The 144179-nt window shown below is 40.9% G+C and overlaps 3 long non-coding RNA genes across 3 annotated transcripts; 2 read left to right on the top strand and 1 right to left on the bottom strand.

Moving 5' to 3' along the window:
- Nucleotides 1-5551: 5551 nt before the first annotated feature.
- On the bottom strand, nt 5552-119766 carry LOC116668894. The gene is made up of 4 exons (XR_004326127.1): nt 119223-119766; nt 113765-113895; nt 7803-7990; nt 5552-5707 (listed from the first exon to the last, which is right to left on the bottom strand). It is a non-coding gene; the product is annotated as an uncharacterized LOC116668894 (long non-coding RNA).
- Nucleotides 27678-87822, top strand: LOC116668893. Its single transcript, XR_004326126.1, has 3 exons — nt 27678-27979; nt 83467-83670; nt 87390-87822. It is a non-coding gene; the product is annotated as an uncharacterized LOC116668893 (long non-coding RNA).
- LOC116668896 lies at nt 35461-42772 on the top strand. Its single transcript, XR_004326129.1, has 3 exons — nt 35461-35778; nt 37105-37111; nt 42763-42772. It is a non-coding gene; the product is annotated as an uncharacterized LOC116668896 (long non-coding RNA).
- Nucleotides 119767-144179: the final 24413 nt, after the last annotated feature.

The raw sequence follows: 144179 nt of genomic DNA on the forward strand, positions 1-144179 counted from the left end.
TATGTCCATTGATTCTATTTGTGTGCAGTCTTCTAAACAGTTATGAAGTAATTTTCCTTCCTAATTTGTGCTATGCTATAGGCTTGGGAAAAAAGCAGGATGATTATTTTAATACCAAAAGACCAATCAGACAGGAGAAAAACCAGATAAAAAATTAAGAGAATTATATTTATGAATAGCAACATCCAAAGTTATTAAAAGTGGGCAGTAAGAAAGGAGTAGGCTTAGTAATAATGAAGTCCATTTTCACTTGAATATGAAAAATAATGAAGAGTGTGTAGAGTGTGGACTATTTAGCTATATGTAAGTAGTATTTTTTATAATTTCCTTAGATATATATCCTCTGTTCTTAGACTAATGCCTATAACAAAGTAAGCACTTAATAAATATTTGTTGGATAACTTAATAAGTGAGTAACATTTGAAGTGCAGAAGTATAAATGCAAAAGTATATTTTTATAATTACAACAGCAAGATTTTCGTTATAAAATGTTTGCATATACATCAAACATAAGTAAATGAATAAAATTACCATTGATCTTATGTGTATTTGAATTTTATTTCAATAGATTATAGATTATTCTCTATATTATCAATGAGTCTATAAAGTTGATCACAGATAAAGCCATGACTAATATAAGGCCGTAAAATTTCATTTGATTGTTGTATTAATTATAGTGATTGTTGCTAATTGTAATGATTGTATTTCCTTGAAAGTTGAGATTTTATATTAAACAAAAATTTAGTCACAGTAAAACATGGAGCCATTCACATTTTTAAAATGCAATTAAATGTTTAGAAACTTCCAGAAGACTCCAATCCAAAAAGTTAATCATAGTTTTCAGTAGGGAGAAGAGGGGGATTGGAAAGCTAATAGAATGAAATAATTGTCCACTTTATACTCTCTGGTGTAAGATTAACTTTTACACTCTTGCAATTACAGTTCCATATAAAATATAGGCTTATAAATAAAAATCAAGGGCTAGGTATTTGCAAAGAGTCATTAAATAGACAAGTATTTTGTCAGTCTGATGAAGGGGAAAAAAGAGGAAAACAGTAAAAATTATTAGTAAGAAATAATGAATGTAATCACAGGAATATAATGTATTTAAAAATTTGTGACAGAACATGTTGTGCCATGTGCATAAATCCTTTTAAAAATCATAATAAAATGTAACATTGCCATAAAAAATATAATTATAAAATTTAATTCAAGAAGAGGTAAAAAACTAAACAGACCAATAACCATTTAGAAAATGAAAAAATAAAGGCAGGCAAAGACTTGACACACAAAAGAAAACTAGGTTCAAATTATTTCACTAGCAAGGTTTATCAACTTATTTATTAACAGATAACTTATAAGCTATTTTAATTGTTAACCAGCAAAGGAGACGTGAATCTATTTTTCAATGGAGATTTTTCACTTATTCTAGGAAACTGGCAAGATCATTATTCTTAAAAAAGCAAATCAATCACATATAGAAAAATAAAAATAAATTTTATTCAAGAATATAGATATAAAGATCCAAAAAATATTATCAAGAATTACATGTTTAAAGTGCACCATGATTAAGTCAATTTGTTCAAGATGATATGAATCAGGAAAACTGTTGATATAATGCTCTATTTGAAAAATCTGAAAATTGTAACTAAATGATAGTCATATATGTAAAAAGGCATTTGATAAAATTCAACACTGATTTAAAAAATATTTTTAAAAACCATTGGCAAACTAAAATAAGAGAAACAGCCTCACCTGGTAAAGAATATCTATAATAATACTAGAGGGATTTATAATTAACAATAAAACTCAACTGCTGTGTATGCTACCACTTACTCAGTATTGCACTGGAGGATCTAATTAAAGTACAGGTAAGAAAAATAAATATGAACTATAAATAATGGAAAGGATTTGAGACCTTGCCGTGAATTGCAGGCAATGCGATTTTCTACACCAGAAATTCAAAAGAATCAAAAACTTTTAGAACTAATAACCTGGTTTACTTGTTTGACAGGACACAAATCAGTATATTCAAATCAATAGTCTTCCTTTAACACAGCAACATCCAGTTCAAAAATATAAATGAAAAATGGTTATGGGCATAATAACAGCAAAAGCTGTAAAATTCTTAGGAATAAACCTAATAAAAAATAAAGAAGGGTTTTAAATTACTTATAAATCTTTACTTTGGGAGGTCAAAGAACAATAAGTAAAAGGGGAAACATGATATGTTCCTGAATGAGAATACTTGATATATTAAATAAGTTCTCAATTATCCTACAAACTCTAATATAATCCCAATTAAAATCGAATGATTTTCTAATAAAGTTTGATAAGCTGATAAAAAGATTATCTGAAAAATCGATATATCATAAATGCAAAGAAAATTTTTGAGAAACAAATAAAAGGAATTTGCTTTTCCAGTATTTTAATGCAACAAAAATTAGGCTAATTAAAACTAAAAATATATACTGTTTCTTTCTCTTACGTATATAATATTATATATGTAAGAATAGAAAGATGATAAATAATTAAATATGTAAGATAAAGTTGGCATTTCAAATCTGGGGGGAAAGATGATCTATTTGATAAATTACTTCTAGATATTTGCTATCACTTAGAAGACCATAAATATATATCCTAACTTCATACCAAAAATTAATCATATCAGACAGATTGAATAACTGTATGTGAAAATAAATAAGAAAACAGATCCCTTGGAATTATAAAAAGAAAATATATAATAATATTTTTATTATTTTGGAATGGGGAAGATTTTCCTATGCAGGACCTAAGTCTATTATCTCTAACGGAAAATGCTGACCTGAAGTTAGAAAAACATAAAAGCTTTTATACAGCAAAAGTCATGATAATAAATGTTAAAAGACAAGTGAAAAATTGGACAAAAATATTTAATAAAGAAATGATATCTGGAATAAAAAGTTTAAACAAATTGATATGTTAAAAAACTAACAGAAAAATGGGCAAAAAATATGAACAGGCAATTCTAAGAAGACAAAAATACAAACATGAAAAATAGTCCATTTCTGTGGTTAAAAAAAAATCCAAGTTAAATGACAGGGAAAATTTCATGGGATAATCATATTCTGTCAACTTGATTCCTAAGGAAAAAAGCTTAAAAAATCAAGTGTAGGTAAAGGTATGAAAAATGTGATTTATTTCCAAACTTTTGTAATAATCTAAATGAGTGAATCCTATTTGGAAGTTCAGATGTTATGTACAATAATTTAAAATAACTGCATATTTTAAAAATCTTGTTACATACATTTTGTTTTTTGCTACAGCATCATGTATTATAACAAACTCTGGAAACAATCCATATGTCCCCCAATGGAAGTTGTTTAACTTAATTGTAATATAGCCTTACTCTGCAGATGTTGAGAAAAATAAAGTAGATCTGTATGTACCGACATAGAATGCTCACCACACAGATTAGTCTGGGCAAATTATTCTGCTTTTTGTTTTGTTTTGTTTTTTCTCCTTTTTCAGTTTTATTAGGTAGAATTATTACAGTTCGACTCTACGTATGCATTATATTGCATGTAAATACATATATATAGTATACTGCACTATTTTTTAGTTTACATATATGTACTAATTATTGTTTCTAAGAACAGATTAGATCTTTAGCTTTTTAAACTTACATAGTTATCAGGGGAATAAAGCCAACTACAAAATAAGAATCAACAGAATGCAGTAATCCAGTCATAGAGGACAGTCAAATGTGCTTACATATACTCAAGAAATCAAAATAATAATTAGTTCATTTGTGTCATTATTATTATTATTATTATTATTATTATTATTATTATTTTTAGATTCCTCATATAAATGATGTCATATGGCATTTTTCCTTTTCTTTCCAGCCCACTTCACTTAGAATGACAATCTTCAGGTCCATCCATATTGCTGCAAATGGCATTATTTTATTCTTTTTTATGGCTAAGTAGTGTTCCATTGTATATGTGTACCACATCTTCTTTATCCAGTCATCTGTTGATGGACATTTGGGTTGTTTCTATGTCTTGGCTATTGTAAATAGTGCTGTTGTGAACGTTGGGGTGCATGTGCCTTTTCGAATTCTATTTTTCTCTGGATATATTCTCTTTTTTAATTAACTAGTTAACTTTTGTTCTAAATGGTTTTTTAATCAAGCTTATTGTACTCTATAATATCAGTTGGTTTTCATATGTTAGTTGAGGAATTAACTTTTACTTTCACTTCTTTCATTTTTCACCCGTTTTAACTCTTTCACCATTACCCAGAATTTTGTTGATATAACCTAGGATTTGAGAGCCATATTATTAACATTAATATTAGGTACCAATATTTTTAAACCATATTTCCAATAATTGTTTGTAGTTAACTCTGCTCAGTCAGTTTCTGTATTATCTTTCCACCAGTCTTTTCTGTTTCTTGTCTTTGAACTCTGGTTTTCCATTCTTTATTTATTTTTTATTCAACATCCAGTTAACTAATTTCATTTTGATTTAATACTTTGTGACTTGATTCTTAGAGATATAATAACTGAGCATTTCCATATCTGTGGCATTTTGTTCTATTTCTTTTCCTCAGTATAGAATTTTATTGTACAAACATTTTTTTCTTAAGAACTCTGTAAATGTTTTTTCTCCTAGTCTCATGTTTAGGAAGAGAAGTCTGGAGCTAACTACATTTTTTTTTGTATACATATTTTTTATTGAAGTATAGTCAGTTTATAATATTGTGTCAATTTCTGGTATACAGCACAATGCTTCGATCATACATGAACATACATATATTCGTTTTCATATTCTTTTCCACCATGAGTTACTATAAGATACTGAATATAGTTCCCTGTGCAATACAGTATGAACTTCTTATCTATTTTATACATATTAGTTAGTACCTGCAAATCTCAGACTCCCAATTTATTCCTTCCTACCCCCTTCCCCACCAGTAACCGTAAGTCTGTTTTCTACATCAGTCTATTTCTGTTTTGTAAACAAGTTTATTTGCCTTTTTTTTTTAGATTCCACATATGAGTGATGTCATATGGTATTTTTCTTTCTCTTTCTGGCTTACTTCACTTAGAATGACAATCTCCAGGTCCATCCATGTTGCTGCAAATGGCATTATTTTATTCATTTTTATGGCTGAGTAGTATTCCATTGTATAAATATACTACTGCTTCTTTATCCAGTCATCTGTTGATGGACATTTAGGTTGTTTCCATGTCTTGGGTATTGTAAATAGTGCTGCTATGAACATTGGGGCATATGTATCTTTTTGAATTAAAGTTCCCTCTGAATGCATGCCCAGGAATGGGATTGCTGGATTATGTGATAAGTCTATTTTTAGGCTTTTGAGGAATCTCCATACTGTTTTCCATAACTGGTTGCGCCAAACTATATTCTCACCAACAGTTTAGGAGGGTTCCCTTTTCTCCACACCTTCTCCAGCATTTATCGTTTGTGGACTCTTGAATGATTGCCATTCTGACTGGTGTGAGGTGATACCTCATTGTAGTTTTGATTTGCATTTCTCTGGTAATTAGCAATATTGAGCATTTTTTCATGTGCCTATTGGCCATTTATATCTCTTCCTTGGAGAATTTCTTGTTTAGGTCTTCTGCCCATTTTTGGATTGGTTGCACACACCAGGGGATCCAGTAAGTTTGATTGGTCCTGATTATGTCAGACTCCTCCTAAGACAAAGAAAGCAAGCTAAAACAGGGATTAGGATATTGCCCAGGGTGGTTGGGTCCAGCTTTCCAGGGGAAATAGAGTTGTTGCTAACTCATGGGGGTAACAAAGAGTACGAATGATATACAAAGAATCTCCTGGAACACAGAACACTTTCTAGTATTACTGGCATTAAGAGTTAGTGGTAAACAACTTCAGTCATATTTTGTTAGGACCCCAAGTTTCCAGACCCATTGGGCATAAAGATTTTAGTCATTAAACTGCAGGTTGTCTCTGAAGAACCAAAGTATCGGCTGAACTTGAAAAATACAGGAGGAAAATATGTGAAGAGAAAAGTCATGAATATCAATTACAATATAGTGAACAGTTGCAGACTTAAGTACTATGGCATTATCTATATTTCCTTCCATTATGGGTTAATTACATAGCTATATAATTTAACTGATGTCTTGTTTTTCGTTCACCTCCCTCCAACTATTTGATAAAAATATATGAGGGTGATACTTACCAGATATTGTGGTAAAATCACAAAGAACTACCTATAAGAGAAATAGATATTGCCAGGATATGCTGAACTTGCAGGTATTGTTCTAACCGATGACAATTTTGAGATGTCTTTCCTTGTGGAGCCATTTTATCAGGGGTAAGCATTTTTCTTAATTGTATATTGGAAAGAAGCATGTGTTTGAATCTTTTTCACTAAAGGAGGGAACAGTATTGACATTTGTCAATTTAACCTCTCAGCGTCAAACATCCTTCCTATCTCAGTTGAAGCTCTAAATAGATGGGAGTGAGAAGCTGAAAGAGGAAAGATATTTACTCTCCCTTCTTCCTGACAGAGCAGGGGTCCATGACTCAACCACAGTCAATCACTTACTCCCACCCAAGAGTTGAATTTTGAGAAAATGACACAGAGGTGTGGAGTCTGTCAGAGGTTATCTTCAGCAGCTGTGGTGGAGTCAAGAACTCAGTGATGAGACAGTGAGTATCCAGAGGCAGCGAGGGCATTCCAAATGCTGTGATCTGGGGCGTGATCTTAGCTCTGCTTTTCCTCCCTCATTTCATGCTTGAAACTGAGACACCAGCCTTCTAGTTAGTTTTGTGAGCTACCTGGTTTCTTTTCAATAAATTCCTTTTTTGCTTGTTAGCCATCAAATTCTATTATTTGACACCAAGTTTTCTGCTTCATCAATGGATCTGGTTGGCAAAAGTCATGAGAGTGACAAATGTATAGAAAACCAGGGTCACTGTCAGTAGCTTGCAAAAAGCCTGGGTCTAGACTTCAAGAGTAGATGATTTATTCTCAGAACTTAAGAACAAAGAACAGCTTAATAAACTCAGAATGAGGCCACTGGTTTCCAGGCCAAGGACTTATGCAGTAAGAGGAGAGAGCAAGACATGAATAACTAGAAGTTGTCTGCCATTTTGTTACATGAAGATCTTCACATTGATTACATTTGATCATTCCTTTAATTTAGTGGTTTTCAAAGCATGGTCCCTGGGGATCCATTTTCAATGGGTATGTAAGGTCAAGACTATTTTTATAACAACACTTAGAAATTATTTGCCTTTTTCACCATATTGGCATTTACTGGTGGAGCAAAAGCAATTATAGGTAAAAGTATTGACACCTTAGTATGAATCTAGGCAGTGGCACCAAATTATTCGAGTAGTTATTGCAATTTTTACCACCACACACTCTCAGGAAAAAAGAAAAAAGACAATTTCACCTAAGACTTTCTTTGATGAAGTGGTAAAAAAAAATATATCGCTTTCGTTAAATATCTAACCTTTAAGTATGTAGCTGTTTAATATCCTGTATGATCAAATGGGAAATACACGTAAAGCTCAGGTTTCTAAGCTTCCCATTAGTTCCTCAATGATTTTTTTTATGGTAACCCCTAGATCAAAACAGACAAGCAAACAAAAAAGAAAACTACCAGTTCCACTTTTTAAGTAGTTAGGTCCAAAACAATTTAGTACACATTTGAAAAATTATACATATATATGTAGGAATATACATATTTATTTATACACACACACACACATATATAAACATTAATATTGTTATGGCATTCATAGATGACAAATACTTACCAAAGGGATGTGCCTATTGGTCACTGAATCAATTTTTCAAACCTTGGAATCAGATTGGATGGCACTCTCCTTTCCTGTTGCAGGTTGATTTTTGCCCAAAGTCCAACAGATGTTGTGGTGTCTCCCTTAAAACTTTAAATACCCTTTGGAGCGGTGGTGTTTTAGAGGTGTTTTAGAGGTGCTTCAGCCTGCAGTTTGGGAAATACAGACATAAAAATATTTCTGCTGACTATCCAGCTACAATACTTGTCTCAAAGAAGAGCACTTGTACAATGGCTTGAGATGCTGGTTGAACTAGACACTTTTTTCACAGAGCACCATTTTTTTCTTGAAAGAACAGCTGGCAGAGAATAGCTGCTCGGGCTTGAATATTTAGCATGTTTTCTCCAAAATGAGTGAAGTGAGCTTGTTACATCAAGGACGGCAACTGATTGCATCCTTGACCAATGGTAACATTCAAGTTTTCAGATAAATATAATTAATATATAATATAATATAAATTGTAAAACTTGCATAGACCACCATAGGTTGGACAGTTTTTCAATATTTAAAGACTTCTCTAATGAGATCTGTAGTGATGTCAACAAATGTGATTTTTTAATATTGTGCTTTAAAATACCTTTTAAAATGTACATATTTTAAAAATCTGAATAACTCAATGAACTGGTATTTTCCAAATGACCAATACAACAAAAAAGATTTATGAATTAAAAAATCCATTCCAGATGTAAATAAGGAAGCAGATTTTAATTCACCAGATTATAAAAAGTTCATGGACGTGGTTTTAGATTCCACATTGCAACCAACTTTTAAGAAGCTACTATTTCTTCAGTTTTAGTATAGTACCAAAGCAGAATGTCCATAATTATCTGAAAAGGCTATTCAAATAATTCAGTTTTTTCCAATTGTATGTCTGGAGAGACCAAGTTTTCTTCATATATTTCAACCAAAGAAGAAGATCAAATGTAGAAGCAGATATGAGAATTAGTTGTCTTCTATTAAACCAGGCATTAAAAAGATATTACAAGATGTAAAATAATGCCACTTTTCTCATTATTTTTTGAAAAAGTCATTTTCATTGAAATGTTTACGTTAACATGTTTAGAGCTTCTTATTTTTAAATGAATTAATATATATTTTTTTGATTTCTCCAGTTTTGACTTCTAACTAAACATTAATAGATAAAATCCACATTTAGAGGGGAAAAAAGTTCTCTGAGGTCACCAATAGTTGTTAAGATTTTAAAGGGTTCCTGAAAGCAAGTATTTGAGAACCGCTGCTTTGGCCTTTTGGATTATGCAAAGAAAGATACATTACAGATGAGGAAAGTATCTTCATCAAAGTTAAAAGAACACGCCCAAGGACCACGATCATAGAATGTAACCAGAAGTAGTGTCAGAATGTGGATTTACGATGTTTCCCTGTGTTTTATGTTTTTCATATGGCTTAGGAAAAAGTAGACGTTTAGTCATACAAAAATAAAACAAGAGTACATTTAGAGAAACACAGAACAAGGCCAACATGGTTGTAGCAGCAAGAGCAACTTATTAACAGAGTCATTGACCTTGAGCTCATAACATATTATTTATCCAAACAATCTAAAATGCAAGCCAAAAAGCTTGAGTTGTGTGAATATAGTGCTATAGGAGAAAAGAGCTAACTGGGCCTTCCAGGGGCAGGTAAAATGCTTTCAGAACAAAGATTTGACCTGGTACCCTGCAATGACAGCACGAGGCATACTCTCCTAGAACTCCCTAGGAATAGCCAAACGGAGGAAATGATGCATTTGTCTTAGAGGCTGCCCCTTGGTGACATTTAACCTGTAATAAAGCCACAGTCTGTCTTCACGTTTTCTGGGGTCTTGGCAGTCTCTGGGCCGTTCCAGCCAGATCTTAGGCTTGTGTTAAAGGGGATGGGTCCTCACCTCTATGTTCCATCAGCATCTTCTGGACGCTTGTATTATTATCACATTGTACTTATTTAATTGCCTGTTATTCCTACTAGACTGTTAGTTCCTAGGGCATAGAACCATGTTTTAGTGTCTTATTCATTGTTCTAATCTCCATTCTCACATAGACCCTGGCATATTAAAGGCACTTAATAAATATCTTTGGAATAATTATTTTTTAAGTGATAGGTCTTTTCAAGGCGTCATTTCCAATCACAGTGGTTAATGGTGAGCTGCTAAGTAAGACCCCTCTTAACATTGTTTTTTTTAAGTTATTTATTATTTATTTTTTATTTTCGAGGCGGTGAAAAAAGGGAGGGACGCAGGAGCCACGTTAACAAGGGAGCTCAAAAACCAGAGAGTCCTTGCAGCTTTGAGAATAGAAGACACTTCTCCAGGCCGGGCCCCTGTCAAAGAGACCTGTTTTTGTTCTTTGCTGGATGTCGCAGGGAGAACTTAGTCCTGAAAGATTTTCTGGGGCTGTTCTATTATTGAAAAATCAATAGCTACATAAGATAGGGCATTAGGCCATATTATGGGGCCTAAATTACAAATACCCTTTAATGTCTATGGAATCTTGTCTATTACTAAGCAATCGATCTTGGCTTTATCACCTCTCTCACTTCCTGTCATACATAAACATAGCAGCTCTGGATACGTTCAGAAAGATGGGTTTCAAAACAAATGCCAACATTCCGAGAGAATCTGAATAGCCACGAACATAGGATTTTTATTACCAGGCCCATATTCTAGTGGAGAAGAATCGATTGTGCATGGGTGCCCAAGTTAACACCACTCATACCGTTAAAGGCATACCACTCTACAGTTTGCAGAGAACACTGGCTGCACAAAAACAGCTAATTGTTCTAAGAGAAACTCATGAAGGTCAAGATAATATGAGGTAAAAATTCCCTTTTCTGATCATCTTGTCTCTAGTGATTTCTTACTGAAGTTTATAACCACAGTCCCTAAAATTTCACCATTGTTCATTGCTAATGTAGACTAAAAATTAAAGGTTCCTGTTACACACCAGCTTTTCTCTATTAAAATGCTAACACACTAGTGGAGAGAGAGAATATTAAAGCAAGAGGAGGGAGGAGGTGGGGAGATCAGTGTTATAGGAAGATAAATTTTACTGTCTGTAAGATGTATTAGGAGTAAGGGAGAGATGGAAACTACATTAATGAAGCACTGTATAGTTTCTCCATGGCGATGGTTTGAAATCAATTGAGGTGGACATTTGCTCCGTGTAGGAAGAAGGCATATTTTTTATGTCTACATGGGATAAAAAGCATATTTATCTCTGTCCAGATGTAGATATGAACAAAGGGAAACTTAGGCAACAGGCTTAGACTCGGGTTTTTCTATTATTAAAGCTTCTATGGAGCCAGCATCTGGATGGAAACTTATATATCAGAAGAAGAGTCTTTAGCTCCCAACCCTGTGAATACTGATGTCTAGTCAGAGGGGGTTCCTCCTCCTCCAAACTCTCTGCTGCAAACTAGAATTGACACAAAACATATCTAGAAGTTGGGTTTTTCAAGCATGAGCTACCTGTTCTCCTTGTTTGGCCTTATAATAAAACTTTCTCTGCCCCACCTACCAAAATATACATCTAAGATATTCAGCTTGGCCTTGCATTGATGATGTCTATAGATTTACTTATTCTTTAGTTATTCATTCAACAAATATCAACAGAGTATACCTACTTAATGTCAGGCTCTGATTAGTGAGTTGTTTCCATATAGGCCTATGGCTGGGAAGAACCAGATCATAGAGGGTTTTTCATGACTGAAGGGCATGGGCAGCCACTGGAGGATGTTAACTGGAGGAGTGACAGGGTCGTATTTTAGTTTTTGACAGATCATGACTACCACATTGAATATGAGATTGGGGGCAGAAAGCTTAGAAGGAGGGAAAATTAGGAGGCTGTTGCAATATTCCAGGTAAGAGATCATAACTTTTCTAAAGTAGACAGAAACAATAGGAATAGAGAGGGGGGAACTGAACTGAGAAATAGAGACAATAGGATTTGTTGCTGGATGGTCAGTTCAGGACCTGATAACCTTCTGGGGCCATTGTCCTGTTGGACCCATGCTAAAGGACTCTAGCTGTAATAATGCCTCTAATGCGTACTTAATTCTTGACCAGAGTTTGGCAATCTAAGTTGTGTAGTCAAAATGGGAGGGGGACTTTCTGAATATGGAGCCATCCTTACTGCCACCCACTCTGCAATGCTGTGCCTTCCTGTTCACACTCCTGCACATGTCAACCATCAGTAATCATCCATTCCATTGTATGTTCTTGCCTCCTCTGTCAAAGATTAATTGACCAAAAGCTTGTGGGTTTATTTCTGGGCTCTCTATTGTGTTCCATTGATCCATACGTTTACTTTTGTACCAGTACCATGCTGTTTTGATTACTGTAGCTCTGTAGTAGTGTCTGAAGTCTGAGAGGGTTCTTCCTCCAGCTTCATTCTTTTTCCAACTACTACTCAGCCATAAAAACTAATAAAATAATGCCGTTTGCAGAAACATGGGTGGACCTGGAGATTGTCATTCTAAGTGAAGTAGGCTAGAAAGAGAAAGAAAAATACCATATGATATCACTTACATGGGAAATCTTAAAAAAAAAAAAAGACAAACAAACTTATTTACAAAACAGAAACAGACTCACAGACATAGAGAACAAACTTATGGTTACCAGCAGGGGGAGAGGGGAGAAGGGGGTGGGAAGGGATAAATTGGGAGTTAGAGATTTGCAGATACTAACTAAAATATATAAAATAGATAAACAAGTTCATACTGTATAGCACAGGGAACTATATTCAATATCTTGCAGTAACTTATGGTAAAAAATAATATACATATGTTCATGTATGACTGACTCATTATGCTGTACACCAGAAATTGACACAACATTGTAAACTGACTATACTGCAATAAAAATATATTTAAAAATCCATCCACAACTCAGCTGTTCTTTCCCACTAGCAAATATGTGGGTGATCAAGTTCCTTTCTTTCTCCCTTTCTCTTTCTCTCTCTCTTCCCCTACAGCTTATAACAGAATAAATAACAGTCAGAGAACATTGACCTCAAGCATAAGAAGCTGTTGAATGCTGTTCTAGACCTTGTTCTAAGGCTCCTAAGGCTACAGATTATTGGGCAGTAGATATTCTGGTGTTATAAGCGTTTCATCCCCTTTAGGAGTCCTTCCATCCTAACAAGGGTTTTGGCATTTCTTTATCTAAATATCTGACCTATTCAAATAATAGATGCATGGGATTCTGAGCAGTAAAGGATGGTCTTCTGAGATTTCCTGATGTTTTGAGTATGATTAGTGTAACTGGAGTGGACACACCGGCAAGGAACACTAAGATGACGAGGAATAGGAAGAAACTGTGTCTCAGTGCACTGGACTTTAGAGAAATGATTTGCCTATGGAATCTATCCTCAAAAGCCAGGTCCTGGCATGTTCTAATATGTGTTATGCAGGAGCATGAGTTTTTTTAGACCAGGGTTATTGTCCAAGAAGTTCCAACCTATTGCGTGATCAGAGCGGCAGTGCAGGTAACTGGGCTTTCTAGATGTGTGAGCAGGGAGGAAGCATCATCATTTTAGGGAATAATAAATCAATTTAAAATATGACACTGGTATCCAGGAAGATGGGAGAGGGATTTTTTTTTCCCCCAAGGGAAGGAACTGGCAGATGATGGTCAGGTTTCAGGGATCCAACCAAGGAGACTCTCATCAGAGATGAGAAGGAGCGATTATTCCAGTGGGGTGCCCTGGACCAGGAGGTGCATGGGGCATCTAAGCTTCACCCCATGCCCTCCTAACCCAAATGTTGATGGAGGCTCTTAATGCACACCCTGTTTAGGGCAGGATTGACTAGAGATATTAGCAGGAAAGAACTTGCAGGTAAAAGGTACCTTGAATTCTCCATCTCTTGAGATACCAATTTTTACATAAATCCAACCTTTATGAGGTCTCAGTTCAGCTTTGTTTCTGCTACCTTTTTAAGTAGACACATTCTGACTCTAGAGTTATCAATAAACTAGCTCATTCTCATTTTCTTTGTTGTCACGCATGACACATATAAATGCAAATTATCCAACACAGACGATAGATTGTGCCAACCAGATGTGACTGCATTTTCCCCTTTTATGGGGACTAGATTTTATTCATATGACCTTTTGAGGAGGTATATGGGGATATGTGCAGTCATCCACCCTGAGTATATTCCTAAGAATAGAATTGCTAGCTTATAGGAGAGAGATGTGTTTATAGCTTTATTAAACAATGCAAAAGTATTTCTAAGAGAGATGGACAAATTTACACTCCCACCAGAAATGTGTGCAAGTTCCTGCTTTCCACGTTCAGTAGCATTTGATATTGTCAGTCTTTGGTATTTATCCAGTCTTGTGGGTGTGTAGTGATACACTGCAGTTGTGCTTTTAATTTACGTTTCCCTGATGACTAATGAGCTCTGGCCATTTGGATATTCTGTTTTGTGAAATACTTGCTCAAACTACTCTCAACTTTTTAAAAAATTGATTGTCTTTCTTTTTGTTGTTGTTTTATAGGAGTGCTTTATATATTCTGGATACGAGTTTTGTGTTGCTTATATGTTGTGACTCTTATCCTTATCAACACACTGACTATTCACTTTCTTGATGTCTTTTGATGGACAACTTCTTAATTTTAAAAAGTCATGTTTATGTTTTTCATTTTATGATTAATGCTTTTGGGGTCCTATTTAAGAAATCTTTGCTTAACATGGTCTTCTGTTAGGTGAATAATGATACACTGTCTGGAAATTGGGAATTTTGATGAGTCTAACTTACTATTTAATAAATATTAAGCTTTTAAATTTGAAATAAATATAACTTACAAAAAGGAGAGGGTAATTTTATTCAGTTTATTTATTTAAATGGAGGTACTGGGGATTGAACCCAGGACCTCGTGCATGCTAAGCATGCACTCTACCACTGAGCTGTACTCTCCCCCTTACCCAGTTTCTAATTGTTAACATTCTACCACATTTGTCCTCTCTCTTCATATATGTCTACTTCAATGTGTATTTTCTAAAATATGAGGGTACGTTCCTACATAACCACATTAAAACCATCTAAATCAATAATTTGGTATGATATTACTATCCAGTATACAGACCCCATTAAAATTTTATCAATTGTCCCAATAATGGGACATTTTCAGCCAAACTAGCAAATAAACAAACCTCATTTTTTCTCTAGTCCAAGATGCAAGTCAGGATGACTGGCTGCATTTTGTCATGGTTTTCATCTCCTTCGATCCAGGTTAGTTCTTCAATCTTTTCTTGTCTTTCATGATGATAATTTGAAGAATAGAGACCAATCATTTTGTAGACTAACTCTTCCTTTGTATTTGTGTGATATTTCCTTATAATTATATGGAGGTTGTACATTTGGGGCAAGGACTCCACAAAAATGACATTGCATCGTTCTCTGTGCATCATCTCAGGAAGTGAAGGATACTGATTTTCCCCATTGCTGGTCACTCCCTTGGTCTCCATCATCAGCTTGGCATCCCTGGTTGACTTACGGGAAGGGAAGCATGGGAACCAACGTATAATTTCTAAAGTAATAGAAAGTAAAATTGAAAGAAGAAGAAGACAATTTTCTCTATCATTTGAGCTTAATTTTGTTCTTTCTTATATAGCCTCTAACCACAATAATTTTAAGACTGGCCAAATAATCAGCTTTAATGAGTGATGGATACAAATAATTGTGCTGGACTTGAGACAGAGAAAATGGAAGACCTGGTTGATAATGTGCTCAGCATGAGTGAAGGGAAGTGAGGTAATATTTAGTGGCTGTTTACTCAAGACCAACTACTTTCTCATGATGATTTCAGAGATTAACTATCCTGATAGTAATACTCTAATGCAGCTCACATTATTTTTCTTTGAGTGATGGGCACACTGAGCTCAATTACCTGCCCTTAAGATTACAGAGCAAACGTGTGACACAGCCTGGATTTGAACTGAGGCTTGTCTGACTTCAAAGACTGGCCTTTCCTCCCTATTCTGACCATTTCTTAGTCTAAAGGATTGCATGTTTAACTGATAAGTATAGATAAGAGTTGAAGCGCTAATAATTCTGCTTTTATTGAAGATTGACAAGCCTCAATGTCTAGAGAATGTCAGAACATAGGAAGTGTGGTGCTGAGAGAATGTGTTGAGTTTTTAAGTGTCTCAAGCATGTTTGGGGTCATCTTTGAGAAAAGATTTAGGGACCGTCTTTCCTCACAAGTAGGGAAAGAGGAGTTTTTCTTAGCTATTTTGCCAAAGACAGAATCTTTGCCTGTGGAGATAAGGATTTTTTTTTTTTTTTTGTGGACTGCATATTCTTTATGATAAGCAAGATTTACATGCTGGAGCAATTTCTAATATCTGAGAAAGAACTGTTTACTCTAAACTGGCTGGATTCTACTACCTGTGGGGTTTTTCCCATTAAAAGTTATTTTATGTGTAGCCCAACTGCTCTGTTCCCAAAATTGTCCACAAACTAAGAGTACATTTCATATTAAACACCAAAATGATGACAACATGGTAACCTCTGACCTAATTCTTCTTCTTTGTACTGTCCTTCTTAATCTTTCCAAGGGTTCCCAAGAATTCTAACTCAAGTGTGTTCAGAAAGAGATCCAACATGTGTTTCTGCTCAGGACTTATTTTCATGTCGCCGCTGTCAAATCAAAAATGAATCCAGGCTTAGTAAAGAGAGACTTTATTTGAAAGGATTATTTTAAGGATTATTCAAGGATTATTTCTCTGATTATGTGGTCAGAATTATACTATTACAGTAAGTAGAACTCTCTGACCAAATGATCAGCAAGGTTTATGATCAAGGTTAGCCAAAAAGAGTTTTTCTTTCATGGGAAATAAACAAGGCTAGAAATAACCAGGTGGCATGAAAGGATGGCTCAATCAGATAGCAGATCATAGAATGTTGACACCAGCCTATTCTTGAGGGAGTGAGTATTAAGGAGAGGCTGGATGCCGGCTCAGCTGAGGTCAGCATTCAGGGTCTTATGGGGAGGAAATAAACTTAATCAAAATTGGGTTAATATGCATTTTGTTCTGATTGATGGCAGAGGAAAGCATCATCACCAATCATGAGTCAAAGAATGAGAACTGAGATGTTTGTGTCTGGTCTCATCATATGGATACAAGGGTCTTATATCTGTGAATCTTACTTACATCATTTGGGGAAGGATGTTTCTTTGCAGTAATCCATTTCCCAGAACACAAAAGAATGGGTGGGAGGTCTCTTAGCCACCGCTGTTTTTACAGGATCACAAAGCCGGGGTAAAATTCAACATTTTCACTGTATTTCTGACTGCTGTGTGGCCACTATGTTGCTGGACACAAGTGTCCTCTATGCACGATGCTGCTGGTACCACCGTTCTCACTCCAGAAGGGCACTCCCCTCTTGGCCACACCTTCCCAAGTATGGAGGAGAAAGTTCCGCTGAGTCAGCAGAGCACAGCTGAGCTCAGGCTTTGGCTTCCAGTGGGAAGTGATTAAAAGATGGGGCACAAATGGCATTATTTCATTATTTTTTATGGCTGAGTAGTATCCATTGTTTGTATGTGTGTGTGTGTGTGTGTGTGTGTGTGTGTGTGTGTATCACATCTTCTTTATCCAACCATCTGCCAATGGACATTTAGGTTACTTCCATGGATGGACCTAGAGATAATCTTTTAAATGAAGTCAGACAGAAAAAGATAAATATCACATATCACTTATATGTGGAATCTAACACAATGAGAAAAATGAACTTATTTACAAAACAGAAATAGACTCACAGACATAGAAAACAAACTGTGTTTACCAAAGGGGAAATGGTAGGGAGGGATAAATTGGGAGTTTGGGGTTAGCAGATACAAACTATTATATATAAAACAGATAAACAGCAAGGTCCTACTGTATAGCACAGGGACCTCCAAACTCAGTATTTTATAATAACCTATAACAAAAAAGAATATGAAAAAGAATGCATACGTAAATATGTATGACTGAATCACTATGCTGTACACCAGAAACCAACACAACATTGTAAATAAACTGTATTTCAATTTAAAAAATGTAAAAAGAGATGGAGGTAGAAAGAAGGAAAGCACATCACAGAACACCTCATAACAACCGTGTCTGGTCATGGTTATTTTTAGGTTTGGGTTCAAGAGTACCCTTCAGTTATAGGTACAGAAAGTCAGTCTTCATTTCCTGTCCCAGGAGTAAGCTTTGCACGGGATGATACAGTGGGATTATTCACTTAAATAAGGTGCAAATCCAGTCTCACTCAGACAGTGACCTTGCCTTTGGGCGCCAGCGAAGCTAGTAAGATAATCAGACCAACAAGACTGCAGTCCATGATGTCCAGTTTCAACCACTCAGTACTGAGCCCAGTCTTGTTCCCTGCACGTCACCTCCTCCAGGATAAGACATAAAATATGCTGCATCTCCTTGCTGGTACAGAGTCCTTTTCATCTCAGCTTGCTTCTCTTGATAACATTTATCCAGAGAAGAACACACAGAAGTTGCTAAGAATAAGCAATTATTTATACACACTGTAATCTAGATTCACCCAGAAAGGGGAACAAAAAAAACCCCACTTATCTTCAAGGAAACAACAAAGAAACATTTCCTGAGCTTTCTGCCCTCACCTGGCCTCTCTCACTTGGGTAGCTCCTCTTCCTCTTTGAAGGTTCAGCTTAAACATTCCTTTCCTAGGAAAAACTTGCCAACTCCACATTTAATGGTCCTCTGCTTATAGACTCCCAGAGTACTTTTTAATTCCTCATTGCCTTTGGGACATTTATCTTTATAAATTATTTGTGTAATTTGTGCTTATTTTTTTTCTGTTTCCTATTATATAGCCCATGAACCCTGTTAGGAATATATATGACTTGTCAACACTAACTCACCTGGCAAAGAGTTACTGTCAATAAATATTTGAGTGAAAATTTGTAGACAAAAGCTCTGATAGAAGATGCATCTGGCTCATTTAGGGGAAAAAAAGCAGTAAAGTATTGAGTCTAAGATAATCAGCATTCAAGTTGAGGTTGACCTCACTGTTCCTAAAAATCATAAGTGAGACCTGATTTATATTTGCATAAACAAATATGACCCAGTGCTATGTTTTTTCGTTTGCTTTTTTTTTTCTTTTTTTCAGAACAAAGCCACTGCCTGCCTCAAAGGCAAATTGGAGTCTCCACTCTTGAGTGGTAGAAAAATATTCAAAAACTTTTGAAATGGCAGTTTTTCCAGCTTCTACGCCCATCATGATGTTTAAAATAATGGCTTAATCTCAGCCAGTGTCTGAGGTTACATATGTTATTTTCAGAACTAATGACGTAGAGTGTAATTTGAGCTCTGGAAATGATAACACCTCTGTTCATTCTATGATTTACCATTTTCAAAGCAGTTTCAGGTTGGCTCATTTAATCTTCATGAGTACCTTTTGAGGAAAAAAAAAAATTACACCCATTTTGCCAGTGAAGAAACTGCAAACCGTATCCAGCACTTGAGGGGCCCAAGACCGCACAGCTGAGAGCAGGGCTGGGACTCCAGCCCAGGTCTCCTGACTTGACATCCAGGGCACTGGCCACGACTCTCCAGCTGCTGAGTCAACAACAAGGGTGGTGTGGCCTATTTCATCTTAGTTTTAAATAGATTGTATGCATTTGGCCTCCTTTTCCAAAGGAGAGCCAATTGGGTTTATCTCAAAGTGGATTCTTTTTCTTTGGCTATGAGCCTTCTTTTTCAAAGGATAATCAGAGTTGGAAAGGATCTCAGCAGTTATTCAGTCCAATGCAACATCCCCACCATGTGGCTGTCCAGCCTGAACTTGAATGTCTGCACTGACGGAGAACTCACCCCTGTACCCATTCTCCTGTCTGTAGATATGGTGGCTTAAGATTTATGACAACTATGATAAAACTACTATAATCATCCTTACTTTATAAGAGAAGAAACTGAGGCATGCAAACTTTAAGCAATTTGCCCAAGGTTACATGTTTTGTAAATTATAGACTCCAGATTTGACCCCAAGTGGGCTGACTTGAGAGCCTTCTTGCTAAATGACATATTATGCTGCCTCCAGACCTAAATGGTATATCTCCATTGCCACAAATGACGGTTATAAACCTTCCAAGTATTCTGAGGCCAATTTTAATGCACATGGACATGCGTCCAAATAGATGGAGATTAAAGAAAGGAACACATTATTTAGAGATTTAGGTTTTGGCTTTGTTTGCTGGGCTTGGCGGTGACAGGGCAGGATTCATCACATCCAAAAGAAATGTGTTGGCAAAATGCTTCCTTCTTTAAATGCTCCCCATCAACCCTTGGTGGTTCTGGAAACTATCCGTTTTGGTGCAAGGCAATGATTAGAATCAGGACAGGGATCTGGCTTCAGCACAAACTGTTTGGATTCTAAGGCAGTCCCCCTCTCCTGCCTCCCCTGCCCCAGTTTTCAGTGGACCTAACTTTAACACCAAGCACGACTTCATGTTTCTTAGTATCTAAATTCAACTAAGCTCATGAGCCACCTACATTTTTCTGATGCAAAAATCTAAATCTTGCAAATTAAGATAAGTCAGTCATTTTTACTTAAAATCCAAGCTCATTTAGGTAAGTACTCTATCAATTCCATTTCTCCTAGTCGCTCTCCTTTCCTTCTCTGACCCTGGGGCAGCATCAGGGTGCAGATGTCTACGTGAGCCCCCTGCCCAGGTGGGGGTGGGGGATGGGGGGAGTGGGTGTTGTGTCCCAGCCCATTATGTGTTCTAACGGGCCACCACTGAGGTGTATTCCGTCCTTCCAGGTCTTGGTCACAACCCTGTCCCTACTGGGTCTGTATCATCTGCTTGCTGACTCAGCATGGTCTCCAATTATACACATTCTGTCTCCTTCTTGGAGGGTTCTTTCTATCTTCCAGCACTTCAGACACCTTTGAATGCTCTCCTGTGACAGTCAGGGCTGCAGGAGACTCCAAGGAACTTTCTCTGGGTCTTCTTGGAGCTGTTGCTGCACCATCCTCTGGGTCTTTGCAAAGCACAGGGATCCCCTCAGCGGTTTGTGCTAGCCTGAGATAGACCTTCTCAGCTTTCTGATCCTTCATAGTTATGTGAGATTTTTTACCATCCTTAACTCCCAAGGTTTTAACCCCAGAAACAGAGAATGAACTAGTCCCCTAGACCAACCCGCACACAGACACACATCTCATCCCTAAGCTTTCCCCATCACCCATGTCCAATACGGAACTTTGCCTTCCCATGTCCATGCAGAGTTCCTACACAGCACTTGGGTCAGCATTCCCTGTTCCCTACTCCATGACTGATAGCTAAACTCTATATTCTGAGAGCTTATATTCTTGAAGAGCTCAACAACAGTGACAATGACAAAAGTTCTTTTCAATTTTCAAAGTTGTTAAGATATTGAATGAGGCTTTTCCTATTGTCTTGGAATTTGGGCTAAGGCCCCAAACTTGGAACAGTAAGTACTGTGACATTCTAACTACAGCACCGAGTCATTGCCAGTTAGCCCTTCCAGTGCTCGGGGAGAGGTTGCCAGACCAGTCTTGTTATCCCCCATCCTCCCCTCCCCAAACAACCTATGCAAACAGGAGACTAGAAATTCCAAGGGAATTGGTTAGAGGACAAGAAAACTTTTCAGTAGTAGTCATATCTGAGACTTTTTATTTTCCTTGCCCAAGGTAGAGTTCTCCAAGAGAATCACCCAGAGAGCCCTAGGGGGTCAGCAAGAAAGGGACTGGGACCACCTCCCCAGGTGGATATTACTGAGCTACAGAATTCACCAGTCTCTCAGGGCAACCCATCAGCTCATAGTGCTCTGAAGTGGAGCTTAATACAGGTGGACTGGTGCCCATAGAAACGGGTGCTTGCTCAGAAGCAGGAAGTGGTTGGAGCCATCTGAAATCAGAGCAAGAGAACAGGGAAGCTAAGGGCAGCCACCCTCCCGCTGCTTGGTGCAGCAGGATATTTGAGAATGGCTCCCAGGGGATACTGTGAAAGGCAGCTAGACTTGAGCCAGCTTTGAGATATCCAATAGGGTGTTCTTCAAGGACAAGGGGAAGCCAGCAGAGTCTGTGAGATGCACTCCCAGAGGCAGAAATTGAGGAGGGAATGACTGACTAATGGTCCAGTTGTCAATGGTAGGACTTTGTGCAGTGGTGAGGTTCTCATGAGGAATTCTGGAAAACCCATAAATGGGCCCCTTGGAAGAACACGCATGTGACATCTACCATGTGGCGGACATCACTGGCTAGTCAGTACTAGCCAAAGAGGACCATGAGAGCAGGACCCAAGAAATGACAAAGAAAAAATTCGGTCCCTTTCCTGTATCCCTACCCTCCTTTCATAAGAACCTTGAGGAGGGGAGGAAGGAGTTCCTTCCTTGCCCCACTTTAGGTCCTGAGCTGGGTTAGGGATGGGCAGAAAACACAGCTTTCATTTGGATGAAAGAAAGAACCTTTTGATTTATTCTCAGATGGACATTTGTAGTCCTGAAACAGGAGTCTGGGTTACTTATACAGCACTTGCTCTTAAAACCAAGATCAGCCATAAAGTCATCGATCTGCTTGAATTGTCATTAGAGAGCTGGAAATTTATCTGGAAAAGAATAGAACTTTTTACTAGAGACAGGGCAACAATGAGTTAATTACTGCCTCTGTGACACAGGCTTTCAAGACCTGTTTAGGAAGAAAAGTCAAGGATTTAACTAGAAGTCCTCACAGGAATCTTTTGTGACCTCCCTGTTTTATAGCCGCTGAAGTCTCAGCTTCACAAAGAATTTAATGGTGGAATGGTGGCAAGTAAGAGAAAATTACAAAGCAGGAAAAAATATCAGTTCAAATTTAGCACTATTTTCCCTCTAAATGGGAAAACTGGTCTAGATGCTAGCTAAGATTTTTTTCCTTTAATTCTAGAATTCTATTCTTTGTTGCCACTTGCTTAGATAGGGTTGAGAGAAGCATTTATTTTTCTTGAGACATCTTTGTCTTTGGTTATTCTTTTTTATTTTATTTTTTATCCAACTAGCAAATGGATTCCAGATTAATTCACCGTGTACAGAGTTATAGCCAAGAGCCTGGTTGAATGTCCCTGCCTCTTCAGACACGACCCTAGTCCCAGACAGTTATCCTCTGCCTCCTCTATAACTGCAGGTAATTTAACAAGCTCCCCCACCCCACTGCTGCCTCCGGTCCCTCTAAGACATTCCCCTCATGGCTGCCAAAGAAATTTTCAGAAATTGTCTGATCCTTTATTCTCATGTGTAAAGCCCGTCAGCAGCTTTCCATCGCAAGGTGAAATGCAAACTTCCTAATTTAAAATCATCTTCATATCCAAGCACTTGTCTAACCTCTTTATTCTCGTTTTTATCTTTCTTCATCCGCATTGAACTTTTTTTTTTTTAAAGTTATAGTCAGTTTACAATGTTGTGTCAATTTCTGGTGAACTTCTTATTCTTTTCTGAAACTGTCATAGATTTTGCTCCCTCTCTTAACCGAGACCCTAACCTCTCCCCCTAGCCATTCCTGGTCTCCACCCTCACCCCCAAAATACACACATGCCCCTCCACTTTCCCCCTCCTGTGTGTCGATGCCTGGAAGACTTTCAGTCCTTCAAGACCACACTTTACAAATCTTTAAGCAGAGTTTTCTAAGCTCCTGCCCCTGGGTTCTCTCTTCCCTTCCACCACGATGCTCTGGGCAATAGTCTTACCTCTTTGTGGATTTCTGTTCCCCTAAGATTTGCACATTAAGGGCAAATGCAGGGTCTTCCTCATGACTTTAGTCTCACAATTGGGCACAGTGCCAGGAAGACAGTGGAGGGTACAGCTGACTGGAAAATCACAGAAGGAAAGTACCTTTAGTCCTTTGACCATTCTTATCTTGTTCCAGATCTATTCAGCAAAGCAGGATCTGGCCTACCGTAATTACTCGAAAGAATGAGGATGTGATACCTCCTTCCACAATGCAGGCACTTCAGTTTGGAAGTTCTTAAACATTTTGAGCCACTGCAGTTTGCTTAGTGAGTTCTGTAAGAGTTTTAAAGGGAATGAAAACACCAGATGAAATAAGGCCAGATCCAAGGAAATCTGAAGACTAGAAAGAATTTAAATAAAGTGGTTTTAAAAATACAAGTCAGTTCTCCTGTCTACGGGCTATTTCTGGTCTGTCGATCGTTACTGGCGTTGCTCTGGCAGGGCTGGGAGAAGTGTTGAGAGAGGAAGACAACAGAGCCGACCTCTTGCCATGACTTTCTTTTGTCCCATCTTGGGCAACAGACAAGGACAAGTATGCACAGCTGCGTCTCTTCCTCCAAAGCCTGTTTTAAATCCACCCTCATGCCGAAGAAGATTCAGGAGGAGAAGTTACAGCCTCCATCTTCCAGGGGCTCCATCGGAAAGTCACCTCTGCATCCAAGGACCCAGACGCTAGTCAAGACGTGATGGGCAGCGGCTTCCGAGCCCTGGAGTGAGGTGCTGACTGCCCCAAGGGGTGGGCCAGAAGGCTTGCTGCAGGAAGGACTGTGGCCAAGAGAAAAAGGAAGGTCATTGGAGGGGGAAGTGGAAGTAGACTGTGACCGAGGGAAACCCCTTTAGGGCTATGTTTCGATGCTGATCTTACAGTTGGAAGTGGCTCACAGAACTTTGCAAAGTGAGTGAAGCCTCTTCACGTCCGCCCGGAAGAGCCCAGCGTGGCTCTCTGTCCTCTGCGCCTTGCTGTGCGACGTCTCTGGCGGGTCTGCGTGTGGCTTCACGTGTCCTTCGCTTCCTTTCCCAGGGCACAGCCTTGCCCAGATTGAGTTTTGCTGACGAACGATTCTCTAAGGCCTGATTTCCCTATTATCTAAATAAGAACACTCGGTCTGATTCATCCCGGGATCCAGGCTCTAAATATGCCTTTAGAAGAGCTGACAGTTATTCTGAGCTGACGGAAGTGGGGACTGGGCCCTGCCTTTCCTCCAGCGATCAGTATTAGCGTCAGTCCCTGATGTACTAATGTTTGGGTCCTGTCAGGCAACACCAGCGTTTCAGCATCAGAAGACTTCAGGGTATTTGGTCCTTCCAAATGGTGGCAACTACTCAGAAGCAGTGTTTTTAAAATGCCATTTCTATATTCATATAGAGACACAGATATATTCCCTGCCACCCCACCCCCAGAAGACTGATAACCTTTCCTGTACCAGAACTTGCTGGGTTTGGGAGCCATTTGGTACGTAGGCTGCAGCACCCTTGGAGGGGGACTGCAGCGGCGGGGAGCGTGCCTTGGAAGTTCTCTTCACAGGAAAAGTAGCAGGAGAGGGACAGATAATCCCCAGAAGAGGGCCACAGGGTGACACTGGAGGAGGGGAAGATGGAGGATTCAGAGAGCTTCCATCAACATTCTGTGAAGACAGACGCTGTTTTGACTTGATAGCATGTGTTCAGTCCTAGGAACTTCAAACCCTGGCTCTCTTTACGAAGAAACGAGAACAGCTTAAGCTCCAGAGGAGGAGGAGAGGAAGCACTAAATTCCTCCATCATTAGCTGTTGTATTCATTTCCTAGGGTTCTTCTAAGAAATTACCATAAACTGGCTGGCCCTCGGGGACTCTGGCTAGAACCGTTCCTGGCTTCTTCCCAGCTGCTGAGGGTGGCCAGCCATCCACGCGGTCCTGGCCTTGCAGCTGCATCACTGCGAGCTCTGTTTCTGTCCTCATATGATGCTGTCCCTGCGTGCCTGTCTTCTATCATCCTTATTTCCAAATAAGGTTACTTACTATCTGAGGTTCTGGTGGTTAGAATCCAACATACCATTTTGGGACACCCCCACCCCAACCCCAGTTCAACCCATATTAGCTACCCAGTACGTTTGAGAGATTTGGCTCATAAAATCCAAGAAATATGTGGCTTGGGCCTTACGAAGTCATCAAATCAAGCACCTCCTTCTCCCCACCTCTCCTGACATCCGAGGAGCGTGGGCATGCATCTTCCCAAAGGTGCACATGCTTCTGCAGGCTCCCAGTTTTGTCGTCTGAGTTAGGGCAGCAGCATGGAGTAGATGAGTGATCCTCAGAAGTTCACTGCACGGGATGCAGAGCTGCTCAGAGGGCGAGCTGCAAATTCCCATCTTCGGGACCTCAAGCCCTAGAGATGCTGTAGGTTATTCGGTTGCAGGTGTTCAAGTGGCTACATTTTGGGAAACACCTGCACGGAGACTCTGAGTAAACTGAACTTGAATTTAGGGTGAAGCGCTGATTAGCTGTGTGCCTGGCTAGTGAGAAGGCTGTCTAAGCTTTGGCTGCTTTTCTTTCCTAATCCGGAAAAGCGGTTAACCACACATAATATATGGAAGCATTTTAAGAATTAGAGAGATGTCAGCAGAGCCCAGATAATCCTCCAGCCTCTTCATGTTGTAGGGGAAAATATCTTGCCCTTCCTCCTTCAGAGGTGCCCTCCTTCCTCCTCAAGTCTCTCTGGGAACCCCTGGGGCTATTTTCCATGTAACCAAGGCTACCGTGGGGACCTCTGCAATACTGCTTCTGCTCTGGAACAACGTCAGCAGCCGCATCACTGTTTGCTGTCACTTGGCTTGGGCGGAAACCCCTGCTGATGCCATCAGGCTGGCTACAGGGATCAGCCTTCGGCCCACCCGGTGGTCCTTTTCTAACGTGAACCCCCGATGTCACTTGGGCAGTGTTCTCACCACTGACTCTGCCATGAAGATGCTCCTGGACTACGGATACTTACCCCCCAGGGGCTGCCCTCTCCTGGCCACGGCTCCCAGCCCCGGGCTCTCCTGGCCCAATTTTAGTTCTGGACTTTGCCCCCAAGCGGCTGTCCATCACTGCCACTTGTTGGAATCCAAGTCTTCCCTCCCTGGATGTTTCCAGGCTGCTCCTCTAGGTAGAACATCCCTTTTTCATTTCCATTGTTATGTCTTTTGGGGAGTCCTATGCCGAATTTTGCTTTGGCTCCAAGAATTGTAGTTCTCCTTAGTCTCAGAGTGACCATGCTCTCCTCTTCTGCTAAGGAGCAGGATGATGATACGTTCTAGAGCTGAAAGCATTACTTCCCCTCAGCACTCGGTTCTGGGTACTGAGCTTTGCTAAAGGGGCCAGGTTACTTCTCCTCCACAGTTCATTTCTCCTCAGAGGTGGTGCACATCAGCCCCACGGTTCAGCATCATAGGACCTTCTTCTGAGACTGAAGACATGCACATAAATTTCTCCCCTCTAAACATGATACAGTGCATATTCTTTGCAAATTTCTCTGCTCATACAAATCCAGTGGGGTTTTTTTTTAATTTGATACTAGAATCTGAAACCTACCTAAAAATAGGCAAATTCACGATTTTCTCTGATCCACCGAGGCCCTGATTTCGATGCATCATCTGAGTTGTGTTTGGCACATAGTACGTGATCAGTAAATGATAGCTTCAGTGATTTTGTTACATAGTCACCTCAATTTTTAAAGTCTTTCTTACAGAAAGTCTACGTTTTCTCCCCTAGCCTTCATTCTGTTTCCTAGGCTGTACAGAATAAATTCATTTCTCTCCTACCAATAACGTTTAGGTTCTTAAATCTGGCTGAATTCTATAACAACAGTTGTTATGGAGGAAATCCAGAAACTCACAAACGTTGAATATACTTCATGTTACAGTGGCATTTCCTTTCCTCTACTTCCCTTTCCTGCGGTGTCAGGCCACGGGCTCAGCTCTTCTTTAAGGAGCTACAGGCGTAGGAAATTGTCTGATTGCCGGCGGAAGGGGATCTGCGAGAATCTAGTTCCAGATCCTTGTAGTTCAGTGCTTTTCCAGTCCTTACAGTCGCCCACATGACCTCGAGGGCATGACCAGAGAGGTGAGTGGGCCTGCTCGCCGAGTACCAGACTCAGCATATCCTTGGGGCCTGAGAATACGCAGTTCTAAGATGCTCCCTGTGCGATGCACCTTGCAAACCACGCGATCGCAGAAGCTTTCGGTTTGCGTCAGCGCCTTCACCGGAGGCTCCGCCCATCTCCCCGCAGGCTCCGCCCAGCTCCTGCTGATTGCAGCTCGGCGCGGACCCCGCCTGGGGTCTTCTCGGATAGGAGCTCGGCGTCCTCCTGCTGCAGGACTTGGAGGAAAAACAGAAGGACGCTCGTGTTCAAACCTGGCTCTACCTCCACCTGGTAAGTTACTTTCTGGCTTCAATATACTTATAAAATGGAGGCGGGAGCAGGGAGCATCTCTCAGAATGGTTTGGAGGACCAAAATTAAAGAAGCGCGCGTGAAAAAGCCGCGCACGGAGCAGGCTCTCCGTTGTGGGTGTTGCGTGAGTTAACCAGTGACAAATGCGGTCGCCCCTGCAAAAGGCTGGCCCTGGACTAGGTCCGTAGCCCCGGAGATAGAAAGGGGAAGATGGATTTCCCTGACGCTGTCAATGAAAATATGCTCGTATCGCTCAAAATACATGCTAAGTGAATAAAATACATTCAGACCTGAAAAGTACTTAGAAATGTGCCTAAGCCCAAATTTCACCATCTTTTTAGTGGCGTCGACAAAGGGATAAATGGCTCAAAACCTCTGTACTATTTGCTTGGTCTGGTCGTCCACATAGCAAACTCCTGCTAAGCAGAGCTGAGTAGATGTGCAGGTGCTTTTAATCAAAGCTTATAATCAATTTGCCTAAGAAGAAAAATGTGCTTTGGTCTTGAAAGCTGGATTATAAATCCTGGAGTGGGCGGGAGAGAAGTTTTTCCATGGAAACTGCATTTTTTAAGAACAATGAAGTTGAAGTGAGTCATGATAGTGATTGTGATTTTGTAAGAGTGAGGACAGAAAGGCTGGCGTTGACATTGGTTATAGGAAGATGGCAGAAGGCGAGGGGAAAAACACATGGTTTGGGCTGGGAACAATCTGAGTTTGATTTTTGTTTTTGCTACTGGCTGGTTGTGTGAAACTGAGTAAGTGATTTCATCGTCCTTCACTTTGGTTTTCTTATGGAACAGCTGATACTGTCACCATTTAAAAGTCTTGTGTTAAATATCTCATATAAACTGCCATAATACCTTCAACATGTTGCAGATACAATAAATCATGGAGTTAAGCTCAAAAAAATCTGATTGGGTGGCAAAACCAACTAAAGCTATCCAGCTTAAATATTGGCTGTGGGAAATTTTAATTTCCCCGATCTCTCAAATTCTGGCAAATTATAAAGTACTCTATTGCGGTGAATTCATTAAATGGGGGTAAAGGGAAGGCTAATTCTAGATTGAATATTGGCTGCAGGCAGTGTTAGTCTTTAAACGAGGGGCCATGATGTTGGTGTGGCTCTCATGCCTTGGTCGCTTATATAAATGAGCCAAAACCTAAGACAGAGTCCACTCACTTGAATCTGATAAAGAAACTTAAGAACAAGAAATCACAAATAGCCAACTAGGCGTCCCCAGTTAAGACAGCTGCTTAAGCTATAACTAAGCCAATAAACCTGGCCCCCAGCCCCTGATGATGAAGCATTCCTAACCACTTTTGGTTTGACATTGCCTGATTTGAATCAATGGATGCTCAAATAAAGTCTTTTGGTGAGGGACAATGAAAGGCACCGGGAGGGCATGAGGACTTTGGTGTATTGATTTGGCATATTGACTATATTAGGCTTATCTTCCCCAAACAACATCAATATTGTCAGGGAGAAAGAAATTTTCCTCTGTCCCTCTAGGTTCTTCTGGCTGGTCTGAGTTAAAATGACATGAGACAGATTCACAGGAGAAAATCAAACAAAAGTTTAATAACATATATACATGGGAGGGACCCAGGAAAACTGAGTAACTTTCCCAAATGTCTGAAACCCTCACGTTAAATACCATCTTCAGCTAAAGACAAAAGAGGATGTTGAGGGGAGTGGGTTGAAACTTGAAAGGGGCGGAAGGCAGTTGACATGGAGATAGAAAAGCAAATGTTTGGTAAATAAATGTTTACTGGGCCAGGCAGAAACAATGGGACACAGAGAGGAATTTTAACCAACAGGCTTTGCTAGGTTTTTCCCTGTCTACACACCTAATTAATACGCTATAGTTATCTATGGTGATGGCTCCCCTCCGGGAACTGATCCCCCACCTGCAGTTAGGGGGAAGGCCAGAGTTTCTTCCTGAGTCTTTTGGACCTTGACTGTTTTCAGCTCAAAGTAATCTGCATGCCAAAGAAACATTTGGGGGTGGCAAATGTGTCCCTCCCCTCCAGCAGAACGTGTCCCTCTTCTCAGTGTGCAGCATAAGCTCACAGCATGGAATGATGGGGAAAATTATTCTTAGTTCTTAAAAGTGTTCATGTGTGCTTTCTCTCTCTTTCTCACTTGCCTCCACTTCTTAATCCTTCATCGCATGCAGTTTAATCTGCTTTAAAAGTATGTCTTACGCAGCTGTATTCCATCCATGGTGCTGAATGCTAGGAGTAAAATGATTAATAAACCTAGGATTTTCCTGGAGGAAAAAAGACTCAGTCTAGTGGAGGAAACAAACACATAAAGAAATGATTAAAATATAGTCACGTACAGAAGCATTTAGATGAAAAAGCACAAGATGTATAGTGGCAGGTGCTTATGGATTAAAAAAAAAAGAGACTTCAAAAGAGGAAGCTGTCTTTTAATCACATGGTAAAGACCAAGTAGAATTTGCCAGTTGGATGAGAGAACAAGTATTCCTGGGAATGATTATGATGTGGGCAAAAAAGGCTTGAAGATGGTAAGCTTTGAATTTTTAGGGCACTGGGTGACTGGTTGAAATAAAGGGTGAGGCTGAAAATGTATTTTGCATTAGCTCTTGTGTGTTCCTGTTGTCTTTTTTTAAATTGAAGTATAGTCAGTTACAATGTGTCAATTTCTGGTGTGCAGCATAATACATACATATACATACATACATATATTTGTTTTTATATTCTTTTTCATTACATGTTACTACAAAATATTGAATATAGTTCCCTGTGCTATACAGAAGAAATTTGTTTTTTTAATCTATTTTACATATGGTAGTTAGTATTTGCAAATCTTGAACTTCCAGTTTATCCCTTCCCATCCCCTTCCCTCACCTCGTAACCATAAGTTTGTTTACTATGTCTGTGAATCTGTTTCTGTTTTGTAGGTAAATTGTTTAGTGTCTTCCTTTTTTTTTTTTAGATTCTGCATATGAGTGATATCATATGGTATTTTTCTTTCTCTTTCTGGCTTACTTCACTTAGAATGACAATGTCCAGATCCATCCAAGTTGCTGCAAATGGCATTATTTTATTCTTTTTTATGGCTGAGTATGAGACACACCTGGGGGCTAGGGAAACCCTTTAGGCAGGTGTCCGGTTAGTGATTAACACTTAACATCTTTCTCAGCCTGAGGCAAGAGGCCTGTGCCAGCAGGAAGCTCTCTGGCTTTGCCCTCCTCTTCATAACTATTCCTAACTTGCAAGCAGACCTCCCTACTGCTCTGTTGGAACCTCACCGTTTAGAATTTCTCTGGCTCCGGAAATGCGCGAGGGACGGATCAGAGGGACGCGCTGAAAGAAACCCCACGACACAGAAGTTTTCTGAAGAGCTGTAGGAAACAGGTTGCTGAGGTTCTAATGAAGGCAGCAGCATTAGGCAACAGATGAAGGGGGTGAATTGGTGAACATTCAGGAGACACAACCGATATAAAGTGGTAACTGGATGTGGGTTGCAAGGAAAATGGAAATACATGACTTGTACGCTTGGGTGAAAATGATGAGACTAAGACAGGGAATGACTATACCTGATGTATTTGTCTTAATTGTTATTTATTTTTCAGCCTTCTCAAGAGAATTGTCCTCATCTGTTTTCCCTTAAGTCCTTGAACCCAGTGAATGGGGAAAAAAAATTACAGCCGCTTTCCGATCGATCTGGTTAGATACAGGGCAGAACTTCTAAGTGTGCACACATCCCTCTAACGAAACTGCCTTTCACTTGGAGACCTCAGGCCGGTGAGGGGAGGGTGCCTGGTAACATGGGAGGCAGCCGTCTGATTTTACCTCCCGGTTTAGTCCGGCAATAACTCACCAGCTATGGCCAGTGGTGTGTCACAGCCGCTGTTGTCTTTATAATTACGTTTACTCAAGTGGTCAAGTGGGTGTGACTGCCAAGTGCTCCCTGCCTCTGGCGTCTTTACCTGTGAGGTGGATGGAGCGGTTCTCAGGTGCCCTTACAAACCTGTTATAAATTACTTTCACTGAGCTAAGGTCAAAGGCAGGGGAAGAACAGAAAGTGACAACACTGAGGATTTATAGGACCCCTGTCCTCCAAGGAGACCAAGTACTTCAAATATATGATCTAATCTGCCCTCCTCTGATGCCCGGGATGTGGAGGGCTTGTGGGGAGGCAGCAACGAGAGGCAGGTCTGAAGCCTTTGGTTAGCAACCTTGAATTATCTATAAGGCCAAATGCTTTCCTTCTCTCTCGTTTTCTTTAGGTTTTTCTGTTTTTGTTTGGGACACTGAAGCTGACTGGCTTTTTGTTTCCCTCCTTCAGTTTGAAGGGGCTGAGCAGGATGGTGAGAATGATTCCATATTTAATGAGGTGCCTTTGATTCAGTCCCTTGAGGAAGCAACATGCTGATATGATACCAAAATGTACATTAATTATCAGGCTAAATAAACAAGCAAACTGTGAGGTAGAGAAGTCTATGATGAAGTTATTTCTGAAAAGGAAATTAAATATTGAAGATAAATGATTACGGCTGGAATACATCCCCAAGATTGGTTTTTATGCATTTGTGTTCTCCCAGGGTTACGTGAAACTAGTGAGTGGGAGTTCTATCTCATGCTGCTCCAAAGACAAGGAGAGGTTTTAAAGGAAACCGTGGCTGATGGTACCCATCGAGTTGTCCAAGGTCACGCAGGAAGCTGATGGGAGCCGGGACCTTATCCCAGGCTTCCTCACTTTCCTTCTGGGTTTCTTTCTGTGCACTTTTGTGTGCGGCCCCTTCTGCTCTGCCTGAATGTGGCTTCTGTTGCCATTTGTTGCTAATGGTAGAAAGAAATACCACGACGGCAAAGGAGAGCAATAACAGGATTAGAGGAATGACACAGGAGAAGAGATTACAGGAATTTAATCTGTTACATGCTGCTCTGGGCAAAGGAGATAAAAGGGAGGACTATTTACAAATTGTGCAGGGTTGCAAGGGGAGGGAGGATCTGGGGAGCCCAGACCTGGCAGTGGGGAAATGAGCCTTGTCAGGACTGGGGCTTTCAGAAAAATCCCCCGGGGTGGCAGGAGCGGGCTGAAGACAAGGCAAGCGTCTTTCAGCAGCGGAATGAACTGCCCCTGGGGAAGACTAAATTACCAACGGGGCACCGTTTTCCTTTTAGCTTTTAGCATCCAGCTGATGGAGGTCAGACCCGGAGTGAAGATACTGGCAGCCAGTACCTTTCCCCTTCTCGGGGCTGCGTTAATTGAGCTCCCTGGTCTCCCTGCATTAGATGGAAATTCTGGAAGCTCCATCCTGCATGTGGGTAGGGAGTGTGCCATCAAACAATTGCGTGGAGCCCTAGTATTTTCAGAGACAGGCTTCACATAACAGGCTGATGTATTTTATTTAATAAACCTCCTAATCTATTCTAAATTTCCATCATGTTCCTAACTCACAGCTTCAGAATGCAAAACGTGGCATACTGTTTATGCCTAGCGATGAAAATGCATGTGACCAAGGTATTTTCACCCTGGGACAGCTAAATCTCCTGAAATGGACTTAAATTTTATTTTAAAGATAAAAAGTGTAGAATGGCATTAATTGCATAAAATGCTACACGCATCAGAAATCTGGGGCGTCGCCTGGAGCCAACCCATCATGACGCAGAGTGGCTCAGAGAGCTCTGCCCTTCACACAAGGCTGCACAAGAGTGATGGAGCTGAGGAGGGAGGAGCTGCTCACCAGATCATCGCGCCTTTCTCTGCCTCACTTGCTCTGGCATGCCCGGGGGGGGGGGGGAGTAATAACTAAAAAGATGCTATTTTAGTTAAAACACCATAGTTTCATATTTTGGAACGATCGTTCTCTTAGTCTTTATTAGTTCTTAGTGAAAATTGTAATGTTCAGTTTGAAATGGAAACTACCCAATTATATCTATAGCACTGTTGATGTAATTGTTCAGCAGTAGTGTGATTAGTGTAGAAATATGGAGCTTTACTTAGTCACGAGAAGCCAGGGATAAAGCCTGAATACAGAGCTTTCCCTGGAGTGGGGTGCATTGATTTGAGAGCTCTGTTGAATGGTATTTCTTTTAGAAATAGCAATGAGGATCAAACTGAACTGGGTACAGAAAGTAAATGCAACCCTACCTAGATTTTTGCAATTACACAAAACCTTGATTTTTAAGAAACGTGCTGATGATTTAAAAATATTTCTAAAGCATACCTCCAGCGAAGCAGTTTAAACCAGTAGTAACCTTTAATGAAATGAATTAAACTATAATCTGATGGATAATTCCAACAGAAATTAAGCTGTGGTTATCAGAATGTTCTCTAAAACAAGCTGAACCAATTTAATGGTGGCAAGTAAAAGCGCTTTAGAACTTGATTTTGTTTTTCTTTTTATATAGTTCCCTGCGCTACACAGAAGAAACTTGTTTATCTATTTTATGTATAGTGGTTACTATCTGCAAATCTTGAACTCACAATTTATCCCTTCTCACCCCCTTCCCCAAGATACAACTTGATCTTATAAAATGAAATTATAAGAAGCAAAGCAATTACCAAACAAGTTTATATAAATATAATATAGTTATTAAAAACAAAAGGAAAAGTAAAGAAAAAAGCAGACCAGCTAGATAAAATAGCATTCCTCAATGAGTCACATGTTTAAAAAAAAAAAAAAAAAAAGGACCAACAGAGAAGAGCATGCCTGAAGGTTTCCTTCTTTAGTATTCAGTGTTTGAACTCATGTCGTATATATTTGGGGGATGTTCCAAAGAGAGCAAGGATTGGCCTTATTCTCCAGTTTTATAAGAGGAATTTCTTACAGGTGAACTTATTTTGGTGTCACTGAGAGCCGGTGAGCCTACAGTATGTGGATGCTTTTTTTAGCTCAAGGCTTTAAGGTCAAATAAACATTAGTGTAGAAGGACCTCATGTTTGAAAATGAGCTCTCTGTAGTCTGTTAACACGGACATGTGATATTCGCAAAATACAAAAGAATATCTCTGATGCGTGTCTTCACATCCTCCAAATTAGGGTTTCGGTGAAACATTAGCTGAGCAGTTGGTGAGTCTTCCCCTGTTCCGGTTTTACTTTTCTTCTGTTTTCATTTGGACTTTGTGGCTGACTGGTCTATTTCTATGTCCTACATTAGCCCATGTTGGACCTGGTTCATGATATCAATATGGACTGTAAAAGCTTTTGTCTCTCCAGTGCAAAGCCTCAGACTTTGTTGTTTTTTATTTATTTTAACTTCATTAGTAGAATTTTTTTCTTCCAGCTTGATTGAGATAAAATTGGCATCCAGCACTGTGTATGTTTGAGGTGTACAGCATAAGGATTTGACTTATGTCAGGAAATGATAATCACAATAAGTTTAGTGAACACCCATCATCTTGTATAGATACAAAAATTAAAGAAATAGGGAAAACAATCTTTTTCCTTGGGATGAGAATCTATAGGACTTACTCTTAGCAACTTTCATTTATAACACACAGTAGTGTTCATTATAGTTCTCGTGTTGTACATTACAGCCCTGCTACTTATTTATCTTGTAACTGAAAGTTTGCACCTTTTGAATACGTTTATCCCGGGCTCAGACTTTAAAATTGAGTTTTCCTATAACATCTTGCTTGTATGTGGCGTCTGAAAAAGCCAAGCTCATAGAAACACTGTAGAATGGTACTTGTCAGGGGCTGAGAGGCAGGAGAAACATGGGAGATACTGGTCAAAAGGTAGAAACGTCCAGTTATAAGATGAGTAAGTTCTGGGGAGCTAATGTGCAGCACGGTGACTATAGTTAACAATACTGCCTTACATACTTGAAGATTAGAAATAAAATTAGAGAATAGATCTTGAATGTTCTCCCTACATAAAAAAGATACATGTGATGGATGTGTTAACCAACCTTATTGTGATCATAACTCCACAATACATAGGTGTGTCATGTCATCACATTGTATACCTTAAACTTACACAATGTTATATGTCAGTTATCTCAATAAAGCTGGGGGGAAGAAAAGAGCCAAAAAAATACGACAGTTTTCCTCAACTGCCTGTTGACTACTAGTTGATTTCATTATCCTGCTTCACATTGATGCAAATACGGAAAATAACTGAATGTATCTCTTTCTATGTGGATGATCTGTGCTTGCTGCAAAGAGCCAACCTTTCAGTACCATTTTCTGATGAAAAGAAATTTATAAAGCTTCTTGATTTAGGTAGGAGAAAATGACTTCTTCCTAAAAGGACTGTAGTCACTTTCTTTATCCCACTAAAAAAAAAGTAACAGTGATATTATCTACTATGTCCCAGGTACTGATACGTGTTTAATATGTGGAACTGGTCCTGGAATAGCAGGAAGTCAATAAACATTTGCTGAGATAATGAATAATAACCACCTCTTAACAACTAGTGACAACCATGTAAATGAGTGGCTGTCAGTCTCTTTTTCAACATGAGGAGAGGAATTTGGAAAAGATAGATATTTACTAGAGTTTACAGTCATAAAAAAGCATAGCAATACAATGAAACTCTGCTCTTTAAAATATTTTCACTACTTATTTATGGTTACATCATTTAGATTTCCTAAACCACTGCTGGTCCTGATGTTCAGCAGACGCTGACCGTTTACCAAAATTATGAGTGATGGCAAATTGCCATTTGAAATCTTTGAACATTTATCTTAAAAGTAATCACAAACACTCTGAAACCATCTATATCTCTACTCCACTTAGTCAAAATCCATGCAGATTACACTTAGGGAGATTCTTTTTTTATTAACAAATTAATACCATAATACATAGGAGAGTGAAGAGTGAGTAGGAGCTGCTCCTAAGCTCCTGTAGTAAATTTTGAAAACAAGGAATAATTGTCAGTTAAAGAATTTCATGAATACTCTCAATAGAGAGGGACCTGACTTGATAATTTAAAAAAATCATGTGTGTGTGTGTATATATATATATGTATATGTATTCCTTTATATTTTCTGTTCTTTTCTAGTAAAAGAGGATGAGAGAATGAAATTTGAATGTAGAAGTAATTAATCTATTCTGAACTTATAAAGATAAGTAGTGCTACTTCTGCACTTCGAGGAAAATACTCTTAATGTGGATGAGTTGCAAGGAGATCAGTCTGAATTCTTGAAAAGTCAAAAGCATTTTCATAGCAAAATAGGGAGAATTTGTTTCGTCAAGTGAGTCTCCTGATGGAAAGATGTTCCCGCGGCCTCACTCCTTGCCGACTTCTTCCTCTCTCCCCCACCAAAAACAGCTGTTTCCTCGTGGCAGTGGGCCCGCTGTTGCCCACAGCTGTAAAAGCAGCCTCTTATTAGCTAATCAATTATTAGAATTGATTGGTAAATAAGTGCTCTCTATAACCAGGGGAAGGAAATGACATTCTATAGATTTCTCTCATTCCTCATTATGTTTGTAAAGTAATTTGGGTTTGACTCCTGCCTGGGCGCACAACTTTGCTCAGTTTGCATTTTTCTCGCCTGACAGCTTTGCAAGGGCAGAAGCTTCCCAGTCCCTCCTCACGGTCCTGGCGCAGGTGATTCTGCCTGGAGCTCGGTCTTCCTCTGACAACTCTGATCACTCGTTTCTAAGTTTCTCTTGCTTTCTCTCTCCTGGTTCAAAGAAGTCTTAGCTGTAGCTGTTGACTGCTCAACTGAGTCTTAAATGATGGGTTGGGGATGACCAGGGAAATGTGTGGGAGAAGTAGGGGCTGGGCTGACTTTGTGGGCCCTCGGCATTTTTGTCTTCATAGGCAGCTTCCTCCATCCGCCTTTCTCCTCCCCCTCTCCCCTTCCCCCAGAGGGAGAGTGAGAGATACACACACACATATAATGTGATATATATATATGATGGTATAAAGATGACTATAATCCAGGCTTATTACATTGACTTCTTTTCTGATGTTAAAAGAAATGAAAATGTTTTCATGGCCCCTAAATGTACTGTGGACTCTATGCACTGGGACCACTGAGGGTAAGGAATAGGTCAGCCCTGATGCAAAGAGCCATGAGGGCTTCTTAAAGAAGTACAGCAGAGTAAAGATGAGGTGGGAAGGAGGGGAAGAGTGAAAATCATTTCTTGGCAGCGCAGGCGGGATGGGCCACGACAGCCTGGCCGAGGGGATTGGCATTTCCCTAAATGTTAGCCTGTGGCTGAAAATGCGATACTCAGCCGACTCAACAAACACTCGATAAGATTCTTTTTAATATCAAGGAGCCTTTGTGAATGATCTCATTTCGTTTTTACAGTGGCTCCATGATCATTGCTGCCTTCTTTATTTACGGATGAAATAGTGAGACAGGGAGGAGGGTCAGACTCAGATGGTGAGGAATGTGCCCAGGAGCTGAATGCTAATAAGCACCCAAGAGCCTTCTGATGTAGATGGCCCGCGGGCCACACTTAGAGAAACTTTGAGTTTCGTGCGTTGGTTTGTTTCCTGGCTCAGAGTCACTTGTGTGTGAGGCGGTGAATATCAGTTACCTCTCTGAATCTCCGAGTACTGGTCTCTTCATCTGTAGCGGAGAGGAGGATCACCTACAAGGATTGCTGTAAGGATCACAGGAGGTAAAGCAGATTTAAATACTGTCAATTATAAAACACTGAATGAACTTTTCATTTCTTGGCTTCAGGCCTTTTGTGGAATGGGTGTGAAACATAAATATAGATAAACATATGTTTATAACTAAATATATAAATTTACATATAATACAGATTATTAGCGATCACCTTCTCTCTCCCCTCTCCCTCTCTGCCTCTTTCTTCTTCTCATTTGCAGAAGGCTTGGGACAGACACCAAGAATACAGCCCAGACTGCTTTGAGAGATTGCCCTTGTTCAGACATAAAAAGGGCTTTGGTGAAGTAAGGGATTCAGCGTGGTTTTTGCTATTTAGTTTGGGAACTGGCTCTCATTTTAGCTCTGGGAGCCCAGTACACTTGCTGTTAACTAACCAACATGGAAGAAGAGCAACATTTTAACAACCCCATATGTGCGCCTCTTCTTTTGGGAAAAATGTACGTACATCGAAGGGGCTTCAGACAACTTTTGTTCAATCGGTGTAAGGATCTCTGACCTCTGTCATCAGAAGAACGTGACAAGAAGGTTAGAGTGCCAATAACTATGGGGACATAATAGCAGAGAATAAAATTAAGAACATGAGGAAAAGGTTTTATTTTTAAACATTGATCGTCTGGTCTTTGTCTCAGGGAAATTTCAAAATGGTTCTTTGAGATCAGGGCTAGATACAAGACTATTTTAAATGCACGTGGGTTTTTTTGTGTTTTTTGGTTTGTTTTGTTTTGTTTTTTTTAAGACGGGACCAGCTAATCCTCCCCCAGGGACCTACTCACAGTCTGTTAAACTTTTAAAGAACATTTCATGGGGCTTTAGAGCCTGCTGCGCTCAAAGAGGCACTTTTATGAAAGCTGCTTATGCTCTGAATTGATAACGATGTGGTTCGCAGGCCAGCATTTTGAAACTCTATCCCCAAGTGAAAGAAGAATAAGCACTAATTTCAAAGTTTCTGTGGGTTTTTTTCCCCCAAAGAGTGTGCTTATTTACATAAACTTTGACCACATCATTGTGCTGCATGCTGTATTTTTATTTTGAAGTTTCAGACTGATGGTGCTGTACTTATCTGTATCTTTCCAAACATTTTTCAAGAGTTTATTTCTAGGGCACTTTCACAATAATTCAGAAAGGGAGAGGTGGCACATGATCTCTTCTCCTATTACACACTTAAGGAGCTGGAGGCCCTTAGAAGGAGATGCTCCTCTTACCCAGCCCAACTTGCTCTCCTCACCCGCCGTGCAGCAAAGCCACTCTACTGACACCAGGTTGTGATGAAGGAAAGTAGAGTGTTTATTGCAGGGCGCCAAGCAAGGAGAATGGGCAGCTCATGCTCAGAAGACCTGAACTCCCTGCTGGCTTTCAGGGAAGGATTTTTAAAGGCAACATTTGAGATGAGAGCTGCAACTCATGGACTTTCTTCTGATTGGTTGTTGGTGAGGTAACAGGGCCATGTTTCAGGAATCACCAACCTTCTGGTTCCAACCAGCCTGGGGTGTAGGTGCTTGTGGTCAAACAGGTAGTCATCATTCTCCACCTGGATGTGGGTCTTAGTTTCTGCAGAACAGCTCAAAGATACACATCAGATTGTTATGCACAGCCCCTGAGGAGGAACTAGGGCTCTGTTCTATGGCTGAACTATTGTTTAAGCTGTCGTTTCTTTTCTTGCTTGACTACTTTTCCTTTGTTCCTGTGTTCCCTCATTTCTTCAATTAGTAACTGCTGGAGTTTGCTCTTTGGAACTCAGGAAAGGTCTAAGAGACTAAAGCCTTTTTCTACAAACAAGAAACAGGGACACAGAGGAACTTTTGTACCCAGAAGGGCCCCACAGGGTGCTGCTTTTTCAATCTTTGCTTAATGTCACAGAGTTTAATGTCACTAGCTGGGACTAGAAGCTGGTTGTCTTGATCCTCACAGACATGGCTGTGGTTGGAGATGTGGTTTGCAGTGGGGACGGGAGGACCTTCAAAGTAGATGCCCTCCCAAGGCCCAGCCTAGAGTTCACTTCCTGCTTCTTCTCTGCCTCTGCAGGAGACCCAGCCAGCCAGTTCTCTTCTTTTGCATTGGTGACTGGGGTTGAGGCCTGTTTATCCCTGCTTGTCAGTAAAGGTGGTTCAGGTCTCTCAGCCTTGAGTGGCCTCCAACTTGCAGGATGACATCGGGAAGCTTAGGAGCACAAGGTAGAAAAGGGCTGTCTCCACCTGCTTCTGCTTTGCCTCACTCACAACTCCAGGTTTTAGTCTGCTCCTTCTTCTGGGCTGCCAGTCCACAGGGCGAGCATCTCCAGTCAGCTCCAAGACCTGAGGCAGGCCCCATGCCCCTGTTACTGTCACACTGGGTCTCTGCAACTTCTGACCCTCCCACAGAGGACACCTGGACAGATTGGAAAAACTGTAGCTAAGCATTCTCTGCACTGGAGGAAATGGTACCCATTTAAAAACTCCCCAGGGGCTAATTCTCCTTCCCTCAGGGGAAGAAATGGGCTTCAGGCATTCTAACGCTTTTTTGTTTTTCAACAAGTAATAATTTTGCTTCATTCAAACAACAGAGGAACTTGAAAAGTTCGTCAGTTTGGTTGCAATGTTTGAAAGGTATATTAGAAACGGTTTTAGCTCTGGGCAGGAAAACATGTTTTGACAGTTCAGAACTGAGTCAGACCTGCATTTGAGTATGCACTGAACCTCCAGTTCAAAAAAAAAAAAAAGATTCACTTTTCAGTGGCCAAATGTGGAACTATTCCAACATTTTTTTTTTCCCTTCTCATCTTGGCTTTTATAAAATGAAAAGCTGCAACTTTAGGGCTCCATAATAATTAACCTCAAACTATTCAGAAATGTTGTCATATTCCAAATAGTGATGCCTTTGGGGTTAAATGCTGAATTTTAATTCATTGTAGGGTAAAAATTGGATTTTACTGATTGTTAATCTTAAAAAATGTGCATGTGTGAAGAATATGAGATTCAGAATCAAGGCAAGGATTTTGCTCCTGGCTTTGCCACCTACTAGCCCTGTCCCTCCGGGTAAACTCATTTATACTCCCTGGGTCTTAGTGATGTGAACTGGGCCCATTATGTCTGCTTCAAAGACTTGTTAAGATTTTATAACATAATATATGTGGAATGTGTAATCTGTAAAATACTATAAAAATATTTAGGTAATATTTACCTTTGCCCTTCCCAAAGCAGGAGCGATTTGTGGTGTAAAAATCTGTGTTTTGAGTTTGATACTTCCCTAATCCTCCATGAACTGGGTCAAAGGTTCTTGAGAAAACAACACATCACAACAGTTCATTTCCATTCATTGATGATGGAATCAGACAATTTCATATTTTATGTCAACCTGCAGCGTTGTTAGCCCCATCTGCATTTGGGGATTATACACTCAGAGTATGAGAACTAAGGTGTCTTGCAGATACCGTGTTCAAAGCCTTCCTTATGGATGTGTTGGTTGAAGCCCAGAGAGGGTGAGCAGTTGCTTGGAGGCACCAGCCTGCTCTCAGTTGAACCAGGGCACCAATGCTCAGGTCCCCAGTCTTCTGCCTCACAGCTCACCAGACCTGTGTCCACTGTGGTTTTAGAAAGGGGGAGAGGACAGCTGCGGCGGGCGTGAGTTTACAACTGCACTTCCTTAGGGACTGGAAGGCAAGTCCTACACTTCTCAGTTTGCCTAGCGTCCCCTCCGATACTTGTCTGGGATTCATTCTTACATTCTCTATAGGGTGGTTTCCAGGATGGGACTTTGTACCACAGAAAGAGAGCTCTGCCCCCAGCTAGCTGCTGACGTCAGGACAAGCCATTTAAATGATGTACCCGGGCTGAAACCCAGGATCCGCACCTATGGTTTTCTGCAAGGCTTAAATGCAGTAACTTACATGCAGCATATGGGATAAGGTCTGATAATGGTAGATGCCAACATTTGTTATTTGACTGAAGGTTTTCAACTTCATCTCCATCTCCTTTGGAGGAATGACTTGCTCTTAAAATAAGGGAGGTTTCTGTTTGCTTGTCTTCTGTTTTATTTTTGTAACTAGAAGTGAAAATGTTAAATATTCTCAGAGGCAATGGAGGGAAGGACCTCAGAGGTTGCCTTCTTAAATTCTTCATCCACAGCTGGTCACGTCCACACTTAACAAAGGTCAGAGGGACAGGCAGCCGGCCCCTGGCTGACTGGGAGAGGCTGTCTCCAGATCTGGAGGTAATCAGGAAGAGCGTCTGACTTTCTGCTCCTGATTGAGGGAAATTTTCCATTGGCCTGCTGGGGCATTTCAGCAGCCAGGTGAGTTCCTTAAGTGCTTGCTGACAGTCCTTTGATAACAGAGACAGGGTCATAATTGTATTGAAAAGTTCCATGAAAGAGAATTTCTGAAAGGTGTCCCAAAACATCCTGTTTTTATGGCTAATGGGCCGCATTCAGGGTTTCTTCCAGATGACTGACGGCCTTCACTGGCATCTGCCTCTCTCCATTCTGATGCTGACAGAAAGAAAGGGAATGTCTTAGAGCCAGACCTGGCCACTAATGCAGTGTGACTCTGTTCTTCTTACAAAGGAGTAAAGTGCTGTGAAAAACAGGCCCAGCATTTGGAGGGTGTGATTCTCAGGTCTGATTCTTGGCGGCTGTGAGATCTTAGCATAGGCATATGGTTTAATATCTTTGAAATGCATTGTCCTTTCCTCTTGAATGGGGGTAATTACACAGTTTGGGGTAAGAGGCAGAATATGAGCCTTGGCCTCGAGTAGGGAGCAGGTCTGGTTCCTGCCCACAGTCCATACAGCTGGAGTTTGGAAGCAGGCTTGGTGAGTCATCGCTTGTCCAGAAAGGTACATCACGGTATTCTTTGGGAGGATCAAGTGAGATCATGTTCTAAATGGCACTAAATAAATGCATCAGTAACCATCAGGTTTTCCCTCCATTATACAGTGACATCATGGATAAATTACGTGGTGGGCGAGAGCACAGCACAAAACAGTAAGGGGAGAGTACCATTTTGATAAATTACTATCCTTTCAGAAGACGGAAAACAAAGGTTCTATTCTGAGTGCTACCAGATGCTTTACCAAAGGGTTTCCCTGGAGGTGATCAGCATTTTCTGTTTCTTTCTTTAGCAACAAAGTACCTTTCTTCTTGGTATCAGCTAGAGTCACCCTGAAATTCCTAAGAATACTTTCTCAGAATAGCCAGTCATGTTCGCGTTATTGAGTGTGTAGGCTCCCTTACAAAGTTGGATGGAGAAAATTATCTTTAATTGTCCAGGAATAAGGTTTAATGAGGCTCACTTTCAGAGAAAATTTGAAAAGAAGGCGACCCGGTATTTTTGGAGAGTTGATAACTAGAGAGGCAGAAGGCTTGGTGATTCTTTTTTCTTGATTTGAGGCTCCTGGGCTGCCTTCATTCCAGGACATGGATGCTGAGATTGCTAAGTGCTGTCAGCTGGGTCCCACATTCCGAAAAATGGGGTCATCCTTCCATGATGAACCTGGGACTTCACAAGCAGAAGTATTATCACAGTAGATGAACACCACCAGTCAGATTGTGTAGGGGAAACTCCAATAAAGACGCAGTGTGAACATAGGGATCTATGACAGTAAGAGACAAGCTGCAGTCCAGTTTAGTCCATGCTTGGCATTAGCAGAGGGGTTAGCTCTTTGGATCAAGCATGAAACTGGGGTTCTTGAACAACAAAAGAGATAGGGTACAAGTATTAATATTTAGAGGGGATTATTGGACTTCCTGCTCATAAGGAACTAGGGGTCCAGTGATTTGTAGGGAAAAGTAAAAGTATCATGACTTTATTTGTATTCTCAGTTTGTGGAGACTATTAACGTCGGTTGCTTTAGACTATTCCTTTAGATTTGTTTTCAGTGATGTCTTATTTCCAGTATAATTCTTACTCTCCATCCAAACTTTGAAAATTACACATGGCCCTGCACAGGGACCAGTTTCTTCATGCTGTCTTAGGAGAGCCTGAGATGCTGAGTGTCCCTACAGAGCAGCGGTGGGAGGGCTGTGAGGGAGACAGGTGTTCATTTTGAAGACTGCATGTGAGTTACTATCATTAGGAAGAGGGAAAATGAAAATAGGACCAAACTCTTTTCCACTGACTTTGACCTGACCTTCAGTTGGGTCTCCTGAGCACAGTTTTCTAAGCGATACGGTGTTTATTATATTAAAGAAATTACAAAAATAATACCTTGCACTATAATTGAAACTGATTCTCCTTTGATTCTCTTTGTAATTGTGGCACTTTATTTATAATTTAAAAACTATGAAAAAAGAACCTGAAATCAGAGAATACTCAATTTGCTTTTTGTACTTTGAATTTGATCGATTCAATTCTGAATTGCTTTTCTAAATATTTGAACTTGTAAATGAGAAAAAGTTTCACATTCAGAAAAAAATGGATTTTCAATCAATTTTAGAGTAATTGCTTGCTTGAGTTGGCAAGGAGTAAATTGCTCCAAACCTTTTAAATAAATCTTTAAAGTGATAAGGAGAGTTTTGCTTGCCAGTTCTCTCTAAGAATTAAATAAATAAATACAAATGAGATAGTTGGAGAATGGGCATGAAGTGATAGAAGATTTTTCCCAATTCAGGTGCTTTGGATTTAGGGATTTGGTACATACTGGTCTGGCCATATGACTATTTTGAATCAGACGGTAAACAAGAATTTTATTCTTTTAACTGTACTTTTGTGTGATTAACTCTTTTTTGTGTCATGACTGATTTATCTGATGAGGAGGATTTTTGCTTAATAAACTTTATTTTTTAAAGCAATTTTAAGTTCACAGCAAGATTGAGTAGAGGTACAGAGATTTCTCATTTTACCTCCTGTTCCCACAAATGCACAGCCTCTCTCATCATCAGCATCCCCACCAGAGTGGTCCATTTGATGAAACTACATGACACATCATAATCATCCAAATTCCATAGTTTACATTAGAGTTTGCTATTGGTTTTGTACATTCTGTGGGCTGCACAAATACATAACAGCATGTATTTACCATTATAATATCATACAAACTAGTTTCACTGTCCTGAAAGTCCTCTGTGTTCCACCTGTACATTCCTCTCTCCCCTCCCAGCCTCTGACAATCTCTGATCCTTTTATTTTCTCTGTTGTTCTGTTTTCCAGATTGTCATAAAGTTGGAATCACACAGGATCCTTTGCAGATTGGCTTCTTTCACTTAGTAATATGCATCTAAGTTTCCTCTGTGTTTTTTCATAGGTTGATTGCTCATTCCTTTTTAGTGTTGAATAATATTCCACTGTCTGGGTGTACCACAGTTTTATTTATCCATTAAACTACTGGTAGACATCTTGGTTGCTTCCAAGTTTTTGTAATTATGTACAAAGCTGCTATAAACCTTAGTGTGCCAGTTTTGTGTAGACTTAAGTATTCAGTCCATTTCAGTAAACACCAAGGAGAGCAATTGCTGGATTGTGGTAGGAGTATGCTTGGTTTTGTATTAAAAAAAAAATTGCAAAACCGTCTTCCAAAGTGGCTGTACTATTTTGCATCGCCACCAGTAATGAGATAGAATTCCTGTTCCACACCTTTACCCACATTTGATGTTGTCAGTGTTTCAGATTTTGGCCATTCTAATTAAGTATGTAGCGGTACCTTGTTTTAATCTGCATTTCTCTGATGGCAAAGATGTGGGGCATCTTTTCATATGCTTATTTGTCATCTATATTTGTGTGTGTGTGTGTGTGAGGTATTTAAGATCACTGGATGATTTTTTAATTGGGCTGTTTGTTTTCATATTGCTGAGTTTTAAGTGTTCTTTGTATATTTTAGATAGTAGTACTTTCTCTCTTGTCCTTTGGAAATATTTTCTCCCTGTCTGTGGTTTGTATTCTCATTCTTTTGATAGTACTTTTGCATTGAGAAGATTTTAATTTCAATAGAGTCCATCTTACCAGTTATTTCATTCATGGGTTATACCATCTGTGTTGTATCTAAAAAGGCATTGCCATATCCAAGGCCATCTAGGTTTTTACCTATGTTATATCTTCTAGGAGTTTTATATTTTTGCACTATATGTTTAGGTCTGTGTTCCATTTTGAGTTAATTTTTATGAAGGGTGTAAGTCTATATTCAGATTATTTTTTCTTTGTTTGCATGTTGATATCAATTTGTTCCAGCACTATTAATTGAAAAGATTATCTTTGCTCTATTGTATTGCCTTTGCTCCTTTGTCAAATTTCAGTTAACTGCATTTGTATGTCTATTTCTGCCCTTTTTTCTGTTTCATTAATTTGTCTATTCTTTAGCCAATACCACACTCTCTTGATTACTGTTGCTTTGTAGTAAGGCTCAAAGTTCGGTGGTATCAGTCCTCTGACTTTGTTCTTCAATATTGTATTGGCTATTCTGGGGTTTTTGCCTTTACATATAAACTTTAGAAGCAGTTTGTCAATATCCACAAAATAACTTACTAGGTTTTTGACTGGCATTGTGTTGAATTTAGATCAAGTTAAAAAAAAAATAGTAACATCTTAGACTGTCGTCTTCCTGTCTATGAAAATGGAATCTCTTTCCATTCATCCAGTTCTTTTTTGGTTCATCAGAGATTTGTAGTTTTCCTCATATAGATCTTGTACACATTTTGTTAGATTTATACCTAAATATTTCATATTTTGGTGTGCTAATGGAAATGGTCTATTACGTTTTTAATTTCAAATTCCACTTGCTCACTGCTGGAATGTAGAAAAGCAATTGACTTTTGTACATTAACCTTGTATCCTGTAACCTTTTTATAATTGCTTATCAGTTCCAGGAGGGTCTTGTTTTTGTTGTTGTTGTGTTTTTCCTGATTCTTTCGAATTTTCTACATAGACAATTGTGTCATCTGTGAACAAAGACAGTTTTATTCCTGCCCAGTTTGTGTACTTCATTTTTCTTTTGTCTTATCGCATCACCTAGGACATCTGTATAATGTATGATGTTGAAAAGGAGTGGTCATAAGGAATATCCTTTCCTTGTCATTGATCTTAGTGGGAAACCTTAGTTTCTCACCACTAAGTATGATGTTACCAAAGGTTTTCCATAGACGTTCTTTATCAAGTTAATGAGGAGGAGGACTTTTAATGTAATTTTTAAAATATGACAGGTTTAGATAAAGGAAGTATTCTAATGTTCTATTTTCAAGATATAAATACATTTTATCTTATAATGAAATAAATAGATGCTTATTATACCACTTTACAGCAATAGAAGTAAAGTAAAACTAAAATAAATAAAATCTCTATGAATCATATCTAATTGTTGGATTTAGAATGTTTTCTATTAGTGTGCAAGTATGTGTGCCTATTTGATTATCTTCCACCCACTTACTCATCTATTCATCCATTCATCATCTTTAAGGTGTCTGGTTTTCCCTTTCTTTATAAAAGTATGCTTCTCTTTCACTGGAGTAAACACGTTATGATTTTGCTTTCTCTCTTGAGCTCTTTGAATTTGCTGCCATTTTTGCAACCCTTCATTCTGTCTGCAGCTCCATGGGTGCTACCCTTCTCTTCTGCCAGTTACTGCCTTAAACTAGTCACCATGAGGGTGACTTCAATCCCGTGGAGCTATCAGGTTGAGGGGTAGAGTGACCTTACCTTCCCTGTCCCCTCTGCCCTTGCAGTCTTCCCAAAGACTGCCAAACTGGACTACAACTATACACATTATTGAATTTTCTACTCAAGTACTAACATGAAATAACCTTTTTTTCAGAAAGATTTATGAATATTTTTTCTGATGTTTTACATGTCTTAAAAAGTCTTTCTTTTTTCCTTAATAATAATGATACAGTTTACAATAAAATTTTTGACTCACAATTCTTTCCCCTCCTCTCCCCCCAGAATCCAGAGTAGTTTTTAAATATTTTCCTGGTTATATTACACACATCTCTCATATTTTTTATTCCTCTATCTTGTTCTCTGAATTTGGGGAGAATTTACCATCTTGTCATTAATTCAGTGTACAATTCTGGCCATGATATTTACTACTTAATTGTTTTTATTTTAATTTTTGATGTATTTTTAATTTCTCTTTTGCCAAAAGAAGCCATTTCTTCTTTTATTAGTACTCTGATAGCAGCTCAAATCTATATAGACAAATATTTAGTTTATTTCCTGTTGTGATTTCCCTGTATCTCAAATAAATTCTTTTTTATTAGGCAGTATGTACTGTGACTTCTCAGTTAGGCAGGCTTCTTTAGAGCTGCTTATTTTCTTCATGTATCTGGTGATTTTTGCTTGTCTGCTCACTTTTACAAATAGAAATCTACGTTGATCATATTGACAGTTAGCTCCTGTGGTACCTCTCAAGCACATACATAAATCATTGTTGAATCCCCTCAGCAGGTGTCTCAGGATGGGAATTCTGTTGTAATGAGGTGAAGTCCTGCACTTCCTTTTAGTGCACAGTCATGAGAAACAGCATGCTCTTGCAGAAATAGGTTTCTTCATACAAACTAAAATAATTTGGTCATAGAGCTGCTTCCTTGGCTTGCCTATTCTGCAACTAGTAGGTAGAATCTGCCCAGGCGAGCTAGTTGTATATAGAAATTAACTCAGTGAAATTGTTGCAATTTTACTTTCTCTTAATTAAAAATGAAACCATTTAAGCTTTGTTTTTTTTTTCCTTAGAACATTCTTGGCTGAGATCTCATAGCTTAGATCTCATAGCTTAGATAGTGCTAGTTTGAGCTACACAATTTGAACTACAGTGATGTCATTGACATCATTTAGTAGACATCTTACACTAGATACTTGAACTTGTGTGTTCCAAGGGTGGTAAAGAGAGAGCTTTTTGAAAAGAGCTTTTACATCTGGTTATTTTTTTAGAAAATAATTCGTTGCTTTTAAAAATTTCTACGTTTGCTCTTTGTATGGTTATTAATTGTGCTGAGCAAATCTGATCCTTTCCATTTCTAAATATCGTTGTTTAAAATGAAATACATGAACCATAGTGTTTGAAAAGAAGATGCAATCTCCATGTAAAGGGTATAGAGTTTTATATGTGTGCATATGTGTATGAAAACAAATACACATACTTAAGTTGGGTACTTTCATTGATATTATTGAGATACTCTAGATCAGTGCTTGGTGAAGCACTGTCTGCTGGCCAAACCCAGCTGGTAACTGACTTATAAATAAAGTTTTATTAGATCAGTCAAGCCAATTTGTTTACACATTGTTTATGGCTGCTTTCACACAACAGGAGTGGAGTTGAGCATTTTAGTAGAGACCACAGAGCTGCAAAGTCTAAAATATTTACTGTCTGGCCCTTTACAGAATATATTTGTCAACCCCAGCTCTACATCGATGCATGATTGGTCTATTTGATCTGTAAACAATGAAAAAGTGTGTTAAAAATTCCCATTCGTGTTGTATTTTTGTCATTTCTTTTTATAATATTTAATTTCTGCTTAACATATTATTACTCTTTATTGCTTCACATATGCAAACATGGAGTCATAATTTCTTTGTTGATTATCCCATTGATAATTATAAGGCAAAGCTTTATTTTTTTATGATTCCTAATATGAGTATCGAAACTGCTGCTCCTTCTTTGTTTGCATTTGCATGCTGTTTTGGTGGTGGTGGTGGTGTTGTTTCTCCCCAGTCTCCAAACATTTTAAGGTGCTTTGCATAGATATGTATATTATCACCTGCGGTAACCAGTTGTGGTTATCTGTCACATGGATACAAGTGACAGTCAAGTTTAGGTCAATTTTATTCCCACAGGAAGCTTGTCTTTTCATTTGAACAACAGTGTTGTTTGTTTGTTTGTTTTGCAGAGCAGCTTTTAATTTTTATACAATTTAACTTACCAGTTTTTTCTTTTATTTATCATGTTTTCATTGTACCTAAGAAGTCATTGCCAACCCCAAGGTCATCTAGATTTTTCTCCTGTGTTATCTTCTAGGAGTTTTACAGTTTTCCATTGTCCATGCAACTCTGTGCTCTGGTTTGAGCAAATTTTTGTGAAAGATCTAAGATCCGTGTCTAGATTCACTTTTTTGCATGTGGATGTCCATTTTCAAAGTAGTTTGGAGGCTGTCCTTTCTCCATTGACTCTCTTTGCTCCTCTGTCAAAGATGAGTTGACTGTATTCGTGTACATCTATTTCTGGGCTCTCTGTTTTGTTCACTGATCTATTTGTGTGTTCTTTCGCCAAGACCACACTCTTGATTCCTGTTGCTCTACAATAAGGCTATAGCAGTTGGGTAGTGTCAGTCTTCCAACTTTGTTCTTCACCTTCAATCTTGTGTTGGTTATGCTGGGTGTTTTGCCTCTCCATTAAGACTTTAGAATCAATTTGTCGATACCCAAAAAATAACTCATTGGGATTTTGGTTGGGTTTGTGTTGAAGTCCTTCTCCCGAGGTAGCAATTACCACCTTTGCTCTCCTCCCCAACTGCATTGTATACATCCCTTTATGTGATATAATTTTCCACTCTTCCCCATCTACAAACCATCCATTGGAAACTCTGGAACTTCTGGACTGTTACCTGTCAGTGTTCATACACTCTGAACCTCTTTTTCCAAAAAGGTAGTCCTTTTACTACCTTGACTGAAGTGAAATAAGGCTGTCCATGAGGATACCACTTCCCATGCTGCCCTTTCAAATTAAGCTGTTTGTGGGGTTTATTTGTTTGTTTTGCTTTCATTTAAGGACCAAGAGTTTGGTTAGGTGTCCATTTGCTCCTTTTTGATAGTTTTAGATCATTTACATCCTTTGTTCTCTGGGGGAGTGTGGACAGATCTGCTCTTTTGAAGCTCCTATCATCAAGGTGGGATCTCTTCTTTCCCTCTGGTCACTGTCTTCTATGATGAACTTGTCTTCATTACTTTTTACCTTTAGGACCATAGTCTTTCTATCTCAATTCCTGCTGTCAGGGACCTCAACATCACATGAATTAATTGTCCAGCAGTCTCTCAGTTCTTTATCCCTTCAACTCCAGTCATTTATTTGCAAGCCAGTCAGAATTTACTTTCTAGAATTCATCATCACCTAACTTCTGAACTTACAACAATAAACATCCTAATTTATAGCCATAATTTCCTATTTTTCTTGCTTTAATGAATCCCATTTCTTCTTGTGCTTTTTTTTAACCTTGTCAAGAATTCAGGTCAGTGACCCCATCACTTTCTCATTGCCAGTGAACCCCTCACTTTTCAGCTGTTTGGTCATGACCCAGATGAAAATTACAATCCAGGATTTTGGGATCTGCACCTGAGCAGCTGACTCTGGCTGAGGAAAATCACACAAGCGTGCTAACAAGTTTTGTTTTCCCTACACGATCATTAAGTTGAAAGGAGAATTGCTTACGAGTCCTTCCATGTGCGTCTAACATCTCTCTTTGTCATGGTCCAAGATGACTGTCTCCAAGCTAATTCTCTTCTCAGACCATCCCTTCATCACTCTCAGCTGATGACCTAGCTTCATATTTCAAACCGAAAATTGAAGTCATCAGATGTGAATTGCTTTATCTTTTTTGGCATGGGTGCCCTCTTAATATACACTATGTGACAGCCAGTATTCATCTCTCAGGTGTAGCTGTCTAGGGTCATAAATTTTTAAACTAAGGCATGCCTCCCTTCACTGCTTCCAAGCTGCTTGTGTGTCCCATTCAACATTCTTTTTGAAATAAGTTTCTGAGAAGGGGGAAAGGAAGTTTAACTTTCAGTGTCCCGATGGTTGCTGCAAATGTTCCACCCTGTGTTTAGATATCTTTTGCCAGAGGAACAGATTTGGACATGGGAGTAATTACAACACAAGAAGCCAAAAAGCACCTGCATGCACGTATAAAACCTGACCTTTGGGGTAAGATGTGGTTTAAAGTCCATACGAGCTTTGTGTGAAGCTTTTTCCTCTAGCCACTCCAATACATTACGCACCAACTTAGCATCTTTGCGGACTCCTTTCTCCTACCAAGACTGGCCTTCAGTCATGATGACAGCAGCTTCTCGCTTCCACTGGTGATGACAAGACACTACCTTAGCTGACTTCCCAAATGTTCCAGGAGAAACAGCCACCCATATTGGGGAAGGCTAATATTCTTCATGCCACCAACCCTAGATAAACTCATTCCATCTTTTCCGTCTTTCTATTTTCAGTGGAGAAAGCATCTCTACCTTTCAATGACTCCACAGTTACATTGGTTCTCTTTTCCTCTTGCTTTTCAACAGTCTTTGACTACACTCTCTACTGCATCCTTTATCTTAGCTTTTCTAGTGAATCTTTCCCTGTCTCATGAGCATCCTTTATAACCTTTCCCATCTGAAAAAAAAAAAAAAAATTCCCTTGACTCTGTATGTCCCAAAGTTTTACTCCATTAACGGTCCTGTTTTTTTGGTTCTCTGTTACCAATCATTTCAAGAGCCACTCTATACATTTTTCTTCCATTCGTTACTTTAGCAGTGACTACGTGCTGTGTTTTGATTTTGAAAAGTAAAAAAAAAAAAAAAAAAAAAAATTTCTGAAGGTAAGGCCAATATCCAACATCCAGAATTAATAAAAACATTTTCTTATGTAAGTGCCAATCATACAACACATGGTGGAAAAAATTCCTTTGTTACCGACTTGCATTGTAAGTCTCTCTAAAGTAAAATTCTATCTTGTTTTGGGTGTATCCTTCCACATCACTTTTTAGGTGTGCTTTTACTTCCCCTCTTAATTTGCCTTAATGCTATCATGTTATGTATGTCACTCCGCAATTAATTATTTGATTTAACACACCCATCATCTCACCCAATTACCCTTTTTTCTTGGTGGCGAGAATGCTCAAGTTCTACTCTTAGCATGTGAGTTTTTTCTATAGTGTCAACCAAGGAGCAGGATTGCTGTATATCAGAATATTTTCATTTCAGTGTCACTAGGTTTCTAATTGCTCTCTAAATTAGTTTTATAAATTAACATTCATACTACAGAGAGTATGAAGGCTTTGGTTTGCCCTCGTCTTTCCTAACACTTCGTAATGTCAAACTTAACTGCGTTTTTGCCAATCATCCAATTCATGGACATAAACCTCTCCTTGCTTCAGTTCCACCTTTGCTGATTTTCTGCAAGGTTGCATGTATTTTCATATTTGTAGGCTATTTCCAGCCTTTGGTGTTGGCTGTTCAATGTTACAACTCTTTTGTTCTTTTCCTATTGAATTATTTTTCTTTTAAATATTGATTTGGTTATGTTGAATGGAAATATCTTCTCCCAATTCGGCCCCTTTCAAGTTTTGTATATGTCTTTATATTACAGATACTTCAAATCAGGATACAATCAGAATTATTGATCTTTTCTGTTTTTTAATCTGTCATACATAAGAAATGTTTACATTTTTAGAGGTCTCAAAGATGTTCTACATTTTCTTTTAAGTGTATTACAAGTTTGATTTTATAAATTGGATATTTTAAGCGTTTGCAAATTCTTTTTTGTATGATGTGAATTAGTGCTTTAGATTTTATTTTCCATAAAGAAAGCTGAGTCGCTAGACCTTTTATTGAACAGTCCATCATTGCGCAGGATTTGTATGCTATGCACACCAGGTACTAAATTCCACATACGCCTGAATCTATTTCTTGTCTCTCTAATTGATTCCTTTTATCTATCGACTTCTAAGCTTCTGCCTTAATGTTTTAATTACCATAGTTTTACAAAAGTCTTAAGTCGAATAGGGCGAGTTATCTTGGTTCTTCATTTGTTACAATTATTTTGGAAAATATTAGATAATTGCTTTTCCCAAGAATTTTAGAATTAGTTTAATTCGTTACATGAAAAATCACGTGGAGCGTTTGATTTAAATAGTCTTGAATATGTGGATTATTGGGGGAAGAACTGACCACTTCAGGGTAGTGGGACTTCCTATCCATAAACAAATTGTAAATGCTCTTATGCTCGTCTGCATAAATCTTTTCTCTTAACTGTATTTTGTAACTTTCTTAATGTGGATATTATACATATTCTGTTAGGTTTATTTCCATATGCCTTACAATTTAAGTTGCTGTTGGTACGTAGGATTGACATTTATCTTTGAATTTTGGTCTTGACTTCAGTTAATACTTCTAAATTCTCTTCTCAGTTTTTGGATTATTCTGCAATAATAAATAGCTTGCTTTCTTTTCTAGTTCTGAGGAACTCTGTAAGGTAGTTGCATGCTGTTACGTGAAAGCATGATAGTGTTACTGTTTCATGAAATGTCCAGGGGTGCAGAGGATGTTTATTGGTGCTACGTAGCCTACGCATGGATTCTTAGAATGGGCACAGAGTGTGAAGATTTTGTTTTCATGTCACTGCTCACCTCAGGGCATCTACTGCAAGGCTCCTGATCACCAAATGGACAAGAAACTGTGTGTGTGTGTGTTGGGTTACTGTCTTACCCCAACCCCCTTAGTATTACCCTTCAAAGAAACAAATAACCCTCTCATCCTCTCCCTTTCATGGGGAGAATATTATGTAAATATATATATACACATATATATATGTATGTGTGAGAAATATATTAATAATTGATAATCTATTAATATTTCATATATATAATGTTATGGGTATTACATGGAAGTTCAAATCTGTGTGTAAAGTTATGTATGAAAATTAATTAGACTCCTGGCTTTGCCTCTCATATGCATATGCTGTAGGAATGATCTTTCATATATCATCCCTATGCAGAACATTCCTCGACCAATGACTTTCTGTTGTTCTTCAGTACATCCAGGTTCCTGACCAAGGGACCACAAGGTTCTGCTCCATACCTGCCTGAGCACAATACCTGGTTTACCTTGGGTGCTTGGACATTGATTAAGTGAAAATCCCACGTCCTTGCAGGTCTTTGGAAGTGCCTTCCTGGGAAAGCTGTAGGACGCTGCACCCTTCCATCTTCAATTCAGTGCCCCTCTAGGACACACTGAGGATCTCTTGTACTTGTGCCAGCCTCATCTGTGTGTTCTGACCTCTTGTCTACCCTAAGCATGACTGCTCATTGGAAAAACAAAACAAAACTGCATTGATAGGATGAGTTGGGAGGGTCCTGTCGCCCACTTTTCCCCACAGCATCATCTAAATGTTCCTTCCTGCTGCTTCTTTCTTAAGAGTAAACTCTCACCAGTGAACATACTTTTCCAGAAACCATACTCAGAAAGCGTGGCTCGTTCTTTTATAAATAGGCCCCCACAAGAAATTTCACCATAAAACAAAACAAATCTTTAGTGAATAGGGTTTTAATTTAGAGCAATTTGTCTGAACCCAGATCTTCTCTTGTGGCTTCTCACTTGCTGCCCACTCCCCTCAGTTACTCTCTGAAACTACTGCCCTGGCAAGGACATGGCCATGTTTTGGTTCTAAGGCCACCAACGGTGGCTGAGAGGATCCTTGCCAAGTCTCCTAGGTCTGCTATCCCATCTAAAAACATAAGCCCTTCAATGAAGAATTGACAGTCCACATCAGTGGCCATTCGTTTTACTTAAAAATAAGTAAGTATAAATCTATTAAGCAAGTAATATGGAAATGCTATTTTCATATCAAAAGTAATAACTTTAAGAGTTTTATGAGGACTGTCAATTTGGTATTCTACCAAGAAATCTGGCCCCCATGCTTGGCAGAGTTGGATAGTTCTTGTAGCTTACCAGATCACTGAAGTCCCTACGTGTGGTCAGATACAAAGAACCAAGACTATTATGAGTTGTCTTTTCAATTACCGCTCTTCTTGCTTTTAAATGAAAAATTGCTATTATTGTCCTCTATTATTGTGGATGTTTGTTGCAGGTCATTTGATTAACTGTATAAGGTACGGAGATACACATTTAAAACAACAATAATGTGGGTTTCCATTTGTCTAATTCACTAGATATATTTTTAATTTTTTTTAATTGAAGTAGAGTCAGTTACAATGTGTCAATTTCTAGTGTACAGCACAATGTTCCAGTTATGCATATACATATATTCATTTTCATATTTTTCACTAAAGGTTATTACAAGATATTGGATATAGTTCCCTGTGCTATGTAGGAGATAATTTTTTTTTGTTTTTGTTTTTTAATCTATTTTTATAGATAGTAACTAACATTTGCAAATCTCAAACTCCCAAATTTGTCCCTTCCCACCCCCTTTCCTCAGTAACCATAGATTGTTTACTGTGTCTGCAAGTCTATTACTGTTTTTTAGGTAAGTTCATAGTGTGCTTTTCTTCTTTTTTCTAGATTCTACATATGAGTGGTATCTTATGGTATTTTTCTTTCTCTTTCTGGCTTACCTCACTTAGAATGACAATCTCTAGTTCCATCCATGTTGCTGCAAATGGCATTATTATTTTTTATGGCTGAGTAATATTCCATTATATAAATATACCACAACTTCTTTATCCAGTCATCTGTCAATGGACATGTAAGTTGTTTCCATGTATTGGCTATTGTATATAGTGTTTCTGGAAACATTGGGATGCATGTATCTTTTCAAATTAGAGTTCTCTCTGGATACATGCCCAGGAGTGGGATTGCTGGCTCATATGGTAAGTCTATTTTTAGTATTTTGAGGACTCTCCATACTGTTTTCCATAATGGCTGTACCAAACTACATTCCCACCAGCAGTGTAGGAGGGCTTCCTTTTCTCCACACCCTCTCCAACATTTATCATTTGTAGACTTTAGAATGATGGCCATTCTGACTGGTGTGAGGTGATATCTCATTGTAGTTTTGATTTTCATTTCTCTGATAATTAGTGATATTGATCACTTTTTCATGTGCCTATTGGCTATTTGTATCTCTTCATTGGGGAATTGCTTATTTAGGTCTTCTGCCCATTTTTGGATTGGGTTGTTTGTTTATTTGTTAAGTTGTATGAGCTGTTTATATACTCTGGAAATTAAGCCTTTGTCAGTCGCATCATTTACAAATATTTTCTCCCATTCAATAAGTTGTCTTTTTGTTTTGCTTTTGGTTTCCTTTGCTGTGCAAAATCTTATATGTTTAATTAGGTCCCATTTGTTTATTTGTGCTTTTATTTCTATTGCCTAGCTAGATTGCCCTAGGAGGACATTCCTAAGATTTATGTCAAAGAATGTTTTGCCTATGTTTTCCTCTAGGAGGTTTATCATGTCTTGTTTTATATTTAAGTCTTTAAGCCATTTTGAGTTTATTTTTGTGTATGGTGTGAGGGAGGTCCTAAGTTCATTGATTTACATGCTGCTGTCCAGTTTTCCCAATACCACTTGCTGAAGAGACTGTCTTTCCTCCATTGTATATTCTTGCCTTCTTTGTTGAATATTAATTGACCACAGGTCTGTGGGTTTATTTCTGGGCTCTCTAATCTGTTCCATTGATCCATATGTTTGTTTTTATGCCAATACCATGCTGTCTTGATGACTGTAGCTCTGTAGTATTGTCTGAAGTCTGGGAGGGTTATTCCTCCAGCTTCATTCTTTTTCTTCAATATTGCTTTGGCAATTCTGGGTCTTTGTGATTCCATATAAATTTTAGGGTTATTTTTTCTAGTTCTGTGAAAAATGTCCTGGATAATTTGATAGGGATTGCATTAAATCTGTAGATTGCTTTGGGCAGTATGGTCATTTTAATGATACTGATTCTTCCAATCCAAGAGCATGGGATATCTTTCCATTTCTTTTAAGTCATTTTTAATTTCCTTTATCAGTGTTTTGTAGTTCTCCATGTATAAGCCTTTCACCTCCTTGGTCAGATTTATTCCTAAGTATTTTATTGTTTTGGATGTGATTTTAAAAGGGATTGTTTCTTTATTTTCTTTTCCTGCTAATTCATTGTTAGTATAAAGAAATACAGCTGATTTTTGTATGTTAATCTTGTATCTGCTACCTTGCTGAATTCTTTTATCAGCTCTAGTAGTTTTGTCTGGAGCTTTTGGGGTTTTCTATATATAGTATCGTGTCATCTGCATATAGTGACAATTTTACTTCTCTTCCCATTTGGATCCTTTATCTCTTTCATGCCTGACTGCTGTGGCTAGGACTTCCAAGACTCTGTTGAATAATAGTGGTGAGAGTGGGCCTCCTTGTCTTCTTCCAGACTTTAGTGAGAAGGCTTTCAGTTTTTCACTGTTGAGTATGATGCTGGCTGTGGGTTTGTCATAAGTAGCTTCTACTATGTTGAGATACGTTCCCTCTATATCCACTTTGGTAAGAATTTTTATCATAAATGGGTGTTGAATTTTATCAACTGCTTTTTCTGCATCTGTTGAGATGATCATGTGATTTTTGTCCTTTCTTTTGTTGATGTGGTATATAACATTGATTTGCATATGTTGAACCATTCTTGTGTCCCTGGGATGAATCTAGCTTGATCATGGTGTATGATCTTTTTATGTGCTGTTGGATTCTGTTTGCTAATATTTTGTTGGGGATTTTTGCATCTATGTTCATATGTGATATTGGCCTGTAACTTTCTTATTTGGTAGTGTCTCTGGTTTTGGTATCAGAGTGATAGTGGCTTCATAGAATGAGTTTGGGAGTACTCCCTCCTTTTCAGTCTTTTTGAAGAGTTTGAGAAGGACCTGTATGAATTCTTTATATGTTTGGTAGAATTCCCCATTGAAGGCATCTGGGCCTGGACTTTTGTTTGTAGGGAGATTAACTGACTAGATTTGAAAGTAGTATTTTCACTGTGGTTCAGTCCATCATAAAATATTTCCAGAGGACTTGTTTTGGGTCAGCCCTGTCCTGATGGTGGGAACACAGCACGGAGGAAAGTGGGCCAAGTCACTGTTCCCACAGGTCATACATGACTCACCCACACCCTATTGTGAAAGCAAACGTATAGCAATTCCTCTAAGTTTTGCTTGTATTTTGACTTCATTTATATACCTGAGTTCTTTTTAAATTGGAAAACGAAAAGGATGGTGAAAGTCATGTCCAGGGAGTTTTTCTCATCAAAGTGAGATACAGTCAAAACATTTTGACACTTGAGCATTAAATCTTGTCCAAATTCCTGTGGTTCTCTTCTTCAGGGATATTGCTCAGGGCCCTCTGTTCTGGATGAGATACTAAAATAGCATTCTTCAAATAGTCTCAAACTAAAACCCACAAAATCCTGCTTTTACTCCCTGTCTCAATCTCCTAATTTGGATCCAAAGTTCCCTTAAGAAATTTAATGCAGCATGGCCATCACGCTGCCCATCACGAAGCAACTGAACTTCTCAGACTCCCCCCTTAAGCCTCTGCCACCTCCCTCTCTCCGCAACCAAGCTGGGCTTTTATTTCCTGCTGGGTGCTTTAGCTAAAGCCTCCCTGCATGTTTTCTGGGCAGCAGACACAATTCCAATATAGGCAAGGCAGCCTGGTAAAAATTGCTCCTGGTTGAGCATATGTGAGTTGCCTAGCACAGAAACAGGCTCGGTAATCATTCCATTCACTGGTCTGAGCTGGCCCTCTGATGGGAAATTGTAATGAGGCTGTCTGAGTCACCGTTACTCTCCAAATAACAGATCCATCTTACAGATGAGAAGAGAGGTGTTTTTCCAAAGCCGCTCCATTGTTTTGGGTATGTGCACTTTAGTGTCCAGAATCCATTTTTATTGATTGAAGTGTCATCCTAGACAAAGAGCACGAGCTTTCAGGCTGGTCACACCTGCTTTCTGTCAAGGTTCCACCTCCTCTTGGCTGGCTGACATGAGACATTCGTACCCTATCTTCTTTGTCACATGTAAGGTGGGAAAATTTATGTCTGTTCTAGATTTTGGAATTAGATACAAAGTAAGTAAAATTTCTAGTACTTAGTAGGTACTCAAAACACATATCAATTATTCACTAAATGGTAGTGTTCCACCCCCTTCATTTCTAAATTTGAATAAGCTTCGAGTCAGACCTATTTATAATGGAGCAGCCTTTAAACATGTCTCAATGTGTATTTACGCCACAAAACCAGACAGCGAGAAATGGATCCTGAGATTAGCTAATCTCACGGTTTTACTTGTTTAATGTACAAAATATTTTCTTGAAATAAAATATCATTTAACATCCCTGATATGAAGAGATGAAAGATGAGCTTTGCTAGTTGAAACTGGAATTCGATCCGCCCATTGCCCAGATTTGAGCCAGAAGGACCTCACATGAGCTTCACTGGACTCCTTGAAGCCTAGTTTGAAAGCTGCTAATCACATTTTCTAGTGTAGACAGAAGACTTTCCCGAGATCACATCAACACCACTAGGATTAGTTCAGGGCAACTCTAGGGCCAAAGTTTTTACGTTTAGCTTATTTCATTCATTCAATAAACATGACTGAGAAAAGACCATTGTGCCACCAGGCGTTGCCCCAAGTTTTATAGTAGTTAAAGGTGGTAAGGTCTCCGCTCTGTCCTGGGGCAGGTGAACTGAAGGGGAAGCAGGTGAGGACACCCCCAAAGTTGTTCAAGGTGAAATACAAACACATTCTGAGAGAAGGGGCATAAAATACCGTGGAGGAGTGAAAAGAGGAGTAATCTGTGTGTGTTAGAACATGAAGTTGCAGGAGGCCAAGAGTAATTGCTTCTAAAGAGAGCCTTGAAAGAATGGAATAATCACCAGGCGGAACTACAGAGAGAACACGCCAGAGGCACAGAAGCATAGAATCAGGAGAGCATCTTCTAGGAATAATGACTACTTCAAGTTTGCTGGGCCATAATTACACAAGGAGAAGTGGCGGGCCCGAGAATTTTATTTTAGTTTTGTTCAGTGTTACGTAGGGTCTCGAATGCCTGGCCAGGATGCTTGGACTTGATCCTGGCAGGCAGTGAAGAGCCACTGAGGGACCATCAGGGCCTGAAGGAAGTATTTAGAGCTGTGTTTCAGGAAGATTGTTCTGATGCTAATTAGGAGCAAAATCTGCATTTAACAACCCCTAAATACTTTTGATGACTCTGTGTATCTTATTTTAATGCATCTATCCTGAAGAGTTAAATTCTCAGTAGTCCACAGTTCCTGCTCTCTCTTCCAGCTAATCATTAAGCATGCTTTTTTTAAAGTCTGGGGAGAAGAGAAAAATACTACTATTTATTGAGTACTTATTACCTAATAAATATTATTCATTCTTCATATCTATGATCCCTCAATGTGGTTTTCAGATAAGGAAACCAGTGATTAAATACCTTGGCCAGGACACACAGTTAGTGGAAGGTATAAAGGTGAGAGTCTGACTCAGGTCTGTAGACTGGAGAATGTGTGCCTCTGCACTCTGTGAGTTTCTAGAACAGACTTTAGCAGAGTCACAGCTGTCTCAAGTCGTGTCTGGAAGCTGGGGGCAGGGCATAGATTTTTCTCTTCATAAGGAAAATGTTTCTTTAACAGAGAATTCCCAACAGTGTTAGTCGCTGAAGATTCACACCCTTCAAATCCTTCTGTGAGGTTGCATTAAGGCCTGGGCACTTGCGCAAGGCCCTGAGGGTATCAAGCCCAGTAAGTGGAGCTCAAGTCAGGGGAGGCTGGGGGAGAAAAACAAAAGAACCTCCGGGAAACAGGCCTGGAGCCTAGCACCCTAATTGGTGAATGTTTTGAAAAGAACATGTGATGTTACTTGAGTCTGAGACCTGAGGTCTTCTGCTAACAGCATCTGAGTGCGTCTGTGCAGGGAAGAGTTAATAGACGTGGGAGAAGGAAGTTTACTTGGACACTCACCCATGAAGAACTCAGGATTCAGTACCATATCTTTCTCATCTCGTTCCTCTTTCCTCCAAACAAAATTTCATCTATGTAGATGACTCTCGTTACACAGTCACGAGACCAGGAACTCTCTATTGGGATTGCCTGAGTTCACATACTGGCTCTCATACTTAGTTCTGAGACGATTTGGGGCTTATTCATAAACTTCTTTAGTCTTCAGTTTTCTCATCTGTAAAATGGAATGCTAAAACTATACCTCACAGAGTAGAATTAGACAAGTTAATATATGCAGAAGCACTTGAAACAGTGGCTGGCATGTAGTATCACTATATAATAAAAACATTTGCTACTATTTTAATATTATTGCCATGAATCATAATGATGTATTCTCAGTGCCTAGAACACTACTATCGAAAATAGGTACTAAATGATCTTTGGGTTAATGGAAAGATTAATGAAAATTCTACCAAAGTATAATTTCTATGAGAAATTTAATTTTTATCAAAGTAACATGAAACCATAAAGCTCTCAGGAGTGACTGCTCACCGAGGCAAAGCTAAGCATTCAGTATTGTCCACTGAAATGAAATGTACAACCTATACGTTGAGAGTTGCGTTTTACTTGGCAGACTTTCTGACGACTTGAACCTGGGAGGCAGCCTCTCAGATCACTCTAGGAGGCTCTTCTGCCGAGCCAAGGAAGGAGCCAGGATATACAGGAGTTTTTGGCAACCAAGACCAGGTAGTTGGCACATTAAGATATTACTGTTAATTAAAGAAAGCCAGATATTTCAAGTTAAGCAATTTAGCACTTCTCTATGTATGGGAAGGTACAAAGGTCTGGGCTCATTGAAATCGTATCTTTGATGTGCACCTTACTTAGCTTTCTAGGGCCAGTATCCTGTTCTTTCCCATCCTGAGTTCCCTCAGGGGGCACCGTTGTGGGTGGCAGCAGAGGCCGGGCTGCCTGCTTGTCTGCATCCTGAGTTGCCCCTACTCCCTGTCAGGGGTGGAGGTAGTGGCTGATGACTGGATGGCCACAGCATCCTTTGTCTACCGATATGGCTGGCAATATTTTTCATTCACAGGAGATTACAATTCTTGATACTCAAGATGCAGGGTGATTAGGATTCATATTCTTCAGACCCTGTATAGAGCACTTAGAACATACATGTGTATGTATATATATATAGTATTCATTTAGCGCTATTAGCAAAAATTCGTAAACTTTCTTTAATCTAGTTATTCCACTTAGGAGATAAAATACAGTCCAACAAAAAGCTTTACACACAAAGATGTTCACCATATTATTTACAATAGCAACAAAATTCTGAATTAGCTAAACACCTGTACAGAGCAAAATGAATAAACAAATTGGCAAACATTCCATGAAAGGATTAGCCAGACTTCTAAAATGTCATATGCTAAGAATGTTGGTTATGTTACAAGTATCTTCTTCTAAGAGAGCTTTGTGTATCAGTATGTAGGAATAATTGCCAAGTTCCTGAGGAGGGGGTAGGAAACTCAGTTTTGCTTGACCTGGGATCTGTCAACAGATCTAGACATTCTATGAACCTTCTGCATTTTATGCAAAAGTCTATTTGTATGGGTAGTGTCTATGACGTGTAGCAAGTTCTATTTCTATGTCTGTGATCTCCTCAACAAGATAGGCACCAGTGTTTGGGAGCATGTCTAAGTCCAGATTTATGGTACTTTGAGTAGATTAGCTATAGACCCATGTATCAAGGGAAGACAAAATATATGATATCAAATCTACAGACATGTCACTCAAAGATCCATATAAGAATATAAGACTTGGGTAATCTATTGCCCACAGACCAAACCTGGCCATGCTTGTTGTTTTTGTATGGCCCATAAACTAATTTTTTAAAAATATTCATAAAGAGTTATGAGCAAGGGGTCAGGGGAAGGATAAGGAAGAAAAAGAGATGAGTCGGAGACCACATGTGGCCTGCAAAACCTAAATACTTGTTCTGACCTTTACAGAAAGAGTCTGCCAACCTCTGTGATCATTAGAACGATGCCAAGAGGTAGAAGAATTTCCATAGACAACTTCGTTCCTGTCCTTTCATTTTCCATAAAAAGTGAAATTTAACATAATTTTTCTCAAAAATCATTTGAACTAGTTAGTTGAGTGATTGCCGAACAGAACTTCAGGAATGATGTGAAAGGCCACTGAATTGTCTAAAGTTGAATTCTTCTCAGCATAAAGCTCATTGAATCTTAGACTGGAAAACAAAAGGGAGATAATTAGGAGTCTTCATTCTCAGTGTGAACGTTACCAGGTACAACCAAACTGAGTCTTTGCTGTAGGTCTGCTAGAACCTTTATTTGGTAAGCATGCTGAAGGCTAGTGACTGGATACAATCGGAAAAAAATTTAGAATTTTATTTATATTTAAATATTGCATGTCGCAGACTAATTTAGGACTTAGCAAGGGATTTGAGCCCTCAAAATATATGAAAATACTTCGGTGACATAGTTCCATAGATGGCTATTTGTGTTTCTTTACACTAGAGAGGCCCATCCTGGATTTGGGGTCAGGGTTTAATTTGGCTTAAATATCTTATTTTGCTAGGCCTTCACTGAGTCGCTCAAATTAATGAGGTTTTCTTGTATTTGGCTAATGGAAGGCCTTTGCCAAGACTGAGTTCCGCTCCACTTCTCAGATGTGACCAGAAGATGCCTATCAATTTCAAGAGGGAAAAGAACATCGTGTGGCGGTACCATTTGGAGGGTCTTTCAGGAGAAGGCAGTCTAGCAGAGAGCACTGTGGGAAGTTTTGAGACTGCCACAAACCGAGGGTGTTTCTGAGGTCTTTGTCCATTTGTGGGTGAGGCAGCCTGAGGCAGTGGCAAGAAGGTCAAAGAAAGCGCCAGGCTCCGCTCTCCTGTCTGTGTGAATGTGAGTGAGTCACTTTACTGGGTGGGTGGAAATAACATAACATTATCTGGACTCTTAGGTTCCTTGTCTCACAGATGCAGCACTGTTCTGAGACCTTCCTTGGACCTCATAGTAAACCAGGACCCGAGTCCTGTCTTTCTCTGGCCCCAGGCCAGCTCTGAGCCCTACCTGGTGGTCACTATGAACCAAGGATTCTATCCACATATCAGCGTCGTGGTATTTCTTCAACAAGCTGGCCTCCACTTTTCCTGAATTCTACTACAGACATTAAACGTAGGGTTGACCATTCATTTTTTTAATTTGAGGCAATGTTGTGTCAATTTCTGGTGTATAGCACAATGCTTCAGTCATATAGGAACATACATAGATTTGTTTTCATTCCTTTCCACCATAAGTTACTACAAGATACTGAATAGAGTTCCCTGTCCTGTACAGTCTGACCTTGTTTGTTCGATTTTGTGAGAATCCTGTATTTCAAAGCGAGAGACACTCTGCCAGAGTTCAGTCAGTGTTTGTGCAAGTCAATGGGTTTGTAGGTGTAATTCTTGGTGTATGTGTGGGAGAGGGAGTCGCTCTACTCCGCCATCTTGGCTCAACCCCTGACCATTCCTTCTTTTTCATTCACTTATTCAATCTGATATTTTGCAGTACAATTTAACCAATTTTTGTCTCAATAGCTATTATAGACCATCTTCTAAAGGACTTGAGGTCCGTCCTCATGCTGGCCTTGGGAAAAACAGAACCCATATCAATTTACTGAGTCTGCTCTGTGTGAACTTTGGCCCCAGCTGACCAGACAACCCTGCACAGGTGGAATTCCCTCACCACATACTTAATTAATATTATACCAAAGTACCTTTACACCAAAAGATTGTTTCAAACCTTGGGATTACTGTCCCCCCAGGACGGGCATCCTAGGTTACTCCACACATTGTTGGTTCTTAAAATCAACTACTCCCTCTTTACACAGTTCTGTACTTCCCTAAACCTCGTTCTTGGGTTCTTTCACTCAAATCTGCATTTTCCTGGTTAACAAGGTTTCCTACAGATGTAATTAGTTTGCTGTGTGTTTCCGCTGATCTAAACACAACTTGGCCCTGAGAATTCCCCTTCCCCTGTAGCTCCAACAAGGGACTATGAAGTCAGCGTCCTTCCCTCACCCCATACTGCACCTGATCTCCTTTATCCTTATGTAAAGTCCTGTTGCAACTGGAAATCATAGTTACCTCCAAACAGATCACATGAAATAACAATGGAAGTTTAGTTGCTTTTAACTGGAGAGTCACACTGGTTATCACTGTTTTACTGGAAGCTCCGATTAGCAATGCAGTGTCCCTTTGCTAACACAAATACAGGAATTTGAATCATCACATAGGTAATGAAGTTTGCTTGGCAAAACTTTAAAAACAAAGAAATTCTTAGGGGAACAGCTTAACAGAAAAGGCTTTTAATGGTGAAAATTTGGAAACCAGAAACTTCAAGTTTCAGCGTATTTACCTACACCAAGACCACCTGGGCAAAAGGCTTGAACATTAGAAGGGCTGCCAGGAAGTTTGGGCAAGAGCCCAGCGGGCGGCCGAGCTGAGATTCTGGGCCAGGAGAGCTATCAATCAGGTCAGACCTGCCTGGCTGGTTTATGGCTTCTGGAAACCTCCAAGGTTGATGGTCAACACACGGACCCTCAGATGCAAGCATCCCACTTTCCCTTGCCTGGAAATTTGGGAGCTGGTCAAACTGTAACACTTAAAGTAACTCAGTCACTTTACAGATGAGGAATTTGATGCATGGGAGGGAGAAGTGACTTGTCAGTGACAGTTTATGGTGGAGAGGAACGAACACGCAAGTCACTTGTTTCCTTATTTGTTTCTGTTAAGCAGCATGATGATGGGGTGAAACAGGAGTTTTTAAAATATCACCATGGAAGAAATCAAAATAAATAATGATAAAACAAAATATATATCATAATATATAATATATATAATAAATTTCTTTAAAATAATGAAGATTCATTGCAAAGATAAAATAAATAGCAAAATACCTATGGCTGAGAATATCTGGTAGCAATCTTGCTTTCCTGTTAGTATTCAGTAGATGCTCAGCTTATACAGTAAGTAAACACTAAGCCTTCACAAGAAGAAATTATCTGCATTAATTCTGTGTGTCTAGTTTAATCATTGTGAATAATTGAATCCACCGCTTTCCTTTTCTTGCAGAAATTGTTGAACTGCCTAGTTGTTTATTGTGCCGTAGATGCACTCAGCTGTAGTCAGTTATTAACTTTTATCAGGATCTGGAACTTAGGAAAGCAGATTTAAAAAAAAAGTCATCATGGTCTCAAACCTCTCTCCCATGCCAGACTGAGAAAGACACAAAACAAGATGGTTCCCGTGTAAGGCGGTCACTCCTGCGTAGAGGAGCTAGGACACAAATAGCTCGGGTGTGCGTGTGAGAACTGATGACATCCGGGGGGGGGGGGGGGGGGAGGAATTTAATTACAACCTGCCTTTCAGAATTCCAAAAGGAAAATGGTATGAAGCCTATCTTCCCCAGAGCACCCAAAAAAGGAGAAAAGGCTCACAGGTGTGTTAGATCATGGCACCACCACGGTGGAATTCACTAAGGTGATGACTTTTCAGTTAATGAACAGGAGTGGAGTGTTCTTAGCCTCTCTGTTCTGATTCCCTTTCCCAGCCTTTGGGGAAGAGAGGAGGTGGGTGATTCCACCGTGTTTGTGTGTCTGGGAGGAGGCTGTGAGCCCTGTTACTGGCACTTGTGATGTGAGGGTTGAATCAGGACATGCAGTGACTTTGTGCTCATGAAGGCACTTAGCGAACTTCTCATCAGCGGTCCTCATGCTCCCTGCTCTCACTGCTGGGCACCTATCCCCTGTCTCTCCATGGCCCAGAACGTCACGTCCACCACAACCGGTGCTCCTCAGCCCATGCTCTGAACCTGCTAGGACCTTGATTTTAAAAAAGAAAAGGCAGTTTGTCAGATGCTGCCTTTACCTGCAGCGTCAGGTGTAAACAGCTACGGGAGCACACAACGCCCTGCCTAACCTGCCTTTCCAGCCCCTTTCTCATTCCTCCTCTTAGAAGCCTCAACTTCCTGCAGCCCTTCCCAGGCACATGGGCATGCATCAGCTTGTCGCCTAGAATGCCCTCGTTTTCCTCTTCTACCCCTTCAAATTCTACCAGTTCCCTTACAGTCCAGCTTATACACTCACTGCCTTCCAGAACATTTTGGTAATTGTGGCTCATAGCAGTAGCACCCTCTTTGGAAATGTGGCATATGTATCAGCCATGCCATTAATTTAGCTGATTTCTTTTATAACCAAATAATTCTCAGTTCCTTAATGTGTTAAGCCCACTGTAGTACATGCCTTAAATACCTCTGGATTTTTCCATATGTGTGGTCTCTTCCCCCCAATTAGGTGACAAGTTTCTCAAAGGCAGGATCATACCCGTTGTCACATATACTTAATATTATCCACAGGATGCATGAAGTGGCCTCATCTAGAGAGAAATAAAAACAGTATTCTCTTGGAAACAATTGGCATTTGGGTTTTGAGTATACAGGTTAAATGTAATTAAAATCATTAATATAAAGGAATAAATAAGAAACTTCTTGGGGATAAAACCTACAGGTCAGTCATAATGTATGTGTCTGTCTTAATTTGCTGGTTCCTTATTCACTATCATTCCTTCCAGATGAGCATGCACATCCTCAGAGAGAAAGGAAAACAAAAAACAAAAAACCCAGGTGGCAATCCACTTGAGTAAAGTCTTGACAAGCAGGAGTGCTCACCACCCTTGTCAGTTCTCAGCACCGCGTGAGGTCACCTGCGCAACGGACGTGAAACACAATTGAAACAAACATTAGATGGTGAATTACTAGCCTGACTGCTCATAGACCTGTTCTTTCTTGGCCTCTCTTTGAAGTTCTGCAAAAAATAAGGTTCATGGAGGGATTCTTTCATGCTCCCCAGGCCTCATGAAACCTACCATAACACCTCCCACATCCTGTGCCTTTTCAGAATCCGCCTAAGGAAAGCAAACACGCACACATGCCCCCCGGAGTCCTCCGTCACTGTGTGGGCCTTTCATTTCACAGTCCTCTTGAAAGTGTTCTTTGTGCAACTTAAAATATGTGAGCTTGCAGGGGGAGGAGACAAGTGCTCTGGAGAAAATAACACACCAGGATAAGCCATATCACACTGTTTCTTCAGGGACACATTTTGTTCTTGGAAAATGTCCTAATAGCCTCCGATTTCAATGTTACTGCATATCACAGCACTGTGCCTGGGAAAATACAATGACATTTTATATGATGATATTGTAGCAAAATAATAGCTCTTCAGCACCATAAGCAGCAGACTGACGTGCAATATCTATTGGAAATAGCACTGAATATCTAATCCATCAGATAGCTCTGCGTACAGGATTGTTTCATGGTGGGGAGGCAGATTTCACAAACTAAGGTGTGATACAAGTTTTAGCACAATGCCAGCTGCTTTTGTACTTCCAAAATGAAAAATCGAGGTGCAGCTTGTTAGGGAGACGGTACCATACAGCGTACAAAGCAGAGACTTGGGTCACAAAGACCTAAACATCGGTAGAGGCACCATGATTGCATTTTATACCTTTGGGTGAGTCATTTGGCATCTCTGTATTTTTGTTTCCTAATTTCAAAAATAGGTATAATAGGTAAATGATTTTTCTTTTTATGTTGAGGATTAGTAATAATGCACAGCTCCTGAAATGTGCTAAACAAGTTCATGGTCATTTATTGTTCTTGTCATTATCAGGATGAAATGACTAACAGGTGTGCAGCATCGTACAAGAACTGCTGCCCCAACATCTCTTCCTCACCAACATGCAACCATCTTCCCTTAGATACAGGGAGAGCAAGACCATAAGAGGCCTCTAGCATTCTCCTGACTGCATCCCGGCTTTCCCTAAGGTCTGCTGCTAAGAGAAATCCTCACAGCTTACGTGTTTCTCATTCTTTTACATTTATGTGCTGTGAGCCTTCATGGTCTCCTCAAGAAATCCAGTTCCTTTAGAGGCAGTTTTAACTACCAGCACAGTGCCCTGTAACCAAAACGCCGGACTCCTCTCCATCAGAAATGCATTAATTTTCTATTGCCGCTGTAACAAATGACTAGTGACTCACAATAACACAAACTTACTGTCATGTGGCTCAGTCAGTCATAAGGTGTCTGCAGGGCTGTAGTCCTTCTAAGGGTAAATCCATTTTATTGAATTTTAAAGTCTCTGGAAGCCACCCACACCCCTTGGCTCATGGCTCCCTTCCTCCACCCTCAAAACCAGCCACGTTACCTCTCTCTGGCCCTACTTCTATTGTCACGTGTCTTTCTCTGACCCTCTTCTGCCTCCTCTTCCACTTTTCAGGACCCTTGTGATGATGCTGAGCCCACCTGGATAATCCAGGAGCACCACTCTGTCTTAAGATCAGCTAGTTAACAACTTTCATCGTATTTGGTATCTTAACCTTCCTTTTGTAACCTTCCATATTCACAGGTTCCAAGTATTAGGATAGTCACTATTCTGCCTAACTCAGTTTGGCTTTAGATCTTTTTCCAAGAAAAGAAACAACCTCAAAGAACCAAATTTTGCCATCCCACCTCACACACAGGGAGAGAAGGCAATCTAAACATTTCCTAAGCACCAGTTATGTGTCGGTCACTTGACATTTACTAACTCATTTAAACCTCAGGACAACACCCTTAAGTGGCCTAGAAGAACCTGCTTGCCTCTCCTACCTCATCTCTGTAACCCTAGCATGGACGTTCATTGTACACATATAAATTCTGAGACCCCAGGAAAAAAGGAAAATTCTATGGAAAAAACAGAAATCAGTTTGTGACTGAAAGGTCAAAAAATATTATCTCTGTTATAGAAAGAAAAAAATGATTTCCACAGTTAGGAAAATTGTTCAAGGACATGTAGTGGTAATTGGCAGAATTATACTTTGAACCCAGTTTGCCTGACTTGACGGTGCACGTGGAGAGAGATCAGGATGGCAGAGAGGGAGACCCTGAGCTCACCTCCTCCCACAAACACGCCAGAATTCCAATGCCAACTATGCAGAGAATGGCTCTTTCTCTGAGAATGACCTGAAGACTACCAGAACAGCTCTTCTGCAACCAAGGACATTAAAACAAAAAAATATGAGACTGGTAGGAGGGGAAGAGAAATGACCACCTTGGGACCCACTCCCCCTAGTGGGCAACTCCGAGGAGGAAGAGGATATCATAAGCTCAGGGATCCTCTTGAAAGAGTGAGGGGTTCAAGTCCTTTGTTGGGCACCCCACCCCTTGGGTCTAGCACCAGAGAGATCCCTTGGCTGGGTTTTGAAAACCTGTGGGGTTTACGGGAGGGCTGTAGAAAACTGAGACACTCATACAGCTGCTCTTGCAGTCCCAGTGCAGAAGCAGCAGATTGAAAAGTGCCTGGTGCCCTGGCTGGCCTGTGGAGACCACCCCAGTGCACCTCCCTGCCTGTATCAGGCTGTAGCTCCAGCCCTGTACCCCACCAAGGCAGTGGCAGCCAGCATGCCCTGGGAGGAGCCATGGCTTGCATGAGGCTGCAGCTCTAGCCCCACCCCCTGCCAAGGCAGTGGTCACCAGAAGCCCTGGGAGATGCCCCAGTCCAACCTGGGCTCCATTTTCAGCCCCCCACCCTTCCCTGGATCCAACCCACATTCTCCAGGGCAACCACCCCGGCATGCCCCAGAAAAAGTCCCAGCCTGTGCTCATGTTAGATCCAGCCCTCCCAGTAAAACCACTAGGCACATGTGGACCGACCGCATACATAAGGACACTCCAAGACCAATTTTGCCTAATTTCAAAGAGGAAAACAAAGTCAAACAAAATGAGGAGACAGAGGAATATGTTCCAAACCAAAGAACAGTATAAAATCCAAGAAAAAAACTAATAAAACTGAGATAACTACCTGACAAAGAGTTCAGAATAACTGTCATAAGAATGCTCACCTAACTCAGAAAACAGAGGAACACAATGAGAACTTCAACAAGGAATTAGAAAATGTGAAAAAAGAACCAAAGCTGAAGAATATAATAACTGAGATGAAAAACACATTAGAGGGAATCAACAGCAAATTAGGTGATACAGAAGAATGCATAAGTGACCTGGAAGACAGAATAGTGCAAATCACACAGAACAACAACAACAACAACAATATTTAATGGAACAACATCAAGCATACTAACATTTGCTCCCATAAAGAGAGAAAGGGGAAGAAAATGCATTGGATGAAATAATAGCTGAAAACATCCTGTTACCTGAAGAAGGAAACAGATATTCAGGAATCACATTCTTGAAAAAAGACAAACCCAAAGAGACCCACCCCAAGACACATCATAATTTAAATGGTAAAGCTTAAAAGAGAAAAATTTAAAGGCAGCAAGAGCAAAACAGAGTCACATACTAGGGAGCTCCCATAGGACTATTAGCAGATTTTTCAGCAGAAACTTCAGCCAGAAGGGAGTAGCATAATATATTTAAAGTGCTGAAAGGGAAAAAAAATACAACCAGAAATACTCTCTCCAGCAGGGTTATCATTCAGAATTGAAGGAGAGATAAAGTTTCTGAGATAAGCAAAAAATAAGAGTTCATCATCAGCATTATAAAAAATGTTACATGAAAAAGAAAGGGCCAGTTACAAAATCAAAAAATATATGAGGGAAAGTAATCTCTCTGATAAAAGCAAATATATAGTATAGGCAGTAGGTCAACCTCTTAAAAAGGTGAGTACAAAAGTTAAAAGACAGTTGTAATATCAACTATAACTACAAGAAACAGTTAAGGAATACACATAAAGATGTAAAACATATCATCAAAAATATAAAGCATGGGGGAAAGTAAAAGATGTAAGGCTTTCAGAATGTACTTGAACTTAAACAATCATCAGTTTAAAAAATATATAGAGATTCTGATATATATTAACCTCATGGTGACCACAAACCAAAAACATATAATAGCTGCACAAAAACAAAGAGAAAGGACTCCAAACCTAACACTAAAGATCATCAAACCACAAGGTAAGAGAGTAAGAGAACAGAGACTAACTTAAAAAAAAATCCAGAAAACGGTAGCAAATAGCAATGAGTGCATAGCGATCAACAATCACTTCAAATGTAAGTGGACTAAATGCCCCAATCAAAATATATAGGGTGGCTGAATAGTTCTACAAGAGACTCACTTCAGAGCTAAAGGTAAAGAGATGGAAAAATCTTTCCATGCAAATAGAAATAAAAAGAAAATTAGGGTAGCAGTATTCATATCAGATAAAGTAGACTTTAAAAGCAAAATTTGTAACAAAAGACCAAGAAGGACATTATATAATGATAAAAGAGTTCATTCAAGAAGAGAATACACATTTGCAAACATATATGACCTAATACAGGAGCAGCTAAATATATAAAACAAGTATTAACAGACATAAGAGGAGAAATTGACAAAAATAGTAGGAAACTTTGACACCCCATTGATATCAATGGATAGATCATCCAGACAGAAAATCAATAGTGACCTCAAATGACACACTAGATCAGATGGATTTAATAGATACAGACCATCCATTCAAAAACAACAGAATATACATTCTCTTTAAGTGCACATGGAACTTTCTCCAAGATAAATTCCATGGTAGGCCACAGAACAAGTCTCAGTAAATTTAAGAAGACTGAAATCATATCAAGCAAATTTTCTGACCACAACAGTAAGAAACCAAAAATCAATCATAGGAATAAAACTAGGGGGAAAAAAAAACCCACAAACACATGGAGACTAAACAACATGCTACCAAAAAACTTATGGGTCAATGAAGAAATAAAAGGATATTAAAAAAAAAAACAAAAAAACCTTGAGAGGAATGGAAATAGAAACACAACTTTCCACCAAAAGGAATTAGAAAAAGAAGAACAAAAGCAAAAATTAGCATAATAAAGGAAATAATAAAGATCAGAGCAGAAATCAATAAAAGAGAGACAAAAAATTAGAAAAGATTAATGAAACTAAGAGCTAGTTTGTTGAATAAACAAAATTGATAATCTTTAGCCAGACTTCTCAGGAAAAAGGAGAGGGCCCAAATAATAAAATTAGAAATGAAAGAGGAAAAGTTATAATCAACATGGCAGACATACAATGATCAGAGAATACTATGAACAGTTACATGTCAACAAATTGGACAACATAAGAGAAATGGATAAAAAACTAGAAATGATCATCCAAGACTGAATCAGGAAGAAGTAGAAAACATGAACAGACCAGTTACTAGTAACGATATTTAATCACTAAACATGAAACTCCTAACAAGCAATAGCCCAGGACCAGACAGCTTCACAAGAAAATTCTACGAAACACCTGAGTCAGTATGTATCCTTCTCAAACTATTCCAAAAAAGAAGAGGCAACACTTTAAAACTCATTCTACAAGGCCAGCATTACCCTAATACCAAAGCCAGAAAAGACACCATAAAAAAATGAAAATTACAGGTGACACAGATGATGAACATAGATGCAAAAATCCTCAACAAATATTAGCAAACTGAATTCAACGATACATTAAAAAGATCAGACATCATGATCAAGTGGGATTTATCTCAGGGATGAAGGGATGGTTCAACATCTACAAATCAATCAACATGCTGCATTACATTAAACAAAAGATAAAAAGAATGTGATCATCTCAATAGATGCAGAAAAAGCATCTGACAAAATTCAGCACCCTACCATGATAAAACTCAAAGTATAGATAGAAAATATCTCAACATAATAAAGGCCATTTGTGACAAACTCCTAGCTAATATATATTGGAACTCCTAGCCACAAGTCAGACAATGAAAAAGAATAAAAGCCATCCCAATTGGAAGGCTAGAAGTAAAACTCTTCACTATTTGAAGATATTATACTATATATAGAAAGAGTCCACCTAAAGACTCTATCAAAAAACTATTAGAATGAATTCAGTAAATTTGCAGGATACAAAATTAATATACAGAAATCTGTCACATTTCTATACATTAATAATGAAGTATAAGAAAGCAAAATCAAGAAAACAATCTCACTTAGAATCAAATCAAAAAGAATAAAATACTTAGGAATAAATTTAACCAAGGAGGTGAAAGACCTAAACTCTGAAAACTAGAAGACACTGATAAAAGAAACTGAAGATGTCACAAATAAGTGGAAAGATATGCCATGCTCGTGGATCACAAGAATTAATAGCACTGCAATGTCCATACTAACCAAAGCAATCTACAAATTCTGTGCACGCCCTATCAAAATACCTCAACATCACCAATCATCAGGGAAATGCAAATAGAAACCACAGTGAGATAACACCTCACTCTTGTCAGAATTACAGTAGTCAAAAAGACAAAAAATAACAAATGTTGGGGAGGATGTGGAGAAAAGGAAACCCTACTACACTGTTGATGGGAATGTAAATTGGTGCAGCTGCTATGGAAAACAGTATGGTGATTCCTCAAAAATTAAAAGTAGAACTACCATGTGATCCAGCATTTAAACTCCTGGGTATATATGTAAAGAAAATAAAAATATTATTTGAATATTAATTTGAAAAGGTATATTCAACACAATGTTTATTGCAGCATTATTTACAATAGCCAAGATAATGGAAGCAACCTAAGTGCTCATCAGCAAATGAATGGATAAAGATGATGTAGGAGATATATATATAATGGAATATTACTCAGCCATAAAAAATGAAATCTTAACCATATGTGACAACACATATAGACCTGCAGAGTATTATGCTTCATGAAAAAGTCAGAGAAAGACAAATACTGTATGTTTTCACTTATATACAGAATCCAAAAAAAAGGAACAAATATAACAAAACAGAAGCAAATATACAACAAACAAACTAGTGGTTGCCAGAAGGGAGAGGAGTAGGAGGAGAGATGAAATAGGGGAAAGGGATTATGAAATACAAACTGCCAGCTATAAAATAAATAAGTCACAGGGATGTGATGTACAGCACAAGGAATATAGTCAGTATTTTATAACAACTTTGTATGGTTTGTAATCTTTAAAAATATCAAGTCTATATTGTATAACTAAAACTAATGTAATATTGTAAGTCAACTGTACCTCAATTAAAAAAAAAAAAGAACCACCGTGTGTTAAACCACAATACAAACTCTCACATGTTGGGTCACAGGGCATCTATTGAAGATTAAAGCCTGAAAGGATCTGAATTTAAAACAGCTTATTTAAGCCATATCAGAATCTGTGTTTAGCCTCCAGTGATGATTTCACAGAAGGAGAAAATGCTCCTTTGGAAAGGTAAGCATACGGTGTTCACCAGGGAAAAACAACCCTTAGCCCAGCAGAGGGGGAGAGGTATTTATTTGGGAAGAGCTGATGACTAAACAACCAGGAGGAGGGAGGACAAGGGTGCCAAACAGAAAACAGCACGTGTAAAGGCACAGAGATGTCACTACTGATGGAAAACAAAACGTGAGAAAGAAAATGCAATAGGAAAGGGAGACAAGAGACCAAAAACATTGAGGTCTTTGAATGCCATATGATGAGCTGAAGGATTCTGAGCAGAGAATTAACATGACCAGACGTATAGTTACCAAGAATGCTGGGCAGTTGTGATGGAATGCGGGCTAGACCCCAGACTGAGACTTGTTCGCCTGATGCGAGAGCAGAAAGAAGAAATATTAAGAAGAAAAATTGAGGCTCGAGTAAGATCAGTTAGTAGTGATGGATAGAAGGGACCAAACTGAGATCCATTCAGGGAACTTTAGAATCTCAGCTGCTGAGTCAAGCTGGCCTCCTCCTGGGACAGTTGGGCGGCTCTGGTCCCTCAGTAAGTGGCAGCTCCTGTGAGCAGTTTGGTACCTGTGATGAGGAACACTGAGGTGACCGCACAGGTGCCCTTTTCTCTGAGACCCGAACTGAATTGCTTTGAAGTGCCAAAGCTGCTCTGAAGAGGAATAATTTAGAGCTTGGCACAGCCTTTGCATGCAGTAGCCCTCAGCCTTTCTGGAAGAAGAATCTGTCTTCCAATTGAAGTCAGTAAGAGTTGTTTTTGGTTTTTACATCAAGTCCATGTTGGAAACTCTCGGCAGTGTTCTCATTCTCTCCCTTGGATTGCACATGATTCATTGTGTTTTCGCCTGTCTGTTCAGGGGGAAAAACATCCCTGGACCTCCCTGTCATAGGGAGGGGTGGCAAAGGCACATGGAGATCAACTTAAGTACATTTTCACGCTTCCTTGCTAATGGCTGGACAGTGCTTTGCAGGTGGATAAAGATTTTACCGGAAACAAAAGGACAAGGTTTAGTCTTCAGCCTAATAATGGTGCCGACCTACCATTTAAAAACTTCTCTGAACGTGCATTTAATCACTGTCTCGTTGCACAGTCAGTATTGCTGAGTGACTTATTCAAGGAACAAGCGTGTCTTGGACCCTCCTGTGGCTCAAACTCTAGGGAGGTGTTTATTAGTTACACGGCTGTACCACACATGCGACTCAACCTCTCCAGTCTTCAGTTCATCCTTTAAAAGGTAGGGTCATATGAACTAAGGTAGCAAACACAATGCCAGGCAAAAATAATTAACCTGAGATTAAACCTAAAGCTACAACACTGGGCAGGTGAAGTTTGGAAGAGAATGTTTGATTTAACTATTATTGTACAAGAAGGGCCAAGGCATCCATTTTATGCCCAAAGAGAGTTCATTTCTGTCTAAAAGAGAATAAATCCCTCTTTCAGCACAGAACATACAAGCAGCAGGTTGGAGCACAGAACTTGCAAAGAAGAAACAGGGAGCTACGTATGGGTCTTTCCAAAGGGGAGACTTGACTCCTAAAGTAAGAAAAATTAATTAGAGACATTATTCTGTACAGCAGAAACTGACATGTCGCAACTGACTGTATTTCAGTTAAAAAAATAATCAGAAACCAATATTCACAGTTCTTTTTGGAAAGAATAGAAATAGTAATGAGATTAGGGACTTGCATACGTTGAGAGCTTTCCATGTGCCAGGCACCATGTTCAAGTCTTCTCTTAGAATAATTTCAGTTCCCGTCTTCACAGTAATTATTGCTTGTTTCCCTGTTTTACCATGAGAAGACTGAAGCGTAGAGTACATGCTCGTCCACAGTTGCCCTTAACATGAGTTAAACTGGCGCTCAACTGTCCAGCCCTGTCCAGAGTCTGATGCTCACCCGATCCTGTCATGCAGAACCTCAGCCACACCCTCAGCTAAGCTAAAAAGACTAAATATTTTCTTCAGATGATCCAAAAAAAGTTAAAATAAGTGTACACAAGCCAACGCGGAGCAGGGGCAGTATGGAAGAGAGTCAGTGGAGTTGGACAGTGACCGAGATGAAGTGAAAAAGGGTTTTCTTCGTGTTCCCCTCCACTCCTTAGTGAGGAGCTATTTGAAAACAGATGGATGTTGTGGGTCTGTGTACTATGTGAGTATGTGGCGGGAAGAACATTTCAAGTAGATGTATGAACCCAGATCCAACTGTAGAAGCTTCCCCTTTTGAATGTTTTGGGGGTCAGCGTATGAACAGTAAGGAAAGAAAATGGCCAATTTTCTATCTTTATACTGATGAGGATTCCGAGGGGAAGAAAAGATAAAACTTAAGTACTCGCGGGTTCACCAGGCTGCCGAAAGAGGAGTAAAGAGGCAGGTGGCCTTTGGCTTTGGAGAACATGCGTGGGCCACTTCGAGGAAATGGAAAACTAAGTCCTCTGAACAAAATGAGGGGGACTGAGCTACAAGGGGAGTACTGGGCCTGAGAATGGCTGGGCCCTTGTGCTCTGAGAGAGGCAGAAAGAGAAAGCATCTTCAAGTGCCAAGATGTCAGAAAGACAGGCATCTGACAGAGGCCATATTAAAGACAGAACACATGATACAGAGTGAAAGGCAACTCTGAGCTTTACTCTCCTTCTGTACTGTTAATGATGAACTCTAGCTACTATATTCTTCCTGTAATGAAATTTATATATTTAATTTTATGGTATGCATATTTTTTATGTTGTCTGCACTGCTACAAATTCAAACCCAATCACTGCCCCCCAAATTGTTATGTTTATAGTCTGTTTTATACACACAACCATCTCTAAGAGAATTCATAGAGCACAAATTGCATGCCACCCCTGGGTGGGTAGGGAGAAAGCAGACATGGGACATGAGAGATGAGTGCAAGCAGAAAATTGGATCAATGTTATCACGGTCTCAAAGGACAGATGACTGTAGCTAATATCAGTCCTCTGTACTACTTACACTGAAATAACTGAGCTACATGATATAACTTTGTAAGCGCCAAGCAATCCCTTTGTCATATTGTTAAGATCCTAAGCAGAAGGAAACTTCCAGAAATTATTTTAAGCAGGTAGCTAAGGTAACTTACTTAGAGCAGTGAACAAGGGAAATAAGTGAATAAGAGACAGACCTTTCAAGTCAGACAGCCCAGGATTGTGGGCTGAGCAATTCCACTGGCCAGACCTGTAACCTGGGGGCAAGTCACCAAATGTCTCTAAACTTCAATTTTTTCATTGGTGAAATCAGGTTACCAGTACTTCACAGAGAACCAAATATATTGAAGGTACTCGCCCTGGAGAAAGGCATCGGGGCAAAGTCTGGTGCAGAAATTTGGGAAAACCAAATCATCGGCCCTCAGAACAGAATATACCCCAAGCCAGCTGGTGTGCCCAAGAAACATTGCCATCCAAAAGTGTTCAAAGGACATGTGTGGGAAAACGTGTTGTCAGTGCCACCATGCTGTAATTTTTAGAATATGGAAATGAATATATGTATGTATATGTACAACTGGGACAGTATGCTGTATACCAGAGATTAACACATTATAACTGACTATACTTAGATGAAAAAAAATACTGTAATTTTTGTGTATATATTTTTTAATTGAAATATAGTCAGTTTACAATATGTCAATTTCTGGTGTATAGCATAAGGCTTCAGTCATACATGAAGCCATGACATATTCATTTTCATATTCTTTTTCACCATAAGTTACTACGTGATATTGAATATAGTTCCCTGTGCTGTACAGTTATGAACTTACTTATTTTATAAGTGATTTTTAATGTTGCTCTTTTCAGAGCAATACTATAAACTCCTTGAGACCAGAGCCATAGCTTCACTGTTCACCATACAATAGATAGCCAGAATTATTAACTACCCAGGAAAGATCTTTTTCTAACTGAATAAAACCAAAAACCAAAAATCTTCACTCAACAATGATGGCTAAATTTAAAGTGTCTTCTGGGAACTCTAAAAGACCTAAATGGAAAAAAAAAAAATCATGAAGCATTTAGAGTACCGTCCGCCTTACAGAAGTGAAGAAATATGGGAATGGGTTTTCTGGAGGAATTGTCCTTCATCACGAGGATGATGAGTGACAAGGCTTCCGGCAGATCAGATAAGCTGAACCAGAGGGGGCAATGCCAATGTGAGGGCTCATTAAGGAACCCATGGTTTCAACGGCACAGCATCATCTGTCACAAGGGATGTCACGGGTCATGAAATGTAGGCACTTGCCAGTTCCCCGCTGGGATCGTATTTATCTTGAATTATTTACTACTAGATTTCCTGACAGTGGGAATAGGTTAATAATGTGGTCTTAATATGGGGGTTTGGGGGTCCTCAAGTTGTAATTAATCCATCTCTAGGAGATTGAATGGGTCTGACAGAGCCACAGTCCATAAATGACTACAATTAGTGGCATCATGCAAGTTTCACGGCATGAGAAACCACATTTCCAGAAAGAACAGGGAGTGGAAAACACTTTGGGGTAGATTGCCTTTGATTCCTGTAAGGTGGCCTTCCTTTCAGGCTACATTAGGTCCAAACATTAGGGTGAATACTAGCCACTGGGGAGATGGATGACAATTTTAAAGTAGGAAAAAGTGAGATGGTGTTTCATCAAAGAATGTATTCTAGCCCCAGAAACCATACACAGAGAAAAAGGCTGTGTGAGGAATAATTACAAATTGAACATGTAGACTCAATAACGTGTGACCTTTCAAAGATTCTCCCTGTCACCTTTGGGATGGAGTCCAAAGTCCACAGCAGGCTGGCTCCAGCCTCCTTCTCCAGTCTTATCTCTCAGTCTCCCCACTTACATCTTGCACTCTGGGCGTACGGAACTCTTGGCAGTTCCCCTAAACACACCATGTTTCATGTTTGGGAGCCATTTTTCTTTGTCTCCTGTGCCTGGAATTCTTTCTTTCTTTCTGCCTGGCACAAATAAATCCTTAATGTTTTAGTTAAAAACCTTGCTTCCTCTGCAAGCCTTCCCCCCCGACGCCCTCAGGCATGGCTGTCAACTCCCCCGAGTCACGCCCTGAGTGGTCTCTCAACTCACCTTTCTTATGATGCCCCATACCCTGCACTGCCACTGTGAGTGTTAGGACCAGGACAATATCTCATTTTTCTTTTTTTCCCCAAAGCCTGCCAGAGGGTCCGGATCACAGTAGGTGCTCTGACTGTGTGGTTTTGATATAGACAGGGGATGCCACAAATCCCAGCAACTCTCAAAATAATGTGTATCAGGTCAAACAGATAGGAATTCTAAATTGGATGCAAACATACAGGGTAGATTTTGCCGTAAGACGAAATGACAAAAGATGTCATAGAAATGCTAATCTTGTCCCATACAGTTTGAACTGGTCACTGTAACTGAGAAATGTGCAAGTTTATGTCCTGAACTAGTTACACATGTGTGGGTGACTTGTTCCTTTTACCTGGAATTCTCTCACCTCTGCATGTCCAAATTTCACCCTTAAGCCCATCCACCAGTTCCTTTATGAGGCTTTTGATGTTAGCCCTTATAACTCTCTCCTGTACAATTGTTTGTATAATTTATTATGTAATTTATGAAAATTATTGAGCGATATTTCTCACTAAATTAAAAGTTGTTACGGGCAGTATTCTCTGTGCTCTGTTCTGGATATCTACTACTGTGTAACCACCACCCCTCCTTCAAAATTTCTTAAACCAACAACAGTCATGTATCTCTCATGATTTCTGGAGCTCAGGAATTTGGGGATTGCTTGGCTGGGCAGTTTTGGCATGGCGTTTCATGTAGTCCTAGGTGGACAGTGGCTGGAGCTGGGAGTGGTGCTAAGGCAGCTGAGGGCTAACCGGGCATCTCTTCTCTTCATGTTCTCTCAGAAGCTCTGTGTTTCCTCCCCATGAGTTAGTGTGGGCTTCCTCACAAGATGGCAGCTGCAGTCTTCTTAAATGGCAGGTCAGCATTCCCAAGGCAAGTGTCCTAAGGGACCTGGGAGCTGCGTTGCTTTTATGACCCTCGTCTGAGAAGTCAGAGCAGCTCCATTCTGTTAGTTAATTCAGTCACAAAAGCCTAAGTGCAAGAAGGGAGGGTGTACATTCTGTCTCTTGAGAGGGGAGAGGGAACATTCTGGAAAAGCACCGGAGATGGGAAAGAGTGTTGTGGCTATGTTTGGAATATGCAGTTTGTATCATGCGTATTTTATCCTTACTCCCTAACATTGGTTCTGTTTGCCTGGACTTGAGCTCAGTAAATGTTTGTTGAATAGATGAATTAATGATTTCTGAGTTCTGTTAACACTGACTGATACTAAATATTTGAGCCCACATACTTCTCTTTCTAACCCTCAGCTGTCAGTCCGTTGCTTGTCCAAGGGGGCAAAGTAGAAGATGCATGTTTTATTAACACTGATGATTAGGAAGTGTGGGATGTACGTTACTCCTCCCAAACGAATGCAAGTCAGACAAAGGAAATGTTCATTCTAATTATTTTAGTAGTTGTTTGAGTCGCTATGAAGAAAAAGTATCCAGTTATTTTCCCTCTGACTTTCCTAAAAGTAAAGATGTTTGTTTATAGTTCTGATATCCACCTGGTTGATAGAAAGTTCTAAGTATTTCAATATTGTTTAATCTTTTAAGGTGGGAATTTCTACAGCCCAGGTATTAACATACGTCTGTATGGGTGTGCATTATGTGTGAGTGCGTGTGTGTGTATTAGTTGTCAAGGCAAACATTTTGCCCTCCAGCAAGAGTGGAGTTCACTGAGTTTAAGAATGTTCTGCATGGCTATTCTGTGTTTTGAAACACATGTATACATGGTGTAGGAGGTGTCGGTTTATATGTGTTTGTGTGTACAAATCTAATACATGTCTAGGAAATATGCTAAAACACAGAACACATATTTGAGCAGGAAACTAAAGTTAACAAACTCTCATATTTTTGTTTACAGTTTCTCTGCCTGAGACTATTAGTTTGAGTAACTTACTACCTTTTACTAGAAAATACAGAAAAATGCTGTGTCCTTTCGTAACTTGTCTGTTTTCCTGCAGGGACTGTGTCTGACGCTTCAGTGTACTCTGAACAGTCTCCATGCTCACTGAGTGACTAGCTGACCACCAAGCATGAAGGAAGGTGAGCCCAGCAAAGCCCCACTTGGCACCTGAAGGGACAAAGATCACAAAATCCAGCCGTGGGTCACTGATGAGTCATAATGGACAAAGCCGATGTTCAACAATTAGCTTTGGGACTAAAAGGTAAACATGAACATATTATCATATTGTCTGAAAGTATATCCCTTAATGTAGATTCTTTTTCTTCTATGGACACTTTGGAAAAAGTATGTCAATTTTAGGGGCAAACATTCAAAACTACATAACATGTTCCAAGAGATTCTAGTTCCTTCTACAGTCAGATGAAGGACAGGCACCATGCAGGATGGTGCAACTTGACATCACATAGAGGCTCCAGCTTCAGGAAACCATCTAGCACTTTCCTACCTCCTAAGGTAATTAAAAAGGTGAAAACATATAATATCTGTAAGAGCATTTTAAATGTCAATGAGTATAATCCAAATATAAAAGATCGTCACAAAAGATTATAATTTATAATTGTTTTATACCGATTTTAGGCACTACCAGCTTGCATTCAGGACCCTTCCAAATCAGACCCAAATCTGCCCAACTACTTTTATTTCCACTCTTTCCCAGCTTAGACTTTAACTCCAATTAAGCAGAGTGAATCATTCACTCCTACATGTACCCAGTCCACATCCAAGTTCCACCCCAGCTCCCTACCCCTCACAGTTTTTACTCTCTGGGATTTTCTTCCATCTTTCCAAGCTGCTGGAAATGTTCTCAGTTTTACCAGTTTGTTAAGTCCCAGCTTCAAGTTTATTTCCTCCCACCTATGCTTCTCTTTTCGGGATTGCATAGTATAGTATAAATAAATGTTGTAGTATAAATAACTCGGTTGCCAGGATATCTGGGGTTAATCCCATTGGGGCAATTTACTAGTTTAGAACCCTTAGTTCAAAGCACTTGGCCTCCCTCATATAAGATGGGAGGGTAAGGACGGTCCCTCGCGGGATCTCATCAACAGACCAGTAGGGGAGTCAGCCAACCACGTGAGCTATACGAGAAGCTGCAGGACATAAAAATGAATATGACAAAGCTACTGTCCTCAGAAAGATCAGCGTCTCCTAGAAGAGACAGGTAACTAAGCCAACAATAACACCATTGAGTTCTGGGTACACCATGATCTGGAAGGACAGACGAGCGTGCCAGGTATTTTCAGCAAAAATATTTACCTTAATAATAAGACAGATCCACACATTGAGCAGTGAGGAATGTTTGGACAAACAATGGAAAGTCTGAGTTCACTGGCCACAGGCTGGGTACCTGCTTTAGGAGAAATGCAAGCGCGCAGGGAAAGCTCTTTGAACTCAGTGTAGGAGTCGGTACGGCCCCACGGCCCCTGCATCAATCCTCGTGTGCGATGGATTCTTTAGGAAAAGCTGGAGGGGGGTCAGAATCGTGTGTCTTCCAGGTGATGGAGGCGTATTTGGAGAAAGTGGAGGCAGAGTGAGCGATTTACCTTGTTTTAATGCAAGCAGATGGCGAGGTCATGGGAACCTGTTTAAAGCCTTAGTGAACTGTCTCTTCAAATTAAGGACTTTGGAGAATTAGAAGTTCTGAGAAACCCCCATGACTCACAAGATCGTAAGTTCTCGCTGAGTGCTCAGGCATCTCACCCTCCGCACGCTGAACCACCAGGCGTACACAAGGGCAGGGCTGACTGCTCTAATGAAATGCAGGTATTCAGATTCGAGGCAGTGTAGTGAGAGAGACTGCCATCGAGACAGCAAGCGCTTCCCACTGAGCTGCCCTCGGCTGAATGGAATCACAGGCTTTGAAGAATCACAGAGCTCTCTGGTAAAAATAAAGTGACAGTTTCTGAAGAAACTTTCAGATGTGAATGGGTTTGAATCCTGTTTCAGAGGTTCTTGGGCCTATATTTGGGAGTACAGCGTCCTTAGATATTGGAATAACTAAGGATCTAAAAACACAACTAGGCTTTAAAAGGAATTAATGGACCTAAAATCACACGAGGCCTATGCAATATAAATCATCTATACGATCCATATATAATATATATTTAATCACATGAGTCATTATTAAACAAATTCAATTTATAACTTTAAAAATTAAATGAAAAACTATGACCCTGTCTAACAAACCATCATTTACCTAGTTAGGGATCCTTTAATTCATTTAAGATTGTAGTCCTTTTTAGTAAGCACAAAAATATAAGCTATACAAGGTATTTACACTAAATCATTGTGTTTTGGAAGTTTTATACTTGACATTTTTAGATTAGCAGTTTGGGGCGAATATAAAAGAGGCTGTTAGACCTGAAAAGGCCATTGGCCATTAACTAATTCAAACCCAGTTTTTACAGAGGAGAAAAGTGAGGCTGGAGAGAGTGACTCTTTTTAAGTCTTTAAGCTATGCAGTTATGGTGATAGAAAATACGCCAGAATTCAGGTCCGTGGAATTCATGTAATCTCAAACCCAGGTCCAATATTATCAAGTTCAAATTACAAAACCGTAACCCTCAATTTCCGTATAAGATAGGCATTTTCTATGAAATACATCTTATAATACATAAAACACTTTATTTATACGAAAAAAAATTCAGTGACTAAGAAAGAGGAAGAAATCTAAACTCAGCTGGTTTTCTTCACTGAATATAGCAAACCAAAAACTGGCTTAAATTATTTCAGAGGCTAAAACAGTCCTCTACAAGAGGAGGGGAGAGAAGAGAAAGAGAGATCTTGGAAATTAAAATACTCTCACAGCAGACACTACAAGACTGAATCTCCCAAGTCCTGTGGGACTCACAGTTCCCACCCCAGACGTGAGCCCAGCACAGTGAAGGTACGCGGAATTTGTCACGGACGATGGAGTCCTTGCTCAGCCACTTACTAGGTGGATACCACTGAGTGAATCACCTTCTCTTTGCATCAGTTTTCTCTTCCTTAAAATTCAAATTAAAATACTGCATCCTCAGTCTTAACTGTGGATACTAAGAAGAAACGTACATGAATGTGCTTTGTAAACCATAAATTGTTAGGCACGTGGCCATTACTGCGCTCCTTGCAGATCACATAACGTTCAGTGATGTTTTCCTTCAGCGGACTTCTTTCTTAAAGCACCATTATAAAGAGGTGGTTGTGAAGGGACAGCTAAGAAACTGGGGGTAAATCCTCACAAATTTGAGGCTAACAGTGGGACCAAGTGCCAGTGTAGATGGGACCTTCAACCTGTCCTGTCCCAAACCTTCCTGTTGTGGTCATTTTAGGATTAATTTTTATAAACAGAAGTTCAACAGAAGGTTCTCAGAGGACTTGAAGTTCCCTGTAAGGCTTCAGAAAAAATTTTAATATCATCGATAATCATTTAAAAATCTAAAATAGCATGTTCTGAATTATCGGCACAGTTGCTTTATTTTCAGATCCTTTCTCACGGTTCCAGTGTCCAAGTTTGCAATTATATTTACAAATGAGTTGTCACCAGTCAAATAGGGCTGCTTTCACTGTCCCAGGCGGATGAGAAAAGAACAAAGGCAGATTTAGTAGGCAAATGATCAGCTCCTGCCGTGTGAACTCTAAATGACATCAGTGTGAACTGTGGGGATGAAGGTTCAGAAGCAGTGCAAAAAGTGGTGAAAAAATTGACTTCAGTCCAACAGAATAGGAAAGGACCAGTCCACACCACAGCCCTAATGCAAGTGGCAATTTAGTTTCAGCAAAATTACTCTTGGCGATTTGAATTATTTTTGCTTTTGTAATTTGTCTGGTTTTAGCTCGTTAATTTGTTTTGACTTCAAAGCAGTATGAATTAAAAGCATAAGGAGTTTAGACCTAGTTCTGTGTGTCTTTATGAGGATATAATAGTCTAATTCTGTATCACAGGGTCTGTGAAAACATTTCCCTTTAAAAGGGTCTGCACACACCGGAATTCGATTCTGACCAGCATGAAAGCTTGGCTCCCATGGTGCTGGGTGAGTTCCCCGGAGGCACCGTGCGCCGCCAGACTAGGCTCCCCGTGGACCAAGGATGAGAAATACATGGCGTGTAACTCTTCGCACAAATTTCACTCGCACTGAAGAGATTTGTTTTAAGCTGTTAATCTAATTTTTTTTCTATTCTCAGACTCATATTAATGTTCCAATTAAATAGAAAATGAGGAAATGAAAAAAGGGTGTGTTTTTAATAAATTGAATTTCCATTTGGGCTTTATTAAAACTGCCATGGAAATTATCATGGGAAAGTTTGTCTCGGAAAATGATGATATCAATGATGATTTCTATTCTTGTGATTAAAAAAGAGGCAACATTAGGCGTGGTGCCAGCCCAGGTGCAGACGAAATAGTAAGCAGTGCCTCATTTGGGAACAATCCCAAGGCAGGAACGATCTTGCTCCCCTGTGAATTCCTGGCACCCCAAACAGGTCCTAACACATGACAGGTAAGTGCTTGCTAGTTAATTGCTATGCCTTGCTTGGCACACCGCCCTCCAGAACTCACAGCTGGAATGTTCCCACGGGCTCAGCCCTGCCCCTAAGTTTAGGATGCAGTGAAGCAATCCCAAGGCTAAAATCCTGCAGCTCAGGATCGAGGCAGCCTAGATGCACAACCTACTCTCCGCTGCAGATAACCTGTCTCCCCGATTCTGAGCCTCCAGGCCAGGAAAAGGAACCCTAAAACTGATCTTTCTAGAGACAGGCATTTTTTTTTTTTTTCTTCCATGAATCTAGCTCCCCACGTCCTCTGGCTGTCAGTCACCTGCCCGCCTCTACCTCTGCCCACTCTGGTGCCGGATCGTGCCGTCACTCGTGGAGGAGGTGGTAGACAAGGAGACTGAGACTCTGGGCTGAGCGGACACGCAGTGCATTGTTCAAGAACAGAGATAACAGATGTGCGGCTTTAGTCCTGTCTGCACCTGGCCGGGATATTCACTGCCTATGGCTTGGCATTTTCATCTGTAAAACGAGCTTAAAATAATTTATAAGCCAGTTATGAGCAAGAAATGAATTCCTTTGTAGAAAGCATTTGGAACAATGCCTGACTCATAGTAAGCACTTGGAAATGCTGGCTGTATTTTTTTTTTTTTTTTGGTCTCTGCTACCCCCACACCTGTGCCAGATATCGCTGGTACTGTTAACCGGCTGTCCTGGAAGCCTCTGCAGCCACAGAATTCTGCTTTTCTGACCTCCTTTCTCCTAACGCCTCTGCTTAACTGCCACGTGTTTCCCTACCAGAAGTCCTCATGTCATCGTAGGCATCATGAAATTATCCCCCAGTACTATTTTACAGTCTTTAATCCTTGTGGGGCCCTGGCCTGCCCTGACCCTCCCATGAATGAACTTCCTTCTGACACTTACTTGTTCAGGTGTAGAAATGAGGGCTTTCCTGCAATTAGGACGCATCCATCCTTACCTGGCGCACTCGGGCCCAACTCCACTGGGTCCTAAATGCACCTAATTCCCTCGTTCTGTAAGCAGTGCCCTAGGAGCAGGGATGCAGTGACAGATCTACAGACAGGTCGCAGGTGAAGGTCTGGGGCAAAGACAAGAGAAAGCCAAGAAAGCTGCCTGAAGACTCTGTCAAAGGAGCAGTTCACCTTTGTCACGTCTCAGAGCTTTTCATTTTACACAGTAATAGGTTCTCTCATTTTGTCCTCACAGAAACACAATGACAGGACAGGATGTGTCTGGATGACTAAGACAGTGCTTGGTACAATTTTAGCAGACGCAAATGCTCTAAAAGTGGCTGGTATGCCCATGAATTGAGGTTCAAGGGTGATTCAAAACAAACAAGCAAAAAACTGTAGCTTTTTGCACTTTTGCTCATGCCCTTGCTGGTGACTTTACACCCGATAACTTTCTCCACTGATGATTTTTTTTTTAGAGGGGGTGGAATTAGGTGGTTTGTTTGTTTAAATGGAGGTACTGGGGAGATGGAGAAGATGGCGGAGTAGAAGGACATTCGCAGGTCACCCTCTCCCACAAATACACCAAGACCCACATCTACTGACCCACTCAGCCAACCAGAGCACCTGCGGAACTCCGACAGAACATCGCCCTCTTCAAAAGATAAAGACGCCAAAAATCTGGTAGGAGAAAAGGAAAAAAGAAAGAACAAAAGGCAAAGCAGCGCCGGATGGGTCCCGCGGGGAGGGAGCAGCAAAGGAGGACTGGCGCTCGCTCGCTGGGTCTCCCCTCTCCAACTGAGAGGCCAGCAGGACTGAGGGGGAGCCTCCGAGGCTCGGATCTGTACAGACCAGCCCTTGACTAACAGAACTAAGTTAAACGGGCACAGAGCATCCCCCCCCCCCCCCTCGACACCCAGCCTGAGACGCGGCCGGCGGCGGCGGCGGGCAGGGCCAGGCTGCCCAAGCCGGGCGGAGGACGGAAGCGGCTGCACGGAGGCAGGCCCGGGGGAACGCAAGGGGCTGCGCGCCGTGGCTGTGGGTGCACAGGGCAGAACAACCTGGGCCCTCCATAAAACAGCAAGGTTGAGGTGCTCCCGGGGGAAGGGTGCACACCCCCATCTCTGAAAACCCGCGGAAAGTTTTCGGGGGAAGAGAGGCGGGGCTCAGGCACAGCCGCCATATCCTCCGCTCTGAGCACCCAGGCGGGGGCGGGGGCGAAACCTGCATCCGCACCGAAGGGCTTAGCAGCCTCAAAGGCCAGACTGAGACTGGCCTGCAGCCAGGGGCAGATAGGATCCTTCCATCCTGGTCCCTCAGAGAACTTGCTCCACAAAGACAAACAAGGAGCTGGGTTTTGGCTCGGAGCAGGGACAAGGCTGTCCCTCGGTCTTCCCCGAGCCCACCCGCGGAGCGCCGACCAGGGCGGAGCGCGCAGCCGCACAGAGCAGCGGAGCCACAGGTGGCGGCGCAGGTAGAGCGAGAGCGGCCCCTCCCCCCCGCCTTTCGGGCAGGAACACAGCCCCTGACCGAGGTGCTGGGAGGGGGCACGACCCGCCCTCCTACCCGGCCAGTCTGCAACATCTGACTGCGGCATCCGGAGGGGCAGCGACCCGCCCGCCCACAGCAGAGAGCTGCACCTGACCCAGTGTTAGGAGGAGGCGCCGATCCGCTTGCCGACAGGTGCTGGGAGCAGCACAGAAGAGGGCGCCAACGGAGGGCCTCTGAAAACAGCAAGCTGAGCTTCCAAAACAGGACTGAAGACAGAAAGACTTCACAGTAAAAGCACACAGACTCCAGGAGAACACCGACAAACCAACCCCCCCCCCTTTTTTTTAAATCTGTTTTTACCTGTTCTATTTTGTATTACTCTCTTAATTTTTACTTCTTAATTCATTTCTATTTCTCTTGGGTTTTGATGTCCTGCTATTGATTAGACACAGGTTTCAAATACATCTATTCATCTCCCCCCCTTTTTTTGTAAAGGTTTTAAAAGGACGTCTCAACCCGATTAATACTCTGCTTCAACTCACTCTTCTATTATTCATTATACACTGTTTTCAAACCTTCTTTCTCCCTTCTTTTAAAATTCATTCTCTCTTATTTTTTTTTCTTTTTTTCCTAAGTTCTATTCCTAAATAGGCATTAGATAGATAAAATCCTTAAGGACCAAAATAAACAACTGATACTCCATAAACCACAGTGCCAAAGAGGTACGAGCAAGATGAAGAAGCAGAAAAACCTTTCCCAATTAAAAGAACAAGAGAAACCCCCTGAAAGAAAGATCAACGAAATAGACATCGATAGCCTACTAGATCAAGATTTAAAAAAAAGAGTGATCGAATTGCTGAAGGAATTAAAAGAGATAGTGTTTACAGATATAAAATATGTCAAAAATGAAATTGAAGCTATAAAGAAGAGCCAAGTAGAATGGGTAAACTCATTGACAGAGATGAGGAATGATCTAACAGCTGTGCAAAGCCGACTAGATAATGCAGAGGAACGAATTAGTGATCTAGAAGACAGGGCAATAGAAAGCACCCATTCAGAAGAACTACAAGAGAGGCAAATAAGAAATAATGAAAATAGCATAAGGGACCTATGGGATAATATAAAGCGTCCCTATCTTCGCATAATAGGGGTCCCAGAAGGAGAAGAAAGATCAAAGGGGATTGAAAAGGTTTTTGAAGAAATCATGACTGAAAACTTCCCAAACTTAAAGAAGGAATCAGATATCCAAGTACAGGAAGCTCAGAGGGTCCCAAACAGGAAGAACCCAAATAGACCCACACCAAGACATACCATTATCAAGATGGCCAGAGTCAAGGATAAAGAAATGATTCTAAAGGCAGCAAGAGAAAAGCAAAGAGTAAGTTACAAGGGAACCCCCATAAGGCTCTCAGCTGATTTCTCTACACAAACACTACAGGCCAGAAGGGAGTGGCAAGATACATTCAAAGCCCTGAATGAAAAAAAGATGCAGCCTAGGATCCTTTATCCAGCAAGGCTATCCCTGAGGATAGAAGGAGAAATAAAGAGTTTCACAGACAAAAAAAAGCTGCAGGAGTTTAGCAACACTAAACCCATGCTAAAAGAAATATTGAAAGGGCTATTCTAAATAGAAAAGCAGCAGGATGCTACAGAAATGAGAAACTCACAACTGGAAAGGTGATAACTCATGAATTACAAATAAAGTAAACATGAAATTATAAAAGAAGACATACAAATCACTGAGAGTGGGAGAGGGAGGCAGGGAAATATAGAATATCTTTTTCTTTCCTCTTTAAATTTTTTTAAGAGTAGGATGGGTTTGAGATCATGTTACTATCAGTTTAATAAAAACAGTTATAGTAATGGGTTAATAGATTTACAAAAAAGGGTAACCACAAGCCAAAAATTTACAAAGGAGTCACAAAAATTAAATAAAATCCATGATAATACAAAGGAAAATTACCAAACCACAAAAGGAAGAAGAAAGGAACAAAGAGGATATACCAGTTCAACTGCAAAGATAAGTTCAAAATGGCAATAAACACACATCTATCATTAATTACTGTAAATGTTAATGAACTAAATGCTCCAGTCAAAAGACACAGAGTGGCAGACTGGATAATAAAGCAAGAACCTTCAATATGCTGCATACAAGAGACCCACTTTAGGGAGAAGGACACATATAGATTGAGAGTGAAAGGATGGAAAAGGATATTCCATGCAAATGGAAAAGCCAAAAAAGCAGGTGTTGCAGTACTGATTTCAGACAAAATAGACTTTAAAACAAAGGCCATAAAGAAAGATAAAGAAGGACATTTTATAATGATTAAAGGAGTGATACAAGATGAGGATATCACACTCGTTAATATATATGCACCCAATATAGGAGCACCTGAGTACATACAAGAATTACTAACAGAGATAAAGGGGGATATTGATGGGAATACAATCATAGTTGGAGATTTTAACACTGCATTAACATCACTAGACAGATCTTCCAGACAGAAAATAAACAAGGCAACAGAGAAATTAAATACTGCAATAGAAAAACTAGATTTGGTGGATATTTTCAGAGCATTACACCCCCAAAAAATAGGATATACATTCTTTTCAAGTGCACATGGAACATTTTCCAGGATCGATCATGTACTTGGGCACAAAAGAAACCTCAACAATTTTAAGAAGATAGAAATTATCTCAAGCATCTTTACTGACCACAATGCCATGAAACTGGAAATCAACAACAGAGAAACAAACGAGAAAAAAAGGAAAGCATGGAGATTAAACCATATGTTATTGAAAAAACAATGGATCAATGAGGAAATCAAAGCTGAAATTAAAAAATGCCTTGAGACAAATGATAATGAAAGCACAACCACTCAAAACGTATGGGACACAGCAAAGGCAGTGCTAAGAGGGAAGTTTATAGCGATACAGGCCTTCCTCAAAAAAGAAGAACAATCTCAAATAAACAATTTAACCCACCACCTGAATGAATTAGAAAAAGAAGAACAAAAAGCCCCAAAAAGCAGCAGAAGGAAGGAAATAATAAAGATCAGAGAGGAATTAAATACAATAGAGATTAACAAGACCATAGAAAAAATCAACCAAACCAAAAGCTGGTTTTTTGAAAAAGTAAATAAAATCGACAAACCTCTGGCCAAACTCACAAAGAGGAAAAAAGAGAGAGCACAAATTAGCAAAATAAGAAAGGAAAATGGAGAAATTACAAAAAACAAAATAGAAATACAGAATATCATACGAGAATATTATGAAAAACTATATGGAACCAAACTGGATAACCTAGAGGAGATGGATAAGTTTCTGGAAACATACTGTCCACCAAAACTGAATCAAGAAGAATATGAACACTTGAACAATCCGATCACTAGAAAGGAAATAGAAATAGCAATTAAAAACCTCCCTACAAATAAAAGTCCAGGACCGGACGGCTTCACCGGGGAATTCTACCAAACATACAAAGAAGAACTCATACCAGTCCTTCTCAAACTCTTCCAGACGATTGAAAAGGAGGGAATACTCCCAAACTCATTCTATGAAGCCACCATCACCCTGATACCAAAACCAGGCAAAGACACTACAAAAAAAGAGAATTATAGGCCAATATCACTGATGAACATAGACGCCAAAATCCTCACCAAAATTTTAGCAAATAGAATCCAACAACACATAAAAAAGATTATACATCATGACCAAGTGGGGTTCATCCCAGGGACACAAGGCTGGTTCAACATACGCAAATCAATCAGTGTAATACATCACATCAACAAGAGAAAGGACAAAAACCACATGATCATCTCCATCGATGCAGAAAAAGCATTTGATAAAATTCAACACCCATTTATGATAAAAACTCTCGCCAAAGTGGATATAGAGGGAACATATCTCAACATAATAAAAGCTATATATGACAAACCTACAGCCAGCATAGTACTCAATGGTGAAAAACTCAAAAGCTTCCCACTAAAATCTGGGACAAGACAAGGATGCCCACTATCACCACTCCTATTCAACGTAGTCCTGGAAGTCCTAGCCACAGCAGTCAGGCAAGAGAAAGAAATAAAAGGGATCCAAATTGGAAAAGAAGAGGTAAAAGTGTCATTATATGCTGATGACATGTTACTATATATAGAAAACCCTAAAAGGTCCACACAAAAGCTACTAGAGCTGATTGAAGAATTCAGCAAGGTAGCAGGTTACAAAATTAACGTTCAAAAATCAGTTGCATTTCTTTACACTAACGATAAATCAATGGAAGAAGAAAGTAAAGAAACAATCCCCTTTAAAATAGCACCCAAAGTAATAAAATATCTGGGAATAAATCTAACCAAGGAGGTGAAAGAATTATACACAGAAAACTATAAACCATTGATGAAGGAAATTAAAGAAGACTTTAAAAAATGGAAAGATATTCCATGCTCTTGGATTGGAAGAATCAATATTGTTAAAATGGTCACACTGCCCAAGGCAATCTACAGATTTAATGCAATCCCTATCCAATTACCCAGGACATATTTCACAGAACTAGAAAAAATCATAATAAAATTCATATGGAACCATCAAAGACCTAGAATTGCCAAAGCATTACTGAAGAGAAAGAAAGAGGCTGGAGGAATAACTCTCCCAGACTTCAGACAATACTATAGAGCTACAGTCATCAAGACAGCATGGTATTGGTACCAAAACAGGCATATAGACCAATGGAACAGAATAGAGAGCCCAGAAATGAACCCACAAACTTTTGGTCAACTAATCTTTGACAAAGGAGGCAAGAATATACATTGGAATAAAGACAGTCTCTTCAGCAAGTGGTGTTGGGAAAACTGGACAGCAGCATGTAAAACAATGAAGCTAGAACACTCCCTTACACCATATACAAAAATCAACTCAAAATGGATTAAAGACTTAAACATAAGACAAGATACAATAAACCTCTTAGAGGAAAACATAGGCAAAACATTATCTGACATACATCTCAAAAATTTTCTCCTAGAAGAAATAAAAGCAAGAAGAAACAAATGGGACCTAATGAAACTTACAAGCTTCTGCACAGCAAAGGAAACCAGAAGTAAAACAAGAAGAAAACCTACGGAATGGGAGAAAATTTTTGCAAGTGAAACCGACAAAGGCTTATCTCCAGAATATATAAGCAGCTCATATGACTCAATAAGAAAAAAATAAACAACCCAATCCAAAAATGGGCAGAAGACGTAAACAAGCAATTCTCCAAGGAAGACATACAAATGATCAAAAAGCACATGAAAAAATGCTCAATATCACTATCAGAGAAATGCAAATCAAAACTACAATGAGGTATCACCTCACACCAGTCAGAATGGCCGTCATTCAAAAATCCACAAATGACAAATGCTGGAGAGGCTGTGGAGAAAGGGGAACCCTCCTACACTGCTGGTGGGAATGCAGTTTGGTGCAGCCACTATGGAAAACTGTGGAGATTCCTCAAAAGACTAGGAATAGACTTACCGTATGACCCAGGAATCCCACTCCTGGGCTTGTATCCAGAAGGAAATCTACTTCAGGATGACACCTGCACTCCAATGTTCATAGCAGCCCTATTTACAATAGCCAAAACATGGAAACAGCCTAAATGTCCATCAACAGGTGACTGGATAAAGAAGAGGTGGTATATTTATACAATGGAATACTACTCAGCCATAAAAACTGACAACATAATGCCATTTGCAGCAACATGGATGCTCCTGGAGAATGTCATTCTAAGTGAAGTAAGCCAGAAAGAGAAAGAAAAATACCATATGAGATCGCTCAAATGTGGAATCTAAAAAACAAAAACAAAAACAAACAAACAAAAACAAAGCGTAAATAAAGGATAGAAATAGACTCACAGACAGAGAATACAGACTTGTGGTTACCAGGGGGGTGGAGGGTGGGAAGGGATAGACTGGGATTTCAAAATTGTAGAATAGACTACACTGTATAGCACAGGGAAATATACACAAAATGTTATGATAACTCACAGAGAAAAAAATGTGACAATGAGTGTGTATATGTCCATGAATAACTGAAAAATTGTGCTGAACGCTGGAATTTGACACATTGTAAAATGATTATAAATCAATAAAAAATGTTAAAAAAAAAAATAAATGGAGGTACTGGGGATTGAACCCAGGGCCTCATACATGCTAAGCACACGCTCTCCCTCTGAGCTGTACCCTCCCCCACCTTGACTGATGATTTTTGACTACAGATTCAGTTCTTGCTTTCCTGACTCTGAGTTCAGCAGACTCCATTCTGGAACATTCCCAGACTGGACGTGAGCCTCCTTCAGGCCCTACTTCTACCTCACCCTCTTCGACTTCTTACCTCACAATTGTCTCAGCGTGAGAGCCTCCTCTTCCTCCCACATTGTGAATTTTGTTTACACCTGTGGTGGGTGGACCCAAAGGTGCCCCCGCCAAAGATCACCACCCTCTAGTGTCCATGCCCTGTATAAAACTGCCCCCTGACCTTCCATGAGGAAGCCCACATGACCAGGAACTGTGGGTGCCTCCAGCCAGCAAAACGCTCAGGCCCTCACTCATACAGCCACCAGGAAATCAATTCTGTCAACAACCTAAATGAACTCGAAAAGTATTCCTCTCCAGTTGAGCCTTCAGATGAGATTGCAGCCTAGCCCATACCTTGATTGAAGCCTTGCAGGAACCTGAGCCAAGGATTCAGCTAAGTCTTGCCTGGATTCCTGACCCACAGAAATGGCCACAGTCGCATCAGCTGATCAAACCACATCACACTTGTTTAGAAAAACTACAAAATTATATCAAATTGAAACAACCAGGATGATAAGCCTTAGGGAGAAAAAAAACAATTAAAAAATATCTTGTAATAACCTTTAATGAAGAAGACTATGAAAATGAATATACACATGTATAGCATGACTGGGACATTGTGCTGTACACCAGAAATTGACACATTGTAACTGTATTTCAGTTTAATCAAAACATCCAAACTATATGTTGAATGGCCAGTTCAATAAAATCATACTGAATTTAACTTGAGGTTTAGAACATTTACTATTTTGAGTCAGTCCCCAAATTCCTTCCCTAAATGCATGACTATGTGCAGCCTCATTAAAGACAGACTGGAGAAGCCCTGCATTGACAGGTGGATGGTATGTAAACCAGCAGGCATGTGAGAATCCAATAGGATGCATAGACTGCAAGGATAAATGGGCAGCATCCGATGGTGATGGTCAGGAGAGCCGGGCAGCTCCATACCCCTAAGCAGAGTCAAGAACAGGAAGGCTTCTAGAAAGGCAGAGACAATGGGGAACAATCACTGACAGGCCGTCTCTGCCTCTGCACACACTGAGAAACACACTCACACATCACAGTATTTACAGAGTCCCTCTTTGTTCTTTCGCAAAGATTTCTCATGCTATAGAAAAGAGCCTGGAATGCCATTTCAGTACAGTACAGTAGAATCTCTGAGCTTGGGGTCTGTTAGTTTTTGTAAGGTTGGAATTGAACAGTTAAAGACAAATGTACTTGAAGGATCCCCATCACTGGCCACAGTGATGCTCCCCTCTGTGCCTCTAAGACAGACAGTGGGAAGCGGAAAGACAGAAGCTGAGCATCTTTCACAGAAGGGCTGTGTGTCCCACAGACAGAATTCAGTGCCACGAGGGCTCTCGCACTCTCTGCAACAACTTCCAGTTGTTCAGGTGACGCAGGAAAATCTATCTCAGATGGTTTCGAAAGTCATTCTCTTCTACTGTCGATCTTATTTTTAGAATGTTTCCCCCTCTTATTTGTTTAATCACTCTCATTCTAGATCTGTCTTCTACAATGATTTTGGACTCTTCTTATCAGCCTCCACAAGGCAGCCCTTCCGATGTGTAAAGACAGTTGTCATCGTCCCTGTCTTCTCATCTCCTCTTGGGAGCTCCGAGCAGAGTAGGAGAACCATTGCCTGAGATCAGGACCCTGTAATTAGGCTGTTTGTCACGTTTCTCCCTCTTCTTCCTCCTGAGACAGCTCCTGATGAGCAAGAGCCCGGTGCTGCACCCAGTAAACCAGTCAACTCGGGGTCACTCACGAGTGAGACCACTGATGCTCAAAGGACACTGAAGAAAAGAGGGATGGACGGGCAGGTCGTCTGCTCAGAATCCGAGAGAGAAACTCTGCTTCGATCTATTTACATATGGAGCTTCTATGCAAAGTTTCATTTTAAGAAAGTATTCTCCTATTTTAAAAAAAACCTTAGAAAGCTACCACACCAGCCCATTTGTAATTTCTTCATCCTTATCAATTTTATCTAATTTGAATAACCTTTTTGCACACTTGACTCGAGACTTTTAAGGCCAGGAAATTTGCATGCCTGATTACAATACTAAGATTTTGATGTGTTTATACATGTACAAAAAAGGAGTCATGCCTAACATTAAATGACAGAGAAACGTGGAAATTAAAAACATAAACAGAGATTTTAAAAAAAGAAAAAGATGTAGGTGTGAGTATAAAGAATTACTCAGTAGAATTCCTTTTCAGTAAAACAGAAACACATCTGACATTATTTTCCATGAGTTTATTTACATAATATTCTTGGGAAAAAAATAGAGATCAGTGATAGCCCAACTGAATTTACTGGGGTGATGGAACGGTTCTCCGTCTTGATTGTGGCTGTGGGTATGTGACAATACGTATTTGTCAAAACGTACGGCACTTTACACTAAGAAAGGTGCATTCTACTACAGGTGAATTATACCTGTTGGATGATACAATTTTGTTTACAGAAAATATATGATTTTAATGTCATCAAAATGAAAACTTTTGTCCTGCAAATGACACCATCCCATAAAGTGAAGACACAGCCACAGAATAAAAGAAAATATTTGTGAATCATCTGTCTGATCATGGACTGTATCCTGAATAGGTAAAGAGTGCTTACAATTGAATAAGATTAGTAAGCTAAATTCATACAGAACGTATATGACTGGACGTTTCTCCAAAGAGACACAAATGGCTAGTAAGCACATAAAAAGATGATTACCGTCATTAAACATTATCAAAACCACAATGAGACAGCACTTCCATACCCACTAGTATGCCTACACTCAAAACAAGAGAAAATAACACGTGTTGATGAGGAGATGGAGAAATTGTAGCCTTCACGCGTTGCTGGTAGGAATGTAAACTGCTGTAACTGCTACTTTGAAAAACAGTTTGTCAGTTCCTCAGAATGTTAAACACAGAGTGTTCATATGACTTGGCGTATTCCACTCCTGGTTATAGACCCAAGAGAAACAGAAATCTGTATGTATGTGCAAAAATCATCCATGATTGTTTTCTGACTTTTACTGAGGTAAAATATATATATAATATAAAATTTACTATCTTAATCATTTTTAAGTATACAGTTCAGTAGTATAAAATACATTCATAACCATCTCCAGAACTCTTTTTAATCTGGTACAACTAAATCCTGTACCTATTAAACAGTACCTCCCCATTTCCCCGTCTCGCCAGCCCCTGGCAACCACCATTCTACTTTTTATTGCTGATTTTGACTACTGTACACATCCCATGTAAGGAGAATCATACAGTATCTGTCTTTTTGTGACTGGCTTATTTTACTTAGCATAGTGTCTTTAAAGTTGATTCATGTGGTACCATATGTCAGAGTTTCCTTCCTTTTTAAGACTGAGCAATGTTCTATTGTATGTATATACCATATTTTGCTTATCCATTCATCCCTCCAGGCACTTGGGTTGCTTCCACATTTTAGCTAGTGTAAATAATTTTGCTATGAACATGGTTGTACAAATATCTCTTTGGGACCTTGCTTTTAATTCTTTGGGGTCTATAATTCAGAAGTAGAATTACTGGATCTTGTAAATGAGTGTTATCTGTATTAGCCAAAAATGGAAACAATCCAAATGTCCATCAACTGATAAATGAATAAATAAAATATGACATGTCCACACAATGGACTATTACTCCACAATAAAAAGGAACTACACATACACGCTACAACATGGATAAACCTTGAAAACATTACGCTAAGTTAAAGTAGCCAGCCACAAAAGACCACATATTTATGATTCTATTCATATAATTATTCATAGTTGGCAAATTTAAAGAGACAGAAAGCAGATTAATGCTTGCCAAGAAATGGGGTGGGGGAGTTTAATAAGGGGTGATTATTTGCAGGTACAGAGTTTCTTTTTGCAGTGATGAAAATGTGTTAAAATTGGTGGTGATAATTGCACAAATCTGTGAATGTACAAAAGTCAATTGCATACTTTAAATGGTGAGTTGTATGGTATATGAATTATATATCAATAAAGCTGTTAAAATAATTATACCTCAAAAATCCTGACTCAAAAGAGAAAGAATTTCAAATTTCCGAAAGTCCAAAGAAAAGAAGGCAAATCACACAAGCAGAAAGTTTCTCTTTAAAAAGGAATATTAATAACCAATAACCATACAAAAGGATGCTCAATTGATCAATTGCCAAACTAATGCAAGTAAAACAAAAATGAACTGCATTTCCCCAATAAGATTCACAAAAATTAAAGACTGGCAATGCCTCATGTTAGTGAAGTTATAATTAAATAGCCTTTCCAGCCTCAGGACTCATAAAGGCTCAACTGAAACACATTTTCTAGGAAAGAACTTCTGTAGTATGAATCCAGATAAGTAATGTGCATAGCTTCCTATCTAATTTTAAGGCTACAGTAGCACACGTTTTATAATCAAACATTCAAAACTGTCACAACAGTGGATGGCGTGGAAGTGATCTGTCACAGCATGTAACTGGGAGGGACCCTGCTGAGTCCGGGACGGACCTTTGCAAGTTCCAGGCTGTGAGGAAGATCTGAAGGGTCCTGACAGAGAGGCCTGGACAGCCAAGGAGGCTGAGACTTGAGGCGCATCCTGGTCCTTACTGAGTAGTACAAACTGGTCAGTTGTGTACAATTTGGTACAAATTTTCTGTATTTCAAGTCTTGCCTTACTGTGAATACTGACCAAAAGTTGGCCCTATGAAAAACCACAAGTGTTGAAAATGCATGCAGTGAACACCATCACGTGTGTTTGTAAGACCAGAAGAGTAAGTGTTCATCTTTAGGGGACTGGTTAAGAAAACTGTGGTATATCCAGAAAACGTCTGGGGCCATTACATACGATTTGAAAATATACACTTGTTAACATGCAGAAGTATCAGCAACACTGAATCACTGAATGAAAAGATGACTTAACAACATATAGTTAAAAAAAAAAAAAAAGTAAAAGTATTCATTCATATATACTTCTGTGCATGAATAAGGAAACATCCCCTGGGAGGCTCCAGTGTCACCTCTTCCAAGAAGTCTTTGCTAATCAAGACCAAGTCCTTTGCCATCATGGAGCTTGATTCCCAGTGTTGTGGGAAGAGGAGGGGGAGGAATGAGTTTGGTGGAATGGGTAAGCAATAATAAAATATGACGAATTCAGAAAAGTGAAAAGTTCTATGAATAAAATTTATAAAAATGAGATGATAGAGAAGGCTTTAAGGGTGTGGGGAGGGTGCTGTTTAGCAAGGATGGTCCAGGGAGAACTCTCTGAGGAGGTGACATTTAAATTGAGGTCACAGAGATAAGAGTGAGCGAAATATGTGAAAATACAGGGCAAAGAGTTCCTGCAGTCGGAAGGACACCTACACAAAGATCCAGTGATGGAGGTGCGGTTGGTGTGTTAGAGCCACAGAATGAAGGCCAAGGGAGCAGGGACACAATGAGCCAGGGAGGGCAGGTAGGAAAGGCAGACTGAGACCAAACCCCACAGACCCATGTAGGTCCTATCAGCCATGGCATAGAAACATGATTTTTTTTTATTTTTAAGTTTGTGATAGGAATCCATGGCAGATAAAAAAAAAAAAAAAAAGAAACAGATTTACTTTAAAAAAGATCACTAGGCTGCTGGTTAGTGAATTTACTGCAGAGTAGAAGCGAGGAGTACCGGAGGTGTCATCACACTGGCACAGGTAAGGGACGCTGATGTGCGCGGGGCTGGCAGCTCCAGACGCAGTAAGGTGGTGAGAAGGGTTCAGATTTGGGGAACATCTTAGACGTAGTGCTCACCAGGATGCTGGTGGATTGGGGGTGGGGCTGAAGGAAAGAGAACAATCAAGGCTTTCTGCCAGATGTTTGACTTGAAGAACTGAACAGCAGTGACTAGGGGAGGAGCAGATTAGGGTGTCTGGGAGACTCCAAGGGTTTTCTGGAAGTCTTAAATTTTGGATTCCCATTAACTATCCAAGTGAAAGCGTTGAGAAGGCTATTTGGTATTTGTATATGGAACTCACCGCGGAGGGCTCAGAACTGGTCACATGAATCTGACTGTCACCAGCAGGAAGGCGGTAAAGATAGAAGGACTATGATCGCTTCAGGAATGGGGGTGGAAGAGAGAAGGTGAACGTGGCTGAATTCTGGGCCCTCTAAAGCGAAGGGGGGAAGAATCCAGCAAAGTAGAACAGAGATTGGGAAACTTTTTCTGAAAAAGGCTGGACCATCTTGTCTGTTCCCGCCTCAGCTCTGCTATTGTATTTTGAAAGCAGCCACAGACAAAATAAAAACAAATGGGCATGGCTGTGTTCTAAGAAAACCTGATTTACAAAAGGAGGCAGGAAGCAGAATTTGGCCAGCAGCTGTGATCTGCCACCTCTGGAGTGGATGTGAAGGAACAGCGATGGTGATTGAAAGAAAACCAGCCACCGTGGTGTCATAGAAACCTGGAGAAGGTGCTTTAAGATGGAAAGAGGAGTCGATCAGGTCAGACTGAGTAAAAAGAAGCCTGAGCACGAACGCCTTCCAGCTGCAAGCGTCTTTGTGGTCTGCTGAATGCGCTATTGTTTTCCACAGTACTCCGGGGCTGTAGCTCTTTCTGCCTGCAGTGTCTTCCACCAAAAATATCTGTTTGATGAATTCCCACTTATTCTTTTTGGTTTTCAATAATACCTTGACCCTAGAAGCTTTCTGCAGTAGACAAAATAACAGCCACCCCAAAATCTCTACATCCTGAGCCACGGAACCTGCAGGTATGTTCCCTGTTACCTTGTGGGTATGACTGAATTAAGGATCTTGTGATGGGGAAATTATCCTGGGCTACCTCAGTCCAATGGCCGAATTGTGTTCCTCAGGTCCCGTATATCGAAATCCTAACCCCAAGGACCTCAGAAAATGATCTTATTTGGAAATAGGGTAATTGAAGAGGCTAAGATGAGGTCATACTGAAATATAGTGGCCCTTTAACCAGATATAAGTGGCGCCCTTATAAAAGGCCAACAGACCACCAGAAACCAGGCAAAACTCCTGGCACAGACGCTCCCTCACAGCCCTCAGAAGAAACCAACCCTGCCAACACCCTGACCCCACACTTCTAGCCTCCAGGATTGTAAGACAATAAATTTCTGTTGTTTGTAGCTTTGCACTCTGTTACTGTGACCCCAGCAAATGAATACGGGCTCTTAAAGGTGAAAGAGGGAGGCAGGACAGGAGGGGAGAGTGACGCAGAGGTAGAAGAATGGTCAGAACTTTGAAGGTGAAGGAAAGGGACCGTGTGCCAAGGAAGGAGGGCAGCGTCTAGACACTGGGAGCCTCCAGAAAGCAACGCAGCCCTACCTGCACTTTGATTTTAGCCCAGTGAGACCTGAGTTGGACTTCTGATCTATACACCATCATGATAGTAAATCTGTGTGCTTTTAAGTCCCTAATGGTAGTAACTTATTACAGCAGCCACGGCAAACTAATACACTTCCCAGGGTTTAAGTCCTTCACGTCCACTCCCTGCACAAGGCCAGCTCCTGTCACTCTGGCTGGACAGGAATATCTTAAAGGCAAGGGTCAGGTTTTACTCGTATTCTGATCTCCCAGGCAGAGCAGTTACTCCGTAAATAAACGTAGGTTAACGTATGTTGATGAATGTGTCTTTCAGCATTTTCACCGCTAAGCTACTCGCGTTTTAGTTTTCTGGACTAGAAGCTCATTTTGTTTACATTTCTTAATCAACTTTATTACATTTGATTGGACTACTCTAAACTGTCCTAAGCTCTTCTGAAATTCAGAACAAAAACAGAAGAAGACTTTGAAGACCTGGGAAGAAACAGGACCCATCGGGAAAGTGTCCCTGGCAGAAGGTTGTGATGTGAAGTCACTTGACCTAATTTGCTGCAAATCACTCCTGAGTATATCGCAGTGGGCAGATCTGAAGGGACAATTTCACAGGAGTTGAGCTGAGCTGATCCTTAGCCATCTGCAAATCCATTTAGTCTTAATGGTGAAATAATAATAAATTTCGTTATGATTTATTGAAAACTTCTTCTAATGATTCTAGATATGTTTATGGAGTCATTTTTTTTTAATGTTGGAACTGCAAGTCCAGCTCTCCATGGCCCTGTGCTAAATAAATATCGCTAAGTATGAATGAGATTCTACTAAATGCTGAATTAATTATGGATTCTCCAGGATGTCCTTGATTGCAAGCTCCGCAGCAGCCTTGCCACGGAGTTAAAATGTATTACAATCTGTCTCTGCAACAGAAGAATCCCTCATTTCGGACAATGGAGAAGCAGCTGATAGTTACAATTAAGTCAAATCCAACCAGATGGAAACCTCAGTTGTAACAAGTGCTGAACAGCGCCTTTGTGCGACTGTAACTCAAACGTTTTTTAAAGTTATCACGTGTGCTGCATCTTTACACTTTATCTCATTTAATCCTCCCCTCAGTGTATGAGGTAGCTTTTCTTATCACTAATGTGTAGATGAGGAAACCAAAGACGGGCAAGTGGAAAAGACTTAAGCAAGGTCATGTAGAAATTTAACAGTAGATCTGAAACCTGTATAAACCTCTGACTAGAGCACCATTTGCCTCTAATGCAGTGGAAGAGCACAAACTCCAAGAGGAATAGAGAACTCATTCTCCGACTCTAAAATGATCACAGTTTATCAAAAGCATTGGCTCTTGCTTTTCAGATTTGAAGGGGACACTGGATACATAATCTCCCACGTCTTGGCACATGAGCTGCCTCACCAAAGAGGAACCTGGCACTTAGCATAGGTTAGTGAAGGAAGGAACCGGAACCAGAATCCAGGTTTCCATCACCTCCCTTGGCTCTCCTCAGCAGCACACACAGAGGGAACGGTTTGCAAAGAATTACATCAACTGTATCACCCAGCGCCAAACAGTGAAGAAACCACAGCAGCAAAGTTGCTTAGAGCCGGCTGGGGTGCATGCAGGGAGGATTCTTGCAAGTGGCAGGCTCAGAAGCAAGCAACCAACCAACGAAATGGAAGCACAGCCTTAGAAGCAGAGGCTGGCGTGTGCTTAATGAATCATCGGTAAATATCATACAGGACTAGACATGTAAGCAAGTTTGGCCATAACACAATGTCACAAGGGGAATGGCAGGAATTGGAAGGCATGAAAATATATCTGTACGAGCAACTCTTTCTGCATGGAATGTATTTTCCCAGCTTTCCCCAACCTTCTGGCTACTGAAATATCATTCACGTCCAAACCAAAGGCCACTTTCTTCATGAGCCTCTATTACCTTCCCATGGCAGAAAGGTCTTCTCCAGTCTCACTTTATTTGCTCCAACAGCAGAGCATGCATTTTGGTCTCACTCAACTTATATCAGTGAGTTGAGCAGGTGTTCTCTCTCTGAAGGATTCTTGAGGGCAGAGATTCTGTGTGATTCACACCCTCTGATCACCTGCAAAGTCAGAAGGAGGTAGGACATGAGATGACCCCGGAGGCAGTGGGAAGGAGACGTCTCTGAAGACACGATGGAGCGGAAGGGGTATTCATAAAATCTTTAATCAACTGGCCAAACTGAGGAAAGAAGAGAGATGTTGGGACCAAGTGAGAAGCTGAAAAACAGCAGATCTTGTTTCAGCTGCCCGGAGGCTCAAAGGCTTACCCAATTTTTGAGCAGAAGGGCAGGCCAAGGAAGACTGACCTGGATAAGCTGGGTGGCTGGTGAGGCCACGTGACCCAGGATCGAAACACAGAAGATGAACATTTGGTGGGATTTCTTGGATGTTTCTGAGACATTTAGCTCAGGTAGAGCAGGAGCAAGACAAATATTTAAGTGATGCAGAAGGATGTGATCGCTCTGAATCCCTGTGGAGCCCAGCTGGTTGGGACAGATTCAGGAAGGATTCTTGGAAATAGCAGGCTCAGAAGCAGGCAACCAATCAAAGAAATGGAAGCACAGCCTCAGAAGTAGAGGTCTTCAGAATGGGCTCCAGGACATTCAGTGCACAGATGTCCTCAGCTCCTTCCTGCCATTGTCCACCAGAGCTCCCCGCAGACGCAGGCACTGCTGTCCACCTTTGCCTCCATTTCTGATGCTTCTTCCTCTCCAGTCATCTGACACCTGCTGAGCACACTTCTACTCAGTGCCTTTCTGATCGTGGTTCCATTGCCTGGGATGCCCCCAGCAGGTGTCCACCTGGCTTGCTCCCTCGCTTCCTCCATGTTTTTCCTCAAAAACTCCTTTATCAGCAAGGTCTTCCCAAATATTAAAATGAAAAAAGCAAATCATCTCTCTGTTCACCCTCTCTCTCCATCTCTCCGACCCTGCTTTACTTCTCAGCACAGTCATTTTCATCATCTGACTCCCTACATATTTACTAATTTATTAATTTATTTCTGTCTCTCACCCGGAAGCATGTAAGTTTCCTGGGGGCAAGGACCCGTCCATCTTGAGCTCTGATGTATCCAAATGCGTATGGCAATGTTTGGGTCGCTGTAGGCACTAAATGAACATACACTTAATGAAGAAACCAGAATGCTACACTACTTTTAGCTACAAAAAGAAACCTTTTGTCCATCACTCTACAGAAAATCATGCTGCCTGGCTCCACCTACGTCCCTATCTCTAACACCAGCTTGAATCTAGATGAGATTAACTGCTGATTTGAATCCAATGCATGTTCAAGGGCTGACATTTCAAACCTTCAGCTACTCCAAAAGCCCCAATTCTAACTGAATTATAGATTTTGCCTCTCCTTCTGTATTAAGTCCCAGCATATGCTGCCGCTGAGCCCACCCAAGTTATCACAAGATGTGGGTCTGATGCTCAATATCTCTTTCCCGAAAGATCTGAAAGAGTGTAGCAGAAAGCACCGGTTGGAAGCCTCGCACAGCATTCCTGCAACCATTCCAGCTCATTTTGAACAGAAGCTGATACAGACTGACTACCTTTATGTGGTAGCAATTTATCATGCTTAGAGTCTCTTTTTTGAACATCAATCTTATAAATTTACCAGGAGACATCATAGTGTAAATATATTATTCATAAACTAGAGTGAATCCCCACTCACCAGTATAACGATTTTGACAATAAAGCATAACATGTAAATGGGTTTTTCTTCTTTGTAAATTTTTTTTCTTATTTGGAGACTCGACAAAATACATCTTTAAGCAGGACAAAGAGCAGCAGAAAGGATTCTCTGAGCAAGAGCATCGAAGAGGAACCTGGATTAAATGCACAAACACAAGGGAACACTGTTGAACTGAGATAATTTTTTCTTTTCAGGGTTGCTAAACCATTTAAAAATCCTCATCGTTTCTTTTAGTTGTACCAAAAGCTAGTTATTCTAAGCCACTGGGCATTCTGGGTAAATACTACATGCCTAATAATTCTCAAATGGCTGGAAGATAAGGCCACTGATTATAAAAAGCAGCCAAAAAGTGGTATCTTAACATAGGTATCGTATATGTAGAGTGAAAAAAAAAAAAGCATGATTCCTATAGTTAGAACTGAGTTCATCATTTCTCAAGTTACTATTAGCAACGATCTTAAATTTACTTTCTCTCACGTGCAAAGGGAGAATCATACTATACTTTACCCTATATCACAAGATATATAGGAGTTAAGTAAATTAATGCACATGGCCATGTTTAATGACAAGGTATAATACAAATATGACAGATCATTAACACATTTTGATGCAAGACTATACCAAATTAATGCAGAAACTTTAATCATAACATATGTTGGGAAACAACAAAAGAGCAACTGAAAATGTTACAATGAACGAGCTTACTTCTATTAGAGACAAGGGGAAAATGTGGTTGAACCTGGGATAGAAATCTCTAATTTGCATGTTTGGTTTAATTTTATAAGTCACACTGGAATTTAGTAGCCATCACACAATTCAGATCAATAACTTACACAGCACGCAGAGTTCATATGCAAGCCAAAATATCAGGTTGAAGTAATCTGACACTCCACGTGGGGTAATACTGACGTGTAACTCAGAAATGACCTGCGTCTATAGACTGCAGTTGGTGACCTCCGGGTTCAGGAACTATTCTTTGTTATTGAAAGGAACTGATTTTAAGAAGCTTTTGGGTTGATGAGATGATCTTTCTCTTGGTAGGCCTTGGTATTTCCAAGAAGCATGAAATAAGTACAAGTAAATATAGCCCCTCTGCTTTGTTGTCTGCTTTCTGTCAGTTCTATTAAATAATGCTCTCAGGAAAGATTATGAGTCTATGAAAATACAGAAGTAATTAAAGAAACTGTCTATACATTTTCCAATGTGCTGATGGAAAGAGTTCAGAGAACTGAATTGTTGAATCTGTTACTATTCTTGTGAACTTGGACCAATGATTTGATCTCTCAGAGATGGGGTTTCTTCAGCTGTAGAGTGGGCTGGCAAAGTTAAATTTTACTTCAGTGTGCTATTTAAAGACGCTATGACATTCTACAGAAACAGTTCTGAACACTGAAGAACATCATATGCGTTGTACTACTAGTAATGGTCAGTGTTGTTATAAACAAGAAGCAAGGAAGACATAGTCATTTACAGTCTCTGGGCCTGAGACACACCCTCAGCAGAAGCGGAAATGAATTTGCCCCTGGCTGATTCTCAGGACGGCTGCAAAGCTCAAATGACACCATGTGTCTGAAGGTGCTTTGCAAACTGTACTGAGTTTGACAGAGTGGTTAACATGCCGATATCTCCTCATAGGCACTGTCTTAAGATGTTGAATTTTTCAGATCTTTTAGAGGCAGAAGCGTCTGATCACACAGCTAGGTTTTCTCTCCTTTCATTACATATTTACTCATCATCCCTCTGGATAATTAACTGAAAGCAAAACAGGCAGGAGGTAGACCAGAAGTAAATGTTGCAGTTAGACGCACAGTACGATTTGGAGGTGTGGAGAAGAAAACAGAAGGAAGTTAACAGACTAGGTGCCACCGAGTTTGCACGAGATCATAAATAAATACTGGCACCAGAATTCAAGCCCAGATCTGTCTCCTGAGAATCTGTACTTTGGAAAACATTAAGGCTCACCGTATCACATCACCTCATTTTACAAGTCCAAGAAATCAAAGATCAGAGAGAGAAACTGACTTGCCCAAGGTCACACAGCTATCAGTGGCAGAGACTAAAACCCCGGAATCCCAACCACATCTCCTACTTCCAGTCAGTGCACCTTCCTCCATAACCCTGCGATCAGGGTCTAACAGTGGCTAGTGCAGCATTTCAGCTGAAGGGCACAGAAGGAGACGACAGGGCACAATCCCTGCTTGCCGCCCTCCGGTGACTCCCAATCTAGGAGCCTCCACTTGAAAATGTGCCTCATGTGTGCAACCCAGGATGATCTCTTGTGACCATCCCTCTTTTTCAGATCACTTTTACACATTTTCGGTACGGGGGGCTGGACGGAGTGAAGGCAAAGGGGAGATGACTGAGTAAGTCTGAGTTGGAACCTGGTTATTTGTGATTTTTTAAAAATTCACAATTCACAACAGGTGATTCTAACACACACTATGAGGGATAATAATCACAAATGTGATTCTTTTTTACAAATATTCATACTATTTTTTACTTAATATGAGTTAGTCTTATATCCTTAGTTAAGACCCTGGACTAGGACTAGAGATTGTTTTTAAGTGGATCAGAAAAAGTTACACAGTTTTTTTAAGCCATATGCCAAGAATCACACCTAGGGTGTGATCTAGGACACCCCCTGAGTCCTGACCAGACCTCACCCCACCTTCTCCCCAGGGCCCTCCCACTCTCCCACTCAAGCCCTAGTCTCCCATTTCTCAGAGAAGAGTGGCCCAGGTATTTAAAAGTATTTGGTCTTGTGTGCCCATAATGTGCATTTCCCTCACCAGTCTAGGGGCAGCCCCCGATTTTTTTTTCTTAACCCAAGATGCAAAGAGAGAGTCTGTCAAGGCTGAACCCACCCCCACTCATTTAATTTACAGTGAAAATTACAACCAACAAAGAGAACAGCTGTTCTGTGTCTTTTGACAAATACTTTTTATCCCTGTAGAAGAATTATGTGGCGAATCAAATTTTAGCCAGACTATTTCTCATGAAGAATCAGAAAGAGAGGAGGTAAGTGTGAAAGCTTAGCATCAAATTGCATTAAGTAGGCCAGCCTGGCACACCAGGCAAGAAGAATCCTTGGGTTGTGTCCAGGACAGTGCCGGGATGGGCACAGCCAGGGGACAAAATTCCTCGAGAAATTCCTTGACAGTGTTCACATGGCAGCTCCAGCCTGCTATGCGGTAGTGCTCAGTGAAGACCAGTTGGTTGTTGGAATAAAAAAAACTACGTCTTAGGCATTGGCCCTTCATGCTTTAAACCCATCTGTACCACTTAATCTACACCATTTTACACACTGCTCCCTTATCGACTTCTCCCACCATCAGTCAGTCAGTCCAGGCTGCTGTGACAAAGTACCACAGACTGACAGACAGAAATTTCTCACAGTTCCGGAGGCTGGAAGTCAGGATGCTAGCCTGGCTGGGTCTGATGAGAGCTCTCTTCTTGGTTTGCACACGGCTCTGTCTTCACATGGCGGGGGGGGGGGGGGAGGTGAGTAAGTGCTCTCGTTTGTTTTCTTATAAGGACACTAATGTCACCAGCAGGGCCCCCCTTCAAGACCTAATTACCCACCAGGGGCTTAGGGTTTTGGCACCGGACTCCGGGAGGGCGCAAGCAAGCATTCCACTGCCTCCTTCTCCCTTTCTCTTTCTCCACAATTCCAGTCAGGGGCTTTGCTGCCTCCTTTGGCCAACAACTAATTTTGGATTAAACATCTCCATTTAGACTATGACATCCCCTCCACACTGATATTCAACCTCTGGCTTTGCCTAAGGCTCAATGAGACCAAGAAGTCAGACTTGGGGGATCAGGCAGCCTGGCCTTGCAGTAGCTGTGTCATAAATGTTTGTTAAACAAAAGAACGCCAGGGTCAGTTCATTGTGTTTCACTTTGGATGAGAAGAGCTGAAATCCTTAAATAAAATACATCTGGAATTATTTTGCTAGTAGATAACAGACTACCGTTTATTTCCAGAGATCCATCTAAAGGAAATACGACACGGCTATGTTATTCACAAAGAAACAAGACGCAGATAGATTAGATACAGATGAAGAGGTGGGCACGTGTATACACATATTATATATATTGCTTTCAGACAAAACAGTTCTACAAACTTCTGAGGTGTATGACCATATAAATGAATCAAACATGTCTCATCAAAGCATCTGAAGGATCTATAATTTCTAAAATACAAAACATCTCCGAAGCTCTACTATTGACTTCATGGATCGCCTCAATGATTATCTTCTAATCCAGTGCAAGAGGCTGGTTAGTGTTTCAGCGTGAAATGTAATTTCCAATTAACCTGGGTCTCACACCTGAGGACCTTGCTGGGCGTCAGTAGGTTGAATACATGAATAATAAGTGTATGAGGACTATGTTCTTGTTGGCCTTTTAGGCAGGCTGTGAAACCCCTTCAGCGGACATTTTCCCACTTTGGGACTGGGAAGGGGCAGATGCCTCTGCACGGGAGGGAAAAGCACTCTGATGAAGCAGCCATCAGTGCACGTACAGAACGTCTGAAAAGGAAACTAACATGAATTCCTCATTTGCCGTGTGACAAGTGCGTCACACCCACCATCTCTTTCTGGTTCACATCAACCACTGAGTAGGCAGCACAGCCCCTCTTCTATAGATGAGGGAGATGGGCTGATCGTGAGGAAATTACCTACCACTTAGGTTACAGCAGTGGAATGGCTAATCTTGGGCTTGAATCAACCCATCTGTCTGATTCCAAGGCTCATGCTCTTCAACTCCATGCTGACTCTTATTGTCTGTTCTCTGCCTACCCTCCCCCCAACCCCGCCCACAGATTACGTAGGACAGCAGAGCTTCCTAGACCAGAATGACCTGTTTTCCAGGAAGCCTCCCCACAGGGGAAAGTCAGAGCTCTTTCTCACACTCCTTATCTTGTTAACCCAAGAATGGAGAAGCTGAAGTGGTGGGTCAGGATCCCCGTTCATTCTCACCCCTCTCTAGGCAGCAAGCAGTCAGCATTGACACTATGATTAGTTGGAGAGGATAACTGTATTTAAGAACCCGGGTGTGACCCCCGTCAGGGCGATCAAAGGCAGCCTTTGTGATTTAATGCTGTTCCAAAATAGTCAAGGGAGTGGCCCCTAATTAAGGAGTGAAACTCTAAGCACCCAAGAAAGAACCAACCAACAATCATGAGACCTTTGAGGTTAACACAGCAGTTTTCCTGCCTGACCTCATTTTCAGAAAAGAAATCACCGTTTGTTAAGGCTTCCCGTGTTTCCAGCACCATGAGGGGCACTTCATACCTGCTGTCTCAGGGACGAACAGAATAGCAGGTCGATGTCAGTGCCCTGTCTCACCGCCCATGATGCTGAGGCCAGGGAGCAGGGCGATGTGCCTGCTCCTCCTCGCCACTCGCTGCCCAGCATCAGCCTCGTGCCAGCTGCCCAGAGCTGCCGACTCTCATCCGTCCCTTCCTCAACTTGTTTCTAATTCTAGAACCGACTGGATGAAAGCACGCCAGTTCCCAAAAGCGAAAAACTGAGCTTACGTCTCACAAGTCTGTTTTGTTTCAACATGATTGGAATTATCCTAAAACTGAGAAACTACCTAGGAACAGTTGGGCATATTTCAGAGACAAGGTTCCAGTGTGGAAATCAAACGTGAATGGCTGTCGTGAATCTGGGAAGCGATGCACAATCTGGAAAAAAACTGCTTCCTTTCTAAGAGATCCAGGCCAAACATGAAGGCAGGAGAGGGGAAGGGAGTTAGCTACTCAAAACAGACACAATGTGTAAGATGCAAAAGCACGCACTACACCTGGAGGCTGTTAGGAACAAGGCGAGGGGGAAGGGATTGTAGTCCTCGGCTGATTTTAGGGACGCAAGGAACCATCCCACATTCCCCCGTAACGTCCTTCCAGCCTCACAGTCACAGGTGCAGGACAGGGCTCCAGTGAGGAGAACACACGTGTGTGGTCAAAAACAAGACTGACCTCGAGTGAGCCGGGTCAAGGTGCCAGTCTGCAGTCTACCAGTTGGGTGGACGTCTGTGAAGGAAGCAGCCTCCTTCAGTCCTCACTCAGCATCAGCCCCACACTGCCTCTTCCATGAGGTTGTCATGACACTGAGACACAAACCAAAGAGGATACACAATCACTAATCATCCAAATGAAGGCAAAGTAGGTTTTTTTCCCCAAGGAGTTCACCAAGCTCTGCAATGAAAGCTCTGATTTTTAAAAGACTTGAACAATTGATGGCACAAACACACACAATAGAACAAGGTCAAGAAAGCTTAGGAGAAACCAAGAAAGTTTTTTGTGTATTTTTTTTTTTTGAGAAAACTATTCTGGCCTAAGAATAAAGGATTTAAGTTTTGCAATAAGATAAACAAAAATGAAGAACGGCTGGGTTGGCTTGGGCAGGGGACATAGTGTCAGAAGTGACTATGTAAAAGCAGAATGAGTCAGAGTCAGCGCTGGCCCTTTGTCACTAAAACCGTTAAAGAAAACTAGACGTTTACCAGTCAGAAATGGTGCCAGGGGATTCCCACATTGTGTGAGATGTTAAGGCAGGTAACTTGAACTTGTCCTCTCATAGTAAGAGTTGATGAAAGGCCCCAAAGTAAGGCAGGATCCATGTCAAAAAGTTTAGGGAAAAAAAAAAACAACTCAAGTTTACGTTAAATATATAGTTGGATTAATAACATTCTTCACGATACTGAGACATGGTCACTGGAGGAGGATGTGGTACAACGCAGGGCAGAAAAAAAAAAAAAGCAAGATATGCCATCATTAACTGGTTGTGGGATCCTGGGCAAGTCATTTCACCTAATTAGGATTTGGTCTCCTCATCTCTGGGAAGAGAGGGTTGGATTCTTCAGGGTAATCTTTAAAGTCACTCTGGCTCTCACAGTCTAGAATTCTTCTATTGCACAAAGGAGAGTTGGCCAGAAAACAGAACCTTTCCTTTGAAAGAAGAATTGTCTGTGTATTGAAGAAAGATAACCTTAAAATTGGAGCAACAAAGAGGTTATCAAATCTGTCTTTGTAAACAAAGAATTGGGCATGGGGGAAAATAAAACCAAGCTAAAAAGAGAGTCATTTATAGCTTTATTACCACACAGCAGAAGCAGATCGTGGTAACTTTCGTTCCTTTTGATGCTGTCTTCAAAATGACAAAACCCCAGATTACAGAGTGCTTTATACCCACACCTTCTTAAAAATATTACAAGATTCCTTTCTTAACCATTGTCTTTTCATTTAAGACTCTGACCTCCCTACCTATGTTCGCCCCAAAGTTTGATTTCTCCTCTCTGGGCTGCTCATTCCTTCTTTCCAAAATGCTCTTTTATAAAAGTCTGAGTCCTGCTTTGTATCTTAACACGTTTGCCAGTACATTTCTGCTCTTCCATGAGATGGACACTCCTTTCCAGGCACATCCGAAACTCTAGTTTCCTTCTTTCACACAGCCTTTGAGGGAAAAGTCCATGACAGTCCGAGGACTCATTGTCCAGATCAGGGGACGGCCACTCTGGGAAGTGATGACTCCTTCCCCCCTCCCCCAGCCCTAGACACGCACTGCCCTTTAGCTTCTAGAAATCAGGTGACTTCTCCTGACATGAGTTTACTTTCGGACAGGTAACCCAGTGCAAAGTTTGGACAGGACACAGAATAGCTAAGCAAGGAGTAAAGGTCTACCACTGAATTCCTTAGTGGTGGTACGGGAGCATCAAGGGTAGAGGGGATGACAAAGGAAAGAAAGCTCACTTCTGCTAGATACTACTATGTGCCAAGCATTGTGTGAAGCACCTTAAAGTCATTATTCTATATTCTAGTCGCTCTGAAGTCATTATTCCATTGAATCAGCATAACCCAGCAACTATCGTATGTGAACATGGCGTTCGGAACTTTAAAGTCTTTATCCGCTGACTCATCACAATGCCCATTTCAAATCAACAACAACAAAAAAAACGGCACCATGGAAGCCATTTCACTATTTACCATATGCTGATAACTGGCTACAGGAAGACTTAAATTCGAATCTTTCAACCTCATGTCCAGGGTCCTTTTCTTCTATCTGAGCTCCCTCCAAATTAGAGCATTAAAAGGCAGGCAAGCTGCCGGCAGAGCTGGAGTGAAGAAGGGGGCAAGTGGTTAGGGGCTGGGGCCGGGGTGAAGGTCCCCATGCACATGGCCCAGGGGCTGCAGACGGGGGGTGCACCAGGCTTTCTTATCAGTGCATCCAGAAAAGGGCCAGGGGGAAGGGGGAGGCGTGGAGCCTGGAAGCCAGCAGTGGAGGCACATCAAAAAAGGAGCGAGGCTCTGTCTTTGCTATGGTACATGAGCTCAATGGGTAGGCAATGTACTCAGAGTCAAGATGTGGAAAGATCACCCCGGCAGTGGTATTTGCCCTGGAACATCCCTTCCCTCCTGCCCAAGCCAGAGTGGCGGGGCAGAGCGGCTGTGTGTGGTGTCGCCACTCCAGCGAGCAGCACCTGCTTCATTCTCTGTGCCTAATGAGACGGCAGAGGGAAGCGCAACACTCGGCCGTAAACAGTAATCAACCCCGATCCATCAGGAGGCAAATTACGCGTTTGTGTGCACTGGAAGGGCTCAAAGCGCACTCCTGAGGGTGGTGGTGTGAAACATGCTCGGCCCAGCGGACATAAGAACATCCCAAGAACTAAGTTCACACCAGAAAAAAAAAAAAAAACCCTGATATTTTTGTGACCTAAACATACCCCAGGCACTTTAAATACAATATGGTTAATCTACCTCCGTGACCGGCATGTGTGGCAGTTGACCAAATCCATTTTATAGTAGAGAGAAGCTCTGATGGGGTTGCTGCCACACACAACTCTAGGGGGCGCTGTTTTCTTTGTGGTCTATGTGAACGGCATCCCCTGAGGTTGGGGCAGTGAACAGCCAGCAGAGCTGTGCCTGGTGGCCCAGCTCAAAAAGGTCAAGTCACTCGCTCTAGATCATAAATACATTCAGGAATTGGCGCTCCTGTAATCTGAACCCAAGTCTTCCAGACTTCAAGGTCCATAAATGTGTTCTTCTCTAAGATATCAGAAATTCATTTTGAAATGGCAGAAAGGAAGGTGGGGGTTGGGTGGAGGTCTACTTTTCGTAGCTGCTTTTCCTTGGGGGTCTGTCTTCAGAGTTTTCAAGACGAAAGTGAGCATTCAGTCCAGGACTCCCAAGTGGGGATGCTGGCAAACAGTACATACAAGCCTATGAGTTTTAAGGAGGACTCACCCAGGCATTTCAGTGGGGTATCGGCCCTTTGTGTTTGGAATTGCTCAGCTCTGAGTTCAGGAGTCATTTCTGGTGATGGATCAGGGGGATGAGGGGACTTGGGAAAGATTTAGGAAAGCTTATGAATACTCATTTATAAACACTGATCAGACTTGGAGGAGGAGAGAGCTGCGAAGAGCCTTCTAAAGGATGTGTCTGGATCTGTATCCTGCATGGAAGTAGGAAAAGTAATTCAAGTGATGCTAGAGACTGGAAGGCCCCCGTGCTCTGTGCCGGAAGGCAGCGCAGCACAGCTGTGGGCATGCGCTGTGCAGGGTGCTGGGGGAAGTGCGGCGCTGAGACCGCCCTCCCAGGAGTTAACGACTTAGCATAGAGTATGGAGGTGAACTCCAGGAGGGGACATTAGGAAAAGTGGCATGAGGAGGTGGCATCGGTACTGAGCTTTCATTCAGTATCCTCAGTCCCTGAGGTTACAATGGTAAACAGGTAGGGGAAAGCTCTCCTTCCAGTGTGGAAGCCGCAGGGTCCTTACAAGTGGAAGAGCACGTCCAAAGAGAGAGAACAGAGAAATGGCAGCATGAGAAGAAACTTGCCCCAACGTGGCGGGCTTTCAATATGGAGGAGGATGACCACCAGTCAAGGAAAGTGGGCGTGGGCGGCCTCTGGAAGCTGAAAGAGGCAAGGAACCAGACTCCCCTAGGGCCTCCAGGAGGAACACAGCCCTACTCCAACCTTAATTTTAGTCCATTTCAGACTTCTGACCTACAGGACAGTTAGATAATGAATTTGCATTGTTTTAAGCCATTAGGCTTACGGAAATGTACTATAGCAGCAGGAGAAATCTAATACACACTGCACTTAATGCTGGCTGTCATTGCCATTAGTATTGGATAAAGCTCCAAAATAAAGAAGGTAGGGGAGAAGAAAGGAGACAGAAAAGAGAGAAATTAATTCTTGTTGGGAGTGAGAGATTCCTATTGAGAAGTGATGAAAAAGTGTAGGGTGTATTTGGAAAGCAGCCAATGATGGCCTGTGCCTTGATCAGGCCATACCTGAAGCAGGAATTATAGAGATGGAAAAGTGAAAGGCCTTCAGTGCCAAGCTAAAGTATGTATTCAGTGGAATGATATTCCAGGTACTCTGTGCCCATCATGGTTTCCATCTTTCCACCATCCCATCCTTCCCCTTTGGAAAATAATCTTGAATAATTTTTGTGTTTTCAAAGAAAGCATAGGAAATCAAGAATAGAATTTCTGGAGAGAGAGTTCTGAGGAAGTCTGGTATCAGGAATGGGGACCATTCAAGTCTACATAAAGGTGTGTGAGGTCCTTCTCAGGTTACAACAGAACAATGGCTTCCCTTATGGGGAAGGTGGACTCTGGATAAAAGATGTAAAGTGTCCCTGTAGCTCGCCAGCAAGAACTGACTATCACTTCTCTCGTCAATGTCATCTGTGGAATGGGTCCGCTTTTCTTGCAGACTGCTAAGACGATCAAAGGAGGTGACAGGAGTGAAAGAACTCTGTGAGCAGGAAAAGCACAATACATCTGCCATCAGCCTTCATCAGTCCCCAGGCTGCCGACAGCACCGAAAGGGAACGTGTCAGTCTACCCTGAGAGTTCAGGGCTGTCTGGTTTCAGGTTTGATCACACACACACACACACACACACACACACATCTCTGTCAGAATCCTTCCCTTCATTTTGCGCTCTCCTAATTTTTTCTATTCCCCTTCTAATCAGCTGAACCCTTTGATCACTATTTTGCCTCCTTGTTAAACAGATCCCTGAAGTGTACTTATTTGCAAACTGGTTTTACAACCCAAATTGCTCCTGCATAATGTACAAGCCTGTCAACGAAAGCTGCTGGGAGTGGCGATAATATTCACCAAAGAACTTATCAACAGAGGCAAGGCTGTTCTTTGAAAGCAGGAAGTTTTCCTGGAATATATATTCATCTTGGATTTTATTCCTATTTCATGACAGAGAAGTAGCACCAAAGTGTTTAAAGGTGATTAATTTCACTGGTTACACACTAATAATAATTTCATAATTAATCCACAAGATAACTGTCCCTAAAATTATCTGTTCCCAGTAAGTTCCAAGGTTGTGATTTTTATTGAGTTCCTCTTCCCTTTATAGGACCTCATATTGAGGTTTGAGTTGGCTCTTCGTAGACAATAAAAACCCACCTTGCTTCCATCTTGAAACTGCTTCTGCCACATGTAAACGAAGGGCTTTCCTTTCAAACTCTGCCTCCTCTCTTTCCCAGTCTGGAGCCCTGGGCAGATGGCATGTTGACCCACTCCCAGCAGGACCAAGCAGATGGACTGTCAGAGAGGGAAAGAGAGAAAGCCAAAAGCTAGCACAGAACCTGCCCATGTGGGCGGGACACACATTGGAAAACTAACCTGTTGCAGAGATGAATTCTGGAAGCACATCCCGGCAGGGGAATGGCTGCCCCCAGAGGATGTGGGCACACAGGGGAGTTTAATGACATCCCGGGCATCTGCACCTGACACTGGACTTCTGAGATGGATGGAGCTCAGCACTGAGCATCCGAACAGAAGGAGTCTGTCCCGGCACGGTCAACCATTTGCAGGGAGTTGTCCGGTTTTCCTCTGTTCTCACCCTCTGGGCACATCCTCCTGCTCCCCTTCAGATAAATACTGCTCTCTTCTCTACCAAAAGTTGGGGATTTGCAGATACAAACTACTACATATAAAACAGATAAACAACAAGGTCCTACCGTAGAGGACAGGGAACTATATTCAATATCTTGTAGTGACCTATAATGAAAAGGAATGTGTGTGTGTGAAAGTGAATCACCATGCTGTGTATCAGAGACTAACACAACTTGTACATCAACTATACTTCCATTAAAAATTTTTTTTAATTTAAATAAAGTTGCCCTGAGAAGATGAACTTTATCAGTTATACCTTTAATTTAAACACAATGTGAAATCTCAGAAGATCTTCAGTGATCACGAATTTTCGTATTCTCATTTTATGAGGCTCCAGAGAGCCTTGGTGGTCAGCTGCAGAGAGGAGGACCTTGACACACAGAGACAGCCCCGAGAAGCAGTCGCTGAATTAACTCTTTCTGGGGCTTGGTTTCCTAAACCTCGGCTCACCATTTGAAAGGTAAGGCTTTGCATGCCAGAGTGGGAAAACTGGGGGACAGAAGTACGAAGCCTTCCAAGGTCTCCCTAAAACAACCCCCATCACCACCAAAGGCAATTTCCATGCAGTTAATTCAGTCATTACAAATGGAGTGAGTCACTAGGAAGGTTTCAAAACTGCATGAGAAAGCCCAGAACCGGTGTGATTTCTCTGCATTCAGGATCTTTGAGGAAGTCCGGAGAGGGCTCTTTTGCCAAGCTGGGATGTGGTTTGCATCCCAGGTCTGTCTTTCATCTGTCATTCAGGACTCAGTCACGGTGGCGTGGGCCCAGCTGGGGGAGAGCAAAAGGCCTGGGGCTCAGCGTCCTGGCTTGAGAGAGACATTCAGTGACTCCAAGAAAATCTTACCAGGCATTTGCTCCTGCTTTCCTTCTCCTTTCGGAAGAACCCGGCTAGCCTCAGTCCCCAGCTGCAGCTCTAATCTGCCCTGTCCCCAATAAAGGCACAGAATTTGCAAAGGTGAAGTGGTTAAATAAACAAACCCATCACCCACTTTACCACCGCATCTCGCACCCTTGCATGTGCTGTTTTCTCTACCAGGAAATCCTTCCCAACACATTTCCCATCCACTCTGCCTGGCAAACATCCATCATGCACTGAAGCCTTTCCTGCCTCGATTGCCCAGGATGACTTTGGAAGCCTCCTTTCCCACCTCCCACAGTGTGCGTGGCATCGCCTCTCTGTACTGGCGCTGATCTGAGAGTTCCTTTCACACGGGAGCCTCGCCTTACGCACCACAGTAACGAATTACTACACTAATAATCATTATTACTAATGTGAAGAAGTCAAAAAAGGAAGAAGAGAGGAGGAATCAATGAAAGAAATTCATCAATGAGGATGTCACTGGTCCTGGAAGGTGGCAGAACTGGAGTACAAGGAGAAGAGGACAGAGAGGGGCCACCAGACCGTGTCAGAGGCAGAACAGTGGTGCCCAGGCTGATTCCTTGTCATCCTCATGGTACATGGTGACCAATGGGACAGGAATGCCCTCAACAGTCTGGTTTCAAGATGCCTGCTCTTTGGAGGAGAAGTGCACTTTTGCCTTAGCCTAGGGAAAGACGAGACTGACTTGAAGTTACTGACGTGGACCCAGAGTACAAGGGAGAGTTTAGTTGTCCAGCCTGGCATTGTGCCATCGGCCCGTCTAAATCCTCGGTACATCTGGGCTGTGGACATGAGAGTTCTGTCCTCCCACAGAGGAGGTGGGAAGTAGAAGATGGAAGGAACGTTTCTAAAGTACTTTGGGGTAAGGATCCTTCACCTAGAATCACAGAGAAGGGGGGAAATCTAGGCCTGCCTGCCCCCAAACTGTGCCAGAAAAGAGGCCTCATCTCCTCCAGGTCTCCCCAGGAGTCAGCGTGTCACTTCTTCTTGGAAACCTCCTCTGCAGTTAGAATGTGTGAGCCCTAACCCCACCCGGTGCTCCTTACCTCCATCGCAGGATTACCTCTACGCCGGTTCTCTCTTGGGGTGGTTTGGAAAGCATCTTTGCTTAAATGTCCCCCCGGGGGACAATGGGAGACGACTTTCCCTGGTCGGTGCAAGCAGCAGGGAATCTCTGCACACTGTTTGTGGTTTCTAAGCACATTCACACCTTTTATCTCATTCGAGTGTCGCAACAACCCAGTGAGAACTCTCAACTCAAACGTGGCTCTTGTCCAAAATCAAAGAGCTAATAAGACAAGGAAGCCTGGCTGCAACTCCCCAGGTGTCCACTCCAGTGCCTTGGCATGGTTGAAACCCCCTCTTGGAAGCAGTCTAATCTGTATGGGCGACCTGCTCGAAAGGATACATTCTGTCCCAGTTTGAATGATGGGGACATTTGGAGACACAGAGCTCTGCTCGAAAGATCTCTTCTAGTGCATCCTTTTCAGCCTGAAAAGTTGTGGGAACTGCTTGAGCTAAAATAGCCTTTTCTTTGAAAGCTAATCATCACTAGCCCTGTGAAAGGAGTTAATGTAATTAACTCCTCATTAACATACAAGTCAGATGCCTGCCACCCCACAACTAGTCAATAGCCAGAAATAAACAAGAACATAGCTGATGGCCTTTCCAAACCTCCAGGGCCAGGACGAGGCACCTCTACCCAAAACTTGTTGAAATACTTCAAGAACCTGATTTATACTCTTTTCTCTTTGTATGGAGGTATGTGCATATAGCCTATTTCCCAGGGATATGGAAGCATAGACACCTGTCAAGAATTTCTAGCAAAGCACTCCTGTTACAGAAGCCTTCAGGATAATGTAAGGCCCTAGAAGGCTGAAGTCAGGGCTCATCCTGAGCCCCATCTCATCCCTCAGGCCCACAGAGAAGTGACTTGCCCACGTTTATAAAGCAACTTAGTGGGGAAGCCAGTATGGGAGCGCCAAGTCCCACATTCCAAGTCTCCTGCTCTCTCTGCTCCACTGCGGTAACTTTCAGATGAACTCTCTGAAGTCAAAGCATTTTTAACTAAACATTTTTTTAATTTGTTGAAGTATAATTGATTTACAATGTTTCAGGTGTACAGCAAAATGATTCAGTTTTATATATATATGTGTATATATATATATATTCTTTTTCAAATCTTTCTCATTATAGGTTATTACAAGGTATTGAATAAAACTAAAAATAGAATTACCATATGACCCAGCAACCCCACTCCTTAGCATATACCTGGAAAAGATGAAAACCCTAATTCAAGAAGATACGTATACCTCAGTGTTCATAGCAGCACTGTTTACGATAGCCAAGACATGGAAGCAACCTAAATGTCCATCAACAGATGAATGAGTAATTACGATGTGACACACACACACACACACACATAGTAATATTACTCAGCCATAAAAAGAATGAAATAATGCCATGAAACAATGTTGTTTGCAGCAACATGGATAGATCTAGTGATTATCATACTAAGTGAAGTAATTCAGAAAAAGACAAATATCATGTGACATCACTTATATGTGGAATCCAAAAAAAATGAGACAAATGAACTTATTTACAAAACAGAAACAGACTCACAGATATAGAAAACAAACTTATGGTTACCAAAGGGAAAAGAGGATGAATTAGGAATTGGGGATTAACAGATACTAACTACTATATATAAAATAGATAAACAAGGGCCTACTGTATGGCACAGGGAAATATATTCAGTATCTTGTAACTTAATAGATCTTAAATCAAGAATCTGTAGTTGAACTCTTTGTCCCTCTCAAAATCCTAACTCATGTCATGATTTGCTCTGGAACCAGGATGGTGGCAAGGCAGAACACGGGGTCAGAAATCTTATGAATTCTGGGGGAAAAAATCCTGAACTTCATTTATATTTATTTTAAAATATGAATGAAATGCAAATACAAGCCAGCGTCAAAGATCGCAACATCATTGAGCTAGAAGAGATCACAAGACGAAAAGAGATCTCCCCAGAAGTTTACAGACACGGAAATTAACAGGAAACCTACTGGAAAAATGGAACTCAAGACATTTCCTCATGTTGCTAGAGATGGACTGACCAGGAGGAGTAAGGGCAAAGCAGCAGGACTGGGGGAGGCCCAGCACGGCTGGACCGGAGCCAGTCACAGGGGGGAGTCCACTGATGGATACAGAGACCAGGCAGGGACCTCAGTACTGCTTTCTGTAAGTTTAGTTCTTTGAACCTTTCTATGCTCTTATCTGTTTACACCTTGTGATCTGTCAGACTCGGAGTTAGACAAGGCTTTTATGACTATCCTCATAGTTAAAAAAAAAAAAAAAAAAAAAAAAGAAGCTTTGAGAAAGAATGAGTTGTGTTGGAAAGAACACTCAGCTGAAAGCCTGGAGCCATGATTGCCAAATCATGCGGTTGGATCTGGCCTGGAGTTTGGACAATCACTAACTTCAAACCCTCACCTGCAAGGTCCCTACTCCAAGACTGTGAGTACATGGACCTGACAAGACTGGGGAGAAAGTAACAGCCATTTTTCCAGAGAAAATGAAGGTGCTGGTAGTTCAAACCTTGAGATGCAAGCATCCGTGAGACATTGAATAATAATTTTAAAAAGAACAAATCTGTCTGATTTGAAGTGGCATATAGCAGAAGGGTGGAATCTGGAGTCACGTGACCCTAGTTTCCATTCCACTTGAGGAAGCTCCGAGACGTTACTGAACCTCGCTCCTCCCACCTGCAGTCTGTGTGCTTTATCACAAGGATGGCTGAAGATTCTGACTGAAAATATTTTGTAAAATATTAGTGCATCATATAAGCAGTAAGGGATTATTCCTAATTCCTTGCTGTTCAATTTTTGTTGCACCTCGTACGTACCATCTGCAGAAATGGTAGGCATCACAGGAAACATCTGGTCCTGTCATCAGCCTCCAAACTGTCTACTTTCTAGAGATCCTGGGAACATTTAGTGTAGACTAAAAGAGTTAATTCCCCCTTAGGTCCAGTTAATTTTGCCAGCTCCAGCTGCTCTATCCTGCATTTTGCTGTATTGATAACACATTGCTTTATATCGTGTAAATGTGCATGTTCTTTGCAAACTGGCAGGAATTAGAAGGCTGAAAAAATATCACTGCGGTGGCCCTGTCTCCCGGCAGCACATCCTATCAGGACTTCAGCTACTGACCTTTTTGCTTGTCTGGACAAACAAAAAGAAAATTATTGACTTGTTTTTCTTTAAATATTTACTTACCTCCCTATCAAGATAAATTACATCAATAAAAATATCAGGCACTCGTTTCTACAGTGCGTTTTGGAATTTCATCCTATACGCGGGGCTGTTTTACACACTGGACTCCAGCTGTTTAACGGTTTTTCTGCCATCAGAGAATGAAATTCGTATTTAAGATGCTATCTTCCATAGGCTCAATGCTGGAGAGTGAATCTACTTAAAATCACTATTGAAAGTCACTTCCCCGCCCGCCTTGTGGATTTCCCACAATTCTCCTGTTGAGACCGGGCTGGTTTCATTTACCTTCATTTTACACGCTCTAATAATTTTTAAATACATTTTCCTTCATATACATTATAGGACCCAGATGGACCTTATCAATAAGCTGGAGATAATGTAACAAGGGTTATTAGTCAATCGAGTCTGCTGGGGTCAGATAATTAATAAAAGGAAAGGTACTTGACAAAAGAATTTTTTTTTTTAATTTTTAATGCCTTATGAATTAGTGAGTAGAATTTTCATGGGCAATTCAGCTTCCCACTGTTGGATCTGGCACAGAGGAGGGGAAGGAGCTCACCCAGGCTGTCTGAGGCAGCACAGGGAGCTGGAACAGACCTGGCCTGGGAATCAGCAGACCTAAGTTCTAAACCATGGCCTAGAGCGGACATCTGACTCCTCTGGCCCCCGCTTACCCATCGGCACTTCAGCAGGTATCAGCCATGACTAATGTCCCCCAGTGTCAAATTGCTCAATATCACAGACTAATAAATTCCACCCCGCTCTGCCGAAGAGAAGGGGGGGAGGGGAAGCTGAGATAGGGTTGCCAGTGTTTGTTTCCCCGAATGAAGCATCATTTAAATTCTAAAAACGTGGAACAATAAAAACAGTAGAAAAAAATAATTTTTAAACATAACTGGATTTATGGAAAAAAATTATTTTTTTTCTTACGTATTGAGGATTGATGAAAATTTCCTCACGCGTCAGAACCAAAATATAAAATCATGCTTGGAAACTCTTAGGCTGGAACATCTCCAGACACCATCAGAATGCTGTAATTCTTGGAAATCTCATACGAGCAGATCTGAAAGATCCCTTCTTGCTTTAAAATTCAACGGAACTTTATCATTTGAGATGCTGCAAAACCATTTTTTTTTTAATTGTGGAGTTTTTTAAAAAATGGATTTCCTTAACTGAATGTTCTGTTTATGGGAGGTTAATAACATCAGCTTTAAATGTGAAGGTCAGCTCATGTTTTTACCACTTTAGTCAAATGATTAACTCGATCGCAAAGGAACTGAAAGCCTCTAGTACATTTGTACTGGAAGTTCTCTGCTACCATGCCCCAAAGTTTTATTTCTCTTTCTAAAGTGTACTTAATGCAACTATATTAACTTATTTCAGTCTCTCTTTTTAATGCAATATTTGTGTAGATATACAATACAATATCAAACTGTGAAATTCCATGTATTTTCTACAAAGTCAAACGAGGAAATCACAAATGTTTGCTTTGTACTAATGTTCCATACTCCCACACTCTCCTCCGTAAAGTAAGGATAAAAGGGACTATTCTTCTGTTGCAGGACATGGCCTTGAGGCTCACCTGAGATAGTTCTCTGAAATACCTTTGTGCTCTAAAGAGTTTTAAATTATCTCCATTTTGTAAAAATTGCTTAAAATCATAGGTGATTCTGAAATCACTCATTAAACACATGCATGGTACTATAATGTTATTTTATAAATATTAACTAAATACATTTTAAAATAAATCATCAAAGGTTTGGGGAGGAAAAACATGGAGTTGAAATTTTTTTTTATCCCTAAGTATATAAAAACAACTTTGTTACCTGAGGGCAATGCCCTGAAGATCTAAGTTTGGAGAAGAATGGAGAACATTTCTAGAACAGCTGAATCAAATGAGGCAAAGTAAAATAGGATATAAATGAACCCCATTGTAGGCAAATGGGATAGAAAATTCATGCCATGTGGATTCACCAAATTACTCTGCTAGGAATCTGGAATGTTTCTTAATGCCTGCTTTAAGTGAGGCTATCCTAGAAAAATGATAGAGTCTAACAGAATAGGCTGAATTCTGTTTTCACTTTTCTTGGAAACGGTTAAGAAACCATTTTTTTTTTGTTTTACTTTTGGAAAAAAATGACCTAAGATCACACAATATTAGTATAGCAGAGCTGGGTTAGGAGCCATCTGGCAATCCCTGCTTCCAAATTGGAAGAGGACAGTGAGGTTCCTCTGAGCCTTCTCAAAGAGAGTCAAGCTCGTTTTACATTTCTGTGGCAGATGTGTGTGGTTTTTTGTTTTTTTTTTTTTTTTAATTTTTATAATGCACCAGGGATGGCACCTGACAAAGTTTACAGTAGTGAAGACGAAACAGCCCCTGCCCTCAGAGAGCGGGCAGATCATTACCATGAAGCGTGATGCTTTCCACGGTCAGGGAAATGCAGTGCCCTTTGAAGGCACATGTCAGGAGCGTCCAACCTAATCCAGAGGCATCAGAGAAGCCTGGTTGGAGGAAGTCACCTAAAATCAGACTTTTGGAAATTCTTAACTGGGAAAAAGATTGGTGGTAAGGTGTTCCAAGAAGCAGAGAAGAAAATACACAAAGGCAGAGCATCGGGGAAGTACAGATGCTCACCACCACTCAGATGCCCTAAGGAGAGAGGGAGAGCGAAGTCAGGGCTACGGAGCAAAGAGCCGTGTGGGGCACGTGTAGCAGGAATTAAAACTACTGCTCAGTAAACAAGGTATCTCCTACAGGTGTTCTTTGTTCTGGGGGTAAATAACGCACTCTGTCTCTGGAACAACCTGATTTCTTTTCAGGAAGACATCCTGTTGGACATATTGCTTAAGCAAGGGGAGGAACAGTGGCTGTGGCTGATGTGAGAAAGGAAGCAGTCGAGCTTCCCTAGGAGGAATGGGCCTTCCAGCCCAGGTGAGTGCATAGAACTGGGTCCTGTTTTTCATCCACTCGGCCAACCTTTTAACTGGTGTATTTAGACCGTTCACATTTAAAGTAATTATTGATATGTTGGGGCATGTCTGCCCTTATTATTTGTTTTCTGTTTGGTTGTTCTATTTTGTTCATTCCTCTGCCCTCCTTTTCTTGCCTTCTTATGGGCTGTTAAATAGTTTAAATTTAATTTTGATTCATCGATCGTGTTTTTGAATCTACCACTTTGAACGGCATCCCAGTGGTTACTCGAGGTATTGCCGTGCACGTCCGTGTAACTTAGTCTCTGATACTGACATTTCATCCCACCAAGCAAGATGCAGACATCTTAGTTCCTTCCATACAGGTCCCTTTACTACCCACCTCACATTTAAGTTCATTATTTCCTCTACAGACACTGAGCACATCAGATAATTTTATAATTTGTGCTTCAACCATCAGACATAATTTTTAAAAACTGAGGCTCAAAAAGAAGCCTGTTAATATTGATCTCTAGTTTTACATGCTTCATTGTTTGTTCTCCTATAAGCAAGCCTCCTTACTTTCTTTCCTACTTAAATACCTTCTTTTCGCCTTGCTTTAAAGGTTGTTCTGCTCGCAACCAGTTCTCTTAGTTTTCCTTCATCTGAGAACGTCTGTATTTTCCCTTCATTCCTGAAGGATATTTTTGCTGCCTATAAAATCCAGAGTTGACAGTTCTTTTCTTTCAGCATTTGAAATATGTTGTCCTACTTCTTTCTGGCTTCTGTGGTTTCAGATGAGAAAACCACTGTGTTTAGTCTGTTCCTCTACATGTCATGCACTGTTTCTCTCCAGCCTTTTAACAACTCATTGCATCTGCCATGATCCTATTTCCAAATATAGTCACAGGCTGAGGTACTGGGGACTAGGACTTCGACATCTCAACTGAGGAGGGGGTATAATTCAACCCACAACACTGGCAATGTCAGCTCCTTAAAGACTTCAAGATATTTAAAGGTTTTTTTTTAATCCAAATTTTGTCATTATTTCCAGTGGTATGGGGGATCTGAATACTATTTGATTGAAAATAAACATTGATTAGTGTTGGCTAACTCCTTCTTCATTCAATTATTCAATCAATTATTAATTTAGTCAAAAATTTGAGCCTCCTACACTGTGCCAGACAGTCATGATAAGAGAAAAATTCTATATAATACCACCATTCAAGAATTTATAGCCAATAATGGGAAGGGGGGAAAGGCATATATACACATATAGCCATAATGAAAGGTCAAGCAAGTTCAGATCCCTAAGAGTGGTCAAAGGATGTGCTTTAGTGATTTGTAGGAGGGAGATTATTTCCCTGTCAAAGTGAATCAAAGAACAGATGCATATCACTGTGTATAAAATAGATAAACAACAAGGACCTACTACTGTATAGCACAGGGAACTAGATTCAGTTTCTCATAGTAACATAATAGAAAAGAATCTGAAAAAAAAATATGTATCTGTATGTATAACTGAATCACTTTGCTGCACACCTGAAACTAACACTGTAAACCAACTACTCTTCAATAAAATTTTTTAAAAATTTAAGAAACAAAGTGAATCAAGAAAAGCTTTATGGAGGGAGCAGCACAGATCGACATCTAGAACAGTTGGATTTGAACACACACAGAGAAGTAGAAAAGGGAACTCCCAGGAAAAGGAAGAGATTGAACAACTGCAAAGAGATGGGCACAAGGAACAGAGGATTTGGTTTGCTGCTTTTTTCCCTGAATGCTGACTGTGCCACCCAACAAGTTTGAAACGTTTTGCAGAGCAGAGACAAGGTGTTAGCTTACCATCCACAATGAGCCAGACTTTAGAATTCATCAGACCTCAGCCTGAGTCCCAGCTCCCACACTCGAGAGCTGCGTGCTCCTCACTTGTCTGAGTCAGTTTCCTCATTACCTACCTCGCAGGTAATTGCATGACTGTGTGAACTGAGTGCAAAATACTCAGCCTTCTTCCTGTTATTTCCTCTAGAGTGACAGGTATGAGCATGTATGTGTATGCTCCTGCTATTCATGGGCTTCACAGTTTCCTGATCTGGTGGCAAGTAGGGGCTGCCATCCACCCTGCTGTCCACCCGCCAAGCTTGTGTGCCAGCTCAGGGCTGCATCTGCCTGAGGAAGGGATGCCTGCTCCTTCTCACCTTGCCCTTGCCTCACAATATACCAATGTAGAGGGGGCGCTTCTTTCTGATTCATGTAACAGAGCAGTAAAGATTAGCTGTAGCTCTGGGGATGGGAGGGGGTTCACTGTAATGCCAAATAACTCATTGTTTCTAATTGACTTCATAATAAAACTTTTCATGATAAAGGTCAAAGTACCTAGTGACTTTTTCCAAAAACCTGCACCTTTTGTTGCAGTCTATTTTTTTTCTGATTAAGAATATCAAGAAATTTTACCCTCTGTGATTTCTTTTTGGTGCCATCCTACAATCTGAGATAAAATACAAGAAGCAAAAAGATAAAATACAAGAAGCAGATACAAAGTACAGAAATCTTAGTAATGTTTTCCTAGGGCAGTCTACACAGGCAATAGTCATAAAAGCAAAAATAAACAAATGGGACCTAATTAGCCTTACAAGCTTTTACACAGCAAAGTAAACCAAAAGCAAAACAAAAAGACAACCTATTGACTGGAAGAAAATATTTGCCAAACATGAGACTGACAAGGGCTTAATTTCCAGAATATATAAACAGCTCATACAACTTAATAATAAAAAAAACCCAAACAACCCAATCCAAAAATGGGCAGAAGACCTAAACAAGCAATTCTGCAGTGAAGAAATACAAATAGCCAATAGGCACATGAAAAAATGCTTAATATTGCTAAATATCAGAGAAATGCAAATCAAAACTACAATGAAGTATCAACTCACACCAGTTAGAATGGCCATGATTCAAAAGTCAACAAATGATAAATGCTGGAGATGGTGTGGAGAAAAGGGAACCCTCCTACACTGTTGGTGGGAATGTAGTTTGGTGCAGCCATTATGGAAAACAGTATGGAGATTTCTTGAAAAACTAAAAATAGACTTATCCCACTCCTGGGCATATATCAAGAAGGAACTTTAATTCAAAAAGATACATGCACCCTGGTGTTCATAGCAGCACTATTTACAATAGCCAAGACATGGAAACAACCTAAATGTCCATCGACAGATGACTGGATAAAGAAGTTGTGGTATATATACAATGGAATACTATTCAGCCATTAAAAAGAATAAAATAATGCCATTTGCAGCAACATGGATGGACCTGGAAATTGTCATTCTAAGTGAAGTAAGCCAGAAACAGAAAGAAAAATACCATATGATATCACTTGTATGTGGAATCTAAAAAAAGACGAACTTATTTACAAAAACAGAGATTCACAGACATAGAAAACAAACATATGGTTATGGGGGTAGGGGGTTGGAAAGAATAAATTGGGAGTTTGAGATTTGTAAATACTAACTACTATATATAAAACAGATAAACAACAAGTTTATACTGTGCAGCACAGGGAAATATATTCAATACCTTGTAGTAACTGCTAATGAAAAAAATATGAAAATGAATATATGTATATATATGTATGACTGAACTATTATGCTGTACACCAGAAACTGACACATTGTAAACTGCCTGTACTGCAATAAAAAAACTATTATATATGAAATAGATAAACAAGGACCTACTGTATAGCACAAGGAACTACATTCAATATCTTATAATAACCTATAATGAAAATACGAAAAAGAAAATATATGTATAATTGAATTGCTCTGCTATACACTGGAAACTAACACAACATTGTAAATCAACTACAATTAAAAAAACTTTGAAATCAAACCTCAGCATTTTGTGGCTCTGACAAGAAATATGAAGACGACCATAATGAAATGTGCACAAATTTAAGTGCTGATAAGAAATACAACAAAAAGTCGATCATGACAACCGTTTGATTAGATAACTAATTATCAACAGTAATGCTTACATGAGTTAGCTGATCTCAGTGTAATTAAGGAAGCAGATGTCAGAAGTGTCCAGTTACACCTGAAATGCTCAAGTGATGCAAGTGGACTGGAACATTAGTAGGAAGTTTTACTTAAGTGGAGAGCATTGCCTCTATCAAGCCTTCCTCTCTGTCTCTCCAGTCTGCCTCAGTCTCTCCATCGTCTGAACCCTCACGACATGGAGAAGAGTTAAACTGACCTGGAGTCCAACCCTGGTTGGATACCTACAAGCAGCATAACCACATGCCACGTCTGTTAACCTCTCTCAGCGTCAGTCATGCCTTAGCTGGGGCTGCCATGAGGGTTAAATGTGATAATGTGCATAAACTACTGAGCAGGAGACCCTGCTGTATGATGTGCTGACCCCTCAGTAACCAGCATCCATTAATATCACCTGATTTTCTTCATGAATCCCCTTCCTGCATTATGCTCGTCTATACGTCTGCAGTGAACTGAACTGCCTCTAACCACCTAGAACCCACAGTGATGCTGAATCCGTGGTCAGAATCACGAGGGCTGGGCCCAGTTTTCAACTCCTAATGGTGTCAGTGTTACATCTGGCAACCGTAGTACATATTTGCAGAGGAAAGACCAGGAGAAAGAGAGAGAAAGAGAAGGAAACTGATATTAAAACAGGCAAACAGTTCAAAGACATTTTTTTTTTAATGTGAGTCAGGGCTTTTGTGGATGACAAAGACCTGGGTTGAGGAACAGCTGCAAAATCCCTTACCCTGATATTTCAGTCCCTGCTAACTGACTTGCCACAATGTATGTAAATGCTCAATACATGCTTCCTTAAGTTGTATCCAAGGTCAATTCAGAAAGAATTAAAACTCTATGGGCAATAATTTTAACTTATGCAGTATGGTCTACCGGGTACTCGATCAAATGCAGAGAACTAAAGACAATTGCTGATAATGGTCGTCTGGATAGTTTCAACGTGACAAGAGACATACACAATAAGCTGGAAAAGTGACAAAATATACATCATTGCCCGCCCTGAAATTTACATTTCTAATTTACCGCCACAACCGGACATAAAGGACGCATATATCTTTCCTTCTGATGTGAAAGCTAATTTATTTTGAATTTATCTGATACAAAACAAAAGCAGTTTCAATTTTCACTTTGAACCAGTTGCTTGGACCTGCAATCTGAGACAATCCTTAAGATAAGCTAGCGTGGATAGTAGCGACACTTTCAGAGTCAGACAGACCTATGTTAAAATCCTGGCTCTACTAAGTACTAATTATATAGACTGAAAATTACAATGCCAGCCCGGGACCTGGGGGGTGATGAGCATTAAATGAGATAATGCCTGACTTAACGAGCATGGTGCCCGGCAGGTTGTAAGCCTTACAGTAAATAATGATTGTCCGACCACCAAAATTATCAGTCACAGTGATAGCATTCAGATAAGAGGTGTTAAAAGCAGGCTTTAACAGGAATACTAACAAAAAATAAAACGAAGACCACTGTAAACATGTGAGCTCCAGGAGGAAGGGCTATTTGTCTTGTTTATTCACTGCTTTATTTCTTGCACTCGAACAGCCTCTGACACAGAGCAAGTGTTTTATAAATATTGGCTGAATTCGTTAACAACAAGTGCTAGGAAGTTACATGCCAGAGGACCCTCCAGAACTGGGAAGACAGCGTGGTGTCCGTTTTTCTCCCCCATCCTCACAGGATGTTCTCTGTGGAGGAATGGACGGGTTTGGCCATGGTTGTGAGGGGCAAGAACTGCAGCTTCAAGCTTTTCCAACCTGAGAGAATTTTCTTTACAGCAAACACTCTCCAGTCAAGGGGCTCTTATGTTTCGTCAGCATCTAAATAGAAACAGTTTTACTCCTGTTGGATAGAAAGTGCTCTGGGTGCCAAGAGCAATGGGCCTGGATACTGGATGCCTGGTCCTGGTCTCGGGCCTGTCATTCACCTCAATAACCGCCCACCGGTGTTAGTCCAGGGCTGGTGTGTTTTATAACAAGTCAGAGATGTTCCACAAGAGAGGGAAACAAGGTTATAAAAACAGTCTGCGAATCGGTTTCCTCCCCACTAAATAGAAAAACACTCTGATTCGTCTACACGAGACTCCTGAAGAGATCAAATAAAAACCCTTGAAAATAATCACTATACAAAAAGTATTTATAGCTGTCCAGGAATAAATATTACTTTATTCCAGTAATAACTGCAGCTGATTGTAAATGATTTTTTAAACCATTTAAAAGGAAGAGATTGAAACATCTGAACAACTCTTAAAGCAGCAAACTGGGGAAAAAATGGCTATTAGATGAGAAGTTTTAAAAAAACATACTCATTTTAGAATCCTTTCTCAGGAATATCACTTTTAAATTGAGTTGTAGCAGCTAATTTTTTTTTTTTTGGTATTTTTGCCCTAAAAGTAATATGCTAAAAAAAAACTTTGTTCTTTTTTTTAATGTATAATAATGAAAATGAAAAATTACAGGGGGAAGGTATAGCTCAAGTGGCAGAGCGCATGGGTTAACATGCACGAGGTCCTGGGTTCAATCCTCAGTACCTCTGCCAAGAATAAATAAATAAACCTAATTACCTCCCCCTACAAAAAACAATACAAAAACAAAGAAATTTTTTTTTAAATGACAATGATGGGGAGAAGTTCAGTTTATTCTGATTCTGAGCTTCGTCTAGAAAAGGGATTTTAAGCATAGGCTATTTCTATTCATCGTTTTGCCTCTAACAACAAAAATAAATGATTCCTAGAGCGTTCAGCATGTTTCATGTTATCGGAGGAAACACTAGTTGGAAAATATGCTGCATTCAGAAAATCACAGATACTCTGCAGCTCACCAGGGTTGAGGCCCCTTCTTAGTGTCTGCCTTCACGTGCAGAAGGACTCCCTGCCTTCAAGGTTCCCGGGCCCCAGAGATGCAACAAAAGTGTACCAAATGTTCTGGAATAATGAGATTTGCTTTCTCACAGGAGGGGAAGTGGAACACAAAGCTTGGCAGTGTGAGTCAGGGAAAGACTCCAAAGCAGGAAAGTCCTGGGAGCTGGTCTCAGAGGCCCAGAATGCCCACACAGAAGTTCAAGGACAGTCCCTGAGTGGGAGGGCTGGGCTGTGTACAGTAAAAACACCCTCACCCCAATTCTCAATAGCAGTTTTTCTTGGGTAGAAATGGGACACATTTGTGTGTGAGTTTGCCTTTCTATATTTTCCAAATCTACAAGCAACCAAACATGCTTATAACAGGAAAAAAGCAAATAAAAATGTTCTAGTTCAAAAATGTATCCCAATGATATTGATAAGGTTTTAGTACAAAAGTCACTTTTTTTTTTTTCAATTTCAGAACCTTTTCATCTTCTTAGACCATAAATGCATTTCGCGGAGCCATCATTTACTATATAAACCCCTTCCCCAATCCACCTCCCACTGTAGCTCCTCCAAGAATTGATTAGGCTGCCTGGCTGTTTTTCCAGAATTATTTAAACATTATCTAAACGTGTAGGCAACACTTTGCTGCCATCTGCTTCGAACGAAGATGATAATGATGAAGATCACAGCCTTGTGGGTTAAGACTCCGGAAGAACGCGTTTGTGTTTACAAAGCTGTGGGTATTAATTTAGGTCGCAGCTTTGGGAGGAAGAGAGAGGTGTTTTAACACCACGTTTATGCTTCTTCTTTTAAGAATCTCTACTTCCCGCCTCGATGTGCTGTAGTTTGGAGGTTAGAGGATGTCCCCGACCGTCCCACTGGGCTTAACCTTTGAATGTGATTTCAAAGAGCTGAGAGTCGATGAGGATCAATAGAACAGCTTTTTTAATCCTAGAAATCATGTAAGAACCACCAATGAGGGGTTTCTTAATAAAGTTGACTTGGGGCATAGTACTTGGGCCTGAGGACAAGTGAGACTCCCTCCCTCCACGCCCCCTTACACTAACAGGATCTGCAGGCAGGCTGTATCAGATTTACCCATCTGATCACAAGCAAAAATAAGTCGCACTGGGACAGTGGGTGGGTCTAGTTTTATCACACTGAGACAAGAAGCAGAAAGGAATTACACATCCACAAGGCAAGCGAAGAGGGAGGGGGCGCGACTCCCAGTAACCAGATTAGTAGAAACCCAAGAAAACTGCTCGAAAGAAAATCTGAAATTGCTCACTACAGGTCCCCACTCATGGGGAAGAGAGCAGAGTCTTCTTTGACATCGGAAGGAATGACTGACTGACTATTCCTCTGGCTTCTCCCTAAATTTTGTTCTCTCTTAACCCATTGTATCCAATTGCCAAGATTCTGGAAGCCAGGAGAATTGCATTACTCAGGAGGAAAGATCATCAATGCATTGAGGTCTCCTGCTTCTGCCAACGAGCCCAGACCTATGAGCCCTCCTGTGACCTGGGCAGTGCAGCTCTCGTCCCCAGAGGCCCTCAGAAAGAGCCAGAAAAGGACATTAAACTAGCATCACAGACTTGCTGCACCCTAGGCCAAAAATTCATCACCTGTTTCTCATTTCAGTCTATCATCCAAATACTACCCAACAAGATAAACAATGAAGAGTAACTAAAATGCCTCAGATTTGAATGTGATTCCCCATTATTACATTCCAAGAGAGGAAGTAAAAATAAAAATAAAAATCATCTCTGCTTTGTAAATTACAGTTAGAATTAAACTCGAAGTTCCTCGCGCTGTGTGTTAGGCAGAACAACAGCCCCCAGCCCCACCACCGTCAAGATGTCCACGTCCTCATCCCTGGAACCTGCACGTTACCTTACATGGCAAAGGGATATTAAGGCTGCAGGTTGCAGAGAGAAGTCAGGTTGCTAATCAGTTCACTTTAAAACAGGGAGATTATCCCACCCAGACTATTGTCAATGTAATGTACTGATTGATGTCATAATAAGGGACCGTAAGTGGGGCAGAAGAGGAGTCAGACCCAGAGAGATGGCGTGAGAAGGACTCAGCCTAACACTGCTGGCTTTGAAGATGGAGAAGGGGGACCATGAGCCCAGGCATGTGGACAGCCTCTCGAAGCAGCCGAAGTCAAGGGAACAGGCTCTTCCAGAACCTCAAGAAGGCAGTGCAGGCCTGCCAAGACCTTAATGCTAGCCCAGCAGAGCCAGCTAATTAATTTGACTGTTGTTTACTTTGAATTTACAGAACCATAAGATAGTACGTTACGTTCATGTGATTTCTTACATATTCTAGATTCTAGACTCCTACTTCCTCATCCTTTTCTCCCTCAGCCAGATGGGGGCGCTGCGAGGGAGTCTGGCTTCTCTGGGAGAACCTGTATCCTGAGCCAGCTTCTGCCGGAGTGGGCACTGCGCTAGCCCCTCCCCAAGTGGGTCCAAGTGCAACTCCAAGTTCCTCACGACGATGGTTCTTCCAAGTCAGAAGGACACATAAGAGTATGTGAGGAAGAGAACAGTCTCGAGACAGCACAACGACATCCCTGGGCCCCCGAGCGGCGATCGCGCAGAGAACTGTGTTTCCAGACCGTCGCGCACGACTCGGAGAGTCACCCAGGCTCACAGCTCTGTCTCCACCCATACGTGTAACAGAGGCCTGAGCGGGCTGAGAAAAGCGAGGAGACGCTCTGGGTTTCACTTCCGCCGGGATGCTGGTCTCCCGGTCCTGGGGGACCCATCTAGCATCAGCATGAAGAGATCCCCTGTGGAGAGGCTCACTGTGACCTTCTGGGTTCTTGGGAGGACGGTGGGGGGAGAGGAGGAACCCATACAAACTCTTTCCTCTAGGAGTGGCATTTGGGACTGATCTTTCTTTCTTTCTTTCTTTCTTTCTTTTTTTTTTTTTCATTCATTTAATTTTGGGGGAGGGTGGTAAGAGGTTATTTACTTATTTTTAACGGAGGTACTGGGGATCGAACCCAGAACCTCCTGCATGCTAAGCATGCACTCTACCACTGAGCTATACCTAACCTAACATTTTAAAAAATTGAGACAGTTAGTTACACTCAGACACTCCTTCTTAGGATCCAGCCCTCCCAAGTGCCATCTTGGTTCTGAACTGTATGTTCCAGAACGCTGCACTGAACTACAGCGTTCACCGCACTAGCGACATCAGCTCTTATGGGGGTCCCGCACGTGTGAGGTGGTTGTAAAGACAGCTCAGCAGACCACCCTCAGTGCCTCGCTCTCTCTGCGATGTCACCCAGCCCCAGCAAGATGCCGAGGCGTGTTTTACTGCGGTGTCTGGGTGCTGACTGCTTCTACCACTTATTCTTGGGTTACACAAGCTTGGGAAGCTTATCTTTTAAGGGAAGTCTTCCAATTTTCTATATTTGTCTCAGTTTAAAATTACCTTCAGCAAATTCATGAACTTCCAAAAGCCTGTGCACCTCTGGGGGCCAGTTAGAATCAATATGCCCCAGACCATGTGCTTTCCCTGCATACCTTCCCATCCCTCAACCTTTAAATTTCCCAAGCCTTGACTCACCTACTCTGTGTTCCTAGCAGCAAAATTTCTTTCTTTATTCATTTTCCTATCACAGAGGGGTGAGTCTCTGAAAGCTCCAGTTCCTCTCTTTTTCTCGTCCTTCTCAGCAGGCCAAGTGATGTTTAAAATTTTTTTGAACTTACTTTCGAAGTTGCTTCTCTTTCTTCTCAACCAAATGTGGGGCTGACCCTGCCTGCTGGACCACTGGGCTTTCCTTCCTTTTACTGTGGGCTAAGCATACACACACCTTCAGATTCTGTTTTGTTTTATCCCCAGCCTGAGATGAATTTAGTCAGTTTCAAGTTGGCTGAAGAATAAATGCACCCCACCGATGAGGAGAACTCATTTCAATCGTGGTGACCTTTCCAGCTAAAATTTAGGATGTTAGCTGTCCTAAATCTCTCTCCTCCATAAATGTCCTAGCTGTGTTCCCCTCATCGTGCACAACACACCTTTTCTCACCAGCAGCTGTGTCATCTTAAAAACGAAGTCAATACGTTACGCTGACATTCCCTTAGCAATCTGAGCAAGTCCCCTGTAGCCACTACACGCACCTGCCCTGGGTCTCAAGGGGGCTTCCATCTGCTCTTATGATTGACCAGCCCCTCCTCCCTAAGCCCCCATCCCTGTCTGGTGCTAAGAGGTCTCTCAGTAATGCCCCAGACAGTCTTTGGGAACATCCTGGCTCACTCTAAGAATGGACTGCTTAATGCTGCTAAAATTTAGGGGAGAAATCCAGCCTCTGATCAAGTAACCACTAAATCATCCCCTTCATTTTGGTTCTTCCTTTAAAAGCAATTAAATGTGGTGCACATTGAATCCGTGTTCTCAGATTTTGAGTTCTCAGTCTTTTGGTGAGGAAAATCCCTTTCCTGTTCCATTTCAACTGGCAAGTCCTCCTTCAGTTTTTCGTTAACTTTTCCCCTGCTCTTTTCTGACTTGACAACAAAAACATGTTTAAAAAAAAAATTCTGCTCCAACTTAACTGACCAAACTCAATCCCTGAAAACAGTCTGTTCCAGACCTAGGATGTTTTTATGCTGTTTCCATTTAATAGAATTTCTGTCTCAACCCACCAAGATGCTATGTTGCTGACAAAGGAGGAAATCTTATTCCTTATTTGTTCGTTGACTGAAAATGCAACATTTCTCTGCCATCGACCTCAGGATGGGTCTCTGAAACCCACATTCAGGGCTTTTAAAGGGAACACTCAAGAACCAACTTGAGGCCCCATGGATAGGATTCCACAGCCTCCGGAAGCTAAATGAATCCAAGGGTCCACAGCTCCCTGTTTATCAGGATGAAATTCAAAACAAAACCAAGACAGAATCTAGGAAAGCCGCTCTAGAATTTTCTATCAAAGCCCTGGTGTTAACCATCTAAAGGCCGAAACATCACCCATGAATGTTCTTGGTGTACAATTTAGCTGCTTTCAGTAGTTTAAAGTCCCAGTCATAGAATGTCAGCTGGTCACTGCAATTCCATGTATAACCTATTACAACCTTCTAGGCCGAAGCCTAGCACTACCAGTTCATTTGAGCAAGGACGCAGATTCTCCAGAAGGTGACTTTCTTTCTAAACGGCACAGAGTAGGAGGAGAGGTTTGATGCCCAAGTCCTCCTGCCTGCCCCTCTGGCTGTCTTCCTGTCTGAAACCTGGTGAAGAGAAGCAGCGGGCGGCAGGCTCAGACTGGAGGTTGCCTTTGGGCCTGGGCCCCCATGGAGCACCCTCATCTCCTTGCACCTATGTGGAGCAGCCAGACCCAGCCACAGGCCCGCCCTGACTTACGCAAGTAGCCCTGGGCTGAAGAGGTTGGAGCAGGAGGCCTCCCCAAAATGAGAATACGACCAGCACAGGTGCATTTAATTCGTTGAAAAAGAAAACAAATTAAACCCCACCGAGGTGGCCGCCTGGAAAACACTGGCTCAGCGCTTGGACGCGGAGCTCGGAGGCCACGGTTAGGCCAACAGGGTGGTCCCGGCGCCCCTCTTCTTGCCCTGGCCCAAGCCCTGAAGAGCCACCCTCTCTCCCAGACACTCTGGGCCTCCCTGTGGATCTGTCCTTGGGCCCCAGGACCGAAGAACGGACCCCCTGGGCATGCAGTGCTCCCCTGTCCTCAACCACAGGCCAAAGCTCCAGAGACCCCTGTCTCCAGGCCCGGGCTCTGGCCTCGGAGCCGAGCCTCTGCCCCCAGCGCCCGCAGAGGCCCCCAGCCCTGAGCGGAGCCCACTCTCCCAGCGGCACCCCTAACCCCTGACCCCCTCCTTTCCTGCTGCGGGAAGTTATTTTACTTAAAACTCAAAGTAGGGGGGAAAACTTACTATTTCCTGAGGCCTCCAGGGAAAGAGAAGCTCGGACTAAAGGCAGCGGTTCTCTGTCGGGTGCCGCACCAGCATCACCGGGAGCTTGTTAGCAGCACAAACTTATTGGGCCCAGACCAACCAATCAGGAGTCTCGGGGGCGGGGCCAGCAGTCGGCTTCACACGCCTTCCAGGTGATGCTGATGCACGCCCAAAGTGGAGGCCTCCCGGACTAAACCAGGGCATCGTTAACGCTAATCAGACTAGCTATTGCCCCACCAGCGCAGAGGGGCAAACACGCAGAGAAAGAAAGAAGCCCACTCCAAGCCTCTCTTTTCCTGCAGGGAAGGCGGGGTGCGGAGGAGGGTGGAGAGGAATTCATACATTTTCTTTCCTATCAGATGATTTTGCAGCAACATAAAAAGATGAGAAATAGTCACTGAGAACCAATTCTGGATTACTGGATCGGTCTTCTCACTGCTGCCTCTCCTCCCCACTGCTACCAGGGTTATTTTTCTTAACACAAGTCTAGCGGTCTACTTTGATCAAAGATCGTGCTTAGCTACCCACTGCTACGGAGTAAAGCCTCAATTATCTGGCCTGGAAAACAAGGCCAGTCACAAACTTGCCTCAAACTGTCTTTCGACCCAATTTAAGCTCAGGTTAAGTTGCATGCATCCAACAGAGGAGGTAGCTTTGAATAAGGAGGCAGAAAAGTGTCCATCCTCTTAGGGTACTCTCCTGTATCCGAAGCCCCCAGGAAGCAGGTTAGCGATGCAAATACTCAGATGCTTCCCCAAAGAACTGGCTGCAGCAGCCGTGGAAGGGGGCCCATACGTCTGCACTCGTCAAGGGCCTCCAATGTGTCAGCAGCGGCAGGTGTGTGTTGATCGCCTGGTGAGAGATTCTGCTTCACATATTTAATAACGTGGGTTGCCTGGCAAGTGCCTAGACTTCAAGCAAGTACCTACAAACTACTGAGTGGTTAATAGTAATCGTTTCCATATTCAGATATTTGCATGTTATAAAGCCCTCTAACCTCCCTCACTGAAACATTCTAATGTCTTACAGCAGTAAAACATGACTTATTTTGCACATTTAAAACACACAAGAAGACAAATAGATTTTGCATCATTTTGATGAGGTATCTAGTATTTAAATGCCTTAAAACTGGAAAGGCTGAGACACGAGAGCCAGCTGTACTGGGGATTCCAGGCGCATCAATAGAACTGCTCTCATTAATGTCTTCATCAGGGTTTCTTTCTCAAGGACGGCTTCCGCGTCTCACTTTAGGTGGTGGTTCCGGGTTGCTCTGCCAAAGCACAGCTGTGATCACTTCTCTTAATTTTGCCATTACCATTTTTCCCCTTCTCTGCAAAGTCTCAAGACAAATAGATTCTGTTTGCATGACTAATGCACCGTGTTCCCAGGTACGAAGGAGAAGTGTAAGTCTGCACAGCTGTAAAAGGAAACTTAACCAAGATCCACTTCCAAGGCTTTGCCTGCATCAAAGGGCTTACAGCCCATTGGGGGAAAATCTTTCCTTTGGTTAATCTTTTGAAATTCTTTCCCCTCCACTTTCAGCATTTTAAATTCCACTTTATCAAACCAAACACACACTTTTTGGTAATAAACCGGCATTCAAAGTCTGGATTCTAGTTCTATGTTTGCTACCAGCTGCTGCATGACTGTAAAGAAAACATTTGTCCCACCTGAGACTCAGTTTTCATGTCAGAAAAATGGCCCTGATGAGGAGAAGAATTAGATGGTTTCTAAAATTCTTTGGCTCTACATAGTGGAGAAGGGGGTGTGTGAAATGCTACATCGAAATCCAGACAGTGAAACATTCTGTTCTAATGAGGATGACCTTACTCCTAGAGATCTCACTGCTCTCACAGTAATGGCAGCCTGAGATATTTGCAGATGCAAGATTTTACAAGTTGAGGAAGAGGAGTGTGGTGGACTCAGAGCTATTTAACAGCCTGAGGAAAGGTTTTTAAGAGTAGCCAATGCCCCTGCTGTGCAGGAGTGGCGGGGCGTACATGTTACTGTGTCCTTAGGTGTCCCTCCTCATTTCAGGAGAGAACATTGCGGCTCATCCCAGAGCTGGAAACTCTTAGCCTGACGGGAAAATACACTCATGAGTTGAAACACCCTTGAGTCAGTGGTCGCTGACCAAGGGTATGACTGACTGTGCTTCTGCTCTTAATGGCAGATTGGAAGACAATGTGCACATTTTATTTTAGCAGGCTCAACTAACATAGGTAATTAAGATTCACTGCCTAATTAACTTCAAATGGCTGTACAGAGAGGAGCACAATTTTGCTACCCTCTAAATATCAAGGTTTATCCATAGAGTAAAAACAAAATATCTAATCGAAGCTCTGGTTATCTGTTCATGTTGTATCCTTAAAGATGCACCATCCTTTTGGTACACTCATGCTGCAGCCTCTGTTTCCAAAGGGCAGAGGAGAGGGTCCCAGAGGTCAAGTACTGCAGAGGTCTCACAGCTAGCTGGTGACAAAGGTAGGTCTCAAACAAGAAGCTCTCAGGGTGAGTTAGTGCCCTTTCAACTTAGTTATTGAAATGACTCATTTTGATTAGGAGAAATTATTTCTATTCTGCTATCCATGGTTTCTTGCACAGTCTGGGAAGAAGGGCATTTTTGACCTTGGACAGTGATGGGATAGGACTGAGAAGAAAGGGAGATTATTTTTCAAATATACTCAAGAACCATATATCTTTCACAAAATACCAACAAGATAAGCTAAAGCCCAGCCCCGTCCCTTGCAAAAAGATGACTTTAAAAGCACCCTTGAGAAATAAACTAAGTCAGAAAATGCATTGCCCAGGGTTTATCGGACTGAATAATTTGTGACACAAGGGACAGTAAGCAATGCCCCCTCTGGGAGGCTGAGGGAGGCCTGGCCAGCCCCAGACTGAAGGTCCTGGGCCCGGGGCTGCAGGTACAGAGCAGCTGCCCCGAGGGACCAGGAGGGCAAAGGGCCAAGGAGTCAAGTTCTAGCTGGATCCTAGGGGGACCCAGCATCCACGTGGAGAAACTCACTTCAGCCATCAACTGTGAGGCACCTGCTCCAGCCAATAATAGGAGACAAAGTCCAGGTGCCAGAAGCCAGAAAGATCCTGGGAAAAGTGAGAAATGGTGGGGAAAAATCAAGTTTCTCACTGGGCCCAGGTCTGGAATGCCCATGGTTTATTTACAAGCTCCTGGCCCTTGGGGTTTGCCACATGAATGAACAGATAGACGGAGAGTGGCAGGTTATCTCTGGGAATAGTGTTGCCTTTTGTTCTTTTTTTCATGAGAATATTACAAATCATGTCAGTATTGGCAGGAATGGGCATCACTGTGGAAGCCCTGGGGTGGCCTGCTCAGAAGAGTGATCAGTCGAATCATCCTCTTGAGAAAGATTATCTGACTGGACCCTTCGTGTTTTAGAGTTTTAGAGAGAAAAGCTCACCATCGGGAAGGGAAAGGAGGGGACAACTGGGTTCCTGGGGTAACAAAGGTAACCATGTCTTAGCACTGATATTTGGTGAGGTAGCTGTGCTTGAAAACAAAGTTAACTGGCAGAGCTAAAAATGTTCGTATTTTGCC

Source organism: Camelus ferus, chromosome 15 (assembly GCF_009834535.1).
Source record: "Camelus ferus isolate YT-003-E chromosome 15, BCGSAC_Cfer_1.0, whole genome shotgun sequence".
NCBI lineage: Eukaryota > Metazoa > Chordata > Mammalia > Artiodactyla > Camelidae > Camelus > Camelus ferus.